The sequence below is a fragment of the Amphiura filiformis genome, chromosome 1 (assembly GCF_039555335.1).
Source record: "Amphiura filiformis chromosome 1, Afil_fr2py, whole genome shotgun sequence".
In the NCBI taxonomy this organism is placed as follows: Eukaryota; Metazoa; Echinodermata; class Ophiuroidea; order Amphilepidida; family Amphiuridae; genus Amphiura; species Amphiura filiformis.
This window is the reverse complement of record NC_092628.1, coordinates 40,651,594-40,774,205: the sequence shown is the minus strand read 5'-3', so window position 1 is coordinate 40,774,205 and position 122,612 is coordinate 40,651,594. Positions and strand designations below refer to the sequence as shown.

General features: G+C 36.8%; 2 protein-coding genes across 2 annotated transcripts; both read left to right on the top strand.

Annotated features, from left to right (window-relative positions):
* The first annotated feature begins 7,813 nt into the window (after window positions 1–7,813).
* LOC140160041 (uncharacterized) lies at window positions 7,814–92,170 on the top strand. The gene is made up of 12 exons (XM_072183313.1): window positions 7,814–8,135; window positions 8,396–8,467; window positions 9,468–9,539; window positions 14,491–14,610; window positions 14,858–15,130; window positions 16,336–16,707; window positions 42,246–43,019; window positions 43,101–43,787; window positions 45,704–45,781; window positions 46,987–47,271; window positions 90,026–91,030; window positions 91,826–92,170. The coding sequence occupies exons 1-12, from the start codon at window positions 7,814–7,816 to the stop codon at window positions 92,137–92,139; spliced, it is 4,374 nt and encodes a 1,457-aa protein (XP_072039414.1). The 3' UTR covers window positions 92,140–92,170.
* Window positions 69,731–71,935, top strand: LOC140168153 (uncharacterized). Its single transcript, XM_072191479.1, has 4 exons — window positions 69,731–69,814; window positions 70,775–70,903; window positions 71,118–71,387; window positions 71,646–71,935. Exons 1-4 carry the CDS (start codon window positions 69,742–69,744, stop codon window positions 71,933–71,935), a joined length of 762 nt encoding a protein of 253 aa, XP_072047580.1. The 5' UTR covers window positions 69,731–69,741.
* Window positions 92,171–122,612: the final 30,442 nt, after the last annotated feature.

The following is a 122,612-nucleotide window of genomic DNA, read 5'->3' as shown; positions in this document are numbered from 1 at the left end:
ATGTGTGATAAAAAGTCCAGGCACGCCACTGCTTCAGTACTTATTACATGTATTGGAAAAGCTTACCGCAATAAAGATAGAATGAATAAATGAAAATACATGTGCGTATTTCATGCTTTACATATTTTATATGACAACAGCATTCAACATGTTAAACTACAGAAGTAGTTTGCTGATCAGCTGAAGATATAGATAGATGAAGTAATGTGTTATTAAGCGTTATCAGCTGAAGATAACTGTTGAAGTAGTGTATTCAGTTGAAAAAGCGGACGAAGTAGTGTGCTCAGCTGAAGAGAGCTGATGAAGCAATGTGTTCATCCGAAGATAGCTGATGAAATAGTGTACTGTTAGTTGAAGATAGCTGTTGAAGTAGTGTACAAGGTTTTGGTGCTAATAACAGAGCATTAGTGTGTTCATCTAAAGCTAACTGAAGTAATATGCTCTTATCTAAAGATAGCTGATGAAGTAGTGCGGTCAATTGAAGATAGTTGATGAAGTAGTGAACAAGGTCTTGGTGCTAGTTTGATGATCCCCGTACCATAACTCTCAATCAGCACCCCTGTAACCCAAAGCGCATCCTAGTCCGGATCCTAGTCCCCTTCGAAACGCCTGCTTTTCCCCTAGTCTCCTTCACAGTCGGTTTCTGTCGTTCAGTTCATCGCAAATAACAAACCGTCTGCAATCGAGCAGAAGCAACGACTCCTCTGATTGGCTCAATTTTCCGGTTAATAAACAGAAAGGACCCTTGAGTGCTTTAGGGGTACAATCCACGCTCAGGTTGATTGGAATGCTATCTACCCGGTCCTCTCTATTAATGGACTACGTTTGACCTATATATACTGTGCCAAAAAGTATCCGAACACTTAAAGCAAAAGCCATATTAAAACTGCACAATAAACAAGTCAATAGATGGAGAGTTTTATTTGGCACAATGCGATTTTATTCCACTAAACTATACTCATTTGAATGACAAATGGTCTCGAGTTTCAAAGTAACAAATTCAAATATTTCCTCATTAAAGGCGACTTATGCTGCCTATTGTTACGGGTTCAATAAAGCCAAATGGATGAACACTCACTCTGCTGTGATAATATATGCGTGCTTCGCCAATGCAAATTGTTGTTACTTTTGAAAAGCTCTTTACTTTTTTCAAATTACTATAAGCTAGGAAAATAAAATCATATCATATCATATCAAAATACGCAGAACAAAATTCTCTATCTATCGACTTCTTTATTTTGTGATTTAGTTCTAGTATCTTTAAGAAATGGCTTTTGTTTTGAGTGTTTTGATACTTTTTGGGCGCAGTGTATTACTTCAGGGAAGGTATTATGAAGCCATAGGCACACGTCTGATTACCGCACACCGCATGCGTACCTCAATGACTGATCACCGCACTCAATGTTATTGACCAATAATTGGGACGTTAACATAGTAAACCGTTGATGTCAGTCAAATCAACAGGCCAATCACAATCAACTAGATCCTTCATGTTCCCAGACAATACGTTCGCGATAACCACATGCAATCTGGACTCAAGGCTATTTTTCCCGCTTATCATACCCACGACACATGCGCACCAACTACTTCCGCTTCAGCACGCTCACTAATTTGGCTATAAATTGTATGCTTTAGGAAAATAAATATATCACGAGAAAGGAACCACAAGTGCGTTTACAATCTACGCTCAAGTGGTATGCTATCTTGCTGGTAAAGTAAACAACATTTTGACATTTTTTATGTTATTGTAGAGTAGGTATTATGCAGCCTATATAACGGTGCCAGATGGTCAGTAGCTAAGAATATGCAAACATATGCAAAATAACCCCGACATCTGGCAGGGTTTCAAGAATGAGAGGGTGAAGGGTAAAAAAGAAATAAAAGTGGGTGACGGGATGAAGAGCTGTCTATAAAGGTTACGCATTCACCTTGATTTTTTGCCCGGCGGGGCTATTATATATTAGTTGCAAGTCCTCACTATGGAAGTCTCCGGTCTCAGCCCTACCGGGATTGCGGTTTCGATCATTTTTCTGGATACTGGGCCCCCAGCCCGCCAGGTTTTAAAAAAACATTCAAAGCCGCTGGCTCGTCATGGCTGAGGCCGGAGGCTTCCATAGTGAGGATTTGCACCTAATGGAGTTTCAATATATAATAGCCCCGCAAGGCAAGGAAGCGATACGTAACCTTAATGTAACGTTGACCAACAGAGGGTGTCAATATAGTCATTTAACAGAGTAACTGATATCGGTAAAGAAACTTGCAAACAGGGTCAGATCAAAATGAAACAAATACCAGCGAAAGAGTGTTCGAATAGGGGAATGAGAGCTATTGAGTTCTAGTACTTTTTCCAATTACAGGGCACATACATACATATACGAATTTTTATTCAATAATGAACAAATACATTTGGGTCACCAAAGCGGCATTATAAATCATTACATGAATAAATTACAAACAACGTGATAATGAACAGGAAGAGTTAATTGACTTTGGTGAGCCTGTTTCGCAGTCTCCAAATGATGTTGGTTCCAATCATGGAACGAACTGACAGAGGCATACTTGGAAACAGCTTTGACGACACGTTTGGGAAAACCAAGCTTCTTTAACCCACTTCGAAAACGGGGATGTACATGGCTGAGTGACCGAATCACGAAGACAAGGATTTTGCAATCAAATCCGCACAATATGAGCAAGCTACAAAGGGGAGTATAATTTTTGGAACTTTGTGTTGTAACTTTCCTCAATGAAAGCAACGAAAGGACAAGTTACTGGAAAGATGAAACACTTCATGAGACATAAGTCTGGTTCGCCGGTTTTCTTGCTTGAATGTCCTGAAAGATGTTTGCGAATTCAATTACATCATCGTCATTCATGATCAGGGCACCCGAGATGATCTTTTCAGGGTAGATATCACACCCGTTGTATTTTTTAAATTTCCTTTTCAAAGATATTGATGATCCGGTTGTGTCTTGAAATGTAATTGTAACGAAATTGCATGGAGACGTTTGCAACATGTGAAATTGTATCATATGGATTTCTGCAAAGAGAGCACGACTTGCTAACCTGAGGAAACATAAAATGGAGCAATGAATTTGATTCAACAATTTGGAGTCTAGCTTTGCTGATAAACTTAATTAGATAGACACTTTAATGCTCCATCTAACATGCGTAATCTCCTTTCCCGAGGTCCGCAAGTCTTCCCTGTGATTCAAGATTTTTTCCAGTCGTTTAATTCCGTTTCAGTCAGATTCTTTATGCAAAATTATAAACTATCACTATTTGTAACGTCCTCGACAAGCAAGAAATAGGAGATATGTGATGTTTTAGGTGTAGTGATGTTATAACCATAAACTCTTGTCTTGTCATCGTTTAGCTTGAGTATGTTGTTATTAACCCAGTTCTTTGTGGATTTGATGCATGCAGAGAGCCGATGAAGCGAAGAAGATGTGGAAACATGATCTTTTGGGTTAAAGCCAACATAAAGTTGTATGCCTAACTGTTTTACAATACTATAGGAAGAGTATAAATTGTGAACAATGGACCCCTGAGGTAAACCAAACTCAATGTCATGAGGGTCAGATAGCACATCATTTATACACACCCGAGTTGTTCTACAGGACAAATACAACTGGACCCATCTTAATACCATACCTCGAACCCCAATTTCATCAGCCAGTCTCTTAAGCAACACTTTATGGTTAACCGTATCAAAGGCATTGCAGAGATCCAGTAGAACCAGAAAAACGTCCTGATGTTGACACATACATTTCATGATTATATCTTTCACTTTGTACAAAGCTGTTTCCGTACTGTGAATTGGTATAGGTCGACTGTAAAACCTCACCAAGGCCATTCTTTTAAATGTGCCTGTCGATGTTATTAATGACACATTTTTCAACAACCTTCGAGGTATATGGGATGTTCAGGTCTATAGTTCTTTAATTCATCAGCTTTGAGAGACCCTTTCTTAATTATGGGTGAAATAATTGCATGTTTAAATGGGTCAGAAAAGGTACTAGTACTTAATGACTTGTTGACAATATCAGTTATTACAGGTATGAACACATTAACATTTTGCTTTTACAAGCTAGGTAATTTGGTCCATATGAAAGCTAGGTCTATATGTGATGCGATCAAGCAAAATCAGTGGGAACTCGGAAATATCAAATTTTGAGTTTCTGAAGTAGGATAGTAAAAAACATTTTTCATTCTGGATTTTGCAGAAAACCCCATTGAAATTGAACAACCAGTTCCAAAGCTATGAACGATTAAAGAGTTTCCAAAACAATAGGAATCAAAAGGAAATAGTTCCTTTGTTTGGCTATATCTCAAAATCAATATTTCCGAGTTCCGACTGATTTTGCTCGATCGCATCACATATGAGGGGAGTCAAAATTGTGAGAAGTTGATTATATTCTCAACTCTCCTGGTAAATGTAAAAGCAGACAGTTATGCCCAAATGGTATACTCAACAAATATGTTGTATGAGATGGACAGTGAAGCACATCTACATCAGAAATATTTGCCATCTTTACTTTTGTTCCCAAGCCAGATAGTTCATATAGGATAGTCTCGAAACAGACTACCCTATTCTAAGGACTGATAATTGCATACACTGGTTCCTCTCACAGACTGGATGGAAACTGTTCACAGAAGAAAGGAGTGAATCGTGAAATTTAATATTGTCATCATTGCAAGGATTGTGTATGCAAAGGATAGGCCAGCTGTCTCCAAGTCTATAGTGGACTTCATGGAACATAAGTGTGTAAAATATTTCAGAGAGTTGTCTGGAACTTAACAATAATTGAAATTAATCAACAACAACAAATAACACCTGCACTCTAAATAAACAAAATTGTTAAAATTGCTCAATGTTGAGTAAAAGGAAACAGAGAAACAAAAAGAGTCAATTGATTAAATTTTTAGTACAATTTAATCAACACTAAGTTCTATTCACTCTTTTTTTACTAAACATTGAGCAATTTTGTATTTGCAGTGTGTGTATAAATGGGTCTAATCAGTTCATTGCACAAAAATAACAGGTCAGGTGAGCATGCCGATTGCATACATAGTGCAATCGGCTTTAGGAGTACCGCATACACCGTGTTTACGCTTAACCAATATAAAGAATAACATCTACGTGTACAATGAAGTATTTCAGCCTTCTGTGTGTTTTATTTATTTACATTGTTGGAATATCAGGTGAGATTAAAATAAATATCAACTCGTTGAAAACCGCTTTACAAGTATTTCTGTCATTTGAATTAATTGATATATAAACTTCAAACATGCTAAAATAATTCGGTGATCCTTGATTGTAGATCCTAGAGATTAGCTAAGATTAACATTCGGATTGAAATTTGGACATTCAGATTGCGTTTTTCTGACCGAACAAACCTGACATGCGAGGATTTACATACTGACATCATAGATTACAATAATTCGGCAAATCTTGTATTATTAAAGAGATTGTTTGCACCATAGAAGTCAGTACACTACTGTTTTGTTATGATTTGGCTAATACGTGATTTAACACGTGAGTATGTGATTATTTCAACACGTAAAGAACAATCTGGAAACTGAAAAGGACTATAGTACGAACTGTACAGGACCGCAAGCAGGACGAACTGTCTCAACTATGTTCAGAATTGGCGTGACGTGTTTTTAAATATTATTAATGATACTTTTTTTAGTACTAACACAATAAATAGAGGCGACTTCACCCAGACTAAATGTATATTATCATTGTAGTAAATTATTTTATTAGGAAATTGTTGATTCTCTACTCGGATAATCTCAGATACAAATGATTTGATGAAAATATGCCCCAAAGTGCAACATTTGACTTGGACCAAGTAGAGGTGGTTGAGAGAGCATAATATAATTATTATGTTTAGCACATCCCATAATCGCATTCACAGTCATATTTACTGTTGTGTAAATTTGCCCTAATATCTGAGAATGTTCCTGCACGTATTTAGAGCAATTATTACAATCATGGTTATTTTATTTTGGTGTGGCCATCTGATATATAGAGTATATTATAGACAGGCTTGCATCCAGAATTTATTCATTCAAAAATGGACCTTTGTAATTTTTTTTTAAATAAAGGGCCAATTTGAACGTTTTTACCAATAAAAGTGGATCTCTTGTGAATTATCCTACAAAAAAGGTCTACTTCCCAACGTTTTTACAGCAGTAGACCATTTCATTTGGATTGGCACCGGCGGTGCAACCCCCTGAGCAATCTGAATATGAAGGAAGTAGAGGTACTGTCCTCATATTGTGGTTTTGAGGAATGTTAATAATCATTACACAACACTGAAGTATTTTTTTGGTTTGAATATTTGGTTACACGCTTTATGCTAAATAACGCTTCCACTTTACGTTTCTTTTGTTCGCTTTAAACGCTTTGTCAACCACTTTACACGTATACCATTATTTTTGGTACCAATGACCTAATGACTATTTACGCACGTGTCTGTCGGTTTTTCTCTATTCAGTAATAAAATTCCAAAATAATTATCCGCATAATCTTGCATATGACACACTATGATATCGTACGAATACCAATCCCTTTACGCTGTTCTTTTTGATACCCAAGACTAACTTCGGATCGGAAATTCTCTATTCAGTAATATTCGCCGTCGAAGTGACGCTCACGCGGTACCGATGCATTGAACCCTAGATGTCAAAGAAAGGCTGATCACTCGCACCTGTAAGATTAGTATCGTTGAAAAGAGCGGTATTGTATTAAATCTATGTTTGCTGAGATACGCAGGTGACTAGTGCAATCTGCTTGTAGTGCAGGGCGATCTATTCAAAAATTGTATTCATCTATTGCTATGATAGTTAATCCGATTATGACGTCACTTTTAGTGCATGACACTAAATGACTTTTTTAGTATTTGTCATGGGTCAAATGATATGCTTGTACATATTTTTATTGAACTATAATTGTGAATTCAATATGTGTTTGAGATATCTTAAGGGGAGACCACTTTCGATGAAATCGAGTTAGTTTTTAATGTTGATCTCTGGGTATGAAATTTTTGACATTTGATCTATTCGACCTTATAGCTCCTGAACTAAGTACAATAGAAATAAAATGGAATTGACTTTTTTACTCCCTGTGATGAGAGGAACAATTTGAGATACATCATGATGGGACCATTTTTGCCCCATTGTGACCATTGACCTCTCGTGGAAACCACGGGGGGCATAGAGAAAAGGGAACCAATCAAATCCTTATCATATCAGCTTTAAGGATACCATAACAAAGGGTTCCACTAATGTAGGAAAATAAAATCCCAGACCCATGACTGTTGACATCAAAATGTATATATGATACGGCTATACTTTTCATCCCAATTAAAAATGCCCTTCTCCCTTGTATAAATATATTTGTAAGAAAGAAAACTATCACTGGACTTGCTAAGATACGCATTATGTGGTATCCCAAAGACCCCCATTTGACCCCAGAGATCAAATATTATCATTCATGTTGTCCCCAAAGAAGTCCCCCCAGCCCATATTTGTCTTTTTTTACCCCCAAAAGGCCGGCTTTCGCTCCCAAGACATTAAAAACTCCTACTTGGTACTCCATCTGCCCCGGGAAGAACCCATTTTAGGATCTCCCTCCCTCAAAAGCCCCTCATTCTGTAGCATTTGTCCACGACCCATCCATTTCTTTAGCATTTACCCACACAGACATTCCAAGACCGTGTTGTAAACAGCACATGCATATCACTTTACTATTGGAGCGCCCCTCCCCCTCCGCCCGGTCCCTTACCCTCAAAGTGTAAGGACTAAGATGTTCATTATCTTCACAGGTGTTACGCTGCGGAGCTCTACATCTCAACCAAATACCCAAACCGTATTAATAACAGAAGATGAAAGGACCCAACAAACAGCTACTACTCCACTCAGTGAAAGTAAATCTACAAGAGGCACAGCGGCAACACATCATGAATCTGCCACTCCTCTAAGCCCTACTGAAACATCACAAGCAACACAACCTGAATCTTCCACTCCTGCAAGTTTTGCTGATTCAACTTCAGGAGTATGGGTGACCAAATTTATAACTGAGATAGTGACAGAAATATTATCAACTGTTCCATACACAACCGCAACATGTAAGGAAGTAATTTTTGATCAGAACTATAACGATTGGCCTATTGTTGGAATTGAGGCTGAATAACATTGATAAATAACACGTGTAAACAACAAAAACGTTTTGAATTGTATCAATAAAACATTGAGAATAACACTTTTCCCACAAAAGGTACGTGTTTATGAATAATGCAAGACGCGTAATTTTAATGAATAATGATATTATCGAGCAACCTGCCTGGGCAGGGGAAATTATCTACCTTTTGTTTGTTTTTATCGACAGGCAATGGATCACCAACAGAAACCACCAGTCATATCAATCCTACTGAATCACCATGTATGTCCACAGTCCCTGGTATGTAGCACAATTCAATGTTCTATTTCTTCAATCATTTTCACAAAGTAAAAATGTTTCAAGTATATTACCTAAAGAGTAATATATTTGCATATTTGATGGCTATTGTTACCAGGCAACTTTTATGTTCTTTCAATAACTTTAAGACGATATCCAGTAGCAAAAGTAAATTATAATTCTATTTGATGGTATCGTACTATATCCTATTCATTAATTTCATCACATTACAGACCTGAGGCTAAATTACATGATCAAAAACTTTTTTTTTTAAACCAGTGACAAATTATTTTGAATATATTAATAAAACATTGAGAATAACAATTATTCCATATTCTGCAGGAGGTATTATTATAAAGAACAAAATATCAATTGTTTCAATAATATGTCGATAAGCTATTTTGCTACGTGGAAAGTAGTAAGACAAAACACTTTGTCAGCATCTAAAGGCATCAAGCATGATACCACCTGCCAGGGGAAGAAGATCTTTTGTTCTTACTTATGGTGTTGGAAGCCCCTTGGGAAACTTTAAATAATATCATCAGAGAGAGACCCAGCTCGCAAGCATTCAGTGCATCAGAATAAGATGAAAGATTCTTGCTCAGAACTATCCTGCGAGCCTTTGAATAATAGAGCAAGTTCTTTTCCAAATTTGATCGTTGTTTAATCTTCACATCTGATTAGAGCAATTAATTGTTGTACACTTTTTTATGTTGTTGTTGTTTGTTTTTTTTTTTTTTTTTTTTTTTTTTTTTTTTGGGAGGGAGTTATTAATCTCCCAAACAGGTTGTGTGAATTTCATTTGGGGTATACCAGAATGGGTAACTCCATTTGAAATCTATACCGCCTGTGTGGGAGATTAAAGTCATGTCTTACATAGGGCATATGTATTTCAACTTGAATAGCCAATTGATCCAGGGATCAGAACATAAGCTATATATAACTTACCCATTTTGTTATACTGTACTGTTCTCATATGATTCCTTTTGTGTTATAATTGCAGCTTTTACAGACCCCTGCATTTGTAAAGACTGTCCACCTACATTTAATATCAGACGTCCACAATTACCTGAAAGTAAGTAAGCTACTTTAATAGTGACGTTTTGGGTACATATTGATTTTAAAAACCACCTGTTACAAATACATGTGTCAACCCATATATCTTAGGTCAGGTCACTTTTCAGAATTTCTGGAAATGACAGCGGGGGGGGGGGGTGTATACAACATTTACTACTTCATAAAAGCTTCATATTATATAAGGATATTGGATGCATTATTATATGCCTTTGGCTCGGTCGGAATTTTCGTGACTCATGTGGTATATTCTCGTATACTCAAAGCCATCTAATAATATATAATTGTATAATACAATATATGCCGAATCAACGTAATCGAGGGTGTCCATTCTGTCAGAAAAACACAATCGAAATGTTCAAATTTCCTCGCCACAACGAGAATTTAAAATTTAGTCACACCCCCGCCACAACGAGAATTTAAAATTATTTAGCCACACCTATGCTCGCACAGATCGTGTTTTCATCTTTACAAGAAGTAGACACTGTAAAGATGAAAACACGATTTTAGATAAATAGCGCCATCAGTGTTCACCTTTTATTTAAAATGATATGCTATTAAACAGCCGTTATCTGAAGATAGTTGATGAAGTAGTGTGCTCGTCTGAAGATAGCTGATGAAATAGTGTACAAGGTTTTGGTGCCATTTACAGAGCAATAGGTCGATTTTCCCCGTGTCATAATTCTCAATCAGCACCCCTAGCCCCTGGCTCAAAGCGCATCCTATCCCGTTCAAAACGCCCGCTGCTTTTCCCCTAATCTCCTTCTCAGTCGGTTTCTGTTGCTCCTAGGTTACTCGTAGCAAATAACAAACCGTCTGAAATCGAGCAGAAGCAACAACCCCTCTGATTGGCGCCAACTTTCCAGTTAATAAACAGAAAGGATCCTCAGGTGATTTAGGGGTACAATCCACGCTCAGGTGGATTAATGTGCTATCTACCTGATCCTCTCTATTAATGGACTACATTTTACCTATATAATTATACTGAGCCAAAAAGTATCCGAACACTTAAAACAAAAGCCATATCTTAAAGACACTAAATCTCAATTGCAAAATAAAGTAGCCAATAAATGGAGAATTTGTTCGGCACGATGTGATTTTATTTAATTAAGCTGCACTCAATTAAATAACAAATGGTCTACTTTATTTTGTAATTTAGTTTTATTGTATATGGCTTTTGTTATAAGTGTTCGGATACTTTTTGGAAGCAGTATATTACTGCGAGGAAGGTGTTACGCAGCCTATAGCGATTCCACCCGGTCATTGGACCATGATTAAGCACACATAACAATAAAAATAAAAATGGGTGACGGGTCGTTGCTAAGTATAACGGGTTGTCTATAATCTTAAAGTTACGCAGTCACCTTTTTTATTGCCCGACGGGGCTTTTGTATATTGAAACTCCATTAGTTGCAAGTCCTCACTATTGAAGTCTACGGCCTCACACCTGCCGGGCTGGCAGCCTTGATATCCTTTCTTGATACTGGGCCCCCAGCCCGAACTCTGGGCTTTAAAATATCAAGGCTACAAGCCTGGCAGGACTAAGGCCGGAGACTTCTATAGTGAGGACTTGGAACTAATATAGTTCAAATATATAATAGCCCCGCAGGGCAAGGAAGCAACGCGTGATCTTAATGTAACGTTGACCAACATAGGGCGTCAATATAGTCATCTAAACTGCTCTATAGTGTCAGTTTAAAGCCATATGCAAACTGACTATATACGGCAGTTTAGTTAGGAGACCAGGTTGAGTAGACAGTTATTATTTCACCATTTTGAGTAAAAACATAATCGAAATCGTATATTATGGTTTTAACAGAGTGTGTGATAGCGGTAAAGAAACTTGCAAACAGGGTGAGACCAAAATAAAACAATGGTTTGACCAAAAATACCAGCAAAAGAGTGCTCAAACAGGGGAATGGGAGCTAATGAACTCTAGTCATTTTTCCAAATACAGGGCATCCGTTATCATGATTATAAACTAGGTACTTTGGCCCATATGAGGTGAGGCAAATTTTGTGAAGTTAATTATATTATCAACACTCTTGGTAGATGTAAGAGCAGGCAGGTATGTCACATAAATATGCTCAAAAAGTATGTTGAATGCGGTGACAGCGAATCACATCTACATCAAGTGAAATTTATCAACAACAACAAATAATACATGTACTCTAAATAAAAAATTAAAAACATGAGTAAAAAGAAAATAGACCAACAAAAAAGAGTCTATTAATTAAATTTTTACTCCCTTTGAGTAATTTTGCATTTGCAGTGTGTTAAAACGAATGAGCCTAATCAGTTCAATGCACAAAAATAACAGGGCAGGTGAGCTGCTGAGGTCGAATTTGCTACAGCGTTAAATCGGCTTTAAGAGTGCCGTATAAATCGTGTTCACATTTAACCAAAAAGAATGCCACCTACTTGTATAATGAAGTATTATGTACAGCCTTCTGTATGTTTTATTTATTTGTATTGTTGGAATATCGGGTGAGATTAAAATAAATATCAACTCGTTAAAAACCGCTTTACAAGACTAGTATTGGCTACAATTCTCTACGAGAGAAACACTAACAAATGCGGTTGAAAAAATGCTCTCAAATTAAAGCTGGTACCAGAGATGTTAGGTAGTGAAAATATTATAACTTTTAATACTGAGCAAAGATAAAAAAAAAAAAAAAAAAAAGGTGATATGGTGGATGTATTTCGACAAGTTACAACTCTGGTAAAAACACATCAATTCTGTCCAAAAGAAAGTAGTACAGAGCGGATCCAAGCTGTTCTCAGAAAGAAGTAAATGGTGAAATTTGATATTTTCATCAGTGCAAGGATTGTGTACGCAAAGGATAGGTCAGTTGTCTCCAAGTCTACAGTAGACTTTATCGGACATAAGTGTGTAAAATACTTCAGAGAGGCTTCTGAAACATAATAAGTGACATTAATCAGCAGCAATACATTGCAAATTATTGTAAATCATTGGCTGTATGCTTTCATGTTATACTTTTCATCAGTGGCGGCGCTATGAAAATTTTTTCGGGGGGCAAAGTGAATTTCAGGGGGGGCAAAATCAACAAAGTTTGCGCAAAATTACAGTAAAAAGTGGAATTTTTCGTAATTTTGGGTTTTTCTGGGGGCAACAGGGGGCAAGAGTTCTGACTGGGGCATTTCCCCATGCCCCCCCCGTGGCGCCGCCACTGCTTTTCATTATAGAATTAAATTTTGTTGACAGTTTATTTGTTGCGCATTTGTTCGCTAGCTTAAAAAAGATTGCGGCCTGCGGTCATCATCTGTGATAGCTAGGTACTAAGGGGTGGTACAATAATTATGTGTACCCCCCGGGGGTGAATTATAGGGGGCAAAGATTTTTGGCAGGCCAAAAGGGGGGCAAGCATTTTTGGCAGGTCAAACTTGATACGTACTAGAATAGTTCGGTGATCCCGGATTGTAGATCCAACAGATTTAGCTGAGATTGACATTTGGACATTCGGATTGAAATTCGGACATTTAGATTGCGTTCTTCTGTCCAATCTAACCGATATGCCGGGATTCATATACTGACATCATAAATTATATTAATTCGGCAAATCTGGTATTTATAAAGAGATTGTTTGCCCCATAGAAGTCTGCACTTCTATATTTTTATGATTAGGCTTGTGCGTGACCTGACACACGTACATGTGATTATTTCAATGTAAAAACAATCTCGAAACTGAAAAGGACTATTATAGTAAGAACTGTAAAGGACCGCCATGCTTAGAAGTGCCGTTACTTGTTTTGAAAATATCGCTAATTTTTTTGGCTTTGATTATAGATATAAGAAATAGAGGCGACTTCATCCAGACGCAATGTATATTATTATTGTAGTAGATTATTTTATTAGGAAATTGTTGATTCCCTATGATCTCAGATGCAAGTGATTTGATGAAAATATGCCCAAAGTGCCAAATTTGACTCGGACCAAGTAGGGGTGGTTGAGAGAGCAGCTAGCTTTGCGCATTCCACAACCACAATCGGAGCCATTTTCGGTGCTGTTATGTGTAAATTTCCCCTTAATATCTGACAATGTTCCTGCACGTATTTAGAGCAATTATTACAAGCATCCCAGCAAACACAAAAACGTTTTAAAAACGTTTTTAATAAGTTATATTTCGGCTTTTGGTTTAGGTAAAAACGTTTTAATAACATTAAAATGTCGGGTTATGTAATGGTCATGATAACGTTTTAAAACGTTTTGTATGAAAACACACTACAACAATATTTTTTTAATGTTTTCAAAAAATGTTATTTTAAACTATTTTGCAAACATTTTTGTCAAATATTTTGTCAATACTTAAATAACATTATGTTAACATATTTGAACCCAGCAAACACAGAAATGTTCTTAAAATGTTTTTATTTTTCAAAACATTTTAATAACATTTAAATATCGGGTTATATAAAGGTCATGAAAACGTTTTTAAAACCTTATTGTAAATATTTTGGGCAAACCTTTTTCGCAAAATATATTTTCAACCCCAAAATAACATTCTGAATATTTTGTATTAAGTTTTCAAGAATGTTTTTGGAATGTTATTAAAACGTTTTTATACCTTTTATATAACTCGACATTTTTGTTTGCTGAGCAGTAGATTATCAAAAAATGTTTTTAAGGTTATGAAAACGTTTTATACTCTTAATATACCCTTTATATAACCCGACATTTAAGCGTTTTCTGACAACCGTTTATAACCTTTTGCGAATGATGTCGAAAACGTTCTGTGTTTGCTGGGATGGTTATTAAATGTGGGCCATCTGAATATTAATAAAGTGTTAGTAGGCCTATATTGTAGGCAGGCCTGAAGCCAGAATATACAGTAAGCCAAAAAATTAAGGTACCGGTTGTGTTCACCCCTGTATATCCTAAATATTCTAAAAGTAGACATTTATGTGAATTGTAATCATACTTACATTTTTAGAATCAACCACTGAATCAACTACAGGAAAAGAGGCAACCCAGTCTGAATCTATCACCACTGCCAGTGCAGCTGAATCAACTACAGGAGATGAAGTGACTGAAGAATTGACTTCTGCATTAGGTAAAACGTGCCATTTATATAAAAAAAATCCGCACAGAACTCCAAAGATAATTTCAGAAAATAAAAGATCAGATTAACACAAACTGGCGGAGCCTTACACCCCCACCCCCACATCCTACACCCCCCCCCACATACTTAGAACATTAGCCAAATTATATAATAGTGATATTATATAAATCAATGTGCATTTGATTAATGCTTTTATAATTTGTTTGACTATCGTCTTATTTGTGTATATTGGGCACAGATTCTTGTCCGAGCAGCAACTTTCTATGTGACAATGATACCCGCTGCATTCCAGATTATTGGTATTGCGACGGATTTTTTGACTGTTTAGATAAAAGTGATGAACCGACTGGTTGCTACTGTGAAACCACAGAAACCGTATGCGATGATGGTGGATGCGTCGGTGTAAATTTAGTGTGTGATGGTAAAGCAGATTGTGATGATGGCAGTGATGAAGCAACCTGTCACCTCACAACCATTGACTTGGAAGATTTAGAGACAACTGATAAACCAGGTAATGTCAAAGAATTGAATTGAATCTCTGAAATTTTTCAGAAAATAAAAGATTAGATTACCATAAACTGACGAAGCCTTTTACACACACACACCCCACCTTTCACACATACACACACTTACAACATTAGCCAAATTATATATAAATATATAGATTATAGTAAGATTATATAAATCAACGTACATTTAATTAATGCTTTTATAATTTGCTTGACCATCGTCTTATTTGTGTATATTTGCCACAGATTCTTGTCAGTTAAAAAATGGTACTATACATCCAAATGTATGCTTTTAATGCTTTTAGGCGCTAGCGCCTGAAACCCCTCCCCTTTTTTTTTTTTTTTTTTTTTTTTTTTGCTCTTCACTTTTTCAAACGACCGAGAAAAGAATTGGGTCAACCTTTTAGCTGTTGAGGAAGGGGCGGCAAAATTGAATTTTCTTCAGCCCCCCCCGGGGTTGGGGCGGTCACGGTACGCCACTGTAATAATGTGATATATTCAACTGTTTGAGAATATAATCATATCAAAAAAATATGACACCACCATGTATATCACATTCAGCTCAGACCTGCACCATAAACATACATTTATCATTAGGCATATAGCTAGGAATAAATACCAGAAATACACTGCAAACATGCTATGAATAAAATTATCGTCAAGTGGCGGTATTTTCAAATCATAAGCTCTTGTATGTATTGTATGAATTGAACTGTGTGCGGTCTGTGACCGCAATTCTATAGACATAATACAGGCTTCTGCTTCTAGTTGTGCTCCTCCATCGTATATGTTTTAATTTTGATGGAAATAAATTCGATTGATTGATTGATTGAGAGAGTGCAATTATCCTGGTCAATAGGATTATGACTCTTTTCATTAAATGGAATGGAAAGATATCTCTTGAGGTGAATTTTATTTCATTAATTCAGTTTATTTGTAATCTAGCGCTTGATGGTGTGTCACGTGATTCCGTCTGTACAAATGCAATTATTGACCTGATGGTGATGCTGTGTAGCATTTATCCCTAGCAAAATTGTTGAATTGTTGAAATCTTTAGCGCACATGCATGTTACTTTACTATTACTATTACTATTTACACACACACCCCCACACACCCCCCCACGCCCACACACACACACACCCACCCGTCTCTTACCCTCAAATTGTAAAGACTATGGTGTTCATTATATTTTTGTTACTTTCGCAGATGCTACACTGCGGAGTTCTACATCTCAACCATCTACCCAACAACCCATATTAACAAGAGAAGATGAAGGGACCCAGCCAACATCTACTACTCCACTCAGTCTAACTAAATCCACAGGAGGAACAGTGGTAACACAGCATGATTCTACCATCCCTGTCAGTCTTACTGAATCATCACCTGAAGAAGTAACGCAACCTAACTCTGTCACCCCTACTGGAGTATGGGTGTCCAAACGTGAATCTGCGACTCCTCTTGCTGAATCAACTACAGGAAAAGAGGCAATACAGCCTGTATCTACCATTCCTGGCAGTACTGATAAATTTACAACCGGGAAAGAGACAAAAATGTCATCAACTATTCCATCTGCAACATGTACGTAAAGTAATTTTGTTTCATTGGAACTTTAACGGTACTGTTTCATGGGCGTAGCAAGCGGGTGGGTAGGGTGGACGAAGTCCATGGGCCCAGAGGGTCCATGGGCCCGAGCAAAAGCGAAAATGAAATAAGGGGATCAGGTTGAGGTTCAGATGGATGAAAGCAGAACCTTCATGGCTGAAATTGTAACACCTACCATACTTTCACGTTATTATAATAAGTGCAGTGTTTTGTCAACACTAAAGCAGTAGGGTGGTTTATCCTATTGTACCAGATCTTGATGGGCCCCTGTAAGATTCGTTATAAGGCAGTTTAATAAAATTATACGCCAAAATTATATTCTTCAAATTTAACATTTCCATCTTTATGGTATTTACAATATTATGTGTTGCCATGTTCAAATAATTAAAGAAAAAACATTAAATAAATTGCTTTCATCAGGCGTAGTACTATAAAGAATCGCGACAGAATCTATAAAAGTATCCGTTGAAAATGTTAAGGGGCCTAATATATTCAAGTTTGACATTTTTTGTTGTTACCATGACTGTATAATAAAGACAAATGGGAGGTATATATGATGAATGTCAACACAAGGAAGTATAGTTACCTTTGTGTGTAAAAATTTGAAATATAAACTTGAAGGAACAACTCAAAAGTTTGATGAAGTCATTATTAGTCATTGTTGGGGTGTGTGTCAAAAATGCCGATTACGTTAGTAAAAAGTAGTTAAAAGCTATTTAAACCCATAATGTACGATCTTTTAAAACGAGTTTGGTCAATTTCTTCCAAAACTGATTTTTGCCATATTTGTAATGTTTACACATGCCACACTGAGTTCCAACTTACACGTAATTGGATCCAACCCAATTCATTGTGTTTTTAGGACAAAAGCAAATTTGAATTAAAATCCCCATTAGAACACCACAGTTAAGCGGCTGAGATAATGAGTGAGTTTTCTGTTCCTTTACTTCATTAGTTTGGCTTAAAATGACAAGAAAACTATCATAATAATATTACATTATTTTTTGGCAAAGAATAATCAAATTCAAATTCGTATATTAACACTACTATTATTAAATTAGTCCATGGTAAAAGGAGACATGTAATGTACGTACGAGTGTACGTGGGATGTAATCGCATTTTTTTTTCAATTATTTTCTATAGAATATGAAAATTGTTGACATGGAATGATTTATATAACTGGGATTTATGTATACATGTTTTTTTCAAAGGTTTCCATGATTCACGAGACGACACAATAATAATTTTCATAATGATCAAATGACCCGTGAATTCTGTATAGCTAAGAATAAAGTTCATTACACATGTTACAGGTAGGCCCAGGACTATCAAATTTAGTTACGATGAAAAAAAAAATGGAATGACTTCCTCTTCCATTTTTTGCAGCCTTTAAAGTTTCAAAGTTCATAACCATACATTTTAGCCAAGGCTTATAGATTTTGGCAAACATGAAAACATATGAATTAATTTACATAAATTAATTCAGACAAAATAGGAAATTAGAAAATTAAATTACTGTAAGTTATTTTAATAGTGCACTTTCTAGCCCGGCGTGTTAAAAGGTGACCTACCCAGCTTTAGATGAACGAGGATGACCCTCTCATCATCAATGACAGATGAATAAATACGTTAAAGATTGTTAACATCATTCCCAGCCATATAATAAATCAAAAACAAAGTTTCAAAATGTTTACCTCTTGTTTCCTGTATATTAGTTAATTACTTGATGTATAGTATGAAAATATTAATCTATTTAACAGTGGTCTTAAAATTCATGTATATTAAAGATTTAATATAGAGAACATGATGCAGTCATGTATACAGTAGAATTCATCTCGACCTTTGCAGGACTTAAATCCCATTAAAAGCTATTAAACCAAGATAACACTCATTGAAACAGCTCATTTGATTAAATCGGATCTTTTCTGGTTGTGCACATGTGTCTGTTTTACATGTGCGATATCGCAATAAAGCTGGTATTATAGCTTCAGTTGGGTAACCGATTATAAAGGAAACGAAAGGAAACAATGGTATGTGGACCTTTGTTCACGAAATGAGACAATGGCCTGCTTTTTGTTAACCAGCATTCTTGAAAATGAGCAACATAATGATTGTTGACTTAACATGGTTTGGAAATAATTTCTTCATATTTTTGGTGTTATCTGTCGTTTACATATCCTTCCTAAAACACAAAAGTGCGACCCTCTCCAAACACCTAAATTAGCTAAAAATTTAGGACATGTTACAAAACTATATTTTCTAGAATTTCATGGAATATTTTAAATGTAGCTTGTACCGTTTTTTGTGGCATCCTTCAGAACGGAGCGGTCCGTTACCAATATAGCTCAATATTTTCGGTCAAATCTCCATTCAATTAACACGGGGAGTTGGCTAGCTATGAGCTAGCTATGCTTTGCCCTCACTCATATTCTACGAAAGTGCGACCCCTTCTGAACATCTAACCTACAATGCTGGCCATAAGTGTTGGGACGGTTTGATAGGGTAATGTAAATAAGCCCCCCACTCCCCCGATCAATGTTGAATTCGACTTTTTTGGTCACACGAGCCTTGTGGCACCCAACATTGATTGGTGGGGAACGGGGAGGGTTGGGGTGTTAGGAAAGTGTTTAGGCTTGACACCAAAGAAACCTCCACTTTATCACGTTAATAATAACGGAAATAAGGTCATACTATAGTGTACGTTTTCCATAAGTGTCCCAACACATTTTGGCCATGGTTGTATTTGAAAAGTTGAAAAAAATCATCTAATTTCAGTTTTTTGCTTATAACTCAAAAAGTAAATATGATATTGACACCAAATTTGGAGCAGTTAGAGATCTTATCATGTGGCTTTACCAAAAAAAATTTGGATGGCTACATTTGAAATTTAGGGACTGGTCACTTAAAATGTCTTAAAACGATATTTTGGCCCTGTCTAAGTTCACTATTCGTCACTTTAACTGTCAAAAACTTGGGTTTTAAAATGGAAAATTATTGTTTCCACCAATTAAAATGTTACATTACAGCTATAGAAGAAAATAAAAGTTATCACAACATCTCGTGATCAAAAAACAAATAAAGGAATCGAACCCATGCACACTTGTTTTCCCAATTTACCGCAGTCTACCACAAATGAAGCAACAAAATACAGAAAAAAAGAAGGACGGACATTGGCAAAATTAATAGAACGACGAATATGATATGATGAAGGATATTGTAAAATAATAACAAAAAAGAAAAAGATATATAAATAAATTCAGGGGCTCGAACCCGTGTCCACTGTGCCTGTGGCAGATGCCGTATCCATTGCACCACAGAGCTGTATTACTTTAACAGGCTTAAACTGTAATATAATGCTATTCAAGATGCATGTATATAAATATACGCTCTACGGACGATAAACAGTCAAACAAATCACACTTTTACGGCATTTGTTTCATTAACTGAATATTTATCATATAGCAGGTGTTGGCTGACATTTGTGCTCCACATATATTTCAGTTTTGGGCCGGGGTAAAATGATTTTGGGACAAAACGAACGATACACACGTTTGTAAAAAGAAAAAGAAAGTAATATTATATTAAAATTCTTTACTCTTTAAAGACGTGTATACCGTCCGATTTTGTCCCGTAGTCATTTATCCCGGACAAAACTGAACTAAATGTGGAGCACAATGTCAGCCAACACCTGCTATATGATAAATATTCAGTTAATGAAACAAATGCCGTAAAAATGTATTTTTTGGACTGTATATCGTGTAGAGCGTATATTTATATACATGCATGTTGAATAGCATTATATTATAGTTTAAGCCTGTTGAAGTTACACAGCTCTGTGGCACAATGGATACGGCATCTGCCACAGGCGCAGTGGACACGGGTTCGAGCCCCTCAAGTAATTTAGATTTCTTTTTCATTTCTTTTTTGTTATTATTTTACAATATCCTTCATCATATTATATTCGTCGTTCTATTAATTTTTGCCAATGTCCGTCCTTCTTTTTTTCTGTATGTCTACCTATATTTTACTTTCTATACTTACTATAAGTTTCTTTGAAAGCGCTTTAATAAATTTCAGTCATAAAATGTAATTTAAGCCTACTCCTGCCGACTATGATTATATTTACACGATATACTCGTTGCAAATACCACATACGTTTTTGATGCAAACGATGAAAATGATTAAAGTTTTGTTTTTTTTCTTCTAAAAATTAGCTTTTTTTTAATTTTAAGTATTTTTTTCCCAAAATCACTCTTTTAAAAGACTTCCATCAATTCCTGTCAACAAATATCATGTATTTCTGGTGATTAAATCACTACTCTTTCAAAATAAAACGTCATTTTACGCAAAATACGTAGTTGGCATAGGCTAATAATGTTCAGAACGCACTGTAAAATACATGATATTGCGTATAAAACGTGACCGTATCCCTAAATCACATGAGGAAAATGCAATAATTTTTATATAAGTGAAAAGATAAATAGTTTCTCCGTTTTCATGTAAAATTTGATGAAAATCCAAGCTATGGTTGAGGAGATATGGGCCAAAACACACATTTTAAAATTAGATTTTTGTACCTTAGAGACAATGCTGGCCATAAGTGTTGGGACGGTTTGATAGGGTAATGTAAATAAGCCCCCCACTCCCCCGATCAATGCTGAATTCGACTTTTTTGGTCACACGAGCCTTGTGGCACCCAACATTGATTGGTGGGGAACGGGGAGGGTTGGGGTGTTAGGAAAGTGTTTAGGCTTGACACCAAAGAAACCTCCACTTTATCACGTTAATAATAACGGAAATAAGGTCATACTATAGTGTACGTTTTCCATAAGTGTCCCAACACATTTTGGCCATGGTTGTATTTGAAAAGTTGAAAAAAAATCATCTAATTTCAGTTTTTTGCTTATAACTCAAAAAGTAAATATGATATTGACACCAAATTTGGAGCAGTTAGAGATCTTATCATGTGGCTTTACCAAAAAAAATTTGGATGGCTACATTTGAAATTTAGGGACTGGTCACTTAAAATGTCTTAAAACGATATTTTGGCCCTGTCTAAGTTCACTATTCGTCACTTTAACTGTCAAAAACTTGGGTTTTAAAATGGAAAATTATTGTTTCCACCAATTAAAATGTTACATTACAGCTATAGAAGAAAATAAAAGTTATCACAACATCTCGTGATCAAAAACAAATAAAGGAATCGAACCCATGCACACTTGTTTTCCCAATTTACCGCAGTCTACCACAAATGAAGCAACAAAATACAGAAAAAAGAAGGACGGACATTGGCAAAAATTAATAGAACGACGAATATGATATGATGAAGGATATTGTAAAATAATAACAAAAAAGAAAAGAAAAAGATATATAAATAAATTCAGGGCTCGAACCCGTGTCCACTGTGCCTGTGGCAGATGCCGTATCCATTGCACCACAGAGCTGTATTACTTTAACAGGCTTAAACTGTAATATAATGCTATTCAAGATGCATGTATATAAATATACGCTCTACGGACGATAAACAGTCAAACAAATCACACTTTTACGGCATTTGTTTCATTAACTGAATATTTATCATATAGCAGGTGTTGGCTGACATTTGTGCTCCACATATATTTCAGTTTTGGGCCGGGGTAAAATGATTTTGGGACAAAAACGAACGATACACACGTTTGTAAAAAGAAAAAGAAAGTAATATTATATTAAAATTCTTTACTCTTTAAAGACGTGTATACCGTCCGATTTTGTCCCGTAGTCATTTATCCCGGACAAAAACTGAACTAAATGTGGAGCACAATGTCAGCCAACACCTGCTATATGATAAATATTCAGTTAATGAAACAAATGCCGTAAAAATGTATTTTTTGGACTGTATATCGTGTAGAGCGTATATTTATATACATGCATGTTGAATAGCATTATATTATAGTTTAAGCCTGTTGAAGTTACACAGCTCTGTGGCGCAATGGATACGGCATCTGCCACAGGCGCAGTGGACACGGGTTCGAGCCCCTGAATTTATTTAGATTTCTTTTTCTTTTCTTTTTTGTTATTATTTTACAATATCCTTCATCATATTATATTCGTCGTTCTATTAAATTTTGCCAATGTCCGTCCTTCTTTTTTTTCTGTATGTCTACCTATATTTTACTTTCTATACTTACTATAAGTTTCTTTGAAAGCGCTTTAATAAATTTCAGTCATAAAATGTAATTTAAGCCTACTCCTGCCGACTATGATTATATTTACACGATATACTCGTTGCAAATACCACATACGTTTTTGATGCAAACGATGAAAATGATTAAAGTTTTGTTTTTTTTCTTCTAAAAATTAGCTTTTTTTTAAATTTTAAGTATTTTTTTCCCAAAATCACTCTTTTAAAAGACTTCCATCAATTCCTGTCAACAAATATCATGTATTTCTGGTGATTAAATCACTACTCTTTCAAAATAAAACGTCATTTTACGCAAAATACGTAGTTGGCATAGGCTAATAATGTTCAGAACGCACTGTAAAATACATGATATTGCGTATAAAACGTGACCGTATCCCTAAATCACATGAGGAAAATGCAATAATTTTTATATAAGTGAAAAGATAAATAGTTTCTCCGTTTTCATGTAAAATTTGATGAAAATCCAAGCTATGGTTGAGGAGATATGGGCCAAAACACACATTTTAAAATTAGATTTTTTGTACCTTAGAGACAATGCTGGCCATAAGTGTTGGGACGGTTTGATAGGGTAATGTAAATAAGCCCCCACTCCCCGATCAATGTTGAATTCGACTTTTTGGTCACACGAGCCTTGTGGCACCCAACATTGATTGGTGGGGAAGGGGAGGGTTGGGTGTTAGGAAAGTGTTTAGGCTTGACACCAAAGAAACCTCCACTTTATCACGTTAATAATAACGGAAATAAGGTCATACTATAGTGTACGTTTTCCATAAGTGTCCCAACACATTTTGGCCATGGTTGTATTTGAAAAGTTGAAAAAAATCATCTAATTTCAGTTTTTTGCTTATAACTCAAAAAGTAAATATGATATTGACACCAAATTTGGAGCAGTTAGAGATCTTATCATGTGGCTTTACCAAACAATTTTTGGATGGCTACATTTGAAATTTAGGGACTGGTCACTTAAAATGTCTTAAAACGATATTTTGGCCCTGTCTAAGTTCACTATTCGTCACTTTAACTGTCAAAAACTTGGGTTTTAAAATGGAAAATTATTGTTTCCACCAATTAAAATGTTACATTACAGCTATAGAAGAAAATAAAAGTTATCACAACATCTCGTGATCAAAAAACAAATAAAGGAATCGAACCCATGCACACTTGTTTTCCCAATTTACCGCAGTCTACCACAAATGAAGCAACAAAATACAGAAAAAAAGAAGGACGGACATTGGCAAAATTAATAGAACGACGAATATGATATGATGAAGGATATTGTAAAATAATAACAAAAAGAAAAGAAAAAGATATATAAATAAATTCAGGGCTCGAACCCGTGTCCACTGTGCCTGTGGCAGATGCCGTATCCATTGCACCACAGAGCTGTATTACTTTAACAGGCTTAAACTGTAATATAATGCTATTCAAGATGCATGTATATAAATATACGCTCTACGGACGATAAACAGTCAAACAAATCACACTTTTACGGCATTTGTTTCATTAACTGAATATTTATCATATAGCAGGTGTTGGCTGACATTTGTGCTCCACATATATTTCAGTTTTGGGCCGGGGTAAAATGATTTTGGGACAAAAACGAACGATACACACGTTTGTAAAAAGAAAAAGAAAGTAATATTATATTAAAATTCTTTACTCTTTAAAGACGTGTATACCGTCCGATTTTGTCCCGTAGTCATTTATCCCGGACAAAACCTGAACTAAATGTGGAGCACAATGTCAGCCAACACCTGCTATATGATAAATATTCAGTTAATGAAACAAATGCCGTAAAAATGTATTTTTTGGACTGTATATCGTGTAGAGCGTATATTTATATACATGCATGTTGAATAGCATTATATTATAGTTTAAGCCTGTTGAAGTTACACAGCTCTGTGGCGCAATGGATACGGCATCTGCCACAGGCGCAGTGGACACGGGTTCGAGCCCTGAATTTATTTAGATTTCTTTTTCTTTTCTTTTTGTTATTATTTTACAATATCCTTCATCATATTATATTCGTCGTTCTATTAATTTTTTCCAATGTCCGTCCTTCTTTTTTTCTGTATGTCTACCTATATTTTACTTTCTATACTTACTATAAGTTTCTTTGAAAGCGCTTTAATAAATTTCAGTCATAAAATGTAATTTAAGCCTACTCCTGCCGACTATGATTATATTTACACGATATACTCGTTGCAAATACCACATACGTTTTTGATGCAAACGATGAAAATGATTAAAGTTTTGTTTTTTTTTCTTCTAAAAATTAGCTTTTTTTTTAATTTTAAGTATTTTTTCCCCAAAATCACTCTTTTAAAAGACTTCAATCAATTCCTGTCAACAAATATCATGTATTTCTGGTGATTAAATCACTACTCTTTCAAAATAAAACGTCATTTTACGCAAAATACGTAGTTGGCATAGGCTAATAATGTTCAGAACGCACTGTAAAATACATGATATTGCGTATAAAACGTGACCGTATCCCTAAATCACATGAGGAAAATGCAATAATTTTTACATAAGTGAAAAGATAAATAGTTTCTCCGTTTCCATGTAAAATTTGATGAAAATCCAAGCTATGGTTGAGGAGATATGGGCCAAAACACACATTTTAAAATTAGATTTTTTGTACCTTAGAGACATTATTTGAAAAGTTGAAAAAAAATCATCTAATTTCAGTTTTTTGCTTATAACTCAAAAAGTAAATATGATATTGACACCAAATTTGGAGCAGTTAGAGATCTTATCATGTGGCTTTACCAAAAATTTTTGGATGGCTACATTTGAAACTTAGGGACTGGTCACTTAAAATGTCTTAAAACGATATTTTGGCCCTGTCTAAGTTCACTATTCGTCACTTTAACTGTCAAAAACTTGGGTTTTAAAATGGACAATTATTGTTTCCACCAATTAAAATGTTACATTACAGCTTTAGAAGAAAATAAAAGTTATCACAACATCTCGTGATCAAAAACAAATAAAGGAATCGAACCCATGCACACTTGTTTTCCCAATTTACCGCAGTCTACCACAAATGAAGCAACAAAATACAGAAAAAAAGAAGGACGGACATTGGCAAAAATTAATAGAACGACGAATATGATATGATGAAGGATATTGTAAAATAATAAAAAAAAGAAAAGAAAAAGATATATAAATAAATTCAGGGGCTCGAACCCGTGTCCACTGTGCCTGTGGCAGATGCCGTATCCATTGCACCACAGAGCTGTATTACTTTAACAGGCTTAAACTGTAATATAATGCTATTCAAGATGCATGTATATAAATATACGCTCTACGGACGATAAACAGTCAAACAAATCACACTTTTACGGCATTTGTTTCATTAACTGAATATTTATCATATAGCAGGTGTTGGCTGACATTTGTGCTCCACATATATTTCAGTTTTGGGCCGGGGTAAAATGATTTTGGGACAAAAACGAACGATACACACGTTTGTAAAAAGAAAAAGAAAGTAATATTATATTAAAATTCTTTACTCTTTAAAGACGTGTATACCGTCCGATTTTGTCCCGTAGTCATTTATCCCGGACAAAACTGAACTAAATGTGGAGCACAATGTCAGCCAACACCTGCTATATGATAAATATTCAGTTAATGAAACAAATGCCGTAAAAATGTATTTTTTGGACTGTATATCGTGTGTAGAGCGTATATTTATATACATGCATGTTGAATAGCATTATATTATAGTTTAAGCCTGTTGAAGTTACACAGCTCTGTGGCGCAATGGATACGGCATCTGCCACAGGCGCAGTGGACACGGGTTCGAGCCCCTGAATTTATTTAGATTTCTTTTTCTTTTCTTTTTTGTTATTATTTTACAATATCCTTCATCATATTATATATCGTCGTTCTATTAATTTTGCCAATGTCCGTCCTTTTCTTTTTTTCTGTATGTCTACCTATATTTTACTTTCTATACTTACTATAAGTTTCTTTGAAAGCGCTTTAATAAATTTCAGTCATAAAATGTAATTTAAGCCTACTCCTGCCGACTATGATTATATTTACACGATATACTCGTTGCAAATACCACATACGTTTTTGATGCAAACGATGAAAATGATTAAAGTTTTGTTTTTTTCTTCTAAAAATTAGCTTTTTTTTTAATTTTAATTATTTTTTTTTTAAAATCACTCTTTTAAAAGACTTCCATCAATTCCTGTCAACAAATATCATGTATTTCTGGTGATTAAATCACTACTCTTTCAAAATAAAACGTCATTTTACGCAAAATACGTAGTTGGCATAGGCTAATAATGTTCAGAACGCACTGTAAAATACATGATATTGCGTATAAAACGTGACCGTATCCTAAATCACATGAGGAAAATGCAATAATTTTTATATAAGTGAAAAGATAAATAGTTTCTCCGTTTTCATGTAAAATTTGATGAAAATCCAAGCTATGGTTGAGGAGATATGGGCCAAAACACACATTTTAAAATTAGATTTTTTTTACCTTAGAGACAATGCTGGCCATAAGTGTTGGGACGGTTTGATAGGGTAATGTAAATAAGCCCCCCACTCCCCCGATCAATGTTGAATTCGACTTTTTTGGTCACACGAGCCTTGTGGCACCCAACATTGATTGGTGGGGAAGGGGGGGGTTGGGGTGTTAGGAAAGTGTTTAGGCTTGACACCAAAGAAACCTCCACTTTATCACGTTAATAATAACGGAAATAAGGTCATACTATAGTGTACGTTTTCCATAAGTGTCCCAACACATTTTGGCCATGGTTGTATTTGAAAAGTTGAAAAAAAAATCATCTAATTTCAGTTTTTTGCTTTTTTTTTCAAAAAGTAAATATGATATTGACACCAAATTTGGAGCAGTTAGAGATCTTATCATGTGGCTTTACCAAACAATTTTTGGATGGCTACATTTGAAATTTAGGGACTGGTCACTTAAAATGTCTTAAAACGATATTTTGGCCCTGTCTAAGTTCACTATTCGTCACTTTAACTGTCAAAAACTTGGGTTTTAAAATGGAAAATTATTGTTTCCACCAATTAAAATGTTACATTACAGCTATAGAAGAAAATAAAAGTTATCACAACATCTCGTGATCAAAAAACAAATAAAGGAATCGAACCCATGCACACTTGTTTTCCCAATTTACCGCAGTCTACCACAAATGAAGCAACAAAATACAGAAAAAAAGAAGGACGGACATTGGCAAAAATTAATAGAACGACGAATATGATATGATGAAGGATATTGTAAAATAATAACAAAAAAGAAAAGAAAAAGATATATAAATAAATTCAGGGGCTCGAACCCGTGTCCACTGTGCCTGTGGCAGATGCCGTATCCATTGCACCACAGAGCTGTATTACTTTAACAGGCTTAAACTGTAATATAATGCTATTCAAGATGCATGTATATAAATATACGCTCTACGGACGATAAACAGTCAAACAAATCACACTTTTACGGCATTTGTTTCATTAACTGAATATTGATCATATAGCAGGTGTTGGCTGACATTTGTGCTCCACATATATTTCAGTTTTGGGCCGGGGTAAAATGATTTTGGGACAAAACGAACGATACACACGTTTGTAAAAAGAAAAGAAAGTAATATTATATTAAAATTCTTTACTCTTTAAAGACGTGTATACCGTCCGATTTTGTCCCGTAGTCATTTATCCCGGACAAAACTGAACTAAATGTGGAGCACAATGTCAGCCAACACCTGCTATATGATAAATATTCAGTTAATGAAACAAATGCCGTAAAAATGTATTTTTTGGACTGTATATCGTGTAGAGCGTATATTTATATACATGCATGTTGAATAGCATTATATTATAGTTTAAGCCTGTTGAAGTTACACAGCTCTGTGGCGCAATGGATACGGCATCTGCCACAGGCGCAGTGGACACGGGTTCGAGCCCCTGAATTTATTTAGATTTCTTTTTCTTTTCTTTTTGTTATTATTTTACAATATCCTTCATCATATTATATTCGTCGTTCTATTAATTTTGCCAATGTCCGTCCTTCTTTTTTTTTGTTTTTTTACCTATATTTTACTTTCTATACTTACTATAAGTTTCTTTGAAAGCGCTTTAATAAATTTCAGTCATAAAATGTAATTTAAGCCTACTCCTGCCGACTATGATTATATTTACACGATATACTCGTTGCAAATACCACATACGTTTTTGATGCAAACGATGAAAATGATTAAAGTTTTGTTTTTTTTCTTCTAAAAATTAGCTTTTTTTTAATTTTAAGTATTTTTTTCCCAAAATCACTCTTTTAAAAGACTTCAATCAATTCCTGTCAACAAATATCATGTATTTCTGGTGATTAAATCACTACTCTTTCAAAATAAAACGTCATTTTACGCAAAATACGTAGTTGGCATAGGCTAATAATGTTCAGAACGCACTGTAAAATACATGATATTGCGTATAAAACGTGACCGTATCCCTAAATCACATGAGGAAAATGCAATAATTTTTACATAAGTGAAAAGATAAATAGTTTCTCCGTTTCCATGTAAAATTTGATGAAAATCCAAGCTATGGTTGAGGAGATATGGGCCAAAACACACATTTTAAAATTAGATTTTTTGTACCTTAGAGACATTATTTGAAAAGTTGAAAAAAAATCATCTAATTTCAGTTTTTGCTTATAACTCAAAAAGTAAATATGATATTGACACCAAATTTGGAGCAGTTAGAGATCTTATCATGTGGCTTTACCAAAAATTTTTTGGATGGCTACATTTGAAACTTAGGGACTGGTCACTTAAAATGTCTTAAAACGATATTTTGGCCCTGTCTAAGTTCACTATTCGTCACTTTAACTGTCAAAAACTTGGGTTTTAAAATGGACAATTATTGTTTCCACCAATTAAAATGTTACATTACAGCTTTAGAAGAAAATAAAAGTTATCACAACATCTCGTGATCAAAAAACAAATAAAGGAATCGAACCCATGCACACTTGTTTTCCCAATTTACCGCAGTCTACCACAAATGAAGCAACAAAATACAGAAAAAAAAGAAGGACGGACATTGGCAAAAATTAATAGAACGACGAATATGATATGATGAAGGATATTGTAAAATAATAACAAAAAAGAAAAGAAAAAGATATATAAATAAATTCAGGGGCTCGAACCCGTGTCCACTGTGCCTGTGGCAGATGCCGTATCCATTGCACCACAGAGCTGTATTACTTTAACAGGCTTAAACTGTAATATAATGCTATTCAAGATGCATGTATATAAATATACGCTCTACGGACGATAAACAGTCAAACAAATCACACTTTTACGGCATTTGTTTCATTAACTGAATATTTATCATATAGCAGGTGTTGGCTGACATTTGTGCTCCACATATATTTCAGTTTTGGGCCGGGGTAAAATGATTTTGGGACAAAACGAACGATACACACGTTTGTAAAAAAAAAGAAAGTAATATTATATTAAAATTCTTTACTCTTTAAAGACGTGTATACCGTCCGATTTTGTCCCGTAGTCATTTATCCCGGACAAAAACTGAACTAAATGTGGAGCACAATGTCAGCCAACACCTGCTATATGATAAATATTCAGTTAATGAAACAAATGCCGTAAAATGTATTTTTTGGACTGTATATCGTGTAGAGCGTATATTTATATACATGCATGTTGAATAGCATTATATTATAGTTTAAGCCTGTTGAAGTTACACAGCTCTGTGGCGCAATGGATACGGCATCTGCCACAGGCGCAGTGGACACGGGTTCGAGCCCCTGAATTTATTTAGATTTCTTTTTCTTTTCTTTTTGTTGTTATTATTTTACAATATCCTTCATCATATTATATTCGTCGTTCTATTAATTTTTTCCAATTTCCGTCCTTCTTTTTTTCTGTATGTCTACCTATATTTTACTTTCTATACTTACTATAAGTTTCTTTGAAAGCGCTTTAATAAATTTCAGTCATAAAATGTAATTTAAGCCTACTCCTGCCGACTATGATTATATTTACACGATATACTCGTTGCAAATACCACATACGTTTTTGATGCAAACGATGAAAATGATTAAAGTTTTGTTTTTTTCTTCTAAAAATTAGCTTTTTTTTTAATTTTAAGTATTTTTTCCCAAAATCACTCTTTTAAAAGACTTCCATCAATTCCTGTCAACAAATATCATGTATTTCTGGTGATTAAATCACTACTCTTTCAAAATAAAACGTCATTTTACGCAAAATACGTAGTTGGCATAGGCTAATAATGTTCAGAACGCACTGTAAAATACATGATATTGCGTATAAAACGTGACCGTATCCCTAAATCACATGAGGAAAATGCAATAATTTTTATATAAGTGAAAAGATAAATAGTTTCTCCGTTTTCATGTAAAATTTGATGAAAATCCAAGCTATGGTTGAGGAGATATGGGCCAAAACACACATTTTAAAATTAGATTTTTTGTACCTTAGAGACAATGCTGGCCATAAGTGTTGGGACGGTTTGATAGGGTAATGTAAATAAGCCCCCCACTCCCCGATCAATGTTGAATTCGACTTTTTGGTCACACGAGCCTTGTGGCACCCAACATTGATTGGTGGGGAAGGGGAGGGTTGGGGTGTTAGGAAAGTGTTTAGGCTTGACACCAAAGAAACCTCCACTTTATCACGTTAATAATAACGGAAATAAGGTCATACTATAGTGTACGTTTTCCATAAGTGTCCCAACACATTTTGGCCATGGTTGTATTTGAAAAGTAGAAAAAAAATCATCTAATTTCAGTTTTTTGCTTATAACTCAAAAAGTAAATATGATATTGACACCAAATTTGGAGCAGTTAGAGATCTTATCATGTGGCTTTACCAATAAATTTTTGGATGGCTACATTTGAAATTTAGGGACTGGTCACTTAAAATGTCTTAAAACGATATTTTGGCCCTGTCTAAGTTCACTATTCGTCACTTTAACTGTCAAAAACTTGGGTTTTAAAATGGAAAATTATTGTTTCCACCAATTAAAATGTTACATTACAGCTATAGAAGAAAATAAAAGTTATCACAACATCTCGTGATCAAAAAACAAATAAAGGAATCGAACCCATGCACACTTGTTTTCCCAATTTACCGCAGTCTACCACAAATGAAGCAACAAAATACAGAAAAAAAAGAAGGACGGACATTGGCAAAAATTAATAGAACGACGAATATGATATGATGAAGGATATTGTAAAATAATAACAAAAAAGAAAAGAAAAAGATATATAAATAAATTCAGGGGCTCGAACCCGTGTCCACTGTGCCTGTGGCAGATGCCGTATCCATTGCACCACAGAGCTGTATTACTTTAACAGGCTTAAACTGTAATATAATGCTATTCAAGATGCATGTATATAAATATACGCTCTACGGACGATAAACAGTCAAACAAATCACACTTTTACGGCATTTGTTTCATTAACTGAATATTGATCATATAGCAGGTGTTGGCTGACATTTGTGCTCCACATATATTTCAGTTTTGGGCCGGGGTAAAATGATTTTGGGACAAAAACGAACGATACACACGTTTGTAAAAAGTTAAAAAGAAAGTAATATTATATTAAAATTCTTTACTCTTTAAAGACGTGTATACCGTCCGATTTTGTCCCGTAGTCATTATCCCGGACAAAAACTGAACTAAATGGAGCACAATGTCAACACCTGCTATATGATTATTCAGTAATGAAACAAATGCCATGTATTTTTTGGACTGTATATCGTGTGTGAGCGTATATTTGTATACATGCGCATTATATTATAGTTACACAGCTCTGTGGCGCAATGGATACGGCATCTGCCACAGGCGCAGTGGACACGGGTTCGAGCCCTGAATTTATTTAGATTTCTTTTTCTTTTCTTTTTGTTATTATTTTACAATATCCTTCATCATATTATATTCGTCGTTCTATTAATTTTTGCCAATGTCCGTCCTTCTTTTTTTCTTTTTTTTTACCTATATTTTACTTTCTATACTTACTATAAGTTTCTTTGAAAGCGCTTTAATAAATTTCAGTCATAAAATGTAATTTAAGCCTACTCCTGCCGACTATGATTATATTTACACGATATACTCGTTGCAAATACCACATACGTTTTTGATGCAAACGATGAAAATGATTAAAGTTTTGTTTTTTTTCTTCTAAAAATTAGCTTTTTTTTTAATTTTAAGTATTTTTTTCCCAAAATCACTCTTTTAAAAGACTTCAATCAATTCCTGTCAACAAATATCATGTATTTCTGGTGATTAAATCACTACTCTTTCAAAATAAAACGTCATTTTACGCAAAATACGTAGTTGGCATAGGCTAATAATGTTCAGAACGCACTGTAAAATACATGATATTGCGTATAAAACGTGACCGTATCCCTAAATCACATGAGGAAAATGCAATAATTTTTACATAAGTGAAAAGATAAATAGTTTCTCCGTTTCCATGTAAAATTTGATGAAAATCCAAGCTATGGTTGAGGAGATATGGGCCAAAACACACATTTTAAAATTAGATTTTTTGTACCTTAGAGACATTATTTGAAAAGTTGAAAAAAATCATCTAATTTCAGTTTTTTGCTTATAACTCAAAAAAGTAAATATGATATTGACACCAAATTTGGAGCAGTTAGAGATCTTATCATGTGGCTTTACCAAAAATTTTTTGGATGGCTACATTTGAAACTTAGGGACTGGTCACTTAAAATGTCTTAAAACGATATTTTGGCCCTGTCTAAGTTCACTATTCGTCACTTTAACTGTCAAAAACTTGGGTTTTAAAATGGACAATTATTGTTTCCACCAATTAAAATGTTACATTACAGCTTTAGAAGAAAATAAAAGTTATCACAACATCTCGTGATCAAAAACAAATAAAGGAATCGAACCCATGCACACTTGTTTTCCCAATTTACCGCAGTCTACCACAAATGAAGCAACAAAATACAGAAAAAAGAAGGACGGACATTGGCAAAAATTAATAGAACGACGAATATGATATGATGAAGGATATTGTAAAATAATAACAAAAAGAAAAGAAAAAGATATATAAATAAATTCAGGGGCTCGAACCCGTGTCCACTGTGCCTGTGGCAGATGCCGTATCCATTGCACCACAGAGCTGTATTACTTTAACAGGCTTAAACTGTAATATAATGCTATTCAAGATGCATGTATATAAATATACGCTCTACGGACGATAAACAGTCAAACAAATCACACTTTTACGGCATTTGTTTCATTAACTGAATATTTATCATATAGCAGGTGTTGGCTGACATTTGTGCTCCACATATATTTCAGTTTTGGGCCGGGGTAAAATGATTTTGGGACAAAAACGAACGATACACACGTAAAAAAAAAGAAAAAGAAAGTAATATTATATTAAAATTCTTTACTCTTTAAAGACGTGTATACCGTCCGATTTTGTCCCGTAGTCATTTATCCCGGACAAAACTGAACTAAATGTGGAGCACAATGTCAGCCAACACCTGCTATATGATAAATATTCAGTTAATGAAACAAATGCCGTAAAATGTATTTTTTGGACTGTATATCGTGTGTAGAGCGTATATTTATATACATGCATGTTGAATAGCATTATATTATAGTTTAAGCCTGTTGAAGTTACACAGCTCTGTGGCGCAATGGATACGGCATCTGCCACAGGCGCAGTGGACACGGGTTCGAGCCCCTGAATTTATTTAGATTTCTTTTTCTTTTTTTTTTTGTTATTATTTTACAATATCCTTCATCATATTATATTCGTCGTTCTATTAATTTTTGCCAATGTCCGTCCTTCTTTTTTTTCTGTATGTCTACCTATATTTTACTTTCTATACTTACTATAAGTTTCTTTGAAAGCGCTTTAATAAATTTCAGTCATAAAATGTAATTTAAGCCTACTCCTGCCGACTATGATTATATTTACACGATATACTCGTTGCAAATACCACATACGTTTTTGATGCAAACGATGAAAATGATTAAAGTTTTGTTTTTTTCTTCTAAAATTAGCTTTTTTTTAATTTTAAGTATTTTTTCCCAAAATCACTCTTTTAAAAGACTTCCATCAATTCCTGTCAACAAATATCATGTATTTCTGGTGATTAAATCACTACTCTTTCAAAATAAAACGTCATTTTACGCAAAATACGTAGTTGGCATAGGCTAATAATGTTCAGAACGCACTGTAAAATACATGATATTGCGTATAAAACGTGACCGTATCCCTAAATCACATGAGGAAAATGCAATAATTTTTATATAAGTGAAAAGATAAATAGTTTCTCCGTTTTCATGTAAAATTTGATGAAAATCCAAGCTATGGTTGAGGAGATATGGGCCAAAACACACATTTTAAAATTAGATTTTTGTACCTTAGAGACAATGCTGGCCATAAGTGTTGGGACGGTTTGATAGGGTAATGTAAATAAGCCCCCACTCCCCGATCAATGTTGAATTCGACTTTTTGGTCACACGAGCCTTGTGGCACCCAACATTGATTGGTGGGGAAGGGGAGGGTTAGTGTTAGGAAAGTGTTTAGGCTTGACACCAAAGAAACCTCCACTTTATCACGTTAATAATAACGGAAATAAGGTCATACTATAGTGTACGTTTTCCATAAGTGTCCCAACACATTTTGGCCATGGTTGTATTTGAAAAGTTGAAAAAAAATCATCTAATTTCAGTTTTTTGCTTATAACTCAAAAAGTAAATATGATATTGACACCAAATTTGGAGCAGTTAGAGATCTTATCATGTGGCTTTACCAAAAAATTTTTGGATGGCTACATTTGAAATTTAGGGACTGGTCACTTAAAATGTCTTAAAACGATATTTTGGCCCTGTCTAAGTTCACTATTCGTCACTTTAACTGTCAAAAACTTGGGTTTTAAAATGGAAAATTATTGTTTCCACCAATTAAAATGTTACATTACAGCTATAGAAGAAAATAAAAGTTATCACAACATCTCGTGATCAAAAAACAAATAAAGGAATCGAACCCATGCACACTTGTTTTCCCAATTTACCGCAGTCTACCACAAATGAAGCAACAAAATACAGAAAAAAAGAAGGACGGACATTGGCAAAAATTAATAGAACGACGAATATGATATGATGAAGGATATTGTAAAATAATAACAAGAAAGAAAAGAAAAAGATATATAAATAAATTCAGGGGCTCGAACCCGTGTCCACTGTGCCTGTGGCAGATGCCGTATCCATTGCACCACAGAGCTGTATTACTTTAACAGGCTTAAACTGTAATATAATGCTATTCAAGATGCATGTATATAAATATACGCTCTACGGACGATAAACAGTCAAACAAATCACACTTTTACGGCATTTGTTTCATTAACTGAATATTTATCATATAGCAGGTGTTGGCTGACATTTGTGCTCCACATATATTTCAGTTTTGGGCCGGGGTAAAATGATTTTGGGACAAAACGAACGATACACACGTTTGTAAAAAGAAAAAGAAAGTAATATTATATTAAAATTCTTTACTCTTTAAAGACGTGTATACCGTCCGATTTTGTCCCGTAGTCATTTATCCCGGACAAAAACTGAACTAAATGTGGAGCACAATGTCAGCCAACACCTGCTATATGATAAATATTCAGTTAATGAAACAAATGCCGTAAAATGTATTTTTTGGACTGTATATCGTGTGTAGAGCGTATATTTATATACATGCATGTTGAATAGCATTATATTATAGTTTAAGCCTGTTGAAGTTACACAGCTCTGGCGCAATGGATACGGCATCTGCCACAGGCGCAGTGGACACGGGTTCGCGCCCCTGAATTTATTTAGATTTCTTTTTTTTTTCTTTTTGTTATTATTTTACAATATCCTTCATCATATTATATTCGTCGTTCTATTAATTTTGCCAATGTCCGTCCTTCTTTTTTTCTGTATGTCTACCTATATTTTACTTTCTATACTTACTATAAGTTTCTTTGAAAGCGCTTTAATAAATTTCAGTCATAAAATGTAATTTAAGCCTACTCCTGCCGACTATGATTATATTTACACGATATACTCGTTGCAAATACCACATACGTTTTTGATGCAAACGATGAAAATGATTAAAGTTTTGTTTTTTTCTTCTAAAAATTAGCTTTTTTTTAATTTTAAGTATTTTTTTCCCAAAATCACTCTTTTAAAAGACTTCTATCAATTCCTGTCAACAAATATCATGTATTTCTGGTGATTAAATCACTACTCTTTCAAAATAAAACGTCATTTTACGCAAATAAATACGTAGTTGGCATAGGCTAATAATGTTCAGAACGCACTGTAAAATACATGATATTGCGTATAAAACGTGACCGTATCCCTAAATCACATGAGGAAAATGCAATAATTTTTACATAAGTGAAAAGATAAATAGTTTCTCCGTTTCCATGTAAAATTTGATGAAAATCCAAGCTATGGTTGAGGAGATATGGGCCAAAACACACATTTTAAAATTAGATTTTTTGTACCTTAGAGACATTATTTGAAAAGTTGAAAAAAAATCATCTAATTTCAGTTTTTTGCTTATAACTCAAAAAGTAAATATGATATTGACACCAAATTTGGAGCAGTTAGAGATCTTATCATGTGGCTTTACCAAAAAATTTTTGGATGGCTACATTTGAAACTTAGGGACTGGTCACTTAAAATGTCTTAAAACGATATTTTGGCCCTGTCTAAGTTCACTATTCGTCACTTTAACTGTCAAAAACTTGGGTTTTAAAATGGACAATTATTGTTTCCACCAATTAAAATGTTACATTACAGCTTTAGAAGAAAATAAAAGTTATCACAACATCTCGTGATCAAAAAAACAAATAAAGGAATCGAACCCATGCACACTTGTTGTCCCAATTTACCGCAGTCTACCACAAATGAAGCAACAAAATACAGAAAAAAAGAAGGACGGACATTGGCAAAATTAATAGAACGACGAATATGATATGATGAAGGATATTGTAAAATAATAACAAAAAAAAAGAAAAGAAAAATATATATAAATAAATTCAGGGGCTCGAACCCGTGTCCACTGTGCCTGTGGCAGATGCCGTATCCATTGCACCACAGAGCTGTATTACTTTAACAGGCTTAAACTGTAATATAATGCTATTCAAGATGCATGTATATAAATATACGCTCTACGGACGATAAACAGTCAAACAAATCACACTTTTACGGCATTTGTTTCATTAACTGAATATTTATCATATAGCAGGTGTTGGCTGACATTTGTGCTCCACATATATTTCAGTTTTGGGCCGGGGTAAAATGATTTTGGGACAAAACGAACGATACACACGTTTGTAAAAAGAAAAAGAAAGTAATATTATATTAAAATTCTTTACTCTTTAAAGACGTGTATACCGTCCGATTTTGTCCCGTAGTCATTTATCCCGGAAAAAACTGAACTAAATGTGGAGCACAATGTCAGCCAACACCTGCTATATGATAAATATTCAGTTAATGAAACAAATGCCGTAAAAATGTATTTTTGGACTGTATATCGTGTGTAGAGCGTATATTTATATACATGCATGTTGAATAGCATTATATTATAGTTTAAGCCTGTTGAAGTTACACAGCTCTGTGGCGCAATGGATACGGCATCTGCCACAGGCGCAGTGGACACGGGTTCGAGCCCTGAATTTATTTAGATTTCTTTTTCTTTTCTTTTTTGTTATTATTTTACAATATCCTTCATCATATTATATTCGTCGTTCTATTAATTTTGCCAATGTCCGTCCTTCTTTTTTCTGTATGTCTACCTATATTTTACTTTCTATACTTACTATAAGTTTCTTTGAAAGCGCTTTAATAAATTTCAGTCATAAAATGTAATTTAAGCCTACTCCTGCCGACTATGATTATATTTACACGATATACTCGTTGCAAATACCACATACGTTTTTGATGCAAACGATGAAAATGATTAAAGTTTTGTTTTTTTCTTCTAAAAATTAGCTTTTTTTTTTAATTTTAAGTATTTTTTTCCCAAAATCACTCTTTTAAAAGACTTCAATCAATTCCTGTCAACAAATATCATGTATTTCTGGTGATTAAATCACTACTCTTTCAAAATAAAACGTCATTTTACGCAAAATACGTAGTTGGCATAGGCTAATAATGTTCAGAACGCACTGTAAAATACATGATATTGCGTATAAAACGTGACCGTATCCCTAAATCACATGAGGAAAATGCAATAATTTTTATATAAGTGAAAAGATAAATAGTTTCTCCGTTTTCATGTAAAATTTGATGAAAATCCAAGCTATGGTTGAGGAGATATGGGCCAAAACACACATTTTAAAATTAGATTTTTGTACCTTAGAGACATTATTTGAAAAGTTGAAAAAAAATCATCTAATTTCAGTTTTTTGCTTATAACTCAAAAAGTAAATATGATATTGACACCAAATTTGGAGCAGTTAGAGATCTTATCATGTGGCTTTACCAAAAATTTTTTGGATGGCTACATTTGAAACTTAGGGACTGGTCACTTAAAATGTCTTAAAACGATATTTTGGCCCTGTCTAAGTTCACTATTCGTCACTTTAACTGTCAAAAACTTGGGTTTTAAAATGGAAAATTATTGTTTCCACCAATTAAAATGTTACATTACAGCTATAGAAGAAAATAAAAGTTATCACAACATCTCGTGATCAAAAAACAAATAAAGGAATCGAACCCATGCACACTTGTTTTCCCAATTTACCGCAGTCTACCACAAATGAAGCAACAAAATACAGAAAAAAAAGAAGGACGGACATTGGCAAAATTAATAGAACGACGAATATGATATGATGAAGGATATTGTAAAATAATAACAAAAAGAAAAGAAAAAGATATATAAATAAATTCAGGGCTCGAACCCGTGTCCACTGTGCCTGTGGCAGATGCCGTATCCATTGCACCACAGAGCTGTATTACTTTAACAGGCTTAAACTGTAATATAATGCTATTCAAGATGCATGTATATAAATATACGCTCTACGGACGATAAACAGTCAAACAAATCACACTTTTACGGCATTTGTTTCATTAACTGAATATTTATCATATAGCAGGTGTTGGCTGACATTTGTGCTCACATATATTTCAGTTTTGGGCCGGGGTAAAATGATTTTGGGACAAAACGAACGATACACACGTTTGTAAAAAGAAAAAGAAAGTAATATTATATTAAAATTCTTTACTCTTTAAAGACGTGTATACCGTCCGATTTTGTCCCGTAGTCATTTATCCCGGACAAAAACTGAACTAAATGTGGAGCACAATGTCAGCCAACACCTGCTATATGATAAATATTCAGTTAATGAAACAAATGCCGTAAAATGTATTTTTTGGACTGTATATCGTGTAGAGCGTATATTTATATACATGCATGTTGAATAGCATTATATTATAGTTTAAGCCTGTTGAAGTTACACAGCTCTGTGGCGCAATGGATACGGCATCTGCCACAGGCGCAGTGGACACGGGTTCGAGCCCTGAATTTATTTAGATTTCTTTTTCTTTTCTTTTTTGTTATTCTTTTACACTTTCCTTCATCATATTATATTCGTCGTTCTATTAATTTTTGCCAATGTCCGTCCTTCTTTTTTTCTGTATGTCTACCTATATTTTACTTTCTATACTTACTATAAGTTTCTTTGAAAGCGCTTTAATAAATTTCAGTCATAAAATGTAATTTAAGCCTACTCCTGCCGACTATGATTATATTTACACGATATACTCGTTGCAAATACCACATACGTTTTTGATGCAAACGATGAAAATGATTAAAGTTTTGTTTTTTTTTCTTCTAAAATTAGCTTTTTTTTAATTTTAAGTATTTTTTCCCAAAATCACTCTTTTAAAAGACTTCCATCAATTCCTGTCAACAAATATCATGTATTTCTGGTGATTAAATCACTACTCTTTCAAAATAAAACGTCATTTTACGCAAAATACGTAGTTGGCATAGGCTAATAATGTTCAGAACGCACTGTAAAATACATGATATTGCGTATAAAACGTGACCGTATCCCTAAATCACATGAGGAAAATGCAATAATTTTTATATAAGTGAAAAGATAAATAGTTTCTCCGTTTTCATGTAAAATTTGATGAAAATCCAAGCTATGGTTGAGGAGATATGGGCCAAAACACACATTTTAAAATTAGATTTTTTGTACCTTAGAGACAATGCTGGCCATAAGTGTTGGGACGGTTTGATAGGGTAATGTAAATAAGCCCTCCACTCCCCCGATCAATGTTGAATTCGACTTTTTGGTCACACGAGCCTTGTGGCACCCAACATTGATTGGTGGGGAAGGGGAGGGTTGGGGTGTTAGGAAAGTGTTTAGGCTTGACACCAAAGAAACCTCCACTTTATCACGTTAATAATAACGGAAATAAGGTCATACTATAGTGTACGTTTTCCATAAGTGTCCCAACACATTTTGGCCATGGTTGTAGCTGTAATTTTAGGTCATGTTAGAGAAATATATTTGCTAGAAGTTTGGAGAATACTTTAAACATTGGCCGGTTATTTTTCACACAGTGATGTTAACTAGGCAATGCCCATATACCTATAACATACACTGTTTGTAGAGGTCACGCGTCAATGGTGAGAGCACTGTGTATGTGTATAGGAAAAGGGACAGTAACTGCAGTGTGAGTGAGTCACAAATGGCCATTTGCCAATTCATGGCAATTAAACCATATAATTTTAGGCCACTTGGTTTTCTTTTTTGCCTAGAAATACTTCAATTTTCGATATTTCACGTTTACGTTAGAGGAGGGGATTGGTTTGGCTAATAAAGAAGATGTTAAAAGGTCCTCGTATTACTCCGAGGCATTTGCCCCCCCCCCCCCCCAATATGTTTCTTGCCCCGCCTCCAGTTTACTCCCCACCCACACTTTTGAGGCAAAACCCCCAAAATTAACGTCAATTTCCACTTTTTGCTACAATTTTGCGCAAAATTTGTCGATTTTCCCCCTGAAATTCACCCCCAACCATGCCCCCAGAAAAAAATTCCTGGTGCCGCCGTTGCTTGCTACGCCCTGACTGGACTTCACCAAACACCTGTTGGCCACTCACTCTAAGATATGCATTATTATTGTATATTCTGTCGATAACTTAAATAATTTGAAATTAATTCAATACATGTCGTATGTTTTAGATATTCCAATTCTGGTGTAACGATCAACTTTCAAAAAGTATCTACATTTGTTTTTCTGACCACTCTGCCACAAATTATCACTCTTGTCATTTCAGTTGAATCAACTACAGGAAATGAGGTAACACAGCCTGAATCTACCACTCCTGTCAGTCCTGCTGAATCAACTACGGAAGACGGGATAACACAGCCTGAATCTACCACTCCTTCTAGTCATGCTGAATCAACTATAGGAGAAGGGGTAACACAGCCTGAATCTACCACTTCTGTCAGTCCTGCTGAATCAACTACAGGAGAAGAGGTAACACAGTCTGAATCTACCACTCCTTTCAGTCCTGCTGAATCAACTACAGGAAAAGGGGTAACACAACCTGAATCTACCACTTCTGTCAGTCCTGCTGAATCAACTACAGGAGAAGAGGTAACACAGCCTGAATCTACCACTCCTTTCAGTCCTGCTGAATCAACTACAGGAAAAGGGGTAACACAACCTGAATCTACCACTTCTGTCAGTCCTGCTGAATCAACTACAGGAGAAGAGGTAACACAGCCTGAATCTACCACTTCTGTCAGTCCTGCTGAATCAACTACAGGAGAAGAGGTAACCCAGCCTAAATCTACCACTCCTTTCAGTCCTGCTGAATCAACTACAGGAGAAGGGGTAACCCAGCCTAAATCTACCACTCCTGTCAGTTCTGCTGAATCAACTATAGGAGAAGGGGTAACACAGCCTGAATCTACCACTCCTGTTAGTCCTGCTGAATCAACTATAGGAGAAGGGGTAACACAGCCTGAATCTACCACTCCTGTCAGTCCCGCTGAATCAACTATAGGAGAAGGGGTAACACAGCCTGAATCTACCACTCCTGTTAGTCCTGCTGAATCAACTATAGGAGAAGGGGTAACACAGCCTGAATCTACCACTCCTGTCAGTCCCGCTGAATCAACTACAGGAAAAGGGGTAACACAGCCTGAATCTACCACTTCTGTCAGTCCTGCTGAATCAACTACAGGAGAAGGGGTAACCCAGCCTAAATCTACCACTCCTTTCAGTCCTGCTGAATCAACTACAGGAGAAGGGGTAACCCAGCCTAAATCTACCACTCCTGTCAGTTCTGCTGAATCAACTATAGGAGAAGGGGTAACACAGCCTGAATCTACCACTCCTGTTAGTCCTGCTGAATCAACTATAGGAGAAGGGGTAACACAGCCTGAATCTACCACTCCTGTCAGTCCCGCTGAATCAACTATAGGAGAAGGGGTAACACAGCCTGAATCTACCACTCCTGTCAGTCCCGCTGAATCAACTATAGAAGAAGGGGTAACAGAGCCTGAATCTACCACTTCTGTTAGTCCTACTGAATCAACTATAGGAGAAGAGGTAACGCAGCCTCAATCTGCCACCCCTGTCAGTAATACTGAAGAGTTAACCACGCCTCAATTTTCTACTCCAGACAGTCCTGTGGAATCAACTACGGGACAAAAGCTACCACAGCCTGAATCTACCACTCCTGTCAGTCCCACAGAGTCAACTGCAGGAAAAGAGGTAACTCGGTCTGAATCTATCACTGATACCACTGCAGCAGCACCAACCACACTAGAAGTGACTGAAGGTATGACCTCTGCATCATCAACGCAAGGTATTATTAAGACCTTTTTATGTTTCATGTTAATTTTTGGTCAAGGATATAGATCTATGAAAAACTCTAATTTTTCTTCTGCATTGAATATTTTAAGTAAAACATCAGAACCGACTGTGATGTTTCACTCTCAATGTACAGAGTGCCCCAATAAAAACAGAATCCTCATTGCGCGTTTTTTTTCTCCTATTTCTGAAAAATTGATCAAATATATTTTGGTATGTAAAGAAATCGTTAGCTTTAATAAGCCAAAACAATTATTTCAATCGGCTCACAAAGATATGTCCTCTTTAAAAAAAAGTACCCGTCCACTCTGTCCACGGATGAGGTTTTACTACATCAAAGGTTAAAATGAAACACTCGGTTAATGTCACGGAAAGATAATAGCATTAGGCTTTGGAATGCATTCACTATGAGCGAGGATCACCAGCTAGCCTCCAACATCTTTGCAACCGTATTACTGACGCATTCTAGTATTCAAGTATACGGCGCACAAGGAGAGGGTACGCAATGCAATTGATGCAATGAGAACCAGGGCTGAAACCTGTATTCGAGCCCCGGGGGGCACTCACATGTTAAGGTGGTACGGGTATGTGCGGCGCTCAAGGGTCCCTTTTTCAGGCTCTCCGGCAGTTCCTTAAGCCCACATTTGGATCTGCTCCAGTTCTTTGAGCCTCAAACTCTGACAATTGTAGCTCTTTAAGCCCAAATTTGGAAATAATTTAGAAATTTTTAGCTCAACAGCCTATAATTTGGCCCTAATTTTAGTTCTTCAAGCCCCTATTTTGCCCGAAAATCAGTTCTTAGTTCCCAAAGTTCGGCGCTCCGCGCCGCACACCCATACCAAAATTTAAGTTGAGTGCCCCCGCGGGATTCGAGCAACCATAGGAGAATGGAGAAAACAAAGATTTAAAATGTTTGCCTTTTGTTTACCGTCTGTTAATTTAATTATTTAATGTATAGTATGAAAATGTTAATCTATTTAACATCGGTCTTAAAATTCATGTATATTAAAGATATAGAAAAGTGAGTCCAAACAGCCATTTACCAATTTATGGCTAATTAAACCATATCATTTTGGGCCACTTATTAGAATTTTCGATATTTTACATTTACGTTAGAGGGAGGGGAGGGGGTTCAGCCTCCCAACGAAAGGACTTTCGTTTAGGACTTCATCGAACTTTCGGGTTGTTCCCTCAGGGATAACGCTAATAAAGGAGATGCTAAAAGGGCCCCGCTCAGCGTCATCATCCCTATATCTTCGTGTTAAAAATTGCCGTGATAGTACGGCGAATCCACTCGTTCTTCAACAGCTACGCATGGCGATTTTGTTCGAGTTAGGCCGAGCGACTCAGGCTATTAGTTGTTGTCCCGTTTTGTTTTTGATTTTGTGACTATGATCCATCGATCATAACACTGATTAGGGGTTGAGATATGCAAGGTAAGTTATGACTTACCCGCTTTTTCAGTATGCTTCGACTATATTTATAAATACGTTTTCATAAATACGTGACCCATGGGCACGACATACCAAGACCAGCAAGTGTGACCAAATCCTCATGCCATTGACCAATATACAGAAATGGATAGGAACTCTTTAGATATATATCAAATTTAAGTATTAATTGAATAGCAAAATTATTACACATGGGGGATTCCGAATTTGCCTTATGTTATCAAAACAATATTTTTCGACGGAAACGTTTACAATATAATTGCAAAGTTGAACAAATTTTGACAATTTTGTTGTGTTATGTTGTTTCAAATGTGCAAGAAAACTACCCGCTGTGTAGGTCATTTCGGGACTAACTGTCTACAAGCTGTTGTGGCATCGTGGAGGTGGTCACGTGCGTATTTATAAATACGTATTTTTAAATATAGTCAAAGCATATTGTTGTTATTTGTTATAATTGCAGGTTACACATACCGTTGCAATAATTGTACAACTCCTCCACCTACATTAACCGACTACAATATCACAAAGTTTCCTGAAAGTAAGCTTCTTTAATTTTGGAATTTTTTGCTACAAGTTGATAAACAGAAATCGTACAAATGCATGTGTTAACCCAAATATCTCAATTCACGTCACTTTTCAGACATGAAAGCCGGGGTAGTTTGTAGATAAATGTTAGTATTTAGTCGAAGATAGAGATCATTGAAGACCGTAGCGTACTAATGACGTTTTTATACAACACGTTTTAATAACATTTAAATGTCGGGTTATATAAAGGTCGTGAAAACATTTTAAAAACGTTATTGTAAATATTTTGGGCAAATTATTTTTTGCAAAATATTTTTTCAACCCCAAAATAACATTCTGTTTAGAATGATTTGTACCAATGTTTTTGGAATGTTATTAAAACGTTTTTATACCCTTTATAAAACCCGACATTTAAATGTTTACTGTAAAACATTTGTGTTTGCTGTGCAGTAAATTACCAACAAATGTTATTTAATGTTATGAAAACGTTTTATACCATTAATGTACCCTTCATATAACCCGACAATTAAACGTTTTCTAACAACCTTTTATAACCTTTTGCGAATGATGTCGAAAACGTTTTGTGTTTGCTGGGTAATTAGGCATTCTAGAGATTTATGACAATTGAGACTAAAGGAAGAACTTGTGATTTTACATAACTTAATTAAAGCATTTTAAAATAGTAACAAAATGCATTGGTATGTAATTGCACACCCATTGGGCCATTTTCTTCTAACTAATTATACGGTATATTCAGTAGCAGCTTTTACAAGTCACTATTTTGTGGTTCCTCTGGTATCATCAGAAAACACTGTTTTGCATCTTACATAACCTCAATTATTGTATGGGTTTTGAATGTCTGTTCATAAGTTTTCTGTTCTTTTTTTTTTTTTTTGCTTTGCATCTGACATGTGTCAGCTGTTTTAAGTGATTGAAAATGTGACACTTATACTCCCCAATCACTCTGTTAGCGCAATATATTGTTTAGAACAAAAGTACATCTAAATATCGATATTAAACTTGATAAAGGTTTAATATCAGTACAACTTGGACAGTGGCGCTTTTAAGTTCTTTCAATAACCTAGAAGAAATCCAAATCTATATAGTAAGTTCTGAATGTTCAACACAGGAACATTCAGAACTTATTACATGAACTTGGATTTATTGTAGGTTATTATCCAAATTAATAGTTTACATTGTATTGGGTTTTATCTACAGACAATGGATCAACAACAGAAAATTTGACGACTATGACACAATTTACAACTCTTACAAACCCTGTCAGTTCTGCTGAATCAACTTCAGGAGAAGAGGTAACACAGCCTCAATCTACCACTCCTGTCAGTCCAACTGAATCAACTTCAGGAGAAGCGGTAACCCCGTCTGAATCTACCACTCCTGCCAGCCCTGCTGAATCAACTACAGGAAAAGATGTAACCCAGCCTGAATTTACCACCCCTGTCAATCTGACTAAATCAACTACCTTTGCATCATCAACGCAAGGTATAATTATTATGAACTTGTTAAGGGATGGGATATGAACGTTTGGAAAGTATTTATTGTGGGACATTAGAGCACATCAGACATATCGAATTGCATTCTGAATACGAAGAATGTCCTTCTGATATCAAATAATTTAGATTTTTTGAAATGCGCAATGTAATACACATTTTATGGCAAATGATTAAAAATTGATATTTCAAAATCTCGAGCCGTATAAATGGCTTCAAACAGCAGAAATCGAGGTTTGAAAATGACATTTCTTCGCGGGTTACCGACGACATCAAAAATCAGGTGACTGATCATGTGACCCGGAAAACAGAGAACAAATTTCAGAAAACAAAATGGCGGCATACACAAAAGTTGGATCGGCTGATAGAAAAATCTCGCTCCCCGAACAGCAACCGCAGGAATACGGCAGAAAACCCGGAACTAGGAGGAGAACAACTAAAGAAATGGGTCGTCAATCTGTCTAAATTTAAGCTTACTCAACCGCAAAAGTCCGTACTCGCCAAGGGGCTGAATTTTGCACCCTCGCCAACTGTGTTACCTCATGAGGAATACATCGTCGCGACGGAGTTAGCATGTAGAAAACTACCTAGCAACGAAGCTGCTGTACTGCGATCGGAGATGGCAGGAGTTCTACGTAGTGCAAAAACACCAAAACAGAACATCACCAAAGAGGAAAGACAGGCGATTCATGAGCTACGCAAAGAGAAATCTATCATTGTGCTTCCGGCAGACAAAGGCAAAGCAACAGTTGTCATGCAGGCTGATGAGTATGAACAAAAATTACAAGGTATGCTTAGCGATGAAAAGACTTATGAACAGCTTGACCGTGACCCCACTCCACGCTACAAGCGTCAACTTGTAGGCATTTTGAGTAGGTTGAAGAAGGAAGAGAAGATCACCAAATCGCAGTACGACCATTTGTTCCCCACAGCGGAAAATGTACCTAGGATCTACGGAACACCCAAAATCCACAAGGAAGGCAACAAAGTTAGACCTATTGTTGATTATACAGGTTCTATCAGCTACAATACATCCAGAGCGCTAGCAGACATCTTGGCTCCCCTAGTTGGACAGACGGAACACCATGTTAAGAACTCCAATCAGCTTGCAGAAGATTTAGCCCAAGTATACATAGAGGAGGGAGAGATCTTTAATTCTCACGACGTGGTGTCGCTCTTCACTAATACACCTGTGGATAAATCGCTTGAGGTCATAAAACAACGCCTGCTTAAAGACAAGTCTCTCAAAAACAGAACACTGCTCTCAGTTGATGACGTGATGGAACTCCTGGCTTTTGTACTTACCACAACATACTTCTCATTCAGGGGCAAGATTTACAGACAATTGTTTGGCGCAGCTATGGGCAGCCCAGTGTCTCCAATCACAGCCAATCTGTACATGGAATTCTTAGAAGAGCAAGCCATCGCTACAGCGCCCTTGAATTGTAAGCCTAGACTTTGGAAGAGGTATGTCGACGACATCCTTGAAATAGTGAAAGACAATCAAGTTGACAACCTCACACACCGCCTGAACAACACTGATCCAACAGACAGCATAAAGTTCACTTACGAGAAGGAAGTAGACGGCCGTATCCCATTTTTAGACACGCTCATCGTCAGAAAGGAGGATGGCTCAGTCAAACTTTTGGTTTATCGCAAGGCTACCCACACAGACCAGTATCTCAACTTTAGATCCCACCACCCAATATATCACAAGTTAGGAGTAGTACGCACCTTACTGGACAGAATGGACAAGATCGTGACAGAAACAGAAGACAGACAGAAAGAGGAAGACAACATCAAGAAAGCATTGAAAACGTGTGGCTACCCAGAGTGGACAATTGAGACAGTCAAAAAGAAGATCAGGGACAAACCTTTGAAAGCTACCAAAAACAAAACCAAAGACACTTCTCAGCAGACCAAGGGACTTGTAGTTATTCCATATGTCGAAGGCGTGGCTGAGAGAGCCAATCGGGTGTTCAAGAAGCACAACATTGCCACTGCCATGAAGCCAAACACCTCGCTGAGGAAGCTTTTAGTTCATCCGAAGGACAAAATTGACCCGCTAGACAAAACTGACTGACTGTATCTATGAGATTCCCTGCAAAAACTGTGACTGTACATACGTTGGTGAGACCGGCCGAAAATTGAACACCCGGCTTAAGGAACACCAAAAAGAAACGGAAAAAGTGGAAAGGGGCAAAAGAGTCAGTTACAGAGCAAAGCAAGTGAGCCATAGCGGATCACGCCATTCAACAGAACCATGTCATCAACTGGGACGATACCAAAGTTTTACAGAAGGAGTGTGATGCGAGTACTCGCTTCATCAGAGAATCAATCTGGATACGTAAGAGAGGCCCAGCCGTCATGAACAGGGACGAGGGGGCCTACCATTTAAGTCATGTGTATGACCCTCTCCTCAAGACCACGCCCCCAAGGGATGGAGCTGTGCTACCACCAGCACAGAGGATGATGGGATACCAATCACTCTGAAGAAGTATGTCGTCCAAGACATACGAAACTGTCAGGTCAGTGTCACAAATTTTGGTTTTGTATTATGAAAACTTCAAATTATATTTTCAATATTGTAAAGGATTTGTCCCTAATTGTAGTCAGCATACGATTGAAAAATCAATCATTTCGACTGAATATTCAATCTTTAAAGATTTGTTCTTTAATTACAATCGCTATAAGATTGAAACCACTCCTTCAGATTAAGGGCTCATCAGATAGCAACATCAGCACAGCATTTTTTCTGGGACATGAGAGCACATCAGACATATCGAATTGCATTCTGAATACGAGGGATGTTCTTCTAATATCAAATAATTTTTTTTAAATTTGCGCTATAATACAAATTTTATGGCAAATTATTGAAAAGATTTGTTCATAATTGCAGTCAGCAAAATAATAAAATATTAAAAAACCAATATTTTCGATTTAAGAGTCTGACAACCAGAAAGGTTGCGACTGATATATATATACTACCATACATCAGCATACGAGCTTATACGCAATATCGGTCCAACACTGGTTTCTTCCCGACACGATTGATCAGTTTCAATTGGTTACTAGTATGAGAATTTGGTGAATCCCCCGGATAGTATAGATTGTATTCTTGATTTTGAGCTAGTGGTGGAGAGAGGGGGTCAATTTTAGGGGTGCCCTTTCGGTTACCGCCCTGCCCCGCTGACGTGCAACAAAAATTTGGGATTACTGCCTGGATCATGATATAAAGTTATAGTGACGGCTGTGTCCAAATCTCGAGCTTACATTTTATTTGATTAACTCTTTTATTTCTTGCTCAGATCCTAGTGTATCAGATCCTATTCTATACGATGGATCGATATTAGCGTCCAATACAAATCTTCAAGTGCGTTGGTCTTGGCAAATAAAGCGTCCGGTAGTTGGATTTCAGGTTGAATATAGATTGTCAGGAACTGATACTTGGAATGTCATATATGCCGAGGCAAATGAAAGAATGACATGGTTGGAAGGAGTAACCGTAGGGGAAATTTATGAAGTACGGATATCTATTATTAAAGGTTTGTGAAATATTTCAGTTATATTTTGAGCTCATTGGCTTCGTTACATGGTGCTATGAAGAGGCCGTGTGTTTTAACCATTTCCATGTTCAAATCATTTATAACAATGCTAACAATGTGGTCAAAATATGATATGATATTACAAAAATGCAGAGGAAAACGAAAGAATGATATCATTGGAAGGACTAACCAGTGGATTGTATGACATACGGATGTCTATTACACATGTCGCCACTGTCATGTCAACTATATAGTCCCGACAATTTCAGGTTTTTGGAGTATGTTAGTTATACTTTTGGCTCAGTGGCTTTGCTACAAGGTTCTATGATAAGACCGGTTCCGTTACCTTACCAGATTGATTAGAACTTTTGTTAAAATAACAATGCAATAATTGTGAGTACCAATGTTTGATCAGAATAATATTAAAACATTGCTTTTGATTATTTAAATAAATTCCAAATTCAGTTTCAAAAGACCTTTTTTTCGTGCAGAGTGTCTTCTTCTTTACCCATGTAATTTTTATTTTATTTTCCTTTCTTTCTCTATATAATAAACCAAATTGTTATTCTCTTTTGCATTCTTCAGTCGTCAACATTCTAAACTCTTGAGAATAATTCAGAATAGTTGTTTTACTTATTTCAACAGGTTCCGACTGAATGTTCAGACCACGAAATTAAATGACACTGCCGCATAGAGGACTTCAAACAAGCTAAAAGTACATTATTTTTTATATACCCTAACGTATAGTCCAGGCAAAAGAATATTTCACTTGGTCCTTAGAAATCCATGTAGTGGAAAGAGGCTTAATTTCAGTTATTTTAAGGTATGAAAATATTATAAGGTCCAAAGAAAAAAAAAAAAAAAAGTAGTAACTAGTTTTGCGTCTATAACCAGTGGAGGGGGGGGTCAAATCAACAAATTTTGATTTGCCGAAGTTCTGCAAAAAGTGAAAAATTTCGAAATGTTGGGGCTTTACGGGGGAAACCCGGGGACATAATTATGCAATTTTATCTATTTAGAGATTTTAGGTAGCTTGTAATGGTGAACGAACAAAGATTGTCATGGAATATCAATTTGGCCGCACTGCTCATTTTGTTAGAAACCTTCAGTCCTTTTTGTATGATATCCTTGCAGCATTTCCTTTTCTGAAAATTTTTACGTTCATGTACTTGTCGTCGTTTCTTTTAAAGATAAATACAAAACAATGTCTTTTAGTATGATGTTATGAGGATGTAATTCAGTGTAGTGAAAACAATAAGCCGGTTTAGTAAGTTTCAAGTTGAGAAAAACAAATTGCTAGATTTACCTGGATTATTACTGTACTGACAATGCGACCAATTGATGCAAGGAATTATAAGCTAGTAAGGAATCATTGATATGATAAAGTGATGAGATCCAAAATAGTAAAGCCATTGATCCCGTGTACAGAAAGAATCACCCATGTGCACGTTAAAGGGGTACTACACCCCTGGCCAATTTTGTGCTTATTTTTGCATTCTTCTCAAAAATTATAGCGCATTGGTGACAAGTAATATATGTATATTAGGATTACAACTACTGCACTGAAAATTCAGCAACTCAAGGCAAGTAGTTATTGATTTATTGATCAAATATTGGTTTTCCCTCATTTTTGACTGTAACTCAACAACTGTTGTCTGTGTTGCAATAAAGTTTCCAGTGCAGTAGTTGTAGTCCTTGCCCCTATAATATACATATCTAATTTGTCACCAATGCGCTATAATTTTTGTTGTATTTTTCAAAAAAAGCACCAAATTGGATAGGGGTGTAGTATCCCCTTATGTGTCCGAGCTGTTCGAAAAGAGAAGGGAGCATCCCCGGTTCTGATATCTGCAATCAATCCTAGGTTCCAGGATCGTGCATAGGTATGTGCACGTAAACCCCGTGCAATAATACTAAAAATTGATGTACATCACGTGAATAGAAAGAAGAAGAAATTGAAAGAAGAAAGAAGAAGACATTTTAAGTGTGTAATATTGTTGTAATAAATGGCAAAAACTCTTTTCATACACTGAAATAAAATATTGCAAACATGGCTTTAAGCTTGTATTTGGCCAAAGGTTAAATCAATAATTAGTTTTTTGAAATATTGCCGACATTTTCTCATATATCAATTTTAATGTGTTTTAAATCTTTAACTGTTTTATTACTTGTGAAATTTGTATATATTTAATTGAAATACTAATGGTGAATTTTCATATTGTCTATAAAATCTATTAGGTGTCGGTCACCCATCTTTGTATTTTTGTAAGGCCAGAGAGCACATCAGACACACCAAATTGCATTCTAAATACGGGGAATGTACTTCTGATATCAAATCATTTTAATTTTGTTGAAATTCGCGATATAATACAAATTTTATGGCAAAATAAGAAATTTGACATTGGTCATATTTAAAAGTCCTCGAAGTAAACTTTATAACTAATGATATTTATTTTAAAAAGAGTATGTAGCTAGGAGGAAAAGCCATTAAAAGTCCATTATTTTAAAAATTTTACTTTTCGAATAAACATTTTCCCCAAAGACCTCAAATTTCTATGTCTTTTTGTATATTACAGTTTTAAACAAAGGAGTGCAATAATTTTTTCTGATATTAAACTTTATGTACATATTCTTGACTACTTTGTCCTGTTGTTTTGTTAAAATTGGGCACATGCTCTTGGTCTTTTGCTATGTAAATTACATTTATATTGGTTATTTCGTTGGCATGTAAGTATTATTTTCACATCCTTATTTTGTATTATTGTATTCTTTGCATTTTTGATTTTGTCTGATTATAGATTTATATTGTTGATCTGGACCTCTTGGAATAGTGGTGTGCTTGACAAGGGGAGGGGGATGAAAGACTCACACATTCGGGGCCATCTTGATTTTATCAAAAAAATATTGTGAAAATTTTTGCGAGCTTCACGCGAAATGAACACAATGTGTGATAAAAAGTCCAGGCACGCTCTTGGGAGTTCAGTACTTATTACATGTATTGGAAAAGCTTACCGCAATCGATAGAATGAATAAATGAAAATACATGTGCGTATTTCATGCTTTACATATTTTATGTGAAGATATAGATAGCTGAAGTAGAGTGTTATTAGCGTTATCAGCTGAAGATAATTGATGAAGTAGTATATTCAGTTGAAAAAGCGGATGAAGTAGTGTGCTCAGCTGAAGAGAGCTGATGAAGCAATGTGTTCACCCGAAGATAGCTGATGAAAGATTGTACTATCAGTTGAAGAGAGCTGTTGAAGTAGTGTACAAGGTTTTGGTGCTAATAACAGAGCACTAGTGTGTTCATCTAAAGCTAACTGATGAAGTAATATGCTCTTATCTAAAGATAGCTGATGAAGTAGTGCGGTCAACTGAAGATAGTTGATGAAGTAGTGAACAAGGTCTTGATGCTAGTTTGATGATCCCCGTGCCATAACTCTCAATCAGCACCCCTGTAACCCAAAGCGCATCCTAGTCCGGATCCTAGTCCCCTTCCAAACGCCTGCTTTTCCCCTAGTCTCCTTCACAGTCGCTTTCTGTCGTTCCGTTCATCGCAAATAACAATCTGCAATCGAGCAGAAGCAACGACTCCTCTGATTGCCTCAATTTTCCGGTTAATAAACAGAAAGGACCATTGAGTGCTTTAGGGGTACAAAGCCATATCAAAACTGCACAATAAAGAAGTCAATAGATGGAGAGTTTTATTTGGCACAATGCGATTTTATTCACCTAAACTATACTCATTTGAATGACAAATGGTCTCGAGTTTCAAAGTAACAAATTCAAATATTTCCTCATTAAAGGCGACTTATGCTGCCTATTGTTACGGGTTCAATAAAGCCAAATGGATGAACACTCACTCTGCTGTGATAACATCTGCGTGCTTCGAGGGAAAAGCCAATGCAAATTGTTGTTACTTTTGAAAAGCTCTTTTACTTTTTTTCAAATTACTATAAGCTAGGAAAATAAAGTCATATCATATCATATCAAAATACGCAGAACAAAATTCTCTATCTATCGACTTCTTTATTTTTAATTTAGTTGTAGTATCTTTAAGAAATGTCTTTTGTTTTGAGTGTTTTGATACGTTTTGGGCGCAGTGTATTGCTTCAGGGAAGATATTTTAATATAGGCACACATCTGATCACCGCACACCGCATGCGTACCTCAATAATATTAACTGATCACCGCACTCAATATTATTGACCAATAATTGGGACGTTAACATAGTAAACCGTTGATGTCAGTCAAATCAACAGGCCAATCACAATCAACTAGATCCTTCATGTTCACAGACAATACGTTCGCGATAACCACATGCAATCTGGACTCAAGGCTATTTTTCTCGCTTATCATACCCACGACACATGCGCACCAACTACTTCTTCTTCAGCACGCTCACTAATTTGGCTATAAATATGCTTTAGGAAAATAAGTTTATCACGAGAAAGGAACCACAAGTGCGTTTACAATCTACGCTCAGGTGTTTTGGTATGCTATCTCGCTGGTAAAGTAAACTACATTTTGACTTTTTGATCATGTTTATGTCATTGTAGAGTAGGTATTATGCAGCCTATATAGTGGTGCCAGATGGTCAGTGGCTAAGAATATGCAAACATAATGTAAAAATAACCCCCGCATCTGGTAGGGTCTCAAGAATGAGGGGGTGAAGGGGTAAAGAAATAAAAGTGGGTGACGGGTTGTCTCTAAGTATGAAGAGCTGTCTATAACGTTCAGGTTACGCATTCGCCTTGCTTTTTTGCCCTGCGGGGCTATTATATATTGGAACTCCATTAGTTGCAAGTCCTCATTATAACAATCTACGGTCTCAGCCCTACCGGGATTGCGGCTTAAATATTTTTTCTTCACGGCCCCCAGCCCGCCAGGTTTTAAAAAACATTCAAAGCCGCAGGCCGTCGGCATGGCTGAGGCCGGAGGCTTCCATAGTGAGGATTTGCACCTAATGGAGTTTCAATATATAATAGCCCCGCAAGGCAAGAAAGCTAGGTGTAACCTTAATGTAACGTTGACCAACAGAGGGTGTCAATATAGTCATTTAACAGAGTAACTGATATCGGTAAAGAAACTTGCAAACAGGGTCAGACCAAAATGAAACAATGGTGTGACAAAAATACCAGCGAAAGAGTGTTCGAATAGGGAATGAGAGCTATTGAGTTCTAGTACTTTTGCCAATTACAGGGCACATATGTGATGCGATCAAGCAAAATCAGTCGGAACTCGGAAATATTAAATTTTCCATTTCTTACACGATAGTAAAAGGCATTTACAAAGCTACATTTTGCAGAAAACACCATTGAAATTGAACGACCAGTTCCAAAGATATGAGCAAAATATATTTCTTTTGTATGGCTATATCTCAAAATCAATATTTCCGAGTTCCGACTGATTTTGCTTGATCGCATCACATACAGGGTGTCCCAAAACAAAGAGGCCCCTCATTGCGCCCTCTTTTTTTCCTATTTCTGAAATGTTGATTAAATATATTTTGGTATGTTAAGAGACCTTTAATCGTTAGCTTTAATAGACCAAAACAATTGTTTCAATCGGCTCACAACTTTTGAAGATATGCTCTTTTGAATAAAAGTACCCGTTTTTCATTCTGTCCACGGATAGCAAACAGAGTGGTTGGGATGGCTCATGCTGTGGAGTGGCCTGCACGATTACCAGACCTCACACCACTTGATTTGTTTCCTTTGTGGCAAAATCCAAGATCTTCGCAAACGTATAACTGAATGCATTCGCAAGTATCCGGCGCACAAGGACTGTACGCAACGCAATTGATGCAATGAGGACCTGGGCTGAAACCTGTATTCGCCAAGTATGCAACCAGGTAGAGGGCAGAGCACCACAATAAACTCACTTCAGAAGAACCAAAGACAAACCAAACAGCCTTTTAGGGCTACCTTTTATCCCAAAAAGAGAAATGACTTATGTTGTAAATAAAAATTTAAAAAAAAGCAAGAAACAACAAATTAAGAAAGTAAAAAACATAATCAAACAAAAAGGCATAAATAACCAAGAAAAAATAAGTAATTGCAAGTAAAGCAAAATCATCAAAAAGCATCCATTTTACTCACAAATTAATGACACTTTTAACAAAATCCATTGCCCATAAACCCACTGGTAAAGCCCATTCCATAAATAAAGTTATCATTGAGGAATGTTTGATATTCATGCATGGTATGTGTACTCCTTTTCAATCTTTGAAGTAGCCAAACCTTCTCCGTGGACAGAGTGAAAAACGGATACATTTCTTTAAAAAAACATATCTTCAAAAGTTGTGAGCCGATTGATATAATTGTTTTGCTTTATTAAAGCTAACGACTCAAGGTTTCTTTACATACCAAAATATATTTGATCAACTTTTCAAAATTAGGAGAAAAAGAGGGCGAAATGAGGGGCCTCTTATTTTTTTGGGACACCCTGTATATACATACATACACATACATAATTTTTTATTCAATAATGAACAAATACATTTGGGTCACCAAAGCGGCATTATAAATCATTACATGAATGAATTACAAACAACGTGATGATAAACAGGAAGAGATAATTGACTTTGGTGAGCCTGTTTCGCAGTCTCCAAATGATGTTGGTTCCAATCATGGAACTGACAGAGGCGTACTTGGAAACAGCTTTGGCGACACGTTTGGGAAAGCCAAGTTTCTTTAACCCACTTCGAAAACGGGGATGTACATGGCCGAGTGACCGAATCACGAAGACAAGGATTTTGCAATTAAATCCGCACAATATGAGCTAGCTACAAAGGGGAGTATAATTTTTGGAACTTTGTGTTGTAACTTTCCTCAAGTTACTGGAAAGATGAAACACTTCATGAGACATAAGTCTGGTTCCACGGTTGTTTGATGGGATAATTTATTTGTTTTTTAAACAAAACATCATGTACAACCAAATTTTAGGCTTAAACAACTAAAAGTGATATCAGATGCTTTTGAGTCATTCTCAACTTTAATTTCCCCTCTTCTACAAAATTATTCACTTTTATAGCATTTTAAAGCTTTTCGGACATAAAATGTATCTATTAATGACAAAATTGGTGGCGCTATTTAGTTACTAGAAATTACCCTTTCAAGCTTACAAATAATTTCTTTTATTGTTTGGTAAAATAGGTTCATAAAATTTCTTTGTTGCTTGTTTTACCTATTCCATCTGTTTTAATGGCAGTATTAATCACCTACCCCTTGCAAATAAAGAAATATGATTTAGGATAAATAGCGCCATCTATAGTTTCCATTTAGTTAATAAAGAAGCCAATTCTATATACATCAAACAACCGTGGGTTTTCTTGCTTGAATGTCCTGAAAGATGTTTGCGAATTCAATTCCATCATCGTCATTCGTGATCAGGGCACCTGAGATGATCTTTTCACAGTAGATTGTATTTTTTAATTTCCTTTTCAAAGATATTGATGATCCGGTTGTGTCTTGAAATGTAATTGTAACGAAATGTGAAATTGTATCATATGGATTTCAAAGAGGGCACGACTTGCTAACCTGAGGAAACATAAAATGGAGCAATGAATTTGATTCAACAATTTGGAGTCTAGCTTTGCTGATCAACTTCATGCTCCGTCTAACATGCGTAATCTCCTTTCCAGAGGTCCGCAAGTCTTCCCTGTGATTCAAGATTTTTCCAGTCGTTTAGTTCCGTTTCAGTCAGATTCTTTATGCAAAATTATAAAATATGTTTTCAATGATTTCTAAAAAGCAGGTTATGTGGCAGACTCTCTGATGATGACAGGTAGACTGTTCCAGATGCAAGGAGCTGTGTAAGAGAATGTTATTAATGACACATTTTCAACAACCTTCGAGGTATATATATGGGATTTGTTCAATTAGTAGATAATTAAATCTGGTCAACCAGAAAACCTCACTTTTGGTCAGATGGAATCACCGACGTTTCGGCCAAAACCTTTGGCCTTCAGCTGGGTGGATGATTTAAGGTCATCCGAGGTCAATCGATGAGGAAGTTGCTTGATGACCCGATCCCAACCATGTGACAGATTCACTCTAACACTCCCGCTCCTATTGAGTGACGGTTGTTCGGCTCGTACCCACACTGCTTCTTTGACTCCCCGTTCAAACCAACGGGGTTCACGGTCCAAAATAACAACGTCGTCAATGTCAAAACTGTGACCACTGCCCTCAAGGTGTTGGGACATGCGACTCTGCAGTGGTTGGCCGGTTTCACCAATGTAATGTTCTTGGCACACCTGATCTTCAGCGCACTTGTCTGGGATTTGATCAATTAGTGGATAATTAAATCTGGTCGACCAGAAAAACTCACTTTTTGGTCAGATGAAATCACCGACGTTTCGGCCAAAACCTTTGGCCTTCAGCTGGGTGGATGATTTCATTGATGATCATTACTGCCACTGAATCGGCGATTCGCAATGCTCGTTTGGGACCAGCTAATGCTGAAGAACTGAGATCGCGGGTAAGTGCTAGTGTCATCAGCGCTAACCCCCCCCCCCCAGCATAACTTGTCTAAAGCTGAATTTACTGCGTTGGAAAGTCTTAAAAAGAACAAAGACATTACTATCCTTCCAGCTGATAAGGGACGGTGCACAGTGGTGTTGAATTCGACAGACTACGACAAGAAAGCCAAAGAGTTGTTAGGGGATACAAAGACTTACACCCCCCTCAATAAAGACCCCACGAGTGGTATTAAACGCAAGATCGCGGCTAAGTTGAATCAATTCTTGGAGAAAGACAAGGTTATTGACATCAAATTGAAACATCAATTATACCCCACGTCTGAAACTATACCTACCTTCTATGGACTTCCGAAGGTTCATAAGGCCAGTGTACCTTTACGTCGTATCGTCAGCAGCATAGGATCGGTCACTTACAACATTGCCAAGTACCTCGCTAATATCATAGGCCCTTTGGTTGGCAAATCGAAACATCATATTTGGAATTCAAAGGACTTCGCGGAGAAAATTCAGGGTATTGTGTTGGACGCGGACGAGACGATTACATCCTTCGACGTCACTGCCTTGTTCACGAGCATCCCTCCAGCAGACGCGGTACTCGCGGTTCGGGACGTTTTGAAGGAGGATAAGACTTTGTCAGAACGCACAGACTTGTCGCCAGATCAGATTTGTGAATTGTTGAGCCTATGTTTGGACAATACTTACTTCAGCTATGGCAATAACTTTTACCAACAATGTCATGGTTGTTCGATGGGCTCCCTGTGTCTCCGATTATTTCCAACCTGTACATGGAGCGATTTGAACTGTGTGCCTTGTCGTCTTACCCCGGATCTCCACCTTCCAAATGGTATCGTTATGTTGACGATACTTGGGTTATAGTCAAGTTTTCGGAGCTCGACAAGTTCTTTGCGCATATTAACCAAGTGGATAATAACATCAAATTCACCCAAGAAGGTCTGACGGACAATAAACTTCCTTTTTGGATTGCTTGGTTACTGTCAACCAAGGTCGCACTCTCTCAGTATCAGTATTTCGCAAACCAACACATACAGATCAATATTTGCAGTTCAGCTCTAATCATCCATTGGTCCAGAAACTCGGTGTAGTGAACACTCTTTATCACAGGGCCGGCACCATCATCACAAAGGACTCTGATAAGATCAATGAGCACCAACACTTGCGCCACTCCTTGAAAACGTGTGGTTACAAAGACTGGGCAATTGACAAGGCCCTAAATCGTGGTGAGAAAGACGCTAAACCAGCCAGCGAACCCACCGCGTCTTCTGGTACCAAGACTTTTGTCACCATCCCCTACCATGGGGATGTTTCAGAGAAATTAAAGAGGATCTACCGCGATCACGGCATCACTACACACTTCAAGCCAACCAATACCCTGCGGCAGTCGCTAGTACACCCAAAGGACAAACAGCCCAAGGGCCGTTTAAGTGGTGTAGTGTATGGTGTCCAGTGCGCTGAAGATCAGGTGTGCCAAGAACATTACATTGGTGAAACCGGCCAACCACTGCAGAGTCGCATGTCCCAACATAGACGCGCCAGTTCAAGTGGCAACGATTCCGCTGTCTACAAACACCTTAAGGGCAGTGGTCACAGTTTTGACATTGACGACGTTGTCATTTTGGACCGTGAACCCCGTTGGTTTGAACGGGGAGTCAAAGAAGCAGTGTGGGTACGAGCCGAACAACCGTCACTCAACAGTAGCGGGGGCGATAGAGTGAATCTGTCACATGGTTGGGATCGGGTCATCAAGCAACTTCCTCATCGATTGACCTCGGATGACCCTAAATCATCCACTCCAGCTGAAGGCCAAAGGTTTTGGCCGAAACGTCGGTGATTCCATCTGACCAAAAAGTGAGTTTTTCTGGTCGACCAGATTTAATTATCCACTAACTTCAGAGAGTCGTCTGGAACTTAACAATTGAAATTAATCAACTACAACAAATAACACATGCACTCTTTATAAACCAAATTGTAAATATTGCTCAATGTTGAGTAAAAGGAAACAGAGAAACAAAAAGAGTCAATTGATTAAATTTTTAGTACAATTTAATCAACTCTAATTTCTATTCACTCTTTTTTCTGCTTTGTTCCCTTTTTACTAAACATTGAAAAATTTTGTATTTGCCGTGTGTGTATAAATGGGTCTAAGCAGTTCATTGCACAAAAATAGGTGACTATGCTGAAGTCGAATTTGTTACATAGTGCAATCGGCTTTAGGAGTACCGCATACACCGTGTTTACACTTAACCAATGTAATAACATCTACTAGTATTTCAGCCTTCTGTGTGTTTTATTTATTTGCATTGTTGGAATATCAGGTGAGATTAAAATAAATATCAACTCGTAGAAAACTACTTTACAAGTATTTCTGTCATTTGAATTCATTTACATATTAACTTGAAATATGATAGGCTGAATTAGTTCGGTGATCCTTGATTTGATTGTAGATCCTAGAGATTAGCTGAGATTAGAATTCGGACATTCGGATTGAAATTCGGACATATAGATTGCGTTTTTCTGACCGAACAAACCTGACATGCGAGGATTAACATACTGACATCATAGATTACATTCATTCGGCAAATCTTGTATTATTAAAGAGATTGTTTGCACTATAGAAGTCAGTACATTACTGTTTTGTTATGATTTGGCTGATACGTGATTTAACACATGTGCGTGTGATTATTTCAACGTAAAGAACAATCTCGAAACTGAAAAGGACTATATATTTAAGTCAAAAACCTCAATTTGGTGACCACTCTCTGGCTAGTAAGGTTTGACGATTGATTCGACTTCTATGGACCATTTAGAAAAAAAATAGCCTCCATGTCCCTCGCGAAAATCCCGGCATTTTTCGATAGAGGCCAAAATCCAAAATGGCCTTCGCCACCATTTTGAAAATCTAAGTCTTGAACCAGAGCACCTATAATCATGCACAAAGACACTTTTTCGGATATGTCAAGTACAAGGATTCCGATTCTGACATTAGTTTGACATTACGACATCATTTTTATCCCGAAATCCAAGATGGTGGCATCTTGAAAAATTTAGTTTTGAACCAGAGGACCTATAATCGTGTACAAAGACACTTTTTTGGACAAGTTGACCACAAGGACTTCAAATTTGACATTACTTTGACATTACAACCTCATTTTTACCCAGAAATCCAAGGTGGTGGCCGCCGGCGCCTTCTTGAAAAAATAAGTTTTGAACCAGAGTACCTAAAATCGTGTACAAAGCCACTTTTCCCGGTAAGTCGACCACATGAAATCCGAATCTGACATTAATTTCATGTTATAACATAATTTTGCCCAGAAATCCAAGATGGCCCCCATTTGGAAGAGCGTAAATGTGATTTTTGAATGAGAGCAGAAGCATACGTGTGTCATTTCCGCCTTATCTGGGGTTCGTGTCCCTTATATGGGGTTTAAACTACCTTATCTTGGGTTTACATCCCCTATCTAGGGATAAGGCGCCTTATCTGTAGTTTAGACGGCCTTATCCTGGGTTTTACGTTCCTTACCTGTGGCTAAGATGCCTTAACCGTAGCATATTGCAGTCTATGATAAGGATAATGAACTGAGTGCAATGCATTCGTCAAGATAATCGCACGCGCCGTGGAGTTATTGCATTTAGCTTGAGAGCCGATAGGCTCGAAAGCTAAATGCAATAACTCCATGGCAAGTGCAATTATCTTGACGAATGCATTTGCACGAGTACATTATCCGTCATACACTTTGAGTGTAGGCCTATTAAAACAATAGGCAATATTAAATGCTGCATTCATTATATTAGTTTTAATATTAGGGAAAATATCTTACATTTTAAAAACACCGTCAGGACATTGACCAGCTACGTAGCATTTAACTGGTAAAGAAAATCAATCCCTGTAATCAATGGTATCGATTGCGCCATACGTCATACTTAGGAAACTTATTCACGCATGGTTTAATTGACTTGACTTTATGTTGTGATCATTTAATATTGTGGTTTCGAACACAGAGAGCACTGAACCAGTTGGAAACGATCGATTTAGATGTCAGACTAGTACTACGGTGAATATCAACTGGACTTTATAGCTCTATAATTTGAACTACTTATATTAAAACACACGACATTGGGATTTAACAATTTGTTCAGTATTATCATAGGCCTTCAAACACATGTGTTTGAAGGCCTATGGTATTATAAAGCATGATCATGATATTATGCGCTAGTGTGTGTTTCCCAGTGCCCGGCTATGTTATTTTAGATATAGGCCTACATGTATTTCATTTGTAAAATGCTGAATATTTTGCAATGGTGTCATCTTGTATAATTATGATCCACCTGTTTTTGGCCCTTTTTAATTAATAGAAGCTCGATTATTCTCATTTGATGTGTGATTTATTTGAGGTCATTAATCATAATTTATGACAATGATATTTGCAAGGGTGCAACTCTACTAGTCTTATTACAAGACTGCCCTATCCCAACCCTAAACCCTAATCTTAAACTCCGTAAACGAGGACTGGACTCAAGTCTAGCGAGTTGCACCTTATTCGGTAATTGTACACTATTATAGAACACCGTTTGTAACTATACCATTTTAACACCACAGAATGTATATTTGTACTTTTTTGTTGGTATATATATCGAACAGACAATTATATAGTTATGTGATCTCTGTGTCTAAAGTGCCACCTAACTCTACTTTATGGTTATGTGAAAGTAGTATTTCTAGTATGTGAGCGTGCACGTATTATCTAGAATCTATTGTTTAGCGTGCAGGTTTTAGATAATGCATTGTTTAGCGTGCAGGTTTATATAATTTGGGCTGTGAAGGGTAGTTCGCGAAAATAATGCACGGGAGAAGAATACATAACGATGAATAGAAAAGGGCACTAGAAGTGTATACAGAGATAAGGCATCTAAACCCCAGATAATGCGCCGTAATCCCAGATAAGGGACGTAGCCCCCGATAAAGCAGTCCAAACCCCAAATAAGGCGCCTTAACCCTAAATAAGGACCATAAACCCCAGATAAGGCATCTAAACCCTACATAAGGTGCCTTAACTCTAGATAAGGGTCGTTAACCCCAGATAAGGGTCGTAAACCTCAGATAAGGCATGAACCCAAGATAAGGCGCCTTAACCCCAGATACTGTTACTGTCTTTCTGTACGGGTGCGAGTCATGGGTAATTACCAAGGACATGGAAAACAAGATCAATGCATTTGCAACATCTTGCTATAGTCATGTTAAACATCAAGCGTGTGGATCGGATTCCAAATGAAACCATCTACAACCTGACCAACATCTAGGGATAAGGCGCCTTATCTGTGGTTTAGACGGCCTTATCCTGGGTTTACATTCCTTACCTATGGCATAATGCCTAATGCCATAATGGCTAAGATGCCTTAACCTTAGCATATCGCAGTCTAAACCCAGATAAGGCATCTAAACCCCAGATAATGCGCCGTAACCCCCGATAAGGGACGTAGACCGCCGATAAAGCAGTCCAAACCCCAGATAAGGCGCCTTAACCCCAAATAAGGAACATAAACCCCAGATAAGGCATCTAAACCCCACATAAGATCTTAAATCTAGATAAGGGTCGTTAACCCCAGATAAGTGTCTTATAAAGGCAGGCATTGTTGCTGAGCAGTTACCGGGAAGCAGAGAATAACCTTTGCCAAATTCTGGACACCAAGTATGTCCTCCATGCAGTGAGGTTTATATCCTCGTGCTGTATGGATGCTTTTTGGATTTCCCGTTGGGTGCTTCCTCAACCTCCGAAATGGGGCTGACTCCCCCGTTCTGCATACATGTCGCGAAAAGTTATAATGCGAATAAACGGACTGACCAAACGAGAACGACCAAATGAGCTCCCCGTACACGACTACCGAATACGAATATGAACATCTGGCTAACAAATATCAGAGGCTTGAGAACTAACAAAGGACAACTGAAAGCGAGGATCAGGAATACTCCATCAGACTCTAAACCGGACATTATTTTCATTGATGAATCCAAGCTGGATTCTTCAGTGCCTGATGATCAGTGCCTAACTTCATCTCACTAAATGGCTACTCCTGTATGCGAAGAGACAGAACTGATGACAGTGGTTGGGCTGCCTGATATACCATCGAAATGGTCTCCCTATAGTCAGGGAAACCCACCTAGAGCCCAAGAAACATGAGCTGATGGTCTTTACTATCCTTACCAAAAGTGGCACCCTGCTTCTTTCACTTGTCTACTGTCCTCCAAAGAAGGCTATCGGACCCATAGACTGGTATGACAAACATCTGGATAGCCTCATCTCCAAGACCAAAGCTAACATCTGTGTTCTAGCTGGAGACTTTACCTGTCATCATCGCAAATGGCTGGCCAGTAGGTCTCCCACTGATGCAGAAGGGAAAGCAGCCTTCAACCTATGCTGTGCTCACGACCTCAGCCAAATTGTTGACAAGCCAACCCACAAACTTGGAAACCGCCTGGATCTCATAATTACGGATGCTCCAAACATGTTCTCTCCAATTACCATCGACCACGACATTGGCTCTTCAGACCATTACCTTGTCCAGACCATGTTGAAAGCTTCTCCACTCTCAAAATCCTCCTCCACGACGTGTCTGGCTCTACAAGAAAGCTAACTGAGATGCCTTGAGAAATGAGCTAGCTGGTGCACCCTGGGACCGTCTTCTCACAAAAGATGACCCTGAAGGGGCTTGCAGTAATGTCACCAACACAATCACTGATGCCATGCACCGATTCATACCACAGAAATCTGCACCCTCATTTGTCGACCATCCTGCGTGGTAGAATGAGTGCTGTGAAAAGGCTCTGGAGAGAAAGAACAAAACATGGAGAAGATGGAAAGCCCTGCAGTCTCCTGATGCTCGCCTTGATTATAACAGAGCAAGGAATGAGTATACCACAATATCCAGGAAGGCATGCTCTCTTCACAAAGCTAGGGTCATAGGAAAGATGACAGACGAGCTCCAAACTGGTTCGAAATCTTGGTGGTGGACAGCACGCCGGTTGATGGATAAAGGTGGAAAATCTGAAATCCCAGTCCTGAAATCTGATGGCCAGACTTTTATCACTGCCAAGGAAAAGGCAGAGTGCATCGCCTCCTTCTTCAGTGACAAGTCAACCATCACTGAAACTGAAAACAGCAAGCAATTCCCTCACCTTCCTCCGAGGACGACCACCAAATGCTCCAGTGTGACTTTCTGGCCTAAGAAAGTAAGGAAACAGCTAACCAAACTGGATATCAACAAAGCGGCTGGGCCTGATGGGATTCCCGCCCTAGTTCTGAGAACTGCAGCTGCTGAACTGGCCACTCCTCTTGCACGGCTCTTCCAGCTCTGTTTCAACAGAAGACACGTGTCAGTCCAATGGAAAGTTGCCGATGTGGTCCCATGTTTCAAGAAAGGGGACAAACACTCTCCAAGCAACTGCCGGCCCATCTCTCTCCTCCCTGTTCTCTCCAAGATCATGGAGAAGTTCGTCAACAAGGCTATGTGGAAACATCTCAACGATCAGAAGCTGAAATCCAAACAGCAGTTTGGTTTCAGAGCTGGCCACTCAACATCAGATGCCCTCACTTATGTTTCCCAGCGTCTCACCAACACCTTGAACAACAGAGAAGAAGCTCGTGTTGTCTGCCTGGAAATCAGCATAGCATTCGACCGAGCCTGGCACCCTGGACTCCTGGAGAAACTCTCTGCTCTTGGCTTCTCTGGAAAGCTGTTAGCATGGTAAGCTGACTACCTTTCGAACCGCTCCATGAAGGTAATTCTGAATGGCAAATCGTCCAGTCTGAAGTGGATCAATGCTGGTGTCCCACAAGGATCCATCCTTGGTCCTCTCCTGTCTATAATATTCATAGATGACATCTCTCAGAGGCTGACATATACAAATCTTGTATGATGACGATGTCACCCTGATGACTTTTATCGAGTCTAGAGAGGACAGACAAGCTGTTGCTGCATCTCTCAACAAAGACCTACTAGAGATCGAAACATGGACCTCTACATGGAACGTACTTTTCGGAGCAGCTAAATGCCAATCCATCATTGGTATAAAGCTTCCAGAGGCAGATAGTGTTGAACTCCTTGGTCTCACCCTCAGCAGCGATTTACCTTGGAATCCTGTTATAACCAAGATGGCAAAGACAGCAGCCCAGCGCACTGGTCTCCTCCGTCGTGCTGCACCCTACTTGGTGCCAGCTCAGAGAGCGATAATTTATAAGATTATGGTGAAATCTAAGATGGAGCATGCTCGCACAGCATGGCATGGAGCAACTCCTACATAACTGTCAAAACTAGATGCAGTCCAGAGGCGTGCTGCTCGCATCATCGATCTCCCTGAGAAGAACTTTCCTCTCTTCAAAGTCAGCCTTTGGCTCACCGTAGAACAGTAGGTGCCACAACTATGTTCCATCGAATTTTCTACGGGAATGCCCCTGAATTACTATGCCAACTACTTCCGGACCAGCTCCAGACTGACTCTTGCCTTCGCCGTTCAGTTAGATCTCACGACCTTGCAGTTCAAATTCCAACATCCAACCTTGTTAGTCATGAGCGGTCTTTCATTCCATCTACAGCCCGCACTTGGTATGCACTCCCGCCTCACATTCCTGGAATTGCGAAACGGAATAACTTCAAAAGGAGGTTAATAGCTATCTAGGCGCCAACCGGTCAGCTTTATCGCAACGATAACAGCTGTTAATGCCTTGATATGTCTTGACATCAAAAAAGAAAAACCCTCAGATAAGGCAACTAAACCCAACATAAGGCGCCTTAATCCCAGATAAGAGACATAAACTCAGATATGGCAGTCTAAATCCCAGATAAGGCGCCGTAACCCCAGATAAGGGACGTACACCTCAGATAAAGCAGTTAATTCATGATCCTATGTGCTAACATATAACATTTACGCTCTACCAAATGGGGCCATCTTGGATTTCTGGGCAAAAATTATGCTATAATGTCAGATTCGAAATCCTTGTGGTCGACCTATGCAGAAAAAAGTGTCTTTGTACACGATTTTTGGTCCTCTGTTTCAAAAGTAAATTTTTCAAGATGGTGCCGGCCACCATCTTGGATTTCTGGGTGAAAATGATGTCGTAATGTCAAACTAATGTCAGACTCGGAATCCTTGTACTCGACATATCCGAAAAAGTGTCTTTGTGCATTATAGGTGCTCTGGTTCAAAACTTAAATTTTCAAAATGGTGGCGGCGGCCATTTTGGATTTTGGCCTCTAGTGAAAAACGCCGGGATTTTCGCGAGGGACATGGGTGCTATTTTTTTCTAAATGGTCCAAATTGAGGTTTTTGCCCTAACTAAATGGGAGCTAATGAATTCTAGTACTTTTTCCAAATACAGGGCACCCGTTATCATGATTATAAACTAGGTACTTTGGCCCATATGAGGTGAGGCAAATTTTGTGAAGTTAATTATATTATCAACACTCTTGGTAGATGTAAGAGCAGGCAGGTATGTCACATCAATATGCTCAAAAGTATGTTGAATGAGGTGACAGCGAAGCACATCTACATCAAGTGAAATTTACCAACAACAACTAATAATACCTGTACTCTAAATAAAAATAGTAAATATTACTCAATGTTGAGTAAAAGAAAACAGATCAACAAAAGAGAGTCTATTAATTAAATTTTACTCCCTTTGAGTAATTTTGCATTTGCAGTCTGTTAAAACGAATGAGCATAATCAGTTCAATGCACAAAAATAACAGGGCAGGTGAGCTGCTGAGGTCGAATTTGTAAAAAAAGGTGATGTGGTGGATGTATTTCGACAAGTTACAACTCTGGTAAAACACATCAGTTCTGTCAAAAAGAAAGTAGTACAGAGCGGATGGAAGCTGTTCTCAGAAAGAAGTAAATGGTAAAATTTGATATTGTCATCAGTGCAAGGATTGTGTACACAAAAGATAGGCCAGTTGTCTCCAAGTCTACAGTAGACTTTATGGGACATAAGTGTGTAAAATACTTCAGAGAGGCGTTTGGAACATAATAAGTGAATTTAATCAGCAATAATACATTGCAAATTATTGTAAATCATTGGCTGTATGCTTTCATGTTATACTTTTCATTATAGAATTAAATTTTGTTGACAGTTTATTTGTTGCGCATTTGTTCGCTAGCTTAAAAAAGATTGCGGCCTGCGGTCAGCATCTGTGATAGCTAGGTACTAAATGTTGACTAAAAAGGGAACAGAGGAACAAAAAAGATTAAATTGAGTAATTTTGTATTTGCATTGTGTATATAAACAAGTCTAAAAGGGTCTAATCAGTTCATTGCACAAAAATAACGGGTCATGTGAGTTTGCTGACGTCACATTTTGCTGCATCATTAATTCGGCTTTAAGAGTACTGTATTACACAGTGTTTACACACTTACCAAATAAGAATGGCATATACTTGTACAATGAAGTATTTCAGCCTTCTGTGTGTTTTATTTATTTACATTGTTGGAATATCAGGTGAGATCAAAATAAATATCAACTCGTTGAAAACTGCTTTAAAAGTATTTCCGTCAGTGAATTAGACCTGTATATAAACTTGATACGTACTAAAATAGTTCGGTGATCCCGGATTGTAGATCCAAACGGAGATTTAGCTGAGATTGACATTTGGACATTCGGATTGAAATTCGGACATTTAGATTGCGTTCTTCTGTCCAATCAAACCTGATATGCCGGGATTCATATACTGACATCATAGGTTATATTAATTCGGCAAATCTGGTATTATTAAAGAGATTGTTTGCCCCATAGAAGTCAGTGCACTTTTATATTTTTATGATTAGGCTTGTGCGTGACTCGACACACGTACATGTGATTATTTCGATTTAAGAACAATCTCGAAACTGAAAAGGACTATAATAGTAAGAACTGTAAAGGACCGCCATGCTCAGAAGTGGCGTTACTTGTTTTGAAAATATTGCTAATTTTGGGGGGTTTAAGTATTATATAAAATAGAGGCCACTTCATCCAGACGCAATGTATATTATTATTGTAGTAGATTATTTTATTAGGAAATTATTGATACTCTGTGATCTCAGATGCAAGTGATTTGATATAATATGCCCCAAAGTGCAAAATTTGACTCGGACCAAGTAGGGGTGGTTGAGAGAGCAGCTAGCTTTGCGCATTCCACAACCACAATCGGAGCCATTTTCGGTGCTGTTATGTGTAAATTTCCCTTTAATATCTGACAATGTTCCTGCACGTATTTAGAGCAATTATTACAAGCATATGGTTATTAAATGTGGGCCATCTGAATATTAATAAAGTGTTAGTAGGCCTATATTGTAGGCAGGCCTGAAGCCAGAATATACAGTAAGCCAAAAAATTAAGGTACCAGTTGTGTTCACCCCTGTATATCCTAGATATTCTAAAAGTAGACCTTTATGTGAATTGTAATCATATTTACATTTTTAGCATCAACCACTGAATCAACTACAGGAAAAGAAGCAACCCAGTCTGAATCTATCACCACTGCCAGTGCAGCTGAATCAACTACAGAAGATGAAGTGACTGAAGACTTGACTTCTGCATCATCATATTTAGGTAAAACGTGCCATTAATATACAAAGTCGGCATAGAACCCCAAAGTTAATTTTAGAAAATAAGAGATTAGATTACCATAAACTGACGGAGCCTTACTTTAGCCAAATTATATTATATATTATCATTATAGAAATATTATATAAATCAAAGTACATTTGACTAATGCTTTTATAATTTGTTTGACTATCGTCTTATTTGTGTATATTGGGCACAGGTTCTTGTCCGAGCGGCAAGTTTCTATGTGACAATGATGTCTGCATTAATGATTATTGGTATTGTGACGGATATTTTGACTGTGCCGATAAAAGTGATGAACCAACTGGTTGCTACTGTAGACCCACAGAAACCGTATGCGATGATGGTGGATGCGTCGATGTAAATTCATTGTGTGATGGTAAAGCAGATTGTGATGATGGCAGTGATGAAGCAACCTGTCACCTCACAACCATTGACTTGGAAGATTTAGCGACAACTGATCAACCAGGTAATGTCAAAGAATTGAATTGAATCTCTGAAATTTTTCAGAAAATAAAAGATTAGATTACCATAAACTGACGAAGCCTTTTACACACACACACACACCCCACCCTTCACACCCCCACACACTTACAACATTAGCCAAATTATATATATATATATATATATAGATAGATTATAGTAAGATTATATAAATCAACGTACATTTGATTAATGCTTTTATAATTTGTTTGACCATCGTCTTATTTGTGTATATTGGGCACAGGTTCTTGTCCGAGTGACGAGTTTCAATGTAACAATGGTGTGTGCATTAATGATTCTTGGTATTGCGACGGAAGATTTGACTGTTTAGATGAAAGTGATGAACCACCTGGCTGCTGTGGAATCAGAGAAATCGTATGCGATGATGGTGGATGTGTCGATGTAAATTCATTGTGTGATGGTAAAGCAGATTGTGATGATGGCAGTGATGAAGCAACCTGTCACCACACAACCATTTACTTGGAAGATTTAGTGACAACTGATAAACCAGGTAATGTCAAAGAATTGAATTAAATCTCGTCATACCAATGGGGTGTGGATGTTGTACCAAACCACCTGATTTATGTTTTCGTGCGTTCAAATGTTTAAATATTATCTGTACAATCATTTAGCCATGATCAAATTATCACCTATCAACGTTTTTACAGCAGTAGCCCTTTTTTTTATTAGGATTGGCATTTGGGGTGCAATACCTGAGCGATCCGATTTATATGAAAGAAGTAGTAGTACTGTCCTTATGGTTTAGTGGAATGTTGTTAATAATCATTACACAACACTGAAGTATTATTTGGTTTAATATTTTTAAATATATTTTGGTGTAATATTAATTGGTTACACGTTTTATGCTTAAGAATACTTCCGCTTTACGTTTCTTTTGTTCGCTTTAAACGCTTTGTCAACCGCTTTACATGTACACCACAGCAGCGTCCGCCAAAATCCAAGTGTTTCTATAACGGCTTTAGAATAAGAACAATTTTAATTCTAATTTATTGCACATTCGGCCCATACACGATTAGTCTACTGTAGTAGACCAGTTTAATTTATCATTCCCTAAATTAATCTCTCTGACCTGACCATGGAAAACTCATCATTCCTGTTCTGATTCAACAGCTCAGATATCCATGAGAAAACTGCTTTTTTCTCTGGGCAGGGCAGTCACTGGAGATGTGATGTGTTTCGTCATAGATTTTAAATGGTTTCATGGATGGAAACGTATGAATTGTTTATAAAAAAATATAAAAAAAAGGAATGCAGCGCAGTCTAATACACGATCAATTTGATATAAAAATAATATTTCTCTTCAATATTATTGATTAAATCTAATCTAGTTTGATTTTATTGAGGGTTGGACAATGAAATCACTAGTGTTATGTTCGTGTGTAGGCCCAACGGGCTGTTCTTTGTTCTATTATGTCCTGATTAGAGCTCTGACATATTGGAAAATATTGCCAATCAATATTCATGAGAGTGTACATTCAACGTCCAGTTTTTGAAATTGGGTGACTTGTGTTTGACAGGTGCGAAATACATCTGACTGGGCGTTTTAATTACGTAACGAATAACGGCATTGATGTCATCGAATGGCTGCTTAGTGCTGTTATGTGTTTAATTTCTATATTAATTATTATTTTCTTTTCTTTTCTTTCTCTGTACTTATTCTTTCCTCGGCCTACACTAACTTTATCACTCCCTTGCTCTCCTCTCTCTTTCCTTTTTCCACTATATTTCTTTCTTTCTTTTTGTCCTCTCTCACTCTCCCTCTCATTCCAATAATAATTATGTCCTCATCTTTCTATTATTTGTGTGTGTAAACTACGAATGAGCCGTAAAGTCGGCAAATTGTATTCTGAGATACAATGTAAAATGTGCGTGAAGGTCGTATTCATAGGTACCTCAATTAGGCGCGACATGTTTCTCATTTGATAGCGTTTAAACCAATCAATAATCTTATTGCGGAAGAGGATAATAATCTTCTATCTATTTCTATAGAATCATTAAATAGCTCTAGTCTTTGTTTGCTTTGACTAATTCTTGTTCAGGTGGTGGGTTACAACATGGAGCTATTAAATAGATGGAGAAGAAATAGATTACGTAACGCATTGAAACCGTGTGCCGATTTGAAATCTGACAAGCTATTCATCGAAAGGTACCTTTTGTTTGGGACAAAGGGCTTCCGCCATTAAATCGGTAAGCTGACCCGACAGTGTATTAACGCTTTACCTAGCAGGCTACTGTCAATAAGTGATCAAACGAAAGGCGCGTGAAAGCGACGTCTGGAACGAAAAGTACCCTTTGTTATAATAACACACAAGGATGTCATTGAGTAGCCGTAAGCACAAAAAGCACACATTATCCGCTGAGTACAGTTCGTGATCACCCCACTGACTTCAGGTGCTTCATTTAAATAAATTGAATGCGCTTGCTGAATGATTACACATCAAGCATTCAAGGCTGCCATTTATGTCTATAGTACTGTATAATGGTAATAGCTATACGTATACATGTAACAAATAATAAGTATACCGGTATAGGCCTATATAAAAGTTGTTTCACAAATTGACATTTTATTTTATTTTAAGAAGGAGAATGTCATAAACAGTGGCGTACTGAAGGGGGGCAGCTCTTCTGTGAGAGGTTTTGGGAAGGGATGAGGGAGGAAGAGGTGAAAGAGGGGATATAAGGGCGGGTTGGAGAAAGAGAGAAAATAAATAGAAGTAAATAAATAGAAAGGTAAGGTAAGAAAAATGATGGGAATGAGAGGGGACAAAAAGTAAGAGGGATGGAGAAGGGAAGGGAGATAAGAAGAGGGAGTGATACTTCAAGGAAAGAATAAGTACAGAGAAAAGAAAAAGGAATGACAAATAAATGTAGGCATTATAATAATTATTATAGAAACTAAACACAGCCCCCCCCCCCACATAGGCCTAACGCTAACAGCACTATAGGCAGCCATTCGATGTTGTCAATGCCTTTATGCGTTACGTATTTAAAACGCCCAGTCAGATGTATTTTACACCTGCCAAGTACAAGTCACCCAATTTCGAAAATTGGACGTTGAATGTACACTCTCATGAATATTGATTGGCAACATTTTCCAATATGTCAGCGCTCAAATCGGACACAATAGAACAATAGACCATTCAGTGCGTTGGGTTACAATATTAATTGCATTGTATTTTGTCTGGGTATGTATAACCAACAATTAATAATGAGAGGACATTCCTGAACCTCGTTGACTTGGGGATGATTTGAAATGACCGCCAATTATGACTTTATTACCAGCAATATGGAAAAAGAGACAAATGTAGAACCGAAAAAAGTACCATTTTGTTGAAGGAGCAGAGTTCAACAAACCATAACCCCGCTTCTGGATATCATTTGAAGTCAAATGGTATACCATTTTAAAGCTTATGATATATACTTTCTAAACACGAAATAAAACAAAATTGACCGGGGTCGACTTTACGGCTGATTCGTAGTGTCCGGTCACATTTTATTTACTCCTCATTATTTCTTTCTCTTCATTTTTCCCTTTCTCCCTTTCTGTAAGCCCCTCTCATTCTCCATATCCCCTCCTCCCCTCTTTCTCCCTTATCCCCTCCCAAGACATCTCACAGAGGTGAATCTGTCCCTCCCCAACCCCCTCCCCCTTTAGGCACGCTACTATTTCTATGCCAATCTCCTTCTTAAAATAAAATTAAATGGAAATTTGTGGGAAAAAACCTTAGCCTATACTTATACTTACATGTATACGAAGCGATTACCAATAGAGTACTATAGAAATGTGGACGTGGCAGCCTTGATACATTCTGATGTGTAATCGATCAACAAGAGCATTCAATTTATTTAAATGAAGCGCCTAAAGTCAGGTGGCTGATAAAGAAGATTAAATCGACAGGTAAAGCCTCATTTATAGACTTCAGATCCGTACAAGCACACATTTGGGATACGTGAGAACAATTTGTAATGTTAACACATGAATACCTGAGCGCAAGAAGACCGCAAGTCCACTTGGCCCCTCAACATGTATACACTCAAGTTGCGTATAGTTTCGTATAGTTTGGTAATGTTTTGTACATGTTCAGGGACCAAAACAAATTTTTAACAACCTTTCATGGTGTTTACACCCAAAGAAACTTTAGTGTATACATGTTGAGGGGCCAAGTGAACTTACGGTCTTCTTGCGCTCAGGTCTCAGGTTTAAATTTGAATTAAAATCCCCCATTAGAATGCCACAGTTAAGCGGCTGAGATAATGAGTGAGTTTACTGTCACTTAAGTTACCTTATAATATTGCATAATTTGTTGGCAAATAATAATCATATTAAAATTCCGAAAACGTATATTAACACTTCAACACTAGTACTATTATTAAAAAGCAAAAGTCCATTGTAAAAGGAACCATATACGAATGTACGTGGGATGTAATCGCAGTTTTTCCGTATTTCAATGTCAAATATTTTCTATAGAATATGTAAATTGTTGACATGGAACGATTTATATAACTGGAATTTATGTATACATGTTTTTTTCAAAGGATTCCATGACACTTGATTCACAAGTGACACAATAATAATTTTCATAATGATCAAATGACCCGTGAATTCTGTATAGCTAAAAATAAAGTTCATTACACATGTTACAGGTAGGCCCAAAACTATCAAATTTAGTTACGATGAAAAAAATGGAATGACTTCCTCTTCCATTTTTTTGCAGCCTTTAAAGTTTCAAAGTTCATAACCATACATTTTAGCCAAGGGTTATAGGTTTTGGCAAACATGGAAACATACAGGGTGTCCCATAAAAAATTACCGAGTGAATAAAATGTAACGTAAGTCGAGAAATAGACATTAAAATCAAAAAATTCAAAATGTAGCGCATAGCCTATTTTGTTGTGCAACACATACGAAAATTCTATTTGATTCGGTTGACTGGTTCCGAAGAAATGAACGATTGCATAATGCGTGCATCAATGCAGTTCATTCCAAGTTTGGTCAACAGGTGCTTTTTTCACTGAATATGAATAACAGTTTGTCCGAGAAAACTTCTGCAATTGGAAGCTCTCCAACTTTAATTCTTTAGGTTGTGCAAATATACTTTACAAAGAACATTTGAGCCAAGAATGACAATAATCAAGTACTTACAGCTTTACGTGTGATTTTTGACACCACGCAACAGTAATGTTGAAGTCTTTAAAAGATTTAAACTTTGCATTAAAATTTCTTGGAAAAATATTTTGAAAACATTAATGTGTGTGAGAAATTTTTAAGCCAGCTGGAATTCTTTATGTAGAAATTCTTTATGCAACATTTATATCAACATTAACGAAAAAAGATATTTACAAATACCGAGCATCATCTTACATACAAGCTTTCATTTTCAATATCGTGCATGTTTTCATATTTGAATAAAACCTAATTAATTGTTTTGCAAGAAACATGTTGTTTAAAAAGAACGAAAAGGATTTCATATATAGAACAAAATATGAAGCCCGTTGACAGTTAACCACGAGTGTGCATTGTGTTGAATGATCTTTCTTTCAAACTTGAAATGAAGTGAATTGACACAAGCGTCATGTAATCGCTTATTTCTTCGCGATCAGTCAACCGATTCCAGTAAAATAGGCGTATAAGATGCTGAATAAAATGAGCTACACATTGATGTTTAGATTTTTTTACACATTGATGTTTAGATTTTTGCATTCTGACGTGTATTTTTCGACTTACGTCCAAATTCATTTGCCCGATATTTTTTTCTGGGACACCCTGTATGAATTAATTTACATAGTTTACAAAATTAATTCAGACAAAATAGGAAATTAGCAAATTAAATTATTGTAAATGATTTTAATAGTGTACTTTGAAAATAAAAATGTGCAGCCCATGTAGTTTGTCATTGTATATTTCTAGCCCGGCGTGTTAAAAAGGTGGCCTATCTCAGCTTTAGATGATCGAGGATGAACCCTCTCATCATCAATGACAGATATAAAAATACGTTAACATCATTCCCAGTCATATAGTAAATCGGCAACAAAGATTCAAAATGTTTACCTCTTGTTTCCCGTATGTTAATTACTTGATGTATAGTATGAAACTATTAATCTATTTACCAGTGGTCTTAAAATTCATGTATATTAAAGATTAAATATAGAGAAGTGAGTCACAAATGGCCATTTGCCAATTCATGGCTGATTAAACCATATAAATTATTTGAGGTCACTTGGTTTTCTTTTTTTGCCTAGAAATACTGCAATTTTCGATATTTCACGTTTACGTTAGAGGGAGGGAATTGGTTTGGCTAATAAAGGAGATGTTAAAAGGGCCTTGTATTACTCCGAGGCATTTGCTCCCCCTCCCCCTCCCCCAATATTTTTCTTGCCCCCGCCCCCAGTTTACTCCCCACCCACACTTTTGAGGCAAAACCCCTAAAATTAACGTAAATTTCCACTTTTTGCTGCAATTTTGCGCAAAATTTGTCGATATTCCCCCTAGAATTCACCCCCACCATTCCCCCCGAAAAAAATTCCTGGTGTCGCCATTGCTTGCTACGCTCCTGACTGGACTTCAACAAACACCTGTTGGCCACTCACTACTAAGATATGCATTATTATTGTATATTCTAAAACACTTGAGAATGTGCATCGACGCGATACGCGTTCTCGCTTTTTGAACCAATGGGAGGCGCTCTGCAACAACGGGACTGATCGATTTTAAGCCCTTTGTAATTCCTTGTAAAATGTAGAATTTATTTTGATTAAAGTTTTTAATATTTTTATTATTTTGAATTGAAGTGTTTAAGAATGAGAATAAAGGTATTGTTTTAGCCGCTATCGTGCATCTATCTTCTCATATAACACGGTCGACATCATTATTTTTAGCGTAAAACAACTCGGCTCCGCCTCGTTGTTTTACTTAAAATAATGATGTCGCCCGTGTTATATGAGACGATAGATGCACTCCAGTGGCTAACAACAATATCTTTATTCTCTAATCCTTTCAATAACCTAGAAGAAGAAATTCAATACATGTCGTATGCTTTAGATATTCCAATTCTGGTGTAACGATCAACTTTCAAAAAGTATCTACATTTGTTTTTCTGACCACTCTGCCACAAATTATCACTCTTGTCATTTCAGTTGAATCAACTACAGGAAATGAGGTATCACAGCCTCAATCTACCACTCATCTCAGTCCTGCTGAATCAACTACGGAAGAAGGGGTAACACAGCCTGAATCTACCACTCCTGTCAGTCCCGCTGAATCAACTATAGGAGAAGGGGTAACACAGCCTGAATCTACCACTTCTGTCAGTCCCGCTGAATCAACTATAGGAGAAGGGGTAACACAGCCTGAATCTACCACTCCTGTCAGTCCCGCTGAATCAACTATAGGAGAAGGGGTAACACAGCTTGAATCTACCACTCCTGTCAGTCCCGCTGAATCAACTACAGGAGAAGGGGTAACACAGCCTGAATCTACCACTTCTGTCAGTCCCGCTGAATCAACTATAGGAGAAGGGGTAACACAGCCTGAATCTACCACTCCTGTCAGTCACGCTGAATCAACTATAGGAGAAGGGGTAACAGAGCCTGAATCTTCCACTCCTGTCAGTCCCGCTGAATCAACTATAGGAGAAGGGGTAACAGAGCCTGAATCTACCACTCCTGTCAGTCCCGCTGAATCAACTATAGGAGAAGGGGTAACACAGCCTGAATCTACCAATCCTGTCAGTCACGCTGAATCAACTATAGGAAAAGGGGTAACAGAGCCTGAATCTTCCACTCCTGTCAGTCCTGCTGAATCAACTATAGGAGAAGGGGTAACACAGCCTGAATCTACCAATCCTGTCAGTCCCGCTGAATCAACTATAGGAGAAGGGGTAACACAGCCTGAATCTACCACTCCTGTCAGTCCCGCTGAATCAACTATAGGAGAAGGGGTAACAGAGCCTGAATCTACCACTCCTGTCAGTCCTGCTGAATCAACGCCTCAATATTCTACTCCAGACAGTCCTGTGGAATCAACTACGGGACAAAATCTACCACAGCCTGAATCTACCACTCCTGTCAGTCACACAGAGTCAACTGCAGGAAAAGAGGTAACTCGGTCTGAATCTATCACTGATACCACTGCAGCAGCACCAACCACACTAGAAGTGACTGAAGGTATGACCTCTGCATCACCAACGCAAGGTATTATTAAGACATTTTTATGTTTCATGTTAATTTTGGTCAAGGATATAGATCTATGAAAAACTCTAATTTTTCTTATGCATTGAATATTTTAAGTAAAACATCAGAACCGACTGTGATGTTTCACTCTCAATGTACAGGGTGTCCCAATAAAAAACAGAATCCTCATTGCGCGTTCGTTTTCTCCTATTTCTGAAAAATTTATCAAATATATTTTGGTATGTAAAGAAATCTTAAATCGTTAGCTTTAATAAGCCAAAACAATTATTTCAATCGGCTCACAAAGATATGCCCTCTTTAAAAAATGTACCCGTCCACTCTGTCCACGGATGACGTTTTACTACATCAAAGGTTAAAATGAAACACTCGGTTAATGTCACGGAAAGATAATACATGTAGCATTAGGCTTTGGAATTATGCATTCACTATGAGCGAGGATCACCAGCTAGCCTCCAACATCTTTGCAACCGTATTACTGACGCATTCTAGTATTCAAGTATACGGCGCACAAGGTGGGTACGCAATGCAATAATGATGCAATGAGGACCAGGGCTGAAACCTGTATTCGAGCAACCACAAGAGAATGGGTAGATGAGGATCAATGACAGATGAATAAATACGTTAACATCATTCCCAGTCATATAAAAAACCGACAACAAAGATTTAGAATGCCTTTGTTTACCGTCTGTTAATTTAATTATTTAATGTATAGTATGAAAATGTTAATCTATTTAACAGCGGTCTTAAAATTCATGTATATTAAAGATATAGACAAGTGAGTCCAAACGGCCATTTACCAATTTATGGCTAATTAAACCATATCATTTTGGGCCACTTATTAGAATTTTCGATATTTTACATTTACGTTAGAGGGAGGGGAGGGGGTTCAGCCTCTCAACGAAAGGAGGACTTTCGTTTAGGACTTCATCGAACTTTCGGGTTGTTCCCTCAGGGATAACGCTAATAAAGGAGATCTTAAAAGGGCCCCGCACAGCGTCATCATCCCTATATCTTCGTGTTAGAAAATCCACTCGTTCTTCAACAGCTACGCATGGCGATTTTGTTCGAGTTAGGCCGAGCGACTCAGGCTAAGCATATTACTTACACGATATGAGATACCGCAGCGTTTCCATTCATACACGTTCTTACGATCTGCGCATGCTCAGTACCCCATATGATATCACTGGAATTTCAATTAACTAAGATACGATTATCGTGTTCTTTCAACACATATATTTAACTGCATTTTAACCGAAATGTTTTTAAATCGTACGATAATAATATGATATATTCAACTGTTTGAAAATATAATAATTATGAAAAGAACAAGCATAGCCCATTCAACTCAGACCACGGTGTTGTAAAGCACAGTGAAACACTATACAACTTTCTTTATCTGCGTCAGTAATAGAATATTGATTTAAATGGATTGAATACGTCTCTACATCTGAGTTTGTACTCCTTCACTGAGCGATCTAGTGATCGGGTTCTAGCCAATCAGATAGGACTCCTTTTCTTGCGTTCGGTGAAATACCAATCACCCGTCGCTCACCAATGGAGTATTATGACGTGATTCATTGCAGGGAAAAAATATTTATTTACAGGTTGTCGACACTGTGCCCCGGATGGCTCCTTGTCCATGGCCCCGAGGTATGGATGGCGGATAATTTTAAAATACGCGTAAGATAATACGCCTAGCCTTACACGCCTAAGATTCAATTTTAGACGTCTAAGAATTTCGCGGTAGACTTGAATCAACGAATCACAGGGCCAGAAATCCCAATTAACCAATCAGCGTATTTAACTATTGACAAATGAAATCTTAGACGTCTTAGATTGTAGACGTGTAAACATTTCTTACACGTCCAAGATTGACCAAAATTAGTGGTGGACTGTATCGCAAATTAGAAAGATCAATTCAATTCTTCACGTAGATCCCGTCTATTGTAGACGCACCCATGTTGCCATGGTAGATGGGGGGGGGGGGAATTGGGCGAAGAAACATCAAACATAAAAGTCCATCAAAAAACGTTCATCTGCTTAACGAGAAATAAATATATATATGTGCTGACCAAGGCACCAAAAATATATGTCTAAAATAGGCGACGACACTGCTACTGTGCTTTCATAATCTCTTCACGTGAGTGGTGCAGGGCAAAGCACAACCTCCTAGTTGCACCCTCAATACTTTTCAGGACAGTACCGCTGGGTGGTGTTGGCAGTGCTCCTGGGAAAGTGCAATCTAGGATCAACTGTAGGGTGTCGCGTGTCTGCATAGTGTTCCATACTACATCTGTATAAACGGCGGATACTGCTTCACGTACTTGTTGAAGATGTACTTGTCTGGTGGCTTGTAAGCGTTGGCATCGCAGGATGAAGTGCTCGGTAGATTCAGGTTCCTCCTCACAAAGAGGACAAAAGACCTTGGTGACTATTAGCAGCTCGTAACCTCTACTATGTGTATGTAAAGGTATCTGGCCGGGGTATCTGATAGGGTCTGTGATGTAATTGATAGAGAACGAAGGGCAAATAATACCACTCAGACATCTTCCCGTGGACCACCTTTCTGTTATTATCTTTCCCGGGTTTTATATTACCTGGAGAGTCATAATCTCAATAATATACATAATCAGACAGAAAATAACAGCCTCAAATCGCCGACCCAGTATAATGGCACTAGCAGGGGGCACACTACTAAATAAACCACCCATTGAAATACACGTAAAAATAAGTCGATTGTCTACCGGTGCGCAAATAGATAAGCTATTATGATTGAAAAATATATCGAAAGATATTAAATTGCTCAATGTTCAGAGAATCATATATAGAATAGTGTAAGGGAAATAGTCAGAAAGGTGACCCCTAAAATAATCCGCCATCGGCATTGGCAAAAGAGGCATTGTGCAGGCTGCTAGGAGACACTCTTTACGCGCTTGTTTCTTAGGGGCTGTGCAATAAATATGAGCCCTGGAGGAGGGTAAAATTGGGGATAAGCGATTTTTGCCAGACTAAGAGGAGGCATTTTTGGAAATTTGACTCCCCGGTCCATAATAATTGCAGAGCCCCTTAAAAGTTAGATATGCATTAAAAATTATTTATGGTCTATACCATAAAACTTACCATACAAAGAAATCTGGTCAAAACTTTCTCAACATTGTCACACCGGATAGAAAAACTAACTTACTTTCTTGTATTTTCACTACATGTACTTCAAAGGGATATTATTTGGTGGTGTGCCTCCAAATAACATAGCAAGTTTATAAAGCGTCCGTCGTATATTTTGGGAGAATCGCGATACCGTCCACCACTATTATAGGTCACGGTGAATGGTCAATCTTAGACGTCTAAGAAATCTTAGACGTGTAAAATTTTAAGCGTGTAAAATCTTAGGCGTCTAAATTGGCCACTAATTGAATATGCTTAAGATGATCGGTTGTTTGTGATTTCTGGCTCTGTGATTCATCGATTTAAGTTTGCCGCGAAACTCTCAGACGTCTAAGATTGCATCTTGGACGTCTAAGATTCATCTTAGGCGTGTAAGGTTAGGCGTATTATCTTACGTATATTTTGAAGGTATCCGCCATCCATACCGAGGCTCTTGCCACGCCCATGTACTGTTTGAATTGAGGCTGAATCACATTGAAAAATAACACGTGTAAACATCAAAAACGTTTTGAATTATCAATAAAGCATTTAGAATAACACTTATTCTACAAAAGTTATCACTCAGAACGCTAATGACCATCCCCCATAGCAAAAAGAAAAGGTATCGGTATAGTTGCGGCTACTATACGGGATAGTATCCGGTAGGTATTCTGGAGGTATCCGAAAGTATCTGCTAGCAGATACTAGTTGGATACTAGTATCGGTATAGTGGTACTATTCCGATACTATTCCGATACTAGTATCTGATACTATATAGTATCGGAATAGTACCCGCTTTCAGCTGGCGCCAATCCATGTCACATGACTAATTAGAATAACTGCCATATCGGTTGGAGCCAAATTGCTATACATCAGGCAAGGAATGAGTCCCTCTGATTCAAAGGATAATATATACTGTTGTACAAGGAATTGTACAGTGTGTTCTATTTCTGGGCTTCACAATACAGGTATGGTTGTATTGGGTAACAGTTTTTGAACAGAACTTTATATTTTATCTAAATTTAGTATAAGCTTAAGAACATCGTACAATGTAGGCTATATCAAACCACGGAGTATGTTGAATTCTGCACCCAAGACAATGGTGCTCAATGCATGCAATAAATGTGAATGTGTATATTATATGTTTTTAGCATGCAATTGGGCATTCATTATGTACATTTTCAATTGCTTTTTGCCACAAATTTCAATGCTGCATGTATGTACAATAATCAATTGCTACACATTTAATGTGTGTACAACTATAATCATTTGAAATTTTCCAGTGACCTTGTCCATCTACCATGCAAATCTCTGGACATATCTCTATGACCATATTTGGGCAAAACAATTTACATGCGAAACAAATAGTATCAGATACTATCCCGATACTAGTATCAGGTACTATCCCGATACTAGTATCGGGCACTATTCCGGTACTATTTATCAGAGTCTCCCAGTAACAGTATCGGATACTATCCCGATACTATATGTCCATATATGGACAAAAAATTTGCATGTGAAACATATCCGGATACTATACCGATACTAATATCCCACTAGGTAGCGGGTACTATTCCGGTATTAGTATCAGAGACTATCCCGATACCTATTATATTTTGATATGGGCCTCTATTGTTATGCATAGTCGTGCTAAAAAGTCGATCGATACATGTTGAAATCAGCACAATTTTAGAGATATACCTTTTTGCTCAAATAAAAAACAATAATTTTTTTTCATTAATGTCGGATAAAAACATGGTGCTTTGATATACCTTTAAAAAAATGGCAGTGTTAACATTAGGCATGAAATTGTGTATTTTAGTGTAAGATTTTTTATTTTCATAGGCCTTAACTTCGCCCGTGAGGTTTATTTTTTAACCTTATAGTGTTTTAACCACTCGTAATATAGTTCGCTAAAGAAAGATTTTCCCCACCTCTATAATGCACATCGTGTGGGTCTATATATTATAGTTTTGTCAGAATATCCGTTTTGATTTCACTTTTTTCACTTGCGACTGCCAAAATGCCCAACTCAGTACCTCATTTCTAATATAACCAGCAGAAATAATCGATATTTCTATTGTGGCTTGCAAAATCATCCATCCATGGGTATAATTGTCGCGAGTTGATTTTGACTAAATTGGTAATCGGAATTGAACAACTGGTGCAATCAAAACCGAAATTCTGACAAAACTATGATTTATAGCCCCATAATTATGATGTGCTTTAGAAAGTTGGGAAATATCTTCATTAGCGAATTAGGCCTAATTGAAAAGCCACATTGAAAAGCAAAAAACCCAAAAAAGCTCATACACGACACGTTATTTTCATGAATAATGATATTATCGAGCAAGCAACCTGCCTTGTCAGGGGAAATAATCTTCCGTTTATTTGTTTTTATCGACAGACAATGGATCACCAACAGAAACCCTGACTACTCTAAAACAACTAACAAATCCTATAAAATATCCTACTGAATCACCTTGTATGTGCACAGATCCTGGTATATAGCACAATTCATACTGTTTCTTCAATCATTTTCTTTTGGAAATATTCATTAAGTAAAAAATATTTTAAGGATAATACCTAAAGAGAAATGTATTTGCATATTTGATGGCTTTTTTTTTATCAGACAACCTTTTAGTTATTTCAATAATTTAGAATACGAAATCCAGAGCAAAACAATCTTATCTGTTTCCTGCATTGTTATAGCAAAGGTGTAAGGCTAAGGCCTCGTATCCATAGGCTGTTCCCTTGTGGCGTGTACCCTTGTTCCGTGTTTACTTTTTCCCATGTGACCTGCCACACAGACAACCTATGGATACGGCCACTAAGCAAAACAAAGGTTCCTTGTCTGTGTGGCAGGTCACATGGGAAAAAGTAAACACGGAACAAGGGCACACGCCACAAGGGAACTGCCTATGGATACGAGGCCTAAAGAAGAAACTATGGCTCAAAATTCACTTTTCGTTAAGGGGTACTACACCCCTGGCCAATTTTTTGCCTATTTTTGCATTTTTCTCAAACATTATAGCAACTTGGTGACAAGTAAGAGTAAGATATGTATATTATAGGGGCAAGGACTACAACTACTGTGCTGGAAATTCAGCAACTCAAAGCAAGTAGTTATTGATTTATTGATCAAATATTGGTTTTCCCTCGTTTTTGACTGTAACTCCACAACTGTTGTCTGTGCTGAAATAAAAATTTCTAGTGCAGTAGTTGTAGTCCTTGCCCCTATAATATACATATATCACTTGTCCCCAATACGCTATAATTTTGAGAAAAATGCAAAAATAGGCACAAAATTGGGCAGGGGTGTAGTACCCCCTTAATAGTCCGTCCATGTGAGTTGAAACAGCAGATTCAGTTTTTATTTCCCGCTTTTTTATTGTTTTTTGCCGTAACATCATGAAATTCTGAGACATATTTTGAAGTATACTTGATTCGATACCCGCATTCTTGGGTATTGGTATTTGTACTTAAGTTGTGTAAATCAACCACTATTTTATGCTGTGTACTTTTGAATACTCGAAATTACATTTTATATTAAGGTTAGTAAGTATTTGTTGCGAGTCAGTTGGTTTTTTGCAGCATCCTGCGAATGGTAGTGAGCTTTGGCAAAAAGAAAGATTCAAATATCACAGATATATTCAGTGGCGTAGATTTCTTTTTGACATGAGGGGGATGGGGTTGGAAAAAATAACTTTATGGTACAAATGCGCATGAAGCGCGTGAAAAATTTTGCCATATAGAAACCTATGTGATGAAATATGGTGCCTTAGTGAAATAAATTCGCACGAAGCGCGCAAAAAATACTTTTGAAGCTAAAATGACTAAATATGAGGTTCATTTGGTCAGAAACCAACATACAGGCGTCAACATTGAGATAATATGCATGGTAAGTTATTACTTATACCTACTTTGTTATACTGTACTGTTCTCATAATTCCTTATTTGTTATGATTGCAGGTTCCACATACCCCTGCAATTGTACAATTCCTCCACCTACATTAGCCGACTACAATATCACGGAGGTTCCTGAAAGTAAGCTACTTTAATATTGAACATTTTTGGTACAAATTGATAAAAATGCATGTGTTAACCCAAATATCTCAATTTACGTCACTTTGTAAGGCCAAATAAAAAAGAAAGTATGTCTCAGTCACATTTGGTAAAAAGACTAAGTGCTATGATTTTTTTGATTTTTTGATTTTTTTTAAAGAATAATTATGAGATATGCGATATGCGATATGCGATATTTTTATATTTTTTTTACAGTCAAGGCGCAATATTTATGTAATTTTTGATATTCAAATACAGAAACATAGTAATATATAGGCCTACACAATGAATAGTTTTGTTTGTCTCTTTTACAATCATGGCGGAATGTGTACAAAAAACAACAACCAAACTGCAAAAAAAGGCAAAATTGGATCGCTATACATACTGAAAAAATGAAAATAGGGCCAAAAAAAATAATAAAAAAAATTACGGCCAACGCGTAGCACTAAGCGCTAAATTGGATTTCACATAGCAATGAGCGCGGGTGTCTGAGACAAACATTCTTTTTTTCTTGGACTTAAAGGAGTATTTCGTGATCCTAGCATCCTCTTTTTATGACATTTTTCAGTACATATCCACGAAAAAAGCATATTCCCAAAATTTCAGTTGATTCCGATTTTGCGTTTGCGAGTTATGCATGATTATGTGTATTACACTGCTCCAAATTCAAATTTCGCGATATCTTTGCTAAACGAATAAATCTGCAAGAAATATTTTGTACATAAACATTATGTAGCCAGAGTATTCCAGTGATATAAAAATCTCAACTTTTTTGAGAAAAGTGGGGGATGAGGCTGTGGATCACGAAATGCCCTTTTAAGTACTGGTTTTTTAATTTTTTTTTATAACGATATGTTATAATATAATTGTACTAAAAATTTCCCCCATGTGAACCAATGTATATGTGGTGTAACGGTAAGTATCTTGGACTGCCACGGAAGTTCAATTCCCACCTCCGGCAATGATAATTTTTTCCTTCACATTCATTTTGAAAATGTATTCATTGCACTGGGAAATATATTTTGTGCATTTTTTTTCTGTAACGGGGCCAATAGAGCTAAAAACGCACCTCGCATTAGGAAACGAATTTGGAGAAAACCTTCTGTTAATACAACACTATGCTGAGCCACCAGCCTGGGTGGCTCACCCTCCAGTAATTTCAGATGATTGAGCTCAGTAATACATCAAAGAATGTCTTCCAATTCATGAAAACAAATAGATAATCAGCTTATCGGATTAAAGCTTAGAGGGATGGTCTTGCTGCTCAGCGAGTGTTTGCAATTATCAGAAGGTTTTCTCCAAATTCATTCTCTAATGGGCTCGGGGCGTCCAACGTCCAGACAGTGTTGTGTCATATTGTCTGTTTTGTTTACGCTATTGGCTGTTGCCGCATTGAATGACTGTCGGCCACCATCGTCTGGTATAACCCTGTTGTTTTTTTCTGCTTCAAGTATTAGGAAAAGGTATTCAGAATCTGCCGGATACCAAGAAGTCAAATTTGAGCAAATTGAGTTATTGAGGTCTAAAGTCACATGGGCATTTAAATGCTTTGATCAATTTTCTGGTCCCAAGGAATAAAAAAAAAAATCAATGGTCATATATCTCCAGGATGCCAAATTATTAATGAGGTAATAATGTTCCAACAACTATAATATAACCTTGACAATTCAGAGGTCATAACATTAAATCTAGATTCTGTTCATGTAGCTATATTTTTTTCTCTTGTCATGACGGACAATTTGAGACTATTCTAATTGTAATTCGAGCATTTTGAACTAAAGGAAGAACTTGTAGTATTGCATAACGTGATTAGATAATTTCAAATGTAATCCCCCATATGACCTTTGACCTAAATAACTCAATTTGCTCAATGATGCCTTCTTGGCACCCGGCGAATTCTGAATCTATATTCCCCTAGCATTTACTTAAAGTAACAAAAATGTATTGGTATGCAACTGCACACCCATGATGCTATTTTTCTTCAGCTAATTATACGGTATATTCAGCTTTTCCCAAAAATGTCACTATTCCTCTTCTATCATCAGAAAACACTCTTCTGCACCTCACTTCACATTAATCATTGTGTGGGTTTTGAATGTCTTTTCAGACATTTCTGTTCCTTTTTAGCTCTTGTGCTTTACATCCCCTGACATGTGCCTGCTGTTTCAGTTGATGAAATAAGCTACAAGAAATCCAAATCTATATACAGTAGTAAGTTCTGAATGTTCAACACAAGAACATTCAGGACTTATTACATGAACTTTTTTTTAGGTTATTATCAAAATTAATAGTTTAAGTTGTTTTAGAATGAAAGTTCATCTGTGTTGGTAGTAAACATAATTTAGAGGTTTAAACCTTTGATCACAACAAAAAAATTTGCTTACCTGGAATTTTCAGTCGACACTTCGACTTTCATCAGCAGACTGGCAACCCAATTCAGAGGTCAGCGACCTTTCGGACACTTGACCCCAAAATCGGGTCGTACACTCTAGGTAGCTTGTATCGGCCCCCGTCTCTGTTCAGCGATGGCTGGTTCACTCTGATATAGATGGCCTCCTTCACACCACGCTCAAAATATCTGGGCTCCTTGTCCAGAATTTGAACTTTGTCCAAGTCTATATGATGGCCGGGAGACTCGATGTGAATATGTTGGGAGACCTAAGACGAGGTGGAACTGGGGCGACGGTGTTCCAAAAATCTAGTGCGAAGTGATCTTTCTGTCTCTCCGATATAAGATTCGGAACACTGACCCTTACGGGTTTGTCCTTGGCATGGAATAAATTAAACCGGCCCAGCTATGTCCTTCTTCTCGGTTATGTCTTTTGGGGAAACAAGCAGTTGTCTTAGCGTTTGGGTAGGCTTGAAGCTCGCTCTTATCCCGTAGGTGCCAAAAGTTCTCCTAAGCGCTTCGGATGTACCTTTTATATAAGGCAAAACCACTTTTCCTTTGTCTCAGTGTTAGTCTCACGATCAGAGTGAGTCAGCCATCGCTGAACAGAGACGGGCCGATACAAGCTACCTAGAGTGTACGACCTGATTTTGGGGTCAAGTGTCCGAAAGGTCGCTGACCTCTAACTTGGGTTGTCAGTCTGCTGATGAAAGTCGAAGTGTCGACTGAAAATTCCAGGTACGCAAATTTTTGTGTTGTGATCAATGGTTTAAACCTCTAAATTAAGTTTAACTTGTATTGCGTTTTATCTATAGACAATGGATCAACAACAGAAAATTTGACGACAATGACACAACTTACAACTCTTACCAATCCTGTCAGTTCTGCTGAATCAACTACAGGAGAAGGAGTAACACAGCCTCAATCTACTACTCCTGTCAGTTCAGCTGAATCAACTACAGGAGAAGAGGTAAAACAGCTTCAATCTACCACTCCTTTCAGTCCAACTGAACCAACAACAGGAGAAGGTGTAATCCCGTCTGGATCTACCATTCCTGCCAGTCCTGCAAAATCAACTACAGGAGGAGAGGTAACACAACTTGCATTTACCACTCATGTCAGTTCTGCTGAATCAACTACAGGAGAAGAGGTAACACAGCCTCAATCTACCACTCGTGTCAGTTCTGCTGAATCAACTACAGGAGAAGCGGTAACACAGCCTGAATCATCTATTTCTGTAAGTCCAACTGAACCAACAACAGGAGAAGGGGTAATCCCGTCTGGATCTACCACTCCTGTCAGTCCTGCTGAATCAACTACAGGAGAAAAGGTTACCCAGCCTGAATCCACCACTCCTGTCAGTTCTGCTGAATCAACTACAGGAGAAGAGATAACACAGACTGAATCCACCAATCCTATCAGTCCTGCTGAATCAACCACAGGAGAAGAGGTAACACAGCCTCAATCTACCACTCCTTTCAGCTCTGTTGAATCAATTACAGGAGAAGAGGTAACACAACCTGTATCTACCATTCCTGCAAAATCAACTACAGGAGGAGAGGTAACACAGCTTGAATCTACCACTCATGTCAGTTCTGCTGAATCAACTACAGGAGAAGAGGTAACACAGCCTTTATCTACCACTCGTGTCAGTTCTGCTGAATCAACTACAGGAGAAGCGATAACCCTGTTTAAATTTACCACTCCTGTCAGTCCTACTGAATCAACGACAGAAGAATCTATAACTACTGCCAGTACAGCTGCACCAACTACACTAGAAGAAGTGACTGGAGGCTTGACATCTGCATCATCAACGCAAGGTATAATTATTAAGAACTTGTTATGCTTCATATTAATTCTTGGTCAAGGATATAGGAGGAGGAAAAACTCCTCTGCATTGAATATTAGAAGCAAAAAAATCAAAACCGACTGTGATGTTTCCTTTCACTCTCAATGTATTATTACATAGCACATGCTGCTTCTTCAATCATCTTCTTCCACCAGAAATATGCAGTAAATAAAAAGATTCAAAGTAAAGTATACTTTTAAAAATAGTGCTTACATATCTTTGACGGTTCTTGTTGAACAGACCACCTTTATTGGTCTTGTTTTGAGTAGGCAATGGATGTACATATGCATCCCAATATGGAACCTGAGGGTCTCACGAGTTTCTCTTATTAAATGCCGCATTATCATTCAGCAGTCACAGCGAATGACAGAAAAATCACAGTGAATATGCTAATCAAACGCAAGTAGCGAACGTTCCAAACGATTTGATGCTGGTAGCGATTTGATGCGGGTGACGTCTGATCGGTAATCGCTTTTCCGATCAAGCGACGGATGTAAGCATGAAAAGTGTCAAAAAAGTAGATTTATGTACAGTATACCTAAGAAAATAGTCATTGCATATCTTTACATGTTTATTGTATTTTAATATTACAACTTGGACAGTGGTGCTTTTTAAGTTCTTTCAATAACCTAGAAGAAATCCAAATCTATATAGTAAGTTCTGAATGTTCAACTCAAGAAAATTCAGAACTTATTACATGAACTTGGATTTATTGTAGGTTATTATCCAAATTAATAGTTTACTTTGTATTGAGTTTTATCTACAGGCAACGGATCAACAACAGAAAATTTGACGACTATGACACAATTTACAACTCTTACAAACCCTGTCAGTTCTGCTGAATCAACTTCAGGAGAAGAGGTAACACAGTTTCAATCTACCACTCCTGTCAGTCCAACTGAATCAACTTCAGGAGAAGCGGTAATCCCGTCTGAATCTACCACTCCTGTCAGCCATGCTGAATCAACTACAGGAAAAGATGTAACCCGGCCTGAATTTACCACCCCTGTCAATCTAACTACCTTTGCATCATCAACGCAAGGTATAATCATTATGAACTTGTTAAGGGATGGGATATGAACGTTTGGATAATATTTATTGTGGGACATTAGAGCACATCAGACATATCGAATTGCATTCTGAATACGAAGAATGTCCTTCTGATATCAAATAATTTTGATTTTTTGAAATGCGCAATGTAATACACATTTTATGGCAAATGATTAAAAATTGATATTTTTGTTATTTAACAGTACTCGAAGTAAACTTTATAAATCTGATGATTTATACTCAAAGTGTATGTAGGTGGGATGAAAAGCCGATGATCAATTGAAAATTTTGACCTTTCGTATTGAAGATATGGAATTTTTTCCCAAAACACCCAAAAAAATAGGTCTTTTGGGGAAAAAAATCCATATCGTCAATATGAAAGGTCAAAATTTTCAATTGATCATCGGCTTTTCATCCCACCTACATACACTTTTGTATTATATCGTAAATTTCAAAAAATGAAAATTATTTGATATCAGAAAGACATTCTTTGTATTCAGAATACAATTCGCTATGTCTGATGTGCTCTCATGTCCCACAAAAAATACTGTCGAAACGCTCAAAACGCTCATTCCAGATCCCTTAATTCTAGGTCAAGTACTTTTTAGGAAGACGAAAATCTCTAATTCATCTTCTGCATTGAATATTAGAAGCAGTAAACCAGAACCGTTTGTAATGTTTCTCTCTCATGGTATTATACGTAGCACATACTGCTTCTTTCAGCATCTACTTTCACCAGAAATATGCAGAAAATAAAAAGATGCAAAGTATAGTATACTTTCAAAATAGTACTTACATATCTTATCTTTGACGGTTCTTGTTGAAGGAAGTCTCCGGCAATTATAACATTACGCCTTATATGTTAGAAAAATGATTATCAAGCACGAATCACATGGTTTTATTTAAAACAAACTCATATTGACCATAAAACGAATAAAACAGCCGGGTCTCACCACGCGATATTCAATATTCTTGCGCCGAAATTTTCTAGTGCAATGACGAAATGGTTATTTGTGCTCAATGAATGTCGTTGCACTCGACAATTTCAGTGCCCGGAATTTGGAATATCGCGTGTTGTGAGACGACTGTTTTATTCATTTTATGGCCAATATGAGTTTGTTTAAAATAAAACCATGTGATTCGTGCGTGATAGTAGTTTTCCTAATATATATGGCACAATGTTGTGATTGCCGGAGACTTAGCAGACCGCTTTTTTTTCCTACTTTAGTTTTGAGAAGACAATTGGTGTATTATGCATCCCAATATTGAATCTGAGGGTTTTACCAGTTTCTCCCATTAAATGCCGCATTATCATTCAGCAGTTGCAGCGAATGACAGAACAATCACAGTGAATATGCTGATCAAACGTATGTAGCGATTGTACAGCGCTCCAAACTGGTAGCGATTTGATGCTGGCGCCTTCTGATCGGTGATCGCTTTTCTGATCAAAGCGACGTATGTAAAAGCACAAAAAACATTTAAAGAAGTAATACCTAAGAAAATAGTCCTTGCATATCTGTACAGGTTTATTGTAGTTTATTGTTGTATTTCTAGTTTGTTTGGTTTTAATCTAAACCTTGAGAAACATAGAATTATGATTTATAATACATATTATGTAATAAATGCCTGATATGAACATGATAAGGTGAGAATGGCGGCTGTGTACAAATCTCGAGGTGACATTTTATTGCTGCTCTTTTATTTCTTACTCAGATGCAACCAATATGTACATGATTTATGAAGCAAGCTTAACAGTATATCAAACATATCTTCAGGTGTATTGGTCCTGGCCTCGTAATGAAACGGTAGATGGCTTTGAGCATGTTCTGATTAAATATAAATTGCACTTAAATGATACGTGGAATGGCAAAATATTATATGTCGAGGCAGATAACAGAACCGCAACGTTGAAAGGGCTAACACCGGGTGAAAAGTATGACGTACAGATATCTACTACTAGTCTTCCAACTACTGAAGTTCCTACCACAGGAGGTTGGTGAAATATTTTGAGCTATTGTTTTGGCCAAATGACCTTGTTAAAAGGTTCTATAGAGAAACTTTCTCAGTTAATTATCCAGCAAACTGAAAACGTTTTAAAGGGTTGTATTGTGGGTATTGGTTTTGGCAAAAACTTTTTAATAATATTAAATGTTGGGTTATATAAAAATGGTGTCAAAATGTTACTGTCAATAACATTATGTTACAATATTTTGCAGCAAGTTTTCAAACCGTGTTTTCGAAAATTATGAAAACAATTTACACCCTTTATACACCTTTTATATAAAATATCAAGATTACTATGGTTCTCAATAGCGATGAATTAGTCACGTGAAGAGGACATGGTTTGACGAATGTGGGAAATTATAAAATGCATATTCATATATTTAAATTTTTGTATGTTGTAATCATAAAATGCCAACTCATCAGTATTCTCTTAAATTAATCGATTGAAATATTTCAATCTTTTGACGTCAATCCAAAATGCCAATTGAACTCTTTCCTTTTCTTGTCCCTAATTGCAGTCAGCAAAAGATTGAAAAATAATAAAGACTGATAAAAATAAATTCACATTAAAGATGTTAAAAATTCAAATCATTTGAGTGAATATTCAGCATGTTCAGTCGAGAAGGATTTGTCCATAATTACAATCAGCAAAAGAGAGTACACAAGTATACAATATACATGTATATCGGTCCAGTTAACAATGGTTACTTCCCGACACGATTGATCAGTTCCTACTGGTTACTAGTATGAGAATCCTCGATTAGATCATAATGATATTAAAAAACATTATTGCTTTTGATTTTAAAGACAATTAGTATTCAGGTTGTCTCTTTCTTTACCCACACATGTATTCTTTTCTTACCTTTCTTTCTCTATAATAAACCAAATAGTTGAAAATAAATCAAAAGATTTGTTTTACTTATTTTAACAGGGGCCGGCTGATCAGACCACAAAATTAAATGACACTGTAGAGGACTTCCATGCAGCTAGAAGTACATCACTTTTAATATAACCTTTAGTTCAGGCAAAAGAAGATTTCACTTTGTCCTTAAGGGGTTACTACACCACTGGCCAATTTTGTGCCTATTTTTGCCAAAAATTAGAGCGCATTGGTGACGGGTATGATATGTATATTATAGGGGCAAGAACTACAACTACTGCATTGAAAATTCAGCAACTCAAGGCAAGTAGTTATTGATTTATTGATCAAATATTGGTTTTCCCTCATTTTTGACTGTAACGCCACAACTGTTGTCTGTGCTGAAATAAAATTTCTAGTGCAGTAGTTGTAGTCCTTGCCCCTATAATATACATATCTTACTTGTCACCAATGCGCTATAATTTTTGAGAAAAATGCAAAAATAAGCACAAAATTGGGCAGGGGTGTAGTACCCCCTTAAGAATCCCTATAATGAAGAGAGGCTTAATTTGGGATATTTTAGGGACCGCTCATTATTTACAGGGGGGGGGGGCCGGGAAAAATGTAGGGGGCTATGTGATTTTCACTTTAACAAACAGGGGGTTATGTGATTTTATATTTCCTGATAGGGGGGTCAGGTGAAATTTAATATTAAATTATTCACTATTCACTACAATTTTTACCTCATATTTGGCCATTTTAGCCACAAAAATGTCAATTTGTGCGCGCTTCGCGCGAATTTATTCCTGCACCATATTTTGAGTTTAGCTTCAATATGGCAACATTTTTGTGTGCTTCGCACGCATTTGTGTCATAAACTTGTTCTCTCACCAAAAGGTGCTGGATTCATATAATACTTCAAGAAATTTTTCCAACCACCTCATGTCAAAAAGAAATCTACGCCACTGTTCATCAGCACATTAGCCAAATGGCAGGGTGGCAAGTCAGTCCCCTCCCCTGCTCAGACGACAGATGTATTGTGACAAAACTTATGATTGCATCTCCCTTTTGGTCTAATTTAGACCCTAAATTAACCCCATTTTTTTAGTATCAAAATGCCAAATTGCTGCGCGCTTCGTGCGCATTTATCTCAGAAAACACCATTCTGTGAGTAGATCTGCGATGAGAGTTATAATTCCATCCATTCTATAATGTAAATCATAAATATGAGTGCTAGGGCAGCTCCTCTGATGCTTGGAAAGTGCATAAAACTTGTATACTGTGAAAGCCCTATATGCATCATCCTTTGGAATGATTTCAGGGCACATTTTGTCCTCAATTTTGTTCATTTTAGCATTTTTGTTTTCGCGCGCTTTGAGCATATTTGTCCAGGTAATGTTCTTTTAGTATCAGATCAGTGGGACGATTTGGAAATTTTGCCCCGGAAATTTTGGCTCGGTGACTCCGATACATCTCTCTTTGAATTTTAGCATTGAAATAGCATATTTTCTGGGGACAGCTTGGAAAAAACTTGGATTACAATTGTGGGTAGAGGGGTATCTTCTATACGAAGAGCCAGAGGTGGCAATCATGTTGCCATGCCCAGGGGCCATCAAAAGGTGAACCGGCCATGGTATACCAGTAACAGCAAAATGTATTTCTTGATGTGAGGGGGGGGGGTACGTATTTTTTTTGGCAGTAATAGTGGGGGGTATGTAATTTTAGATGGTGCTAATAGGGGGTTGTGTAACTTTATGAACTCAATTTTGAAATCCTCCCGCCCCCCCCTCCCCTATAAATAATGAACGGTCCCTTAAAGTATAAAAATAGGTGTAAGGTGCTAATTCAAAAATTTGAGTAAGTAGCAACTAGTTTTGTGTCTTCAGAACATTAATATGATATGCAGTTTTCGTCGATTTGGAAATTTAAGGTAAGTTGTTATGGTGGACGAACATATTTGGCATGGAAAATCAAATATAACCGCACTGCTCATTTTGTCAGAAATCTGATGTTATAAGTTACATTTATATTGGTTATTTTATTGCCTTGTAAGTATTATTTTCTAATTTTTAAAACTTTAAACTGACTTTCAGCACCAAAATTTACTAATCTTGAATTTTCGATGTGTGACACACATCCTTATCAGAAGAAGTCAGAAGGTTTGCGGCTGGGGGCGGTTGACTTGTGCTCCTTCAGTCTATCTCCAAGTTTTCTACCGGTCTTGCCGATATACGAACTGGTACATTCGCAGCAGGGAATCTCGTAGACTACACCTGATTTTTCCTAAGCGTATTGTGCGGTCTGAAGCTGGTTGCAACACCGTAAGATTTAAAAATACGCTGGAGGTTCTGTGGCAAACCCTCTATGTAGGGTAAGGTGATATAAGTTGACGATTTCTTGCCCTCTACTTGGTTGGGTTCTTACGCTTGTCCTCGGCTTTAGTCAAACCGAAAGTCCAATTGCGATATTTTTTCATGTCTTTCATGGTTGTCACACTACTGAATCATAATCGGCCAGTGCAAATCTTGCGGCACGATTTTGCACAGCTTCAAGTTTCTGTATGAGTTCCTTTGTATTTGGATCCCACATAGATCCACAATACTCCATACCTGGACGAATAAGAGATTTATTAGCCAGGTTTTTTATATGCCTTGAACATGAATACAGGTTTCTTTTAATAAATCCCAGAGTTCTGTTTGCCTTTGCAGCAGTATTATTAATGTGTGACACAGTGTCATCGACCCTATATCTTCATGGCATAAATCGCCATGGTAGGTTGAATCCACAGCCACGATTGGCCATTTGGTTCAGACCTTTGAAGCTCTTTGAGACGAATAATTAGTCGAGGACATGACTAAGGCTACTCACAATAGCCGGGTAATTGATCTTGGTTGTGCGTGAATAAGCTTGTATACCCCATTGAGGTCAATGGTCATCGACTTTTATACTGCCTAGTAGTGAGTGCAGCTGTACTACACGATGTAGTCCAAAAGGACCAACGCAATATAAGAGTTTTGGTCCGATTTTGAGTTCAAAGCGCACGGCCAATTTTCAAAGCGCATTCTAGCGACCATCATATCTGTTCAACACGTATTTTCAAGTGTATGAGACCACATCTGGTTTCTTGAGAAAAATTCATTTACGGGAGATATTCATCATTTTCTAACCCGGTATCCGAAGATTTTCGTCTGATATCAAAATCGTGCATAGCAATTCACGTGTATCGATCCCGTGTATTCATTTTAGTGTCCCTGCTGCACCAAATAATTATTAGCCAGGCGGTGTCGGTGTGTGTGAGTTCCAAGTTAGTTTTGAGTTCAGTGTTACCCCCAGGTATGGGCTCACTAACTTCCTCCAATGGGGTGTTATTTAAGGTGTATTTATAATCTAATTGTTTTCATGTATGAATGATTTTGAGGACAAAGCACTTTTTGGCGTTAAATATCATTTGCCATTTTGACTGCCATGCAGAGAGCGCATTCGAATCATTTCGGCATCCTCAGATCCGGTTATGTTCCTAAAAACCACGCAGTCACCTGCGAACAATTTCACAGAAGATGGTAAGTTCTGAGGCAGATCATTAATGAAAATGAGACAATCCAATGGATCAGTAACCGTGCCCTGAGGGACACTAGATTTAAAGTCTACCCAATCAGAGCACTGGCCATCCACAACAACACACTGTTTTCGTTGTGTTAAAAATGCTTTAGTCCATTCAAGTGTCTTCCCCCGAATCCCGTAATTTTTCAACTTTAGTAGCAAGCGTTGATGTGGCACCTTATCGAACGCTTTTTCGAAATCCGTAATTATATCATCCACTTGTTGTTTTTGATCAAGGTGGGTAGCTATTTCCTGGATGGTATTGATTAGCTGAGTCTCACAAGAGTGGTTTTTCCGAAAACCATGTTGGTTAGCGCACAAAATGTCATGTTTGTCCAGATGTTTCATGATGTTGGATTTTAGGACATGTTAAAAAATCTTGCTGCAAACTGAGGTTAAATTTACAGATCTATAGTTTGCTGGGTTTGTCTTGTCTCCTTTTTGTATATTGGCGATATGTTTGAAATCAACCAGTCACTAGGAACAATTCCACTGTCGTAAGGGTGTTGGCAAATGATTTTTAAAGCCTTTCCAATTTCTTTTGCAGTTAATTTCAGATATTTAGATGAGATTCCATCAGGGCCTGTTGCTTTGTTTTGATTCAGATCTTCAAGCAACTTGATCACCCCTTCTTCATAGATTTCAAAGTCCGGCATAGATGGGATTTCACTATCAGGCATTTTAGGCATGCTTTCCAAATCCTCCTGAGTGAATTGGGACATGAATTGATTGTTGAGAATATCAGCTTTTTGTTTGCTTTCAGAAACCAACTTTCCTGACGATGGATCTCTCAGGGCGGCAATTCCTGAATTATCATTTTTTAATGACTTGATAAAACTATAAAGCTGTTTTGTTGACTCTAAACATGTTTCATGTATATATTTTCTGTAGGAACAACATTTCTTTTCATTATATTTATTTTTATAGTCTATGTTTTCTTCATTTCATCTTAATTTAGTAGTTGTCATGGTTGTGTGTTAATTCCTATTACTATTAGATACGTTGTAATAAAACATGATTTTAAATGATTGTATATTAATTTTCTCTGAGGGCTTGCAGCAAAATTGATATTTTATTTTCCTTGGTATGGGTTTGTGGCTAGTAGTCAGGTAATGATGATGGTGATGATGATGATGATATGATGATGATGACGACGACGACGATGATGATGATAATGATGACGATGACGATTACGATGATGATGATGATGATGATGATGATGAACAAATCAAATCAAATCAAAGATGATAATGATGACGATGACGATGATGATGATGAGGATGATGATGATGATGATGATGATGATGATTAATACACAAACGACAAAGAGGAAAAAACATGCCTAGCATGTAATTCTATTTTTAACATGGAAAAATTTGACCTCTTATCTTTTCGCAAACTGAGATTATGCATATCGTATCTTTTCAATAAACATTGTAAAAGTCGATTTGGCCTTGGCACGGGCCCTTGCTGAAAATATGTCACATGTTGTTCGGATTATAAAGACACAGTTTGTTGACCCTATAATGTTTATGCACTCATAAATTGACCTCGGAGTGTATTGGGTATAAACGCATGATCCGCTATAACAGCAGGTTAACTTTCTTGTTGAATGGAGGCCTTAAGGTCACTGAACTGTGTATTTGGAGATGATGTATTTTTTGGGTCATAGCACACGTGTTAAGCAAAAACATATAAACTCCTCAACAAAAGTTTGGAAAGTTTTTTCAAGCATCTGTATCTCAAATTATTTGTGACATATTCATATCGTGTTGCATGTTAATGGATAGCTACAATACTCCCCTTTACAATGACACCCCATTTGAAACAATAACATTTTTCACGGCACAGTACACGCCTTGTGAATATAGTGGGGTCTCAAAAAGAATTTGCCAAATTGACCATTATTTCACAATCTGGGACCTAATGCAATCCTCCAAGATGACACCGCTCGCCCCACATAGCCACGGAAGTCAATGACTACCTACAGAATATGGGAGTAAAGTCAAAATGGCCTGCCACCAGGCCAGACCCGGGGGCCAGACCTCAACCCGATTGAACACTTGTGGGACCAGCTTGATTGTGCTGTGCGTGCCAGAGAAGCCCATATGCAACCACATTGAATGACCTGCGACGAATCCTTGTTGAAGAATGGAATTCCACCCCACAGTAACGTGTAACCAGGTCGGTGAGCAGCATGAGGGGAAGGTGCCTGACTATTGTGGCTGCCTGTGGTTTTTCCACCCGCTATTGAAGCTTATTGAGGTTAGTGGCTAGCGTTGTTTGAGCACAGAATAACATTTGGTCAATTTGGCAAATTCTATTTGAGGGTTATGGTTAGGGTTAGGGTTAGGGTTAGGGTTTAGGGTTAGGGTTAGGGTTAGGGTTTAGGGTAAGGGTTAGGGTTAGGGTAAGGGTTAGGGTTAGGGTTAGGATTATATACGTATTTATTAGTACTAATATACTAGTAATAGTATATTGTGTGTATGCACTTTATTCCGTTATCAATAAGTATCATAAACAAACACCTTTCTGGCACAACGAATCATAGCACAGTCGTGTAGGCATTAGACTATGGATACATAGATTGTTGGTTCGAACCCCCAGGTAAACCGTTGTAGAATTTTAATTCTATCGATTGCTTTTTATTTTATTAAGTAAGCGGAAATAATAATGGTAGTAAATAAACTCGTGTTATATCTAGCCTCAAGGCCTATAATTACATGTATGTACTATGTGTTATCGCATTGCGGCCCATTATGGTTGCAGAAAGAAATAACGCGTGCGGGAGGGGGCTGAGAATTTCATACTAAATCAAATCCCTCATCACTGCCATCATCGTCACCATCACGACTCTAATAATCATCTGACATCAGTTGTTTTATCCATCATCATCATCACCATCATCATCACCATCATCATCATTATCGTCGTCGTCATCATCATTTACACTATAGCCACACAAATAAAAATCTTACATTAACTGCAAGTCATCAGAAAAACAAAATATTTTAAACAAATTATTGTTTTATTACTTGCGCACAGTTTTCAACAACAACATCAACTGCTAGATTATGCTCAAATGAAAAATAAAACAGACTTTCAAAAATCTATAATGAAAAAATATTTTGTTTAGGCTCTTCTTGTTTCTTTTTCACAAACTTTCTTAACTCATAATACTTGTTCCAATCAACCTTATACAACGCCCTCATTCGACCAAAAGACGCCAATGGTCAACAAAAGGGCAAGTCTATCACAGCATCTTAGGACTTCTTCTGATGAGGATGTGATTGTGTCACATATCGAAAATTCAAGGTTAGTGAATTTTGTTGCTGAAAGTCAGTTTAAACTTTTAGAAATTGAATATATGAATACAAAAGCCACCTAAGTCCATACTTTGGCCAAATTGAGTTAAGCATGGGAAAGTGTTGCTATACATAGGCCTGTCATATGTATGAAAGAACAACTCAAATTCATCCTCTGTGTCTATTGAGCATGTGAAAAATAGCATGTATGAAAGAATCAACCCAAGTCCATGATTTCAGTCTTGTAACACATTGATTGAAATCCAGTATGTATAAAAGTCCACTTGTAACACATTCATTGCTGGAGAGTGACTTTTGACAAAAGAATGGATTTAATCAAGGAAAGTGTGTGGTTTATATTACATGGCAGAATGTTTGTCAACATTATACATAACTGTGTGCTTTATTTTGTATTATCTTACTAGTGGTAATCTCATTCCAACATTATTGTCTTTGTATATGGTTCAAAAAACCACCCAAGTCCAGAATTTAAAATGAACCCCACGAAGTCCCTGAAATGCTAATCGTCATACCTAATACAGTTTAACTAGCCCATTTGCACGTACAACTTACCATATTGACCAGGTAAATATAACTGAAGGAATTAAAATGATACACAGGGTTTTTTCTCAAAATCACTTCCCATGGACTTGGGTGGGTTTTGGATTCATGTATTCAATTGTTTATCACCAGCACGTATGAACTTACATTCGAGTATTTTCATATCCTTATTTTGCATTATTGTATTCTTTGCATTTTTGATTTTGTTATTATTGTCTGATTAGGGAACAACCCAAAAGTTCGATGAAGCCCTATAAACGAAAGTCCTTTCGTTAGGGAGGGAAGGGGTCAAAAAGTCCGATTACGTTTGTAAAGAAGTATTTAAAACATCGGTCAAAATTGATCTTTTTTTAAGGATTTAATATATAATTGTAAAATTTTAGTACGAATTGACATTTTACAGTGGTTGCTTCAAAATGATTTCAAATAAAAAATAGAGTGCAGTACTCGCAACCTGCAACTTGTAAGTTCATTTTTTTAAAGCAGCTGTACCACACTTTGATTCTATTTTAAGTCCTAATTTTTTATGAAGAAAAATATTTCAAAATAAAATAGAATTATTGTTTCTTAAACAGTGGACTTCGGGTATATATATAAATGCGCTTTTATAAATGCGCACGTGACATCTACAAGTCGCCATACCGTGTTCAACGATGTAAGGTACCCGGATGTATACAAATTCCACATGCAAAAGTATAGGCGAAAATGGCAGGTTACAAGGAAAATTGTTTTTGCAAAATAGTGGCATTGATTGCAAAGGGCAAAATAATTTAACCCGAAACATAAACTCTTTATTTGGGTTTTCCATTACGGAAAAAAATAATAATGACGGAAAAGCTAGATATAGCTGATTTAAAAACTTATATTTCATTATTTCCGTGCTAAATGGGCGTGGCAATTGGCCATATTGATGACGAAATGTGATTCTTACTGGCACTAAGGTCAGAACTGAGTAGCTGCCGATGATGTTATTTGATAATTTTTGCACGTAGGTAACTTAGGGAGCTGTCATTTTCTTCGAAAGGAAGGGGTCATGGATTGATTTATTTGGTAGTCAAGATAAGTATTACCCCTCCCCCTCCCCCCGTAGTGCCGCCAATGAACATAACCCTGACCCTAATTTTAACTCTAATTATAACGTAAATTGACGAAACTATAACTTTAGCCCTTTTCGGAATAATGACCTTATAAAGTTTTACTTTACACGGAAGGGGAAACTTAGCAAAAAACCCAATTAATTTATGGGTTTAAAAGGGGGAGGGGTGGGTTTTGCCAAGCCGAAAGGGGGAACGAATAATATTTATAAAATTCTAAGTATAAAGTACATAAGTAATAATAAATAAATAAATAAATAAATAAATAAATAAATAAATAAATAAATAAATAAATAAATAAATAAATAAATAAATACATAAATAAATAAATAAATAAATAAATAAATAAATAAATAAATAAATAAATAAATACTATTAAACGTGATCCTAGCAATGTTGCACCCTCCACAACCCCATCGACCGTAGCGACGGCCCTGTGCCCAATGAATACGGGTTGGAATTTTTGATACTTGGCACTTACGTTAGAGGGGCGGGGGAGGGGGTTAGCCTCCTAACTAAAGGACTTTCGTTTAAAGGGCTTCATCGAACTTTTGGGTTGTTCCATGAATTTATATTGTTGATCTGGAACTATCGGAGCAGTGGTGTGCCAGATATCCCGCCAGACTAATACTTACTGGGCAAACGCTTTTCTCTCCCCACCCCCCCCCCCGACAAAAAGTCCAGGCACGCCACTGCTCTTGGTAGATCAGTACATGTATTGGAAGAGCTTACCGCAATAAAGATAGAATGAATGAATGAAATTACATACGCTTATTTCATGTTTTACATATTTTACATGACAACTGCATTCAACTACAGAAGTACTGTAGATCAGCTGAAGATATAGATAGCTGAAAAAGCTGATGAAGTAGTGTGCTCACCTGAAGATAGTTGATGAAACAAATGTGCTCTCATCTGAAGATAACTGATGATGCAGTGTACTATCAGCTGAAAATAGCTATAGCTAATGAATTAGTGTGCTCATCCGAAGATAGCTGATGACGAAGTGCGGTCAAATGAAGATAGCTAATGAAGTAGTGAACACGGTTTTGGCGCACCCCTGGCCCCTGGTCCAAAACGCCTCCTAGACACCTTCAAAACGCCTGCTGCTTTCCCCCTAGTCTCCTTCACAAGCGGTTTCTATCGTTTCTATATTACTCATCGCAAACAACAAACCGTCTGCAATCGATTATTTTATTATGGAAACATACAGCAACATTATTTTCAAAACGTTTTCAAAATGTTATTATAAAATATTTTTGGCAAATATTTTACCAAATATTTTGTCAACACTTAAATAACATTATGTTAGAATACCGTATTGGCAGTAAGTTATCACAAATGTTTTTAAATGTTATGAAAACGTTTTACACCCTTTATATCTATAACGCCTTATCGATTGAGCTAACTTGACTGCAAAAGAGTGTTCAGGCAGCAAAAGAGTGTTCAAGCAGCAAAAGAGTGGTCAAGCAGCAAAAGAGTGTTCAAGCAGCAAAAGAGTGTTCAAGCAGCAAAAGAGTGTTCAAGCAGCAAAAGAGTGTTCAAGCAGCAAAAGAGTGTTCAAACAGGGGAATGAGACCTATTGAGTTCTAGTACTTTTTTCAATTACAGGATACCCATTACAAGCTAGGTACTTTGGCCCATACATGTATGAGGTGAAGCAAAATTGGGTGAAGTTAATTATATTATCAACACTCCTGGTAGGTGTTAGAACAGGCAGTTATTCCACATAAATATGCTCAAAACGTATTTTGAATGAGGTGACAGTAAAGTACATCTACATCAGGAAAATTTACCATCTGTTGTTCACTAACCAGGTGGTTTATCTGGCATAGTCGCGGACATGTGGATTTTAAATGGTATAGCCCATTAGATTACAAAGTTTCGAACGTCATGGTGTCATGGTCAACACTCTAAAGAAGAATGTCGACCATGACGTTCGAAACTGTCAGGTTAGTGAACAAATCTACTTGGTTTGGAAAAATGAACTTTGTAATCTTATTTTCTGCAAACCTGATGAATCTATTTGCGGAGTACATGTAATTGTTGCGCATTTGTGCATGAACTTTAAAAAAAGTGATTTATCTATATCTTTGATAGATCGTAACAACTGTATACAGGGTCTAATCAGACTGCAATTTTGATGTAACGATTTTGAAATCCACAGTTAAAATTGTGATATATTCAACTCTTTGAGAAATTAATTATATAAAGGAATGCATGTAAAATCCAGGTGCAATACAATGTACATTATTGACACACTCTCTTTATCTACGTCAATAATAGAATATCGATTTCAATCGAATTGAATACATTGCTCCATTTTGAGTTTGTAGTTCACTTCTGAGCGACCTAAGCGATCGATTGCTAGCCAATCAGATAGAACTTCTTTTCTCGCGTTCGGTGAAATACCACTCGCCCGTCGCTCACCAACGGAGTATTAAATTTATATTTATCGTATAGGGCATCGACACTGTAGCACATCTACATCAGAAAAATTTGCCATCTGTTGTTCACAAACCAGATGGTTCATCTGGCATAGTCGCGGACACGTGGATTTTAAATGGAATAGCCCATTAGATTACAAAGTTCATTTTTCAAAACCAAGTAGATTTGTTCACTAACCTAACAGTTTCGAACGTCATGGTCGACATTCTTCTTTAGAGTGTTGACCATGACACCATGACGTTCGAAACAAATCTACTTGGTTTTGAAAAATGAACTTTGTAATCTTATTTTCTGCAAACCTGATGAATCTATTTGCGGAGTACATGTAATTGTTGCGCATTTGTGCATGAACGTTTTAAAAAAAGTGATTTATCTATATCTTTGATAGATCATAACAACTGTATACAGTGTAATAAAGAATGAGCCTAAAAGGGTCTAATCAGTTCATTGCACAAAAATAACAAGTCAGGGGAGCATGCTGAGGTCGAATTTTGCTACATCGCGAATTCGGCTTTTAGGGAACCGAATAAACCGTGTTCACACTTAACCAATAAGAATGGCAACTACTTCAGCGAAGTGTTGGAGCCTTCTGTGTGTTTTATTTATTTGTATTGCTGGAATATCAGGTGAGATTAAAATACTAGTAAATATCAACTAGTTGAAAACTACTTTTGCTTCACTAACTCTGTCATTTAAATTAATTGGCGTGATTGGGGCTCGAATATTGAGAGAGAAAAAATCAGGACTCAATCACGCCATTTAAATTATAATTTCTCGGGCTTGCATCGTTTATTTCCGATCCTCGCATATATTAATTTGTGTTTCGCATTGTCTTACGCCCTGCTAGGGTGAAGCATATAGGCCGCCTCCTTCTTCATTATTTAATATATAATTGGCCGCTGAGACACAATGAGAGAGTTATCATGGGGACTTAAGTTGAGATTGCCCGAGTACCGACTGTGAACTCAGGTTGTACAGTGGTAAAGCTCTGGACCGGTAATCCAGCGACCGGGGTTCAATCCCCGCTGAGTCCTGATTTTTTCTCTCTCAATATTTTCATATGCCAGTTTGCTCGAGCCCCAATCACGCCATTTAAATTATAATTTCTCGGGCTTGCATTGTTTATTTCCGATCCTCGCATATATTAATTTGTGTTTCGCATTGTCTTACGCCCTGCTAGGGTGAAGCATATAGGCCGCCTCCTTCTTCATTATTTAAATTAATTCATATACAAACTTGAAACATGCTAAAATTGTTCGATGATCTTTCTGACATTCGGATTGAAATTTGAACATTTAGATTGTGTTTTTCTGACAGATCGGACACCCTCGATTACGTTAATTCGGCAAATATTGTATTATGCAATTATATAATATTAATTATATATATGGCTTTGAGTACACGAGAATATACCGCATGAGTCACGAAAATTCCGACCGAGCCAAAGGCATCTAATAATGCATCCAATATTCTTATATAATATGAAGATTTTTTATTTAGTACCAAAATTAGTTGGTGTCATTTGGAAACCAGTCGTTTTGTGTAATCATTTTCATCATGTTTGCCGTCGCGTCGGTACAAAACAAAAACTGCGAAACTCAGTCAATTACGCCTGATTTGGTCTCTTCGAGTGCACGGGTATACCGCGTAACGCACTTCGAGTTGCGCGTGTCAACGCAAAATTGTGGCAACGTTCAGTATCAGAATATCGAAAATTCGTGGTATAGCTAAAAGCTTCAAATTGTATTAATATATTATTTGCCCCATAGAAGTCAGTAATGTAGAGAGGCCATATTGGTCTATCTGCTCTAATTAAGGTTTTCGTGCATCATTTTTAGACATATGTGCCAGCCGGGTTAGAATTAACCATTAGAGTCTCATCTTTCTGATTTACACGGCTGGCATTTATGAAGAGTAACGTGAGCTAAGATATTTGAGTTGAAGAATGCAGTTTTGTGATTCCCCTTTTTTACCAAAAATGCCAATTATTAAAACAGATTTAACTTTGAACTATGAACTTCTTATTTGCTGTGGAGAATACATGTCACATGTATTTTCAATATTTGCTAACAAAAAGTTCATCTTTATATCTTGATGCAAATATTTTGGGTGACATGCGTTATTTTGATGATTTTGTTCAATTTTGACCAAAAAGTTAATTTTACACGGTAAAAAATGGAATTTAAAAAAAATAGAATATTTCAAATAAAAATGTATACCATTGCATTTATATGAATGTGTACGTCAGAAAAGTCAATCATGACAACTTCCTGAGGTTTTTGACTTATGACCTTTTGAAAATCGAAGGTCAACATAAAATGATTGTTTTTGGTAGTTTTGCTATCAAAATCGACTAAAAGGACGGGAAATGTGGTTGCTATGGTAACTGGTCTACCTGTGACCTTTGCAACTAAAATTATTAACTTTTTTTTGGGTCAAATACATAATTGGTAGAAAATGTATGGCCATAAATTGGCCAATAGCGATTTGTGACTCACTTTTCTCTATTTTATCTTTAATACATGAATTGTATGACTGCATGCTGTTAAAAAAATTAACATTTTACAGCAAGACATACTATACATTAAGTAATTAACACACAGGAAACAAGAAGCAAATATTTTTTATTATTATTATCATTATTATTTGACCAGGAATGATGTGAACGTATTAATTAATCTGTCATTGATGATGAGAGTGTCATCCTTTAATATCAATCTAAAGCAAATAACTCGCCGGGCTAGAAATAACCAATAAAAAAACTGCACAGGCTGCAAACATTTATTTTCAAAGTGCATTGTCAAAAATTCGCCGATTTTGAAGTAAAATAATTTAATTATCTACCTATTTTGTCTGAATTAATTTTGTTAACAATGTACGAGTATATTAATTTATATGTTTACATGTTTTCTTAGGTCAATAATCCTTGGCCCAAATCTATGTTTATGAATCTTGAAACTTTGATGACTGCAAAAACAATGGAAGAGAGAGTCATTGCATATGTTTATTATCGTAACTAAATTTAGTAGTCCTATATGTCTACTTGTAATGAACTTAATTCTTAGCTATACAGACTTCACGGGTCATTAGATCATTGCAAAATACAAAGGAAATTATTCAAGTTTCTTTTCTGGTATCAAGTACCCACGGAAAATTGTATACATATATGCCGGGGACATAAATCATTCCCTGTCAACAATTGACATATTATTTGTCAATGGATTGCAGTGAAATTCAGATACTTGCCTGTTCTGGGCCATAGTCCTGTTAATTTTGGGTCATAGTCCTTTTAATTTTCTATAAAAAATATTTGACTTTGAATTTGTAACGTATACTCGTCACGGCTCCTTTACTATCCACCTTTGCGTTTTAATAGTATTGTTCCTATTGTTCCTATTGTTCCTATTGTTCCTTATTCAAGCCTTAATACCGTAAAACCCCGTCTACAAGCATATATAGTGTTTTTTATAAAAGCTTAATTAATTCGAAGCAAGCGTTAATATACCAATACAATTGATCGGTCTTAAAATAACACTTGTTTGTATATGCTTGGATCCGTAATTTATTTGCTCAAACTCCATAATGGAGACTGGATTAATGTAGCTTTCATCAGAAGCACACTCTATGCTTGTAGACGGGGTTTTACGGTATACGATTTCAGTCAAATTTTAATTTGATCATACGTTGCCAAAAGATTATAAAATATTATTAGTATCAACGGTCAGGAAAGTTTTCTGGTAATTTTTAATCCAAACTAATGAGGTCAAATGAAAGTAATCTGTAGATGCCCATGAGCTCCACAAACTGATGCGTACTGATGCTGAAGTTAGTTACCAATTCACCGATTTACACACCTTTTCTTACCGCCTACTAAAAATAACTCACTCTGAAGCTTCTCGACTTACTTGCATTCTGTATTCTTGATTCGTAATTACAAGACATGTCCATAATACGGTAGAAAACGGTTAAAAGGTCCAGTAACTCAGCATGCCAAATTAAACACGGAAGGGCCAATACATCAATCAATGTCAAAACAAATCTGCACATCGATAGATCGACAATCAAAACAAAGCGCACAACTTTATGAACGCTGGAGGGCAGCATAACCACTAAATGAATAGTGAAAGCTCAAATTTGGCATAAACACTATCTTAGCCGCTTAACTGTGGTGTTCTAATGGGGATTTAAAGTCACAATTCAAACTTGCACTGTTTTCCTAAAACACAATGGATTTGATTGAATTCAATTGTGGGGACATGTGTAAAAAAATCAGGTTTGAAAAACTCATTTTAAAAGATCGTACATTATGGCTTTAATATAAGTTTGAATTATTTTCCGACGTTGCGACTGAAACCTTCAGTCTTCAACTGGGTTGTGATATAAATGACCTTGAGTACCGGACACTTCCGGTATTGAGGAATGTCCTTTATGATTCGGTTCCAGCACCGTGTGACAGCTTGGCCCGGACGCCTCCTCCCGGTTGAGAGATGGTTGCTCCGCTCTCACCCAGATAGCCTCTTTCACACCCCGCTCAAACCGGTCTAAAATACGGACATCCTTGGTGTCAAAGTGGTGTCCGCTGCCGGGGTCCGCTGGCTTTCAGATGTAGAAAACTCCGCTGAGTCGTTTCCACCTGAGCTAGTTCTGCGGTGTTGTAACATGCGATTATGAAGAGGTTGGGCGGTTTCTCCTATGTAAGAGTCTTGACAGGCTTGCTCACCCGAACAGCGTACCCCGTAGATCACTCCACTGATCCCATCCTTGGGCTGCTTGTCCTTGGGATGCACTAAGGACTGGCGGATCGTGTTTGTAGGTTTAAAATGAGTGGTCGATTCCTCGTCGATTGTCATCAATACCGGAAGTGTCTGGTACTCAAGGTCATTTGCATCACAACCCAGCTGAAGACTGAAGGTTTCAGTTGCAACGTCGGTTCGTCCGTCAAAATAGGTATGTCTGGTTGACCAGATTTAAATTAAATCTTAACTTCAACCAATTGAGTATCTTTGCTTCAACATACCCAGATGAATGAAAGTCTACACAGGAAATTAAAGTAAACTCTTTTTGTTGCGCGTTTGTACAAAATCTAGAATGAAAATATCATTGAAAAGAACAGATTCTGAACGTTTAAATTGAAAAAAAATTGCATTTTTTAAAGTATTGCATTGCCCACAAAGAAACGAGTCACGTACAATATAGCACTTTAATTATGGCGACAAGTTTTAAGGAATCCACGTGATGTCCGTCTTTTCTCTCGTTTTCGGTTTCTCATAAATGATCGGATATCAAGTAGATGTATTAAATAAGCAATATAAGAATGTAAGAAAGCTTAGAATCATATGACTCTAATGATCCGACAGTCTGGTACTTCATGGCCCGGAACTGCTAGATCACAAGTTGACATTGCTAGAGTTAGGCATGTGTTGCAAATAGACCCAAAGATCAGCAGCTCAAGAAGCAACCCCCTTCGCAACATTTCCCAAGCATCGGACCATCGGGAAGACTATGAATTACTCGAGTTATGAGAGTTATTATGGTTATACGAGGAGGTATCCATACAAACTGCAGCACCATCGGGTTCGTCGTAGATTTTGAATTTGAATATAGCGCCATACCAACAAGTATGGAGTATCGAGTTTCGTGCTTCGAGATTTGACATGGGCGAACCGGTTGCAACATCCCATAAAATATTAGAGCGCATTATTGCTATAGAACAATTTAAAAGTGACTTCAAATTTTGGTAATTTCTAGTGGATGCAATGTTGCCTAAACATAAATAAAACACGGCTATACTTTCCCCAGTTAAAAATGTGCTTCGCCCTTGGATAAACATCACCAACCACCCGGGGGCACTCAATACTAAGATACCGTACAACCCCGTCTACAAGCATATATAGTACGTCTGATGAAAGTTACATTAATCCAAGCGCCATTAAGGAGTTTGAGTAAATAAATTACAGATCCAAGCATATACAAACAAGTATTATTTTTAGGCCAATCTATTGTATTGGCATATTCACGCTTGTTTCCAAATCATTTACCTTTCATCCAAAGCCATATATGCTTGTAGACGAGGTTCTACGGTATACATTATGTGCTGTCTCAAGGACCCCTTTTGCCCATTTCCCCCAGAGACCCCATATTTTTCATGTTTTCCCTCAACACTTCCTTTCCACTCCAAAGAACACATAATTATTTTCTTTTTCACCCCAAAAGACCATTTTTGCGGAAAAACTTCAACTGGTACTCCATCTTATTTTTAGGATATCCATTAAAAGGCCCCATACGTTAGCATCTACCCAAGAAAAATCCCCATTCTTTAGCATGGAATTCACTGCCTGCATGACATGTAGACATCAAATCTGTTACGACCACATCCGTGTTCAAATCTACGACGTATGCTAAAGACTCATTTGTTTTCTTGAACTGTTTCTCTTGTTATTTGACTTTTTGTGTATATTTTTTTAAGCGCCATGGTATCTTGGTGAATGGCTCCTGTATTAATGTAAATGTAAATGTAAATGTAAATGTAAATGTAAATGTAAATATTAATGCATTTACCCCCACCCAAAAAAGGACTTCCTATTTTTCACACCTTATTTCCCCTGAGAGACTCCCGTGTTAAAAATTGCAGCCGCACATGTATGTCACTTTAATATTGGAGTGCCCAGCACCCCCACTCCCTCGACAGGTTCCTTGCCCTCAAAGTATGAAGACTAAGATGTTCATTATATTTTTTTTCTTACTTTCACAGGTGCTACACTGCGGAGTTCTACATCTCAGCCAACTACCCAAACCGTATCAACAAGAGAAGATGAAGGCGCCCAACCAACATCTACTACTCCACTCAGTTCATCTCAATCCACAGAAGGAAAAGCGGCAACAGATCATGAATCTACCACTCATCTAAGCCCTACCGAATCATCAACTAAAGAAAGAGCAACACAACATGAATCTAACACTCCTCTAAGCCCTACCGAATCATCAACTAAAGAAAAAGCAACACAACATGAATCTGCCACTCCTCTAAGCACTACTGAATCATCAAGTGAAGAAAAAGTAACACAGCATGAATCTAGCACTCTTCTAAGCCCTACCGAATCATCAAGTGAAGAAAAAGTAACACAGCATGAATCTACCACTCCTCTAAGCCCTACCGAATCATCAAGTGAAGAAGAAGTATCACAGCATGAATCTACCACTCCTCTAAGCCCTACCGAATCCTCAACTGAAGAAAAAGTAACACAGTCTGAATCTCTCACTCCTGTCAGTCCTGCTGAATCAACTACAGGAGAAGAGGGAACACAGCCTAAATCTACCACTCCTGTCAGTCCTACTGAATCAACTACAGGAGAAGAGGTAACAAAGCCTGAATCTACTACTCCTATCAGTCCTACTGAATCAACTACAGGAGAAGAGGTAACAAAGCCTGAATCTACTACTCCTGTCAGTCCTACTGAATCAACTTCAGAAGAAAAGATAACAAAGCCTGAATCTACCACTCCTGTCAGTCCTACTAAATCAACTACAGGAGAAGACGGAACACAGCCTCAATCTACCACTACCGTCAGTCATGAAAAGGTAACCAACCCTGAATCTCTTACTTCTGTCAGTCCTGCTGAATCAACTACAGAAGAAGAGGTAACAAAGCCTGAATCTACTACTCCTGTCAGTCCTACTATATCAACTACAGAAGAAGAGGTAACAAATCCTGAATCTACTACTCCTGTCAGTCCTACTGAATCAACTACAGGAGAAGAGGTAACAAAGCCTCAATCCACCACCCCTGTCAGTCCTACTGAATCAACTACAGGAGAAGAGGTAACACAGCCTGAATTTACCACTACTGTTAGTCCTGCTGAATCAACTACAGGAAAAGAGGTAACAGAGCTTGAATCCACCACTCCCGTCAGTCCTACTGAATCAACCACAGGAGCAGAGGTAACACGGCCTCAATCAACCACTCCAGTCAGCCTTACTGAATCAACTACAGGAAAAGAGGTAATACAGCCTGAATCTACCACTCCTGCCAATTCTGCTGAATCAACTACAGAAGAAGACCTAACACAGCTTGAATCTACCACTCCTGTCAGTCCAACTGAAACAACTACAGGAGAAGAGGGAACACAGCCTCAATCTACCACTACCGTCAGTCATGAAAAGGTAACCAACCCTGAATCTCTTACTTCTGTCAGTCCTGCTGAATCAACTACAGGAAAAGAGGTAACACGGCCTCAATCTACCACTCCTGTCAGTTCTGCTGAATCAACTACAGAAGAAGAGGTAACACAGCCTCAATCTACCACCCCTGTCAGTCCTACTGAATCAACTCCAGGAGAAGAGGTAACACAGCCTGAATTTACCACTACTGTTAGTCCTGCTGAATCAACTACAGGAAAAGAGGTAATACAGCCTGAATCTACAACTCCTGTCAGCCCTACTGAATCAACTACAGGAGAAGAGGGAACACAGCCTCAATCTACCACTACTGTCAGTCATGAAATGGTAACCAATCCTCAATCTCCTACTCCTGTCAGTCCTGCTGAATCAACTACAGGACAAAAAGTAACCCAGCCCGAATCTACCACTCTTGACAGTCCAGCTGAATCAACCACTCTGCCACAAATCATCACTCCTATCAGTCCTGCTGAATCAACTACAGGAGAAGAGGTAACACAGCCTCAATCTACCACCCCTGTCAGTCCTACTGAATCAACTACAGGACAAGAGGTAACAAAGCCTGAATTTACCACTACTGTTAGTCCTGCTGAATCAACTACAGAAGAAGCGGTAACAAAGCCTGAATCTACCACCCCTACATCAACTACAGGACAAAAAGTAACCCAGCCCGAATCTACCACTCTTGACAGTCCAGCTGAATCAACCACTCTGCCACAAATCATCACTCCTATCAGTCCTACTGAATCAACTACAGGAGCAGAGGTAACACGGCCTCAATCAACCACTCCAGTCAGTCCTGCTGAATCAACTACAGGAGAAGAGGTAACACAGCCTCAATCTACCACCCCTGTTAGTCCTACTGAGTCAACTACAGGAGAAGAGGTAACACAGCCTGAATCTACCACTCATGTCAGTTCTGCTGAATCAACTACAGGAGAAGAGGTAACACAGCCTTTATCTACCACTCGTGTCAGTTCTGCTGAATCAACTACAGGAGAAGCGATAACCCTGTTTAAATTTACCACTCCTGTCAGTCCTACTGAATCAACGACAGAAGAAGAGGCATCCCATTCTGAATCTATAACTACTGCCAGTACAGCTGCACCAACTACACTAGAAGAAGTGACTGGAGGCTTGACATCTGCATCATCAACGCAAGGTATAATTATTAAGAACTTGTTATGCTTCATATTAATTCTTGGTCAAGGATATAGGAGGAGGAAAAACTCCTCTGCATTGAATATTAGAAGCAAAAAAATCAAAACCGACTGTGATGTTTCCTTTCACTCTCAATGTATTATTACATAGCACATGCTGCTTCTTCAATCATCTTCTTCCACCAGAAATATGCAGTAAATAAAAAGATTCAAAGTAAAGTATACTTTTAAAAATAGTGCTTACATATCTTTGACGGTTCTTGTTGAACAGACCACCTTTATTGGTCTTGTTTTGAGTAGGCAATGGATGTACATATGCATCCCAATATGGAACCTGAGGGTCTCACGAGTTTCTCTTATTAAATGCTGCATTATCATTCAGCAGTCACAGCGAATGACAGAAAAATGCTAATCAAACGCAAGTAGCGAACGTTCCAAACGATTTGATGCTGGTAGCGATTTGATGCGGGTGACGTCTGATCGGTAATCGCTTTTCCGATCAAGCGACGGATGTAAGCATGAAAAGTGTCAAAAAAGTAGATTTATGTACAGTATACCTAAGAAAATAGTCATTGCATATCTTTACATGTTTATTGTATTTTAATATTACAACTTGGACAGTGGCGCTTTTTAAGTTCTTTCAATAACCTAGAAGAAATCCAAATCTATATAGTAAGTTCTGAATGTTCAACTCAAGAAAATTATTACATGAACTTGGATTTATTGTAGGTTATTATCCAAATTAATAGTTTATTTTGTATTGGGTTTTATCTACAGACAACGGATCAACAACAGAAAATTTGACGACTATGACACAATTTACACCTCTTACAAACCCTGTCAGTTCTGCTGAATCAACTTCAGGAGAAGAGGTAACACAGTTTCAATCTACCACTCCTGTCAGTCCAACTGAATCAACTTCAGGAGAAGCGGTAATCCCGTCTGAATCTACCACTCCTGCCAGCCATGCTGAATCAACTACAAGAAAAGAAGTAACCCGGCCTGAATTTACCACCCCTGTCAATCTAACTACCATTGCATCATCAACGCAAGGTATAATCATTATGAACTTGTTAAGGGATGGGATATGAACGTTTGGACAATATTTATTGTGGGACATTAGAGCACATCAGACATATCAAATTGCATTCTGAATACGAAGAATGTCCTTCTGATATCAAATAATTTTGATTTTTTGAAATGCGCAATGTAATACACATTTTATGGCAAATGATTAAAAATTGATATTTTTGATATTTAACAGTACTCGAAGTAAACTTTATAAATCTGATGATTTATACTCAAAGTGTATGTAGGTGGGATGAAAAGCCGATGATCAATTGAAAATGTTGACCTTTCGTATTGAAGATATGGAACTTTTTCCCAAAACACCCAAAAAAATAGGTCTTTTTGGGAAAAAAATCCATATCTTTTTCAATTGATCATCGGCTTTTCATCCCACCTACATACACTTTTGTATTATATCGTAAATTTCAAAAAATGAAAATTATTTGATATCAGAAAGACATTCTTCGTATTCAGAATACAATTCGCTATGTCTGATGTGCTCTCATGTCCCACAAAAAATACTGTCGAAACGCTCAAAACGCTCATTCCAGATCCCTTAATTCTAGGTCAAGTACTTTTTAGGAAGACGAAAATCTCTAATTCATCTTCTGCATTGAATATTAGAAGCAGTAAACCAGAACCGTTTGTAATGTTTCTCTCTCATGGTATTATACGTAGCACATACTGCTTCTTTCAGCATCTACTTTCACCAGAAATATGCAGAAAATAAAAAGTATAGTATACTTTCAAAAATAGTACTTACATAATTATCTTTGACGGTTCTTGTTTTATTTAAAACAAACTCATATTGACCATAAAAACGAATAAAGCAGCCGGGTCTCACCACGCGATATTCAATATTCTTGCGCCGAAATTTTCTAGTGCAATGACGAAATGGTTATTTGTGCTCAATGAATGTCGTTGCACTCGACAATTTCAGTGCCCGGGAATTTGGAATATCGCGTGTTGTGAGACGACTGTTTTTATTCATTTTATGGCCAATATGAGTTTGTTTAAAATAAAACCATGTGATTCGTGCTTGAATGTAGTTTTCCTAACATATATGGCACAATGTTGTGATTGCCGGAGACTTAGCAGACCGCTTTTTTCCTACTTTAGTTTTGAGAAGACAATTGGTGTATTATGCATCCCAATATTGAATCTGAGGGTTTTTACCAGTTTCTCCCATTAAATGCCGCATTATCATTCAGCAGTTGCAGCGAATGACAGAACAATCACAGTGAATATGCTGATCAAACGTATGTAGCGATTGTACAGCGCTCCAAACTGGTAGCGATTTGATGCTGGCGCCTTCTGATCGGTGATCGCTTTTCTGATCAAAGCGACGTATGTAAAAGCACAAAAAACATTTAAAGAAGTAATACCTAAGAAAATAGTCATTGCATATCTGTACAGGTTTATTGTATTTTATTGTTGTATTTCTAGTTTTTTTGGTTTTAATCTAAACCTTGAGAAACATAGAATTATGATTTATAATACATATTATGTAATAAATGCCTGATATGAACATGATAAAGTGAGAATGGCGGTTGTGTACAAATCTCGAGGTGACATTTTATTGCTGCTCTTTTTTTTCTTACTCAGATCCAACCAATATGTACATGATTTATGAAGCAAGCTTAACAGTATATCAAACATATCTTCAGGTGTATTGGTCCTGGCCTCGTAATGAAACGGTAGATGGCTTTGAGCATGTTCTGATTAAATATAAATTGCACTTAAATGATAGGTGGAATGGCAAAATATTATATGTCGAGGCAGATAACAGAACCGCAACGTTGAAAGGGCTAACACCGGGTGAAAAGTATGACGTACAGATATCCACTACTAGTCTTCCAACTACTGAAGTTTCTACCACAGGAGGTTGGTGAAATATTTTGAGCTATTGTTTTGGCCAAATGACCTTGTTAAAAGGTTCTATAGAGAAACTTTCTCAGTTAATTATCCAGCAAACTGAAAACGTTTTCAAAACGTTTTAAAGGGTTGTATTGTGGGTATTGGTTTTGGCAAAAACTTTTAATAATATTAAATGTTGGGTTATATAAAAATGGTGTCAAAATGTTACTGTCAATAACATTATGTTACAATATTTTGCAGCAAGTTTTCAAACCGTGTTTTTGAAAATTATGAAAACAATTTACACCCTTTATACACCTTTTATATAAAATATCAGGATTACTATGGTTCTCAATAGCGATGAATTAGTCACGTGAAGAGGACATGGTTTGACGAATGTGGGAAATTATAAAATGCATATGCATATTGATATGCACGAATGGAAATACCCATCCGATCGTCTACCCAGGGTAACCTTACCCAGGGTAACCTTACCCTGGGTTGACAATGTGATATGGACTTTAATATAGAGTTACGATGTATATACACCATACAGCTGTTCTTATGCAGCTCTATAGAGCATTCTAACTTGGGTGATCACAAAATACGTCCCCTATTGGATGTAACAAAACGAAAATCATAGTGTCAACCCAGGGTGACCATTGAAGACATTTTGTCAACTTCAGGTTATTACTTTAGTGTGCGTGTCAACCTGGGGTAGTCGGTATGTATACTTTAATACACATGTCAGATGAATATAGTTGAACATGTAAGATGAATATAGTTCAGTGAAGGTATGCTTATTGGGAAAGTTCTATACATGTAAATTAAGCGCTCAATAATATAATATTGTCACCAAATATTGTCAGCAACCAGATATTTATGTTTTTCCTTGATTGAAACAAAACCAAATTCGCAGTGTCTACCCGGGGTTAGCGTTAAGGACCTTTTATTAACTTCTGGTTGTTATTTTACATCCACATGGTCACGCTATTTGGACTAAACCATAAGAAATGAACTTCGAATCTTTCAGCAGTTGTGCATTCAACCATTCGGCGAATCACATAAACACGTGCGCGCTGTTGTATTTACAGTGTTCACTCCCTTCGATAATTCTGATGCTATGTAATAGCAGTGGATTCATTTCACTGTGCACATGATACCGTTAAACGTACAAAAGACGTATAATGTTTATATGCGTATAAGTTTCATAGGCATTACACGTTGGCAAGAAATCATACGTCATATACCTTGTCTGTGTTAGCATAGTAACAGCACACGAATATATCCAGATTTTAAAAAAGTAATATAGAGTCTACCCAGGGTAAGGTTACCCGGGGTAATCTTACCCTGGGTAGACAATCGGATGGGTATTTCCATTCGTGCATATTCATATATTTATATTTTTGTATGTTGTAATCATAAAATGCCAACTCATCAGTATTCTCTTAAATCAGTCGATTGAAATATTTCAATCTTTTGACGTCAATCCAAAATGCCAATTGAACTCTTTCCTTAGACTGATAGGGTTACTCCAAAAGGTAAACGTTGCAAATGGTTGGAATGAGATTCAAACTGAAACTGAAATGTTCAATATTTTATTTAATTGGAAAGGATTTGTCCCTAATTGCAGTCAGCAAAAGATTGAAAAATAATAAAGACTGATAGAAATAAATTCGATTAAGAACCATTCCTTTACATTAAAGATGTTGAAAATTCAAATCATTTGAGTGAATATTCAGCATGTTCAGTCGAGAAGGATTTGTCCATAATTACAATCAGCAAAAGATAGTACACAACAGTGTATACAATATACATGTATATCGGTCCAGTTAACAATGGTTACTTCCCGACACGATTGATCAGTTCCTACTGGTTACTATTGTCTGTCCAAATAGAGGCCCTGCATGAAATTATCGATTGGCTCCAAACAAAGGATTTGAGCCGGTGTCCTTCACCGTAGTTATGGCGGAGTGCAGTCCATTCAATCAAATGTTGTCATCAACCTATTTGATCGTAGTGCAGGGTTATGTGTGTGAGACGAACTGTCACGGTAGATTGCAATCATGCTTTTGTTGAATGCATTTGAGTAGTCCGCCATATTTACGGGATGATACGTCACATGCAAGGCCTCTATAACTTAGACACCCGGTTTTTAGGATATATTTCGAAAAGTTTTCACTTTGGCAAAAAGTCATGAAAGAAAAGTTGCTAAACACGGTCAGACCTAACAGAAATTATTAGTAAAGCGATGAAAAAATATTCTTCCTTGTCTACTTTTATTCAATTTTGACCGATATCTGGGTCCAGCCGAATATTCCTAATGACTTGAAACTTTTGATGGGATAATCTATTTACAGTAAGGGGTGTTTGAACATTGTAGTCATGCATATTGATCAGTGATGACACCCTTTTTCTTTGATCCTTTTACTAATTCACAATATAAATGGCGGTCTACTCAAATGCATTCAACAAAAGCATGTTTGCAATCACCGCGAGAGGTCGTCTCACACGCATAACAAATACACTACGATCAAATAGGTTGATGACAATATTTGATTGAATGGACTGTGGATTTCGGTGAAGGACATCGGTTCAAATCCTTTGTTTGGAGCCAATCAATAATTTCATGCACAACCTCTATAACTCAAAAGATGTCACAGTTGGTGCATTATAACAAATGATAGGGCAAGTTACTGTGCGTCTGGAGTGTATTGTGAATTATACTACTCACCAATAACATCAGAAAATTCATAGGGCATACAATTTGTATTTTCTTGGAATTGGGCCAAGCCAAAAGCATGCACAGAACAAGATTCAAATACCGCGCCGGATTGTTGTAATTGGTTGAGGGACAACTGGGATCACTGCGTTAATACACTAAAAATAAATATACCAATAAGAAACACTGTCTGCATTTTATGAACTGAATTATATTTTTCATTTTTATAAAATGTTTTTGGTGAGGAGTATAATTAATTTACTATTCATCCATTCACTATCCAAAATCACAATACCTACAAATCTGTATAATGAGACCTTCCAAAATAATGGTACCCAACTTCTACCGGATTATTTTTAAAGTGTTGAGAAAAACCTTCCAATTTCAATAGAATTTCTGGTAAACTCTCACTCAATGCTTTGGAAACACAAAAATCCCGTTAGGTCTCAGCGAATGTTAACACTTTTCTTTCATGACTTTCCTTGAAAGTGGATATTTTTTCAAATAAGTAACAAAAACTGGGTATCTAAGTTAATTGGACAGACAATAGTATGAGAATCCCTCGATTAGATCATAATGATATTAAAAAAACATTATTGCTTTTGATTTTAAAGACAATTAGTATTCAGGTTGTCTCTTTCTTTACCCACACATGTATTCTTTTCTTACCTTTCTTTCTCTATAATAAACCAAATAGTTGAAAATAAATCAAAACATTTGTTTTACTTATTTTAACAGGGGCCGGCTGATCAGACCACAAAATTAAATGACACTGTAGAGGACTTCCATGCAGCTAGAAGTACATCACTTTTAATATAACCTTTAGTTCAGGCAAAAGAAGATTTCACTTTGTCCTTAAGGAGGTACTACACCCCTGGCCAATTTTGTGCCTATTTTTGCATTTTTCTCAAACATTAGAGCGCATTGGTGACAGGTAAGATATGTATATTATAGGGGCAAGAACTACAACTACTGCATTGAAAATTCAGCAACTCAAGGCAAGTAGTTATTGATTTATTGATCAAATATTGGTTTTCCCTCATTTTTGACTGTAACGCCACAACTGTTGTCTGTGCTGAAATAAAATTTCCAGTGCAGTAGTTGTAGTCCTTGCCCTATAATATACATATCTTACTTGTCACCAATGCGCTATAATTTTTGAGAAAAATGCAAAATAAGCACAAAATTGGGCAGGGGTGTAGTACCCCGTTAAGAATCCCTATAATGAACAGAGGCTTAATTTGGGATATTTTAAAGTATAAAAATAGGTGTAAGGTGCTAATTCAAAAATTTGAGTAAGTAGCAACTAGTTTTGTGTCTTCAGAACATTAATATGATAATGCAGTTTTCGTCGATTTGGAAATTTAAGGTAAGTTGTTATGGTGGACGAACATATTTGGCATGGAAAATCAAATATAACCGCACTGCTCATTTTGTCAGAAATCTGATGTTATAAATTACATTTATTTTGGTTATTTTATTGCCTTGTAAGTATTATTTTCTAATTTTTAAAAGTTTAAACTGACTTTCAGCACCAAAATTTACTAATCTTGAATTTTCGATGTGTGACACACATCCTTATCAGAAGAAGTCAGAAGGTTTGCGGCTGGGGGCGGTTGACTTGTGCTCCTTCAGTCTATCTCCAAGTTT

Coding starts and splice junctions, on each gene's coding strand:
- LOC140168153 (XM_072191479.1), top strand. CDS start 69,742: ATGGCATATACTTGTACAATGAAGTATTTCAGCCTTCTGTGTGTTTTA. Junction 69,815..70,774: donor TTACATTGTTGGAATATCAG/GTGAGATCAAAA, acceptor TTACATTTTTAG/CATCAACCACTGAATCAACT. Junction 70,904..71,117: donor TTCTGCATCATCATATTTAG/GTAAAACGTGCC, acceptor TATTGGGCACAG/GTTCTTGTCCGAGCGGCAAG.
- LOC140160041 (XM_072183313.1), top strand. CDS start 7,814: ATGTTCATTATCTTCACAGGTGTTACGCTGCGGAGCTCTACATCTCAA. Junction 45,782..46,986: donor TATCACAAAGTTTCCTGAAA/GTAAGCTTCTTT, acceptor TTTTATCTACAG/ACAATGGATCAACAACAGAA. Junction 47,272..90,025: donor CTTTGCATCATCAACGCAAG/GTATAATTATTA, acceptor TTTTATCTATAG/ACAATGGATCAACAACAGAA.